Source organism: Pezoporus wallicus, unplaced genomic scaffold (genome assembly GCF_028554395.1).
Source record: "Pezoporus wallicus isolate ANWC-B61680 ecotype Strahan unplaced genomic scaffold, APGP_CSIRO_Pwel_v1 contig_11829, whole genome shotgun sequence".
Classification (NCBI taxonomy): Eukaryota; Metazoa; Chordata; class Aves; order Psittaciformes; family Psittacidae; genus Pezoporus; species Pezoporus wallicus.
Genome location: NW_026635494.1, coordinates 5173 through 130811, shown reverse-complemented (window position 1 = coordinate 130811; position 125639 = coordinate 5173). Strand labels below are relative to the sequence as shown.

Here is a 125639-nt window from a genome sequence, read left to right as displayed (position 1 = left end):
GCAGCTGGGTTAGACTTGAGCTACAATACAGGATTCGAGCCTAAATCTGTGTCTTGGCAAAGGCAGAAGTTTGGTGACGCCTAGATCCTGTGGAATCATAGATGCTGGGCATGAGCATCCTGTAAGGATGCTCCTCTTTCTTCCCTAGGTGTTGCTGTAAAATGAAGACGAGGGATTTTAGGGGCTTAAGTCTTTGCAGCACAGTGGTTTTCCTGTTTTAAAGAGAGTGGCACATTGCAAGCATAGGAGTTGTAATTCCAATCTCTGAACTTTCAGACTCTGAAGTCCTGGAGTGGAAGTTTATGAGAGAGCATAGGGATTTGAGCTCTAATATCTATATCCCTGTCAGAAACAGATCTATTTTTATCCCTCATAGCCAGGTAAGCTGTGATTTCTAGGCTTTCCCCTCAATTCTAGTCCCTTCTCATACTGTTAGTCTCCCCAAACCTACTGTCCCAGCACAATGGAATCATTCCACCTTAGCACAGCAGTCACTGCTAGGAAGGAAGCTGCTTATTGCTCCCATAGGTGCCAAAAGGGAGAGATGTAGTGCTAGGAGGTTGCCAATGGAGAGTGTTAACCCCTCCAGGCTGTTCCGAGGTGTCAGCTAACGGCTGGAAACACCAAAGCTCTTGTTCTGTCAGACAATTGAGAGTAATAGAGAGGTTCCTGAAATCATCCTGGTCCTGGAGCTTCCTGCAGGCAGCTGGGAGGAAGGTTCCTTCCCCCTTCTAGAGCATCCTAGGGCCCAGCAAAAGCAGAGGAAGCAATGGGAACACTCGGGCTTCTGGTGTTTGCATAGAACCAAAGGAACCAAATCCTTGTAGGTAAAACAATTATTCTATGCTTCCCATACAAGGGCCATTAATGTCTTTCCCTTAGCTTAAACTTCCCTATTCTCACCACACACAAAACCCAGCATGGAATCCCAGAGTGGTTTGGGTTGGAAGGGACCTTAAAGCTCATCCAGTTCCATGGGCAGGGACCCCTTCCACTAGAGCAGCTTGCTCCAAGCCCCTGTGTCCAACCTGGCCTTGAACACTGCCAGGGATGGGGCAGCCACAGCTTCTCTGGGCAACCTGCATCTTCTCTGGGTAACCTGTAACCTCTGGGCAACCAAGCCAAGACCTCCTCCTATATCAAGGTGAGTCTGGAGGGTGCCAGGGGTTAATTTTTCTGTCATTGGTTGTAGCAGCATCATGCCATTAATTCCTGTGTAGATGCTCAGAAGCAATGGGCTCCAAACTTGCCTTCCCTCAGTTTGAAGCAGGGACCACAGGCTCTTCTCTTCTAAGGAGCAAACTTACACAAATAAGGCTCCTAATGCCCTCCCCTGAGCAGCAGGGCACTGAGCTACATGGCTGAGAAAGGGTTTCCAGAGTGCAGCAGGGAAAGGGTAGCAAGCACTTCAGTGCTAAAGCAAAACCTTTCTTATACCAGAGCTGTGGTACCCCACTCTGATGCTATGCCTCTAGTGAGGTAGGGTGGGTTTGACTGGGGTACATCTGTGGACAAGAGATGCTGCAAGGTGCTGGGGATGCTCTTGCAGCCAGAGAATTAAGGTTAAAGCAGGTCTGAGAGCTGCTTGAAGTCAGGCAGGTTCTGGTATTGATGGAAGAAGGAAAGTGCTGGGAGAAAGATTTCAGTAGCATCCTTCTCCTATCAGGGCTTGGGTGGTTGTTGCAGCAGCATCAGCTCATCATTATGATGTTATAGTAGGAGTAATGGGGGAAGAGAGGTGTAAAATGTCATGAAAACAGCAGGGCATCTTCCTTGGCACTGCTGGATACAGATATTTGTGGCTCTTGAGTACCTTTTAGCAAGGTGGAAGATGATTTTTAAGTCCAAATCACACAGCTGCTCTCAGTGGAGCTTTCCTGGTGGGAATATGGACCCTTTAAGACATCTCCCAGCTAAATAAGAAGCCAAAGAGCTGAAAAGTGGTGGATTAAAAGCAATAAATCCCCATGCCACAGGGCTCCTGCTCCCAGCTGATGGCACCAGCTCAGTGAGAAGAGACTTCTCCATCATCCATCCCTGTCCTTAGCATGTATGCACACATACAAGCCTGGGTGCTCTGGGCATCCAAAGTCCTGCCAGAAGAGGTGGGAACTGCCCTCTTCCTTATGGAACCTCGGCTTGCCTCTAATTCCAGCTCCTTTTCCAAACCTTTCTGCCTCTGCCCCTTCCCAGTCAGCTTTGCTCCTGCAAGGAATTGCATCTGCCAGGATTCCCAGAGCTGGGATCCACCCGTGCTGCCATGTCTTAAGCAGTAGTGCCTGGGTCTGCTCCCAGACTACAGGCTGCTGGATGGGTATGGGATGATCCATGTGGGAACATGGCTTCAGTCAGAGGAGCCTGATCCCTTGGAAAGGGATATAGAGCATCAACACTCAGGGAGCAAATAGCTGGAGTTTAGGCCACCTAAGCAGGGAGCCGGCTTTTCCAAGCTGGGATTTGCACACAGGAACTTTTCCATGAGGAAAATGAAGTGCAGCTAATCCATAACATCATCTGCTGCTCCACATGGAGCTGTGTCTATTATTTGGGTGGGGAGCATGACTCAGAGAACAAGATTTCCTCTTGTGTCCATGCTGCTCATTACTGCAATACAATGGGGTATTTTTCCCCTCTGTGTTTCATTTGGTGTTATTTAGGATAATGATGCTGAGGAGGTGTCTGATAATGGGATTGGGAGCCCAGACTGGGAGTTTCGTGCCTTATTCTCCAAGTGCCTGAGTGAATATTTACCCCTGAGGTCATAATTAGACGCGTTTGTGCAGTGTAAATTCACCCATCGTGAGCAGTGAGATGAAGATGTCAAAGAGCAGAGGATGGTTCAACGTTTGTTCTCACCTCTTGCCAGGAGAAATGGGATAACTCCTTTGGGAAGCATCAGCCAGATGTTTCCCTGCTAACTCCAAGGCTGGTTATTCCCCTTCCCAAGGACCTGCCTCTCTCCTCGTGCCATGTTGTCCAACAGGGATAAGCAGAAGCCCATGAACTTGATCCTCCCCTTCGTGGAAGCTGTTTGGAAGCTGTGGAGCCCTTCCTGAGGAATACTCAGCTCCCTGGCTCCCAGCCCTGCTCTGGATTAGGCCAATCATGTTGACCTTTTGGACACAGTACAGAGCCCATCTGCTCCAGCAGCAGATCTATCTATATATATGTATGTATCTATCTATCTATCTACCTACCTATATCCATCTATCTATCTACCTACCTACATATATCTATCTCTATTTCTACCTCTATCTCTATCTACTTCTATCTCTATCTATCTATCTATCTATCTATCTGTCTGTCTGTCTGTCTGTCTGTCTGTCTGTCTGTCTATCCATCCCATTTCACTGTTTTTTTTGGGGGTTTCCTTGGTTTGTTTTCTTTTTACTAGCATTGTCCACTGCCTCAAGCAGCTCTTCTCCTTCTCTGCTGCTTCTCTCACTGGGTATTTATAGCCAGGGATCATATCTCCATGCAGCCTTCATCCTGCCAGGCTCTTGGAGGCTTGTCTCATGAGATAAACTCCTTCCCCCATCACTCCGGTGTCCTTCTGCTGCTCCTGTTCCAGGCTGAATTTATCTCTCTTGAGCACAGGCAATGAGACCTAGACCCATTGAGCAGAGAAAGTCTCACAGCAGTGCTGTTTTCAGCACAAACTCCTCATCTGGTTCATTTTGGAGTACACAAATGCGTTGTTTTTAACATGGGTGACTTGATTTTGGTAGCCACAAACCTTGTTTAAGGGGTCACTGATTACCATGCTCCCAGTTTGCTCCTCCCTGCCTCATTCCTCCTCTTCACTCCTCCATCTCCTGGGTTTGTACAGTCCTGTTTGCTTATGGCAATCTGAGTCAGCTTCCTGCCATCAGCAGGCTTCCAGGGCTTAACTCGACTTTTGTGCCCATTCAAGACTTGCACAGAGTGAGTCTGAATCCTGACCAACTCCGTTAACAAACTCCCTCGAGCCCGCTTGTGTCCCTCTGAACACATTCTCCTGTGGTCTCTGGCCACCTCGAATGGAAAACCCCACTTTTGCCTGTGAGGTTGTTAATTCCTGCTACAGAATGATACAGTCCATACCAGTGACTGGTGCTCTGCATTTCCTTGGGCTAGAAACCCCATTACCTTATTGAAGAGTGCAACTAGGCAGAGCAAACTTCCTTCCACATTATCCCGTTTCCCTGTATCTCCTTTCTCCCTCAAGTTGCTTTTCCCCCCCCTAAGCTATAAATCGATCTGCTTATTCCAAATCTTATTCCTAGTTCTTAGATACATGGGACATTCCTTCAGTGCCACCTTCAGCCAGATTCACTCAAATCAATTCATTTCAATCAATTCAAATCCATGATTGATTCATTAAAATCAATCTCTTCGATTGGATTTCATCTGATTGATTACAATCCGTATTTTGCTCTGGCAGTCTGTGCTTCTGAGACTTGTTTTGTACCAGCTTGTCACGGTTCCAGCGTTCCTGCCCTGACTTCCTTTCCCAACCTGACTCCTGCTTTCAGCAACTGGAGTATTTGAGCTCATGTTTTCCTATATGGAATCATAAAATGGGGGATAAACGCAGGTTTTGCTTTCCACGAGAGTGGAGATGCCCTTTGACTAACTCAGGAGGTCGCAGTGGAAGTGGATAAATACACACAGAGGTGGATCTGCATTACCACGGGGAATTCACCTGACCAAAGGCTGAGCTCCCACATACCACCCAAGTGCGTTTCCTTCTGAGGATCCAAAGGTCAGCCAAGCAGGGGTGGGAAATGGGAGCCATCCTGCACAGCACCGTTTCCAATGGTTATAACGGCAGCATCCTTTCAGACCTGCCAGTGCTGCTGCTGCTGCTCCTGTGGGGTTCTCTTTGCCGTTGTTAATCTTCATTATCCTCATCCCCTCTGTTTGTTTTCGTTGCAGATTTATTAGGTGCACAGTTAAGGGCTGTTTAGCTTTGCACGACTGTCATCGCCAGCGCGTTATGAATGGGATCATTCACTGACAGACTATTTAAACACTGGAAGGGGGGAAAATTTACTGCTCCAGGTCAGTGAGGAAGCCAAGAGCAACTGAAACTCGGCTGCGTTTCTCCTTCCATGTAGGAATGTGACGAAGGTGCTCGGAGGTTCCTTTCGTGTATTTTCATCCTTAATTTATCCCCTCGCGTCAAACTGAATGTCACTTGGGTTTGCAGTGGTATTTTACCTAAAATAAAGCCTTTCGTTCTGACAGCTTGCGAGAGCCTGGAGAGCTAAAAATGTGGCTAAACAGGCAGTCACACACCTGCTGATTAAGGCTATGAATAAGCTGTGACCAGTCTTGCAGCCCCTGACAGCACAGCCAGGCAGTGGGATGCTTTAAGGGAAAAAGGGAGGAGAGTCCCATGGATCAAATAGAATCCTGGTTATGGGACCTGGGAGCGGTTCTGACTTTATTCTCATGAGAACCTTGGAAAAAAAACCTTGCCAGCTTTTAATATTCCTAGCGAAGTGGCACATCACTTGTTCTGCTGGATTCATGGACCCATAGACTGGTGTGGGTTGGAAGGGTCCTTAAAGCCACAAACAGGGACCCCTTCCACTAGAGCAGCTTGCTCCAAGCCCCTGTGTCCAACCTGGCCTTGAACACTGCCAGGGATGGGGCAGCCACGGCTTCTCTGGGCAACCCCTATGATGCTCTTAGTGCTGCAGTGATTTATTGGCCGTGTACCATCATCTCAAAGCTTTAGAGGGGCAAGAGAAAGGAAAGCCTCTTGTAGCCTCTTTAGGCACTGGGGCTGCTCTAAGGTCTCCCCTTCAGGACCCTTCTCTTCTCCAGGCTGGCTCCATGGAGTTAAAAGCATTTTAGGCCAGAATTCAGAGCTGGATCTTTCCTTTGGTCGCTTCTTCCATTCATGTAACTTGGTGGCACCTTCTACGGGGCAGGGCATAGAGCAGTAAGGTTCTCATAAGTGGTCATCTCTTCTCTCCTTCAGCTGAAGGGAGCACGGGAAGTGCTGTAGGAAACTGCTTTCTCCATTTTAAATGTCCTTCTTGAAAGGGAATTGTCTCCCTTTTTATTTGTTTAGTGCTGAAAGTTGCTATTTCTTAGTCTTAGATGTACCCTCCAATCAAGGTTGTTTGCCCACGTATATTCGATCACGTCCTTGCCATCCTGGTCTTTCATAGTTGTCTTTAGTTACTCAGGAGCATGTAAGTCTATATTATGACATGGATGTGTGTGTGACTATAGACGTGCAGGACTGGCTGAGCTCCAGGAAGGCAGCCGGTGGGGACTGCTGGGTGTTGAGTGAGGGACGTAGGTGGCCTCAGGTTTCCCGTCTCTGATGCTCTGACCCTGTGAATTCCACTGTTTTTTTCCCAAGTGAAAGTTTTCCCTTCACCTGATCCTGGGATATCGCCAGGCTTCCAGCCCATTAAACACGGGGGATCGAGTTGTGTTGTAAAGTTGACCAAAATGACCATTTCATCTCTTTTTCCCCAGCAGCTCCGTGCTGCTGTGCAAGTCTTCTTGCCTAATCCACTTGGATTCAGAGTTAATCCTCGTGCACTTGGTATATTTGCGTGTAGGTATTTGAGAGATTTAAATGGACACTGCTAACCCCCATGGGGTCTCATTTCTGAACATACCTTCGAAACTTAAGCTGAGGGAGGAAGATGAGACACAAAGGCTTCTTTTCTGTAGCAATTGGCTTTAATTTAACTCTCCTTGCAGGTTGAAATGAAGAAAACAGGAACTCCATGGGGATGATTTTAAATGCTTTCATAGCATTAGTTGATGGAAAGCTTCTAAGTGAGGGGAAGTGCCCATTTTACACATATGGAAGCTGAAGGCACAAAGCAGTTCTCAAAAGCAGAAAGACAAGCATGGCAAGAGAGCAAACCCCAGGGATCCTGCCTGATGGCAAGAAGAGCATGGACCAGAGCTCAGCTGCTCATAAGAAATGCATTGTAATTCCTTAGAAAAGCTTTGTCTTGTTGTAAATCTTAACAGAGTTTCTCATAAATGCTGTCTACTTTGGAGTCCAAGCCACTTCAGGTCTCTTGGGTCCTATTTCTGTCTCCTGCAATGAACTCCCATATCCAGATTGCAATATTCGTTCATGTTCTGAAACTAGTGATCTCTGGCAGTGTTCAAGGCCAGGTTGGACACTCTTGGTTGACAAGGGCTAATTTGAGGCATCCCTGCCCATGGCAGGGGGGTGGAACTGGATGATCTTAAGGTCCTTTCTAACCCAAACCATTCCATGATTCTATGAACTTCACCTGGATTTAATAGGGATGCTGCATACTTCCTCAGTGGGAGTCGCTGTGATTTACACTCTTCTGCTGGCTCTTCCTCCAACATGTTCCTCCAGTATTGGTGGTAGTTGCATTGCTTTATCGAGTCCTTGTTGTTTTAATGGTATGCAAAAAAATGAGCCCTTTCAGGAGTGACAGTTAAGAGGTGAGGAAACAAACTTCACCTTTGCTTTCTTATTCTGATCGTGAGAATCTGCCAGCCAACATTGCTCAAAACACTTCTCCCTTTGGGTGGGCTTCATCTCTTTGGCCATCTAAAAGCTTGCTGTTTAGGCTGAGATGACCATCTTCTTCATAGAATGTATGGCCACTACAGGGAAAGACATCTCCTTACTTTATACTTTTGCTGCCTAAATAACATCTGAAGCCACCAGACCTTGATTGGCATAGAAATTCATGATCCCCTGCTACCTTTGGCAAAAACAGATGTTAGAGTTTGACCACTTTGTTCTTAGCTGAACACTACCCATAGCACAGAGTAAATGTGGAGAATACAGAGGAACTTAGGCAAATAGGTGCCTAAACAGTAGACTTGGATTTGTCCAGCCTCTCTGGTTGCCAAGGGCTTGGAGAGAAATACAAGGAGCAGTAGCAGACAGATGCAGAGCAATCTTTCCTCCACAAGGGCCCTTTTCCTAACCTCTAACAGCTGGCTTAACCCTGGTACATGACATCGTATCCGCCTTCCAACTGCGGCTTACTCCTGGCTCTAATGACCCTAGGTATCTTTATCCACGCAAATTACACTCTGGCTCTTGGGTTTCAGAAGCATTGTGTGGCAGCGAGTCCAGCAGCCTCATTAAGCTATCAGCTGAGCTCTTCCTCCTCGCTTCTGTGCCAGTCTGCATGTTCATCAAGGATGGGTGCCTTGCTATGCCCTCTGCAACCCCTCACGTGGCTTTGGGTTCGCTGACCTGCCTCACCTGGCGTTTGTGCCCTTCTGGGGTGTGTAGGTGAGAGCAGAATGGGGCCCATCATCTTGGTAATTGCTGGTGATTATAACTCACAAAGTCCTATTTTTATCCAGCTTTTTTGTTATTTCCCAGGAGCTGTGGGCATAAGAACAGATGCCGCATTAAAAATAGGTGATCTTGCTAACCAGGCTGTGAGTAGCTGTGTTCTGTTCAGCCTTGGCTTTTTAACTTGGGGAAAGAGCAGAGAAATATCTGCACTTGCTGAACAGAGTAATAATAACCCGCTGTTATGGTTCTTCCATTTGGAATACAAATAACGTGGAAACATTCCCCCATGCTCAGGCACAATGTTTTTGAATGGAGACAGCATTAACGTGGCTGAGGCTGTAGGAAACCTTCTATTCATAGGGCTCAGCTCCTGGCTGTGCCAAGTCCCTTTCCTTGCATGTAGTTGTATTGTCAATGAGTTCATTAGCTCTTGGTGCAGAGGCAGAAGCAAAAGAGCCTTAATTGCAGCTTCTGGAAAACAATACCTTTTGGGGGAGGTTTGACTTTTAATTAGCATCATACTATAAGTTTTTTGCATCAAAATATGAGATGGATGTTGGAATGACACGCGGCTCAATTTTAAATCTACTGGATTTTCCCTAATGGACAGGATGGACGATGGAGACGGCGGGAGAGATGCTTTAACAGCAAAGCTAATTGAGCATGGAGCAGCGTGCCTGGGTTATGGTGGGTTTTCCATTACTGGAAATAGCGATATCCAGGGAAAATTTCTCTTCTTAAGAAACTTCCTCTAATTAGATTTAATTCTGTGCTGTAAGAGAGATGAAAAGAGAGGATCACACTGGTCCCCCCCTCACCGCGTCTGGTGCTGTCAGCATCACCATGACTTTATGGAACCAGGACTGAACCAGCTCTTGGGAGCTGAATGGATGCTCTCTGCTGTGCCTGTGGGTCAGTTGTGGGGGGCACCACAATGGCTGTTCCATGCAGAAGGGCAGTGCCTGGAATTGCTGCAATGCAGTTAGGCTTAATCCTGCCTTGGCACCGCGCGCTCCCTCGGCGTGCCTTGCCTGGCAATGCTGCTTTATAAATAGAGGGAGCAGAATGCAGAAATCACAGCGAGGAGCATTCAGGGGCCGGGACATGGTGTCACTGTACATGAATCTATAGGGCATGTGGAATGGGTGGCACTGAGCTGCAGGCTCTGCCTTGCCAGAAGCCCAGCACTGGGATTTCTCCTCTCAGCTTCAGCTTCCCATCCTGGTCAGCAGGCGAAGAGGCTTTGGGGAAGCAGATGGATGACAGGAGGAAAAGAAAGGAGGGACAGACATCTATAGGTAGGGTAGGCTGGAATGACAGCAAATGGGGAGGAGAGGACATCTGTTATTGCATAAGTTTTTATATCTCACCCAGTCTATTTATACAGATGTTTCCTGAAAAGAACACATTCCTGATTACTTGCAACACCCAGTTTCCAGCATTCCCAGCTATCCAGGGCCTGGAGCTGGCAACTAAAACACCAAAGGCTTTTTGAAGTTTCTCCAAGCAAACAGTGTCTAAGTGTAAGCCTCTTCTTTCCAGTGCAAAGACATCTCTGTGTGATGAACTGCACAGGTGCTGCACCCCAGGCACTGCATCCTGCTCTCCCCTATACCCATGTTATCCATCCAACACGTCCTGTCTGCTGGCTGAGCATGGAAAAGCATAATAGAGTATAAAATGCTTCAGGAACTTGCATAAATAGCTGGTGGGAATTTCTTTCTGGGTTTCTTTCTGTTGTTTCCTGCTCTTTTTGTGTTCAATAAGGTGGTCGTATGCATTCTGTTGAGGCAGGAGAGGAGAAGGCTCCTCATTTCTTTCACCTGTTGCAGTAGCTTGGAATTCTTGCTTAGCTAAAATTACTGGCTTGAAGCGCAGCACAGTGCAATGCTATACAGAAACCTAGAGACGTAGTCGAGTCGTATTTTCAGCTGACATAAATCAGTGCGGAGCCATTTATACCCTCCGAGCATCTGGCTGGGGATTAGCTATTTCATCTTCTGTCCTCCCTACCAGAGCCTCATCCCATGGGCAAGGAATAGCATTGACCCTAAGGACTTAGAAAGAAAAGTCAGGGTTATGCACACCAGCTCCCAGTGTCTGCTCTGCATGCCACATCCATGGGATGTTCTTTACCTTCCTCTTTTAGAGAGGAAGGAGGAGAAGCGTGTGCTCCAGTGATGGAGGCAGCAATGCCAATTGCTTCCCAGGCTTTGGCTATGGGATTGGGATGAGGAATGTCATATGGGGAATACAACCTGCAAGAAAAGGGCACTGGGGAGCAATGGGAGCTTTAGTTGCAGATCAATACTGGGAAAGCCACATGAATCCTGAGCCCATGCATTACATTGCTATACATGGGGTTTGGAGACTGGAAAGAAGAGCAGTGGAGCCTGGCCTTGGCAGGGGAAGCTGTTCCCACTATAATCCACTGAGGCAGACAAAGGGTGAAGAAAAAGGGAAGAGAAGGCAGAAACCACATATAAACAGTAATTAATGCTCTCCAGGCTGCTGCTCCTTGGTCATGTTAAACCTCTAATCCCAGGGATTTAAGGATGTGGATTTCTATTGGTCTCCAGATAAGAAGTGTGGAAAGGGAGTGCTGTGTGAAAGCCTTTGCATCCAACTCCTCACCCATTGGCAAGGCACCCTTCCTGTGCATCCCACATCCTGCAGGAAAGCTGATCCTGTTGGATACTGCTCTCAGGGTGCCTGGGATGTGTCCCTGCCATCGGGGCTAGGTGGCTGCTGGAATGGATTCCTTCTCCAGCGATTACTGCTGCTCCTTGGCAAGGGGAAATGCTCCCTCTCTTGAACTCTCCAGGTTAAGCCACATCATTCCTGAGCGTCATTCATCCTTAAAGGTGCTGTCAAGAAGATGACACAAGAATTTGTTAAGAAACTGATGTTTCCCCTCATCCCCTGCTCTCCCTTAGGGCTTGCAGGCACCCTGGCTAAGGAAACAGTAATGAAAGGGAAGGAATTAAATCACATTGCAGCAGCCAACACGAGGGGCTGGCTCCAGCCTGTACCTGGCCTCTGTGTCCTTCAGAGGCAAACTAAGCTCTGGACCCTTTTTCTGGCTGTATCAATGAGTTTAACCCCAATCACCATCATTTCTGGGCCTCCAGTGGTCTGTGATGTTAATTCCAAGCGAGCTGATCTAACTCCGTTTTGCAGATGAGCGACTGAGCATCATTTCCCAACCTGACTCACTCTTTCAAGCAACAGATAGTATCAAGATACTATCAGGTTTTGAGAAATAGAAACCAGCATGTTTCCATGGCTGTTTTGGAAAGGGTAATATGCAGGAATTGCTCATCCCACCAACAAGTAGGAGCGAGCCCAACACAGCCCAGCTCAGGAGGGGTCTCCTCTTTCAGAAGCTGTGCAAAGCCATTCATTTTCTCCGGCAAATAATGATAGTTTAGGGTTAAGATTTATGGCACGGCTGTTAGTGTCTTGATGGTAGATACGCAGGGTTATTTAGCTGTTGCCGAAGGTGGAAATCCATAAAGATGATGGAAGAGTCTCTTCCCAGACAGCACAAAAGGTCATTTGTTTTTTAACCCAAGAGCTGGTGATGCTCCTGATCCATTTGTGAGTTTCCCACTGGGAAAACACAGGGAGGCAAAAGCAAAATCCCAACGTGTTTATTGCTGCTATTTCAGTGCAAGATAATTGTACTAATAGTAATGATGATGATGATAATAATGGTGTGACAGTTGCTGGTGCTGCACAGGAAACCAAGTCCCCTGTCAAAACACGGTTTGGGTTGGCTTTTCCCCACCTTTTTGGGTCCTGCATATCCAGACCCTTCTCCTGCACCCCGCACCTCCCCGCTGGCAATGCCCATCTCCAACTGCTCAGGAGCAGAGACAATGGTGACAAACAACAAAAGTGGCAAAAGCCCTGCTAGAGGTTTTTGGTTTGGAAAGAAGTGGGTGCTGCCTGTGGCTTTCCATGAAATACTTGGAATTGCTTCATGGATAGGCAAGAGAAAGCAAATTGGGCTGGTTCCTTTTTACCTTTTCCACGTGTTGGGTGTGATGTTGATTTAGCTGGGGAGAAACCACATCAGCCTGGGAGGACTGGAAAACCCAATAGCAACCCCTGGTGAGGCCCTTTCTTATTTCAGGTTCTGGCCCCAGTGCTCCAAGTCTCAGTTTAGAGCGATCCTCAAAGAAAAAGGGAAAAAAATATGCACTTCATGGGGGAAAAAAAGGGGATGAGGAAAATCTCATTTTCCATCAGATCCACGAGCAGTTAATTTGAGCTCCTGCAGAGTATAATCCATACATAGTGTATAATCCATAGACCTCCACGTGCAGTGCCTGTGACAGAAGATGGCACTGACTATTGTACCAGCAAGTGATGGGGAACTTGCAGCCTCAAGGGGCAAAGTAGGAGAATATGGGGGTGAAGCAAGGAAAAATGACCCAGGCAAAGGAAGGGTCTGAGACATGGGTTTAGCTTGGGTGACTGAAGCACTTGTGCAAGAGGAGGCAACACAGCTCTTTGCTGCGTGCGTGGTCATTGAGTGGACAGGGAACAAGGTAACAGCACTAATAGCCCATTGTACATCCTTCTTGATCATGGCCCTCCAACCAGGAGCAGGATGGGAAGAAGCTCCCATCTCACCACTTACCTCTCTTATTTGATGGACGTTCATTTTCCCACCAACCTTTTGGGATAACGACAGCGTTCTGTCTTCCCAAGCCTGCATACCAAACCTCTGCTCATCAGAGGCCAGGCGAGAGCCAGGAAGATCTTTGCTCTCCCTGAGGCATGGAAAGCCTGAGTGGAGCGCTAGCCCTGCCCGTTCCTGGATGCTTTCTGATAAGGATGTTTTAATAACAGATCTGTCACTCAGATATTTCCAAATCGTGAAGGAAAAAAGGGATGAAAAGGAACAATCGGACCCCTGAGCCCAAAGGGGTGATGTGAGAAAACCCCCGCAACCCAACCACAGAGTGGTTGAGAGACCCTGACCTTGAAGCTAAGCCTCAGAATTCCTCTGGGAGTTATGTTCTTGTCCAAAATCCAGAGGGGTCTGTGATTCATAGCCCAATCCTGCCCTGCAACAGCAGCTGCAGAGGAGAGGAGGTGTATTCAGGTCCTCCACTGCCAGGCTGGAGCTGGGATTGGAGCAGTGGGAGGAGAGGCAGGAAGGAGTGAAGCATCTCGAGGTGAGGCTGAACATGGGCAGTGCTCCCACCAACATGCGGACTTCACCAGCTCCGGTGGTTGGTTGGGGGTTTTTGCTTGCTGTAGGTCACGGATAGGTGGTGCTTGTCCAAAAAATGGGAATCATGGGATCTCCTGAGAGCCACTGCTCCCGGGAGAGGTGGGAATAAATCAGGACGTTTCCACCTCTTGCAGTAGGTGGAAAAAGTGCCTTGTACAAGTGAAGAAGGAGACGACCTTTATTGTATTCACCATCCCAAAGCTGATCTCATCGTGCATGGGGATGAGTCAGGGGTTCCTGCAGTTGTGTGGGTGCCCGTGTAAAACTCTCCTCTGAGTAAGGAGAGCGGGCTTTGGCGAGTGGGTGCTCGGTGCTTTCTCCTCTCCTCCCACAAGGAGACGGTGTCACTTGGAAAGGTGATGGAGTGAATCATTTCTCCTGTTGATGGCAGCTCTGACTGAGCTCAGTTGTCGCTCACAAGGCTTTTAACAGGGCCCCTCTCTTTGCAAAGGGGTTTGGAGGCTGGGAATGGGGGCTTTTTGTCAACCACTGAGCTGAGGTTAAATCAGTGGTGGCTGGAGAGAGATATAAAACCAGAGCGGGGTAATTAATCAGAGCTCAGGGTTCTGCAGGGCCTCGGGCTTGTTTCGCTGTCTCTTGACAATGCGCCTCTTATCCTCTGGAACACAACCTTGGGTGGAGCTTCCCTTTTCACCCCTTTGATTGTTCATCTGGGACTGGGAATGAAACGCATTGACTGAAGTGATGTTCCTCACATCAGCAACTGGATCCTGGGAGGATCCCCCGGGGCGGTTTTCCACCAGGTGGGAAGAGGGATGTGTCTTGCTGCTGCGCTGACCCCTGCTAAGGCAAGCACATGCTTGAGTCCCTTATTGTTTGTATTTGGGTAATTCAGCACAATAAATCATGCTCCTCTTTCCCAGGCTGCCCCGTGCAGCAGCCCAGACACTTCCCTGTCCTCTTTTAAAGCACCACACTGGTCTCTCCATCACCCTGCACTGCACAGGGACTCATTTTACCTGTTGATAGTCATTGGCAGGGGAAGGTTGCACCTTCCCTTTTCCAAGAGGAAATGACTTGTCCCTTGAGGAGAACATGGACTCTACTCAGCTTCTTGAAAAGCAATTGAGAAATGGAAACTTTAAAGCAGGGAATTTATTCCTTGCAAAACAAAAAAAAATCAATAATTTGGGTTAAAATCCTAGTTTTTGTTGGAAGGTTTTTGTCTTATCTTTCCAGCCCATTTTTCTGTGGATGAGAACTCAACCACTTCCAGCTTATCCTCACAGATATGATTCATATATCTGCCTGGCCCAGGTAGATGGAAGCCCACCATTTTAGGCAAAACAGCCAAAAACATGCCTAGAAATAATCCCTTGAAATTATGAAACTCCATTCTTCCACTACATAGAAGTCAGCTGCTTGTAGCTATTTATCAGATTAACTATTCTGGAACAATTGTTTTGGTAGGAACATTTGCATTCCAGAATAAGAGTGTCTTTTCCCCCTTCACCTCAATGCAACTTGGAAGCTAATTTCTCCATATCCAGCATTAGGCAACTTCACCCCAAGATGGTTACACACTGTCATGCATAATGATATTTCCTTCTCGCTCTGGATTAGGATTTCCAGGTCTTTGACAGTTCACCTTCAGCGAGGTGATTAAGTGTTGTTTAATCTCCTTCTTACAGATAGGCAGGAACTGGGGAAGCATCTCAGGGTCTTGCTCCAAAAGGACACGAAATCCTCCTGTTGGATTTGCTTTGTTCAGCCCAACGGGCTCCATTCCCCAGCACAGCCTTGTGGGTTCCTATGGATGTGTCCTTGGTCCTTTGCGGATGTGAGGGCAGGAGGGTCAGTGAGGAGCAGTGATTTCTCCACCCTTCTCCAGCACCTACGTGCTTTACCGTGTGCTCTCTCGCACCATGCCACATGCAAATAGGAGCACATAAACAGACGGAGGAGGCTGCTTGATCTGCCTGGCCTAAATGGAAGCACAGAGGTCTGTTGTGGTGCCTGTTGCTATAAACACGCTGGCAATTTGCACAAGTATGTGACATTGTAAAAGTTCCTGAAAGATGTTTATCTGGTTGGTTTTGGCTGAAAGCCCTTTATTCACATAGAAATGCCAGGTAGAAAGACAATAAGTGTGTATCCATGTGTATGTTTTCAGCTTCCTAAAGGCCATCAAGTTGGAAAGGGAGTGGGTTTACTCAAACATCTCCCGAGTTGAAGACAAGGTAACCCAGGCAAAGCAGATTGTCTGGGTGATCCTCGGCAATCTCCTGTACTTCTGAGCTATTTTGACTTTTAAGTATTAGTTCATCACAAATCTTAAGCTGTCAAAACGAAAGGATTGTACAAAATAGCTTCAAGGTTACATAAACAGAGCAGCTAGGAAACGATTCCGTAAGGCGTATTGGTCTCACGAGTAGGAGATGTTTACATTTAAAGACATTTCCCACCTGAATACTGGCCCTCTTTGTCTTGGGAAACGTTGATTTGATGGGATTGAAATACTCCATGAGAAGAGAAGGTGGGAAAATGGCAGAAGGCAAACTGGACAGAAGAGGGGAGAAGGGGAGCTGGGGATGCAATTGCTAGAAGCATCTTTGATGAGAAGCAGCTGGGGGTGGGTGGGAGCTAGGAAGTGTAAGTGGTATGAATTAGGGCCTGGTTGGGTCAATGGGGTAAATAATGGGGGGGGGGGGGGAAACAAGGGGAGGAGGTAAATGGGAGCCTGAGAGCAGCTTAAGGTAGAGGGAAGTGAGGAACTGCTGGAAAAGTCACTGGTGTAGGGAAAACTGGGTGAGATTTGGGTCTGAAGAAAGGAAAATGAGACATGAGATGTTTTGTGGGGTTTGTGCTGGAGGAAACAACAGAGCAGTGCAGAACAAGGGGGTCCTTTGGAGATGAGAGCTGGAGCAGTGACAAAGAGAGGAGATGTACCTGCAACGGTAAGGGGAGCCCAATACTTTTGTCCTGGCTGGATTTAGGGCACAGCATATCTGAAAGAGAAAAGGAGCCAGGGTATTCCTGCAGCTGGAGGTGCAAAGGAGAGAATTATGGAGCTGGCTGTGACCCCTTTGCTCCAAGATGCTCCTGAGGCTTCCAGGGAAGGAAAGAGGTAGGTATGAATAAGGAGCAAATTACAAATCAGATGTGAGATGGGGAAGGATGGACTGGAAAGAGCGGCTGGGGTTTGAGGTGGGGAAGAGAGCTCTGCACTTCAAATTGCCATGGTGGGAGAGGAGGGCTGGGCTGGATGTGGTAAGAGGAGCTGGCAGCAGTGATGGGGACACGAAGTGGTGGGCAGAGCATGCAGCCTGCAGTGGGGGCATGGTGAGAAAGGGCAAGGAGGGGGACAAGGAGGATGCTATGGTGTAGGAGAAGCGTATGAAGCTGAAATTCTCTATCCTTGAGGGCCCTTTGCTGTGGCCTTTCCTCCCTGGAGCAGGAAACCTTTCTGCACCGGGGTAGAGCATCAGAACAAGCCGCCCCTCAACACAAACGTGCCTATTATCCTGCTAAAGTAAATAGGAGCAACAAGAGGAGGGGCCTGTTGCAGTGCTCCATCTCTTTCCTTCCCTCCTCTTACTGGGCCTTGTTATTCTTCTGGGTACTTTTCCCACCAGTTGCAAGTCTCCATGAACCACCAAGTCCTGCTGCTTACAAGCAGGAGATGTGTATTTATATTGACCCTCATTCAGCAAAGCACTCAAGCACGTGTCTGACTCGCAGAAAATGAATGGGCCGACAGGGCTACTGTGTAATGAAAGCTGAACATAACTGAGTGTCTCGTTTATTGAGGGCCTGCTCAACTAATTAGTTCCATCTTCCACTGAAAGGCACCAGGATCCTTAATAAAGCAGCTCTCTCCAAGCAGCTGTTGCATGGCTCTGCCCAGGTCACATTATCTTGTTTGCAGTTTAGATGCCTGAAATATCTGGCTTCTCTTTTCCTCCCTCTTGGGGTGCGTGTCTGGGGTTTGATTGTGCGTGAGAAACTCTCCCTTCTTCCCCACTAAAGCCACCAGACATGAATTGATTTAAATACACATGGCACCCACCAGGTAGATGTGATAAATCACAGCTGTCAGGTAATTAAAAGCAACCTGTAAATCACACTGGAGCATGTGAACTAAGCATTCGGTGTCGATGCTTTTAATTAATGTTGTAAACCAATAGTTCGGGCTTGGATTGAGTGCATGAGGCAGATACCATATCAAATTATGGCTAATAAAATACCAGCAGTGGATATGGCACTAATAACCGGTAGCCACTGTGATCTTAAATGCCTCACTTGCACCCCAACAGGTGGCCTGCTTTGTAATGCAGTATGCAATGTTATTGCAGGGGGATTACGAGTGGTCATTAGACTCTCATTGCTCTTGTAACGCCGGATTAATCAACCAGCAAGCAGAGTTCCCTGTCCCCAGATCCATCACCTGCTAAAATGAACCAGTGGGTCATGAAGGATTAGCCCTGGGGGGGGGGGGCTCCTGATTCTGCCCTTTGGTGCCTGTGCTTATTGAGGGTCTGCCCTGGTTTTGTTTGTACTCAGCAGCAGGAGGAGCAGGCTGTGGGTGAGGAACAGTGATTTATAAGGCATAAGGGAAAGGTGGGATTTTAAAGCGGTGTTAAGGAGCGTGATGCTGTGTTCAAACAGGGTGTTTTGGCAAATCCTGTGTTTATTTCCCTACCAATCTCAAATGGGTAGATGTCAATGGCTTTGAGCAGCTGCAGAAAGATGGGGTGACCAACCTAGCTGATACAAGGTGTTGGCAGTGTTCAAGGTTTCGGATGCAGGGAGCCAGGCAAAGCCCTCACGGGACCAGACTGGATGCTAAGTCCAGCGTTGAGTGGCACATCCTAAATCCTGCAAACTCCTTTGTGTTGTCCTGTCCAGGTTACAGTAAATCCCCGCTGTGCAGAGGGACTTTGGGGTGGATTAATGAGTGGAAAACCTTTGCTGGGGCCCATGGTCATTTACACTCTAGACATCCCGCTTGGTGCACGAAGGCTGAGAGTCTGGGATAACTGAAATATGTTGCATGTGAGAACTATTGAGCAATTTAACTAAAAGAAAAAGAGATAAAATGTCTTTTTCTGTAAAAATTTGCTCAATGATAACAGCACTTTTGGTTTTAACCAAAAGATCCCTTTTCCAAGCAGAAATCCTTGCTGATAAATCAATGCTTTGCTGATCAAGCCACAAGCTGTAACTTTCGGAAAGCCATTGGGGTAGGAAAAGCCTCCAAGGATCAATCTGAGAGCTTCAAAATGCTCAGATTGTGCATTATGATCTTTTTTCTTCCCCACACAAGGAAAAAAACCTCCATCCCTAAGCGTGTTCCTTGTTTCCTTCCGTCCACCTCCAAACTCTCCCGTGCTTTAAAAACTGTCCTCTTCCCACAGAGCATTTCAATTCCATCAGGCCAGCAGTTCCCAAAATAAAACCAGCATTTCTAGGGGTTGCTAAGCTGGTCTCCTATTTAGATATGTATCTAATTGCTCTCCCCATCTCTTCTTTCCTCTTCTCTCTCGACCATCCAGTTACTGAAAGCATCCAGATAACCCTTTTACATACAAATGATCTGTAATTTGCTAAGGATTAAGACTTGTCTAAAAAGCACTGGTTTAGCCACAGATCTATTTCACCCCTGTGATTATGTGCTTTTTGGCTCACAGAGCTCCCCGTGGGAGGAAGTTGAAGTTCAGACCAGATTTATCATGTCCTAAATGCACGGTTGCAAGGAGCCACCCCTTGTCACTCAAGGTTTCCTTCAGCTCTTTGCAATTTAATAGGGCCTAAAGCCCAGCATTAAAAATACCCAGGGATTTGTTTGGCAACTGGAATCCTGTCCTGAAGCTGTTTGTAGCCAGGTTTGGTGGCTCAGGAGTGGGGTTTGAGTGTGATAAGGGTCCTTTTGGGTAAGGAGGGATGCTGCGTTGTACCCAATTATAGGGAAGTGGCATGCAGCTGAGCATCAGCTTCTTGCCCAAAGGCAGGATTAGAGCCATTCCTGGCAGGCAGGTGTCTAGCTGGTTCCAGGATGGAAACTCCCTGCCTTCCCAAAGAGAGGGAGAAACTGCCCATAAATCCCATTCCCAGGTCACAGACTCAGGGCTCTTCTCCTAATTCCTGGCTTTGAAACTCAACTCGGGGATTTGCCCCCTCTGCCCTGCTCCGTGTTGCTTTTCCTCTCCCCCTGTTTAAACAGTGGAGCTGGGACAGTTGTTTTCAGCCTCATTCCTCAATGCTGCTCCACCGCTCCCTCTGCCTGGGAGGCGAATGGGAACAAACAGACTTTGTGTGCTTTCTAGATGGCTGTCAAAGCCCCACGGGATAAATGGGATTTGGCTGAAAGGTGAAAGGACTCCATGCAAAAGAGAAGAGGCAAACACATGTGTTTCTCCCTCCTCTGTTACACCCTTGTTTTGGTTGTTGGTATGTTGGGCTGTACAAAGCCTGGTGCTTGCTTACTGCTTGTCATGCCAAGGGGACTCAAACCACTTCCCTCTTCCCTTGAGTTTCTTATTTGCTTATCCTTTTCGTATGCTTGGGTGGGGAAAAGGTGAACAACCCTTCAGCTTTTGAGATGCTCGGGGCTGGGGGAGGATGACCATGAGCATCTGATGTGTGAATAGAGCTTCTCTCATGGGTTCACTGCCCCCCTTGAGTTATGATGCTGGAGCTGGATGCTGTGATTGCCACTCAATAGGTGCAGAGAAATAAGTTTCAGATCCTTCCCTGGATTCCTGCTGCTCCCTTTGCAATTCCAGACAAATTCCTCACATTCTGTTTTCCACGGGCACAAAGGACTGGGGAATAACTGTGAGCAATAGCTGCCTGTCTCCTTTCATTTACTTGCCCATGCGAAGGCAGGCTGCCCCGTACATGCTGGCTCTCTGAAGAGAGGTTTGCTTGCTCGGGTCTCTGTTTCCTCAGTGCTTGGCACAAGGGGGTCTATGAGCAAAACCTCCTACACCCTGGCAGCTCTGCCCAAAGGTGGCAGGAGATGGGGTGTCACACATCACCCCCTGAACAGTTAATAACGTGCTCAACAACAGGTTGCAATAAGCCAGTCCTCGGGATGTTCTCTATTGCAACAGAGGCTTTTGTCCCTTGAGCCAAAGTATTAACTTGGGGGTGTTGGATGCAGCAGGCTGAGGTCCCCTCTGGGTCGGGCACGCCGTGTCCCCTGTGCATGTGTCACACCTCGCCTCTGCTTCCCAACTTCAGTCTCTAGGGCTGGATGAAACAGCTCACAGAGCTTAATTGTTCTTCCACAGCGCTAAGTAATTTACACCCCAGGGCTTAATTGTTCCTTTGCTCTGATTCCCCGGTTGCACTCCAGGGCTTCCTGTGGATTTTGCTCATGGAAACGGAGGAGCAGGGACAGATAGGGCAGGAGTGAGTGACGTCCCCCCCCTCCCTTCCCACTTCCCAAGCCCTTCTCTCTCCAGGCACGCATGTTGAGACAGTTCGCAGTGATCTGGGTGAGAAGCTGGCAGGGCAGAAGCTTAAATCTCAATTACCTTCCTCCTTGTCCGTTTGCACAGGATCCTTATCTCCCTCTGTGTAACTCTCCTTATTTAATTATACGCAGTGATAATCCTTCACACACTAAGCGCCTTATTAAGCAATTCCCAAGATAAGTAGTTTTCTGGATCCCCGATTATGATTAGATATTGGCAATCGAGCTGTCTTCTATTCCCCCTCCTGGGGCCAGCCTGCCAGAAACTGTCTTGTTTGGGTAGGTGAGCGATGAGACCCGTGTGGGAAGCCGCCTTGTGAGGAGAAATTTAGGCAAGAAACTGGGTCAAAGAGACCTATGGCCATGCAGGTCTCCATGAAGCTGGTTCAGATGTTGACTTGGAGGGCTGCTTTGCTGTCCCGGCTGGCCAGATGCAGCAGTTCCACATCCTAATCCATCCCTGGAGTCATGGAGACCACAGAGATGCTGCAGCTCTGAGATATTTGTGGTTCCCTTTCCAATCTTCACCATGCAGGGATGTCTTGTTGCAGCCCACAGGTCCATGGCTGCACGGACACCGTTGCTTCACTACAAAGGCCAAGGCATTAAGGGGATCCCTCCTAATTCTGTACAGGGTGATGCTGTTTGTAAGTGTCATTGAGAGGATGGCTTTGGAATCGGGGACTCAAAGCTGCTGTTGTAGCTGGATCCCATTGCACCTCTTTCAAAGGTTTAGGAGCTTCCCAGAAAAACAAATGTCATTGCTCAAGCTGTGAAGTGTCTCTAAAGCAACCTGGTGTCTCGGGTCCTTCCCTCCCAGGTACAGCAGAAACAGATTCATTTCACTTCTCAGACCCTCCAAAGGTCGCAATTTTCCCCTCCTTCAGTGTTGATGCATATCAAAGGTAAAGGTTGGACTTGATGATCTTAAAGGTTTTTCAGCCTAGCTGCTTCTATGGTTCTATGTGTGCATTTGTGTACATGTGCCTGTGCATTGCTAAGGGTGCTTTCATCCACACTCCGAGTATTCCTGCTGAAAGTCATGGATGTAGTTCCTGGGAAATCTTTGCTCTTTGCAAGGTTTGTGCTCCTATCAATTGCACAAGAACAGATTCTCTGGTGGTGTAAAGGAGAACGTAGATGCTCAGTGCAGCTGAACATCACTTTGTCCAGTGTATGGATATTCAGCCAGGATTAGCTGAATCCTCATTATTCCCACTATAACTTGTGAGTCTTCTGCCCTGGATGGAACTGGATGAGCATTGAGGTCCCTTCCAACCCAAACCAGGCTGGGATGCTGTGATTTATCCTGCAGCCAAGGCCAGACCCTGCCACACATCTGAGCTTGCAGCTCTCCCCTCTTGCGCACCCAACACGACGTGTGAGCTCCATGCCCCAGCACCACCCTCCCTCAGTGCCCTCATGCAGCTCCGTCATTACCTCCCTTAATGAAAGAGCAGTTTGCTGGCATGCAAATCACCAGGTTAAGCACCCCGCTTCCCTTCAGGAGGAATAACAGTTGTGAAACAGCACGGAAGGTAGGCAGATAGCAAGCAAAGAGCTTTGCTAATGCTCCCCGCTGTGCCAACAATAATACCTTTTCTGCAGCAATACCTCGTGCTCTGCTCGCACATTCCATCGTGCCCCTCATGGCGCTCTGCAAGCGTTCATTAATTGCACTCATTACATCCCTGTTAGATCCATTTATTTATTTATGAAGAGCTTTCCATCCCCGAGCACTCTGGAATCTGTTCCTCACCTAAAGGCAAACAGCGTGCCCAGAGAGACGAGATCCGCTGTGAAAACGCTGGGGATAAGCACAAAGAAGCTCTTGTGAGCAAGGCTCCGGGTTGCGATTCCAATCGGGATTTGATTCCTGCTTCTGTCACGTGTTGCTGCAAACCAGGTCACTGGGATCTGGCGGTGCTGTAAGCGGGCACGGGTTTTTAGGAGCGAGGTGTAGAGGATGAAGATGCTCTGTCCTGATCTGGAGGATGCTCTTCTAATCTGCTTTGCTTTAATAACCAGGCTGGTTTAAACCACAGCAGGGAGAGTGACCGCCTGAGCACCTGCCTCTGGCTTAGACCTGGTGTGACAGTTGGTGTAAAAACATCCCTTTCTTCCTCCTTCTCTTTCCTATTTGCACCGCAAGACCTTTGGGATGGGAAATGAGCCGTTTCCTATTCTGTGCTTGCACAACTTGGAAAATAGGTTTGGTTTTTGTTTCTCATTGGAGCCATTGGCAGCTTTAATCTGCCAGCTTTGAGCACTGGAGCTGGGGAACACCAGAGGGAGAAACTGTGGCTGACAGCGAGCAACAAGCCAAGCAGAAATAACAGCAGGTATTATGGCATCTCCTCGCCATGGGGGTTTTAATACCCGTGTCAGCAGGCAGGAGCAGGGTTTGGTGAGCTGCACCCTGTAGCTACAACTCCAGACTACAAAATACCCCCTGACTGTCGGTCTGAGCATCACTCCTGCTTCGGGTATATGGTTAGCATCCTGCTCGTATCCACTTGAATCAGGAAGTAGCCAACCTGGTGCTGCCTTCAGACCTTTTCTGCCCACTGCCCAAGAGATCGGATCATTAGCTGCCCAAATTCCTCTGCTCCAGGATCCCTGGATTGAAGAACGAGCTGGAGATGCTGGGATAAAGCCAGCTTCACACCTGGAAGTGTGTTTCCAGCTGGGGCAGGTACCGAGGGCTGCCCCTAGGCTTTGGCAGAGCAAAGGGTCCATCCATGCCCATCACCAGCTCTCACCTCCAGGCCTGGTTCTCTTCCAGCACTAACAGGTCCATACGCTAAGAGGCACCACGCAGGAGCAATTAGCTCCCATGAAACTTTCCACCATTAGGAACAATGGCTGGCTCCGTTCTCCTCTGATGGAATTAACGATATTCCAACAAGCGACGGTTTTTCCCTTTTGAGTTTTCTCATTTGGAAGGAATTGCTCCTCATAAATTACACTTATAAAAATTAGGCCGGTGTTTCGTATTGTTTACAACAAGCACTTCAGGGTTATGGATGTTACTCATTGATTTATAATGTTTAATTCTTCTCTCCCCACCTCGGCTCCCCCCGTCCAAGCTCTTCATAAATCAAGCAGAGATGTCAACCCTGTGTCAACATTTCACTTAGCCGGCAAGTTGCAGGCAAGTCGGGACAGCAGATCTGATGGAGAAGGTTGACTCTTCTCCTTCACTGTCTTTCCCATTTTGATGAAACAATAAGAAGGTGAGGCTGGCACTTGTCAGCTATTTCTGAGTCACATTTCATTAGGCTTTTTTCAAGCACTCCCAAGAACAATGTTGGAGGCAAGAGATCCAAACAGCTCATGTTCCCGCTTGTGCACTTGTGGGTTTAGGGCAGAAGCTGCTGTGGAATTACACTGGGAGGCTCAGCAGGTGTCTGATGGTCCTGGACCGCATCCGGATGATGTCAAGCAGCTCTCATCCTGCCAAGCTCCTCTTCCCCCTGATCCCAGCGAGCTCCTGGGGTCATCATCTCGAAAGCCTAAAGAAGTTGTTGGGTTTGGTTGGTTTCTTTCTAAAGGGCTCCCCCAAGAAGTGATGGGGTTTCCAGGAGTGTCTGAAGCAAGTTGAATGCAGCTGGGTGGAGTCTGTGGGTGACCTGGACTTGGTACTTGGATAAAGCCTAAATAAGGAGGGTTTAAGGGCTTTTGGTGAGCAGCACTGCACACATTTGCAGACTAAGGGGCTGAGTTTTCAGTGAAATCAGTGGGAATTGGGGACTGAATGATGAGGCCTTTGTTAGCAGCTTGCTTAGTCCCAGGGTAAACCAGCTCCTTTGGAAAACTGGGAAGAAAAACTTCCTTTCCCGAAGATTTTGTGAAGAAACACCGTAGCTCTGGCAAAGAATATCCAAAGATGTGGGTGGATTGTAAGGTTTCAGCTCAAAACTGAGCATTTTTGGCCTTTTATTGCTGCTGAACCCTCAGCATCACTCTGCCATCACGGGGATGCCCAGCACCTGACCTCCAGCAGTCACAAGACAGGTGATGATGCCCATGAAATCCATCCTATAGGACTGAATATACATGATGTTGGAAATGAAGTCTTAGATTTTGCTTGGGTTGAACTTAAAACGAGCAGGTAAGTCACTAGGGGTAGGAGTCCTCCATTTCTCCCACCCATCTCCTCCATACCAACATCATCATTAGGCACTTTAGGAGGAGCCAAGCTTCACGTTCGAACCAAAGTGCCTGGTGGATGCAGGTATGTGTGTGTGGGGGGCTATCTGGTGTAATTCCTGCCTACACGATGCCCACACTAGGCGGTTTTCTCAGCCTGCCCCTTTCCTAAGCACTGGGGCTCGCCCTGCTGTAATAGCAAAGGTAAATAAACACATTTTAATGAGCCCATGCTGGTAATGAACAACGCTGAAAACCAGATGTCTCCCTGAAGAGCTCAGGAGGCAGGCGGTTGCATAAGCTGGCTCATGATGTGGATGTGAGTCGATTATTAAAAGAAAACATTTAGCAAATGCAGAACAGGATATTCATCTGCTATTACATAAGGGTAATAAGCAATTGGATTTAAGCTGCGATACGGTCTTCCAGCCCTTACTGAATACCGAGTGAAGTGTATTTATGGCCTCCGATGTGAAATAGCCCTCCTTGTTTTTCCAAGACGAGGAGAGATCTTTCAAGAGATAATAAATAAAACAGACTCCGGTTGCTTTAACATGAAGCAAGATGAGTCCTCTGGATTAGTTTGGATTAGTCTGTTGCTAGTGGCACGGAGGCTTGGCGCCCGGCCACGTATTCACCTAGAATACGTACAGCTAATTGGAAAAGCACCTGCGATGAGATGTAGCTCACCACCTGCACTTAGCTGAAATAAAATAAGCCTACATAATTGACTACATTACCTATTAGTGTTATGAAATCACCCCCAGGCACTTTTATTATTATTATTATTACTATCATCATCTCCTCCCCCCCCTCCCCAATTCCTTCCCCAAGCTTTTATGAATCAAACTTTTGTCTCCTGCGTTTTCCTTGGAAGCCCCAGGATTGTGCCACTGTATCAAGACCAGGGCTGCTCCGACTGACTCGCTGCTCTCCCTGGAGGGGAAACCCAGGAAATTAATCCTTCTTGGTAAGAGGAAGAAATAGTCTGACATTTACCACCTTGTTCTCATGCAACACAACCTCTTCTCAGTATCTCCCCTTTCCTACCTAAAGTCCAGTGGGAGTCTTCTGACTGCCCTATGTGGCTGTTGGGGTAACCTGGAGCAGCCTTATGATGATAAAGCCTCTTCTTGCTGGCTTTTGCTGTTGGCCATGGCAAACTGCATAGGGTGGACTCTGCCCAGACATCATTAGCAGAAGACGTTTGGAGCTTGGCATGGTCGGTTTGGAGATGTGACACCTTTGACAGTACATTGGTCACGTCATTCCTTGCTGGAAGACTTTGTGCTATGAATTGCAAGCATTAGGTTCAATGGATGGTGACAGGCGGGTGGCCTCAGGGACTTGTGTGCTCGAAAAACCTCACATGAAAACCTCTGTTGCTGCATCATTGCTAGGGAAATGAAGACAAATGTAGGAAAGCTCATGGAGAAGAGCCGTAGGAAATTCCTCCTGTTTTATCTTCTCCCACCCCACCCCTCCTGGCAACTTTGCCACTAACTTGAACCAAGCTCAAACCAAACCATCTCTGTGTGGCTCCAGAAACACACATTAAGAGTTTCAGGGCATTTCTTTGGCTTTTGCACATCCTGATTGGAGAGGAAAGAAACCCTAAGCTCCTGTGGTCAGAGGCACCATGCCAAAATGTGGGGCTGGTTTCCAAAGGGAGAGGCAGGATGAGGCATCAAATTCAGGAGTCAGGTTTGTTCCCAAAGTGCTTAGCTTTACCCCAAACCTTCATCCTCAGCATCGGCAACTGGAGATGCTGTGTGCTCGAACAAGCAAACCCGGTTGTTCTTCACCACTTCAAATCACAAGGGGAAAGTGCATAATTATTGTGCCTGGGTTTATAATTGCTGATGTTGTGTATCGATAATGAGTGACGTGGCTGCACAAGTGATTGCGTGGCTTTTGGATTAAATGGCCCTGTTAAAACCACTGATGTGCCAAAAATAATTGGGGTCAATGGAAGAATCAGTTAAGCCCTTTTAGGCAGTAAAAGAGCAGTAGGCCCCACGGCAAGGGGGGTGGGCAGGGCTGAGGATGGGGAGGTTGACAAGTGAGGGAGGATGCAGAGGTTGGGGTTTGGGGCTGAAAATCTATTAAATGGGTCTCAGCTAAGACCTGAGGTCTTTTGAGCACTGAGCTTGCTCAAGTGGCCCCATTGGGTGCCCAGACAAGTAAACGTGGAAGTTTTCCTGTCTTGCAGTAGAAAAAAAGTTCTCTGCTATTCAATTATTTACCTATGAGCAGGTCAGCCTTGGATATTGAACTTGGCCAATGGACTGTTCTCTAGTGGGATGCAACCATGCGAAGTCCCACTCATTGAGCCAAGGTGGTAACCTTAGTCTGACCATTGGAGGCTGAGTAAGCAACGCACTGGTGCTCAGCAACCATTCCAGGCCAGGCTGTGCTCCAAGGGCATCCTAAACCAAGGAGGAACTTGCAGCCAGAAGCAATGGAGCCTGGCCCCGAGGGCTGGGGGTAAAGCCAGAGCTGTGCTGGCCATGCAATGCCGGAGGGCGCTGGGATTCAGGAATCTAGTTGAGTGACGGATGGAGCCAGCTCTGGAATACCATTGCCAGTCAAACTCCTGGGCTGCACATGTTGCAGGACATCATTTTTCACTTCCCAAGGTGTTTAGACCCATTTAGGCCCAGCTCTAAGTGATGGAGCTGCGATTTCCCATTGGGGCATCACTTCCATCCCAGTGGGGAAAAGCCTCCAAATCCACCAGCCACCTGCATAACAGAAATCTTGCCACATCCCCTGAGAGGCCCCAATGGGTGAGGGCCCCTCTGCAGATGAAATGTGCTTGGGTGCGCTTGCTGGAGGCCTGTATGGGCTTGCTGTTCGCTCCTGTCTTGTTCTAGTCACTGCCGTGACAGCCCCAACTTGGCTCTGCTGCTCTGCCTCCTCTGGACAAGGCTGCTCATGGGAAATGCTCCACCACTGATGGAGCTCGGAGGTCACCTTGTCCCCTGGGCACGCATGCATTTGAAGCTGCATCAAAGCATGTTCTGCTTCTCATGTCCTTCCGAATTTGCTTTTGGAGGGTTGCACCTCGATATCCCAGGGGCAAGGACACCAACCAAACCCCAAAGGACCAACTAATCCTGACCCAGATGCTTACGCAGGATTCATCCGATGACGCTGGACCTTAACCCTTGTGGGATGAGAGACAAGTGCTGTAAGCTCAGGATTTGCAAAGCATCACACAGGGGAGCAGGAGGTCCCTCTGCTCCCACAGCAAGAGCCTTGGTGTCCTCCACAGCTCCAGCTAAAGCCTCATGCAGTTGCAGCACTCGGTTCCCAGCCTCTCTGCCTGCTCAGATTTGTTCATTAGGGTTTTTTCTCTGCTTTCCAGGCAAAACAGGAAGCATTTGTTTTGTTTGAGTGTCCTTGTTTTGAGTGCCAGTGCAGTGTGCGTGCATGCATGAGTTCATGGGAGGGAGATGAGGTGCACCTCAAGGACGTTGAAGCTAAATACAAGTCTCCCACAATCAAAGCGCATGAGAAATGCAAGTTCTTGCCCAGTGGTGAGACCTTGTGTGTGTCACGAATCACAGCACAGGTCTGCAGGAGACCCCAGCAGTATCTCCAGGTACATCCAGACGTGATCAGGTCTTTGCAGGGCTGAATAATGGTGCTTTAGGGCATCGCCATCTGACTGATGGTGGCTTGCTAAGCTGCTGTAGCTTTTCCCCATCACTGATGCTTGGAGCTCGCCTGCATCCCCGTTCCATGGCAAAAATCAATGCACTTTACAAACACAATGATGGCAACGCTGGGGTGACTGGAACCAGGGGGCTAAGTGTTCAGTAACTCAAATCCCTGATGTTACTGCGATGGTTTCCTTCTTCCTGAAGTATTTTCCCTCTTATTCTTTTAATTGACCCCTGAGAAAAGAGCAGTGTCAAAACAGGAGCTCAGATTACCAGAGTTAGTTATTACCCCGTTGTGTACAATGAGTGATTCTTTTATAGCTATAGATATGTGTAAACTCTTCTCCTTTTTTTCCCCGTGAAGGCAGCAGTTCAATAAATAATTAATGTTTCTTAATCCTGTAGCTATTTCTCTTGCTGTAAAAAATTAATTGGTTTTCCATCATCTGTTTCCCTCTGACCTGGAGGTATCTGGCACGGCATCCATGCCCCTGCTTAAACACGCTCCCTGTAAGCTTTGTCATGCCCATGGTACAGAATCTGAGGGATAAACAAACTCATCAGAGATAGTAGAGGCACCTCCAGGAAGATTTAGTCATCGCAGCACTTTGCGCTTATGCAGCATCCATCCGTCTGGGAATAATTAAGCCTCTCAACCCCTGATGAGGTAAATGCTGCGCTCGTTGGTGTGTACACTGGTAAAGAGAGTCACAGAGAGGTTACACACTTGGCCCCAGACCACACAGTGAGACAGTGGCACTGCCAGAAAGGGGGAATGTCCCCATTTTCTCTGTGGCAGCATCACCTCCGCGACACGATGAACGCAGGAGGGGCTGCAGTTTGCTCACCAGTTCCAAGGACCTGGACAAGCCTGTGAGGAATTAAGGACTTGCTTCTGCTCTGTTGTCATGTACCAGTGACCGAGCCTACAGCGTGTCAGTGGGGACACAACTAGGGACACACGGGCTCAGCTGGGATAGCATGACCAGACCAAACCTCCCTGGGGTTATCAGGGCTAATCCATACACGTAACACAACCTAAACCCCCTCACAAGCCCCAGCAGCCTATTTGGGCTTCACACTTGCAGCTAATTGCTGCTTAATTCACGCACTCTCAACCCTAGTCTACACTACAGCAGCCCTATGTATGCCCTGATGGTACCAGATCCATCACCAGTGAGGAACACTGGCAAGAAGGTAAAATTAGCTCAATAATAAGCACCTTCCAGATAAATATTAGGGAAAAGGGTGTTTTAGGAGGAAAAAGAGCTGCCAACTTATTCAAAGCCCCAGGGCTATGCTGGTTCCTGCTCTTCTTTTATACATGCTGTAGTCTTATTGACCTTCTGTATCATAGACTCATAGAATAGAAGGGGTTGGAAAGAACCTTAAGATCCTCCAGTTCCAACCCCCCTCCACCTTTCACTCTTTTTGCCCCACACTTTGCAGGTTGGTGAGGGAAATGGGAGGCCCTTAAAGCTTCTCTGACACCCCTCAAGTGTTGGCTGCAGGGTGGCTTTGAGACACGGTGTTTCCTCTCAGCCATGTGTGGATGCTGAGCATCCCATCCACCAGCAGAGCACATGGCATTCAGAAACCATCCCCCAGTGCTCCTTTCTCCCTCACAGCAGTGATGCTTTGCCCGAAGCTTGTGCTTTCCCCCTTGAGAACGTGCTTGCAGGTCCCAAGGACTGCAGCTTGCTGGAGCAATGAGCTACTGCTCCCATTTAATGGGGGGGGGAAAGTGGAAAACTGCAGAGAGAAACTAACTGGAAGCTGGAAAACGTGACTTTTGCACCTAATAGTTCATGTCCTGGCTGATCTCCATGGACTACAGAGAGACAGGCTTTTGGCATTGAGTGTCTCCTATGTTTTAGCCATTGGTGGTGGCCGTTGCTGCTGTTGCTTTCCCAGTGTCCCAGAGCTGGAAGTGGCCTGAAAGCTGCTATTTCAGGCTCCTGTGGGCTTGCATTAACTGGTGTTGCTCTCATTTTGCTTGCTTGGGTTTGCTGGGCTGGGGTGGAGGGGGGATTCAGTGGGTGTTTGTGCACAGATTGTGCCTGAATGAGTTAACTGATGGGGAAAGAAGAGCCAGTTCAGCCTAGGGGAGCTAGCAAGTACAAGCACTTTCCCAATATGAAGCTTTGTTTAATTATGTCTGATGAAGGCTTCAGTGGGAGCCATCGCTGCCACTGCATTTTCTGGAGCAAATTCCTTCCCTTTTGATTCCTAATCTGCTATAACACCCCCACCAGGCAACCTTGTACAAACAGCCCCACAGGCTCCGCAGTCCAATGGAAAATGTGGGCTCACATGGCACAGGCTGAGCACCAAGGGTGTGACGGGGGAGTCCGGGAGGTTACAAGGTAAAGATTCATGCTCCAAACTATCTCTGCACGTGTCCAGACCGAGCTCTCACGGATGTCTGGAGATCAGGTCCCAAAACCCAGCACCACCAAGAGGCTTGTGCCTAGTTCAGATGGACAGCCCCAACGGCCCCATGGGAATTGGTCTTGTTGCATCCTCTTGTTGCCATTCCCCTTGTCCTATCCCTACAGCCCTTGTCCAAAGCCCCTCTCCAGGTTTCCTGTAGCCCCTTTGGGAGCTGCTCTGAGGTCTCCCCTTCATGTAGTAAAGAGGGAGCATCCCCTCCCTGAGCTGCTGCTCATGCTCTGGGGGTGCAGCCACATGGTGGGGGGTGGTTCTGGGCTCAAGCACACATTGAAGCCAGGTCATGGGGAGTTTCTCATCACCCCCAAGTCCTTCTCCTCAGGGATGCTCTCAACATCTATCACAGAGGATGAATTCAAGTCCTCACCCTGCAGCAGGGATATGTTAGGAGATGCATGCCCTTTTCCAGGGCAGAAAGGGTGAAAGCAGTCACAGGAAACTTGTCTGGAGAGCTGGTAAAATACCTTGCACTAAGTGAACTCTTGATCCAGCAATTCAAGATAATTACTGTATCTCTTACCACTTACATCTTACTGCTAATCCTGCTTCTTTCTGTGTCCTCAAGAGGCTCGGGTTGTGATCCTGCACCACATAGAGCACAGAGATGGCAGCATTTCCCGGTAGGAGCCGAGAGATCACAGCATCATTCCCCATGGGAAAGCAGGTCTAGGAAACATCTGTGAGACACAGACTTCATAACATCACCGTGGGTATATTTATGTATTGAAACATAGAAGAAATGACACATGCTAGCATAAATAACTGCATTTACTCTTGCTTTGCCTTTGGAATTTTTCTTCTGTTATACAATAGGAGCAACAGGAGTTAGAGTTGTAGCAGTAAAAGCATAGAGCATCCATCTAACTACATCTCAATGTAACTACCGCCCTTCTTCCTGCCTCCATCCCAATGAGGTCCTCAGGTTGCTACAGCTGATGAAGAACTGGCTGTAGAGCTGTCATCTGCTCTTGCCCTGATCAAGAGCCCCTCAAGGCAGAGACCAGAGAGGGCCCTTGCAAGCGCCCAGCCTCGCTCTTTCTGCCTCGCACACAAAACTCTCTGGATTGTGAAACGCCTCTTGGAAAGGCAGAGACAGAAATGAAACAGCCACGGGGCACTGGGCTTGGTGGATGGGTTCCAGCACCATTAGCTCATAGCTAATCTTTTCTTTTCCCCCAAAAATACACTCGGGCACTTTGCCAGCGATTACCAAAAGTCACTTTTTATAGCGAGGGTGTCTTCTGCAGCAGAGCTCTCCAGATTTTCCTCCGTTGGCTTCGTTCTCACCCAATTTCAAAGCTTTTCCTCCTTTTACATTAAGGTGGAATGGCTCCAGAGGCAGGGGCTCCTCTTTGCCTCCAAATCACCCCAGCGTAAACCAAACCGAACACCCCTAAGGTCAGGTTATTTCTACCAGAGCAATCTGTCCTGCCTGGAATAGAGCAGAGACCTTGCTATGTTTGCCTGGCTTGTGCCACTTGGGGCTTGTTTTCTGGTGACATCCTAGAGGCTCCACTGCTCCCTCTCCTATAAGGAATTATTCCCTGGAAGAACACAGACCCCATTAACAGCCACTGCAAAGAAAACATGGAATTCACCCATGGTGCATTACCACACTGTGCAAAAATCTATTGCAAATGCAGAGCTATGACATTACTTTGAGCCCAGATAGTGTTGCTAAAGGGCTGCCTGGCCCAAGAGCTGGCTGTGCTATGCTTTATAACGCACCCCTAACCTGGAGAGGGGGCAAAGTGAAGTGGCTTTACAAGGGCCATAGGAATCAGTGGCAGAATGTGGGGGAACCCACCAACAACAGAGTCGTTGACAACCTCAGAGAGCCTTTGTGTGGCACCATAGACTCAATGATCTTGTCTTGGTGTGTGGGAGCAGCAATCTCATCTTCTGGCTGCTCGCAAAGCATCCCATCCCTAATGGGTGCGATGCAAATGGCAGGGTGAGCTCATTCGTCTCGAATAAGAGCTCAGGTTTACAGGCCAAACACATCACTGCGTGTCTGCTATTTAGGTCATTCGGTTTCAGAACTTCTTCTAAAGTCAAGTAAAGATTTGGGGCCAGAGCCAATGTAACCAAGTCTTAATCCTAGATCTTACTCCTAAGCAGCACTCCTACCACGTTATCCTGATTTAATGACTGCTTAAAAGACTGAGGAGGCTGCTCTTATACTATTTGCCAGTGACTTCACGTTGTGAGATCAGCAGGCCAGTTGAGTACATGTCTGGCTATAAACATCCGCCTCGGCCCCAGTATTGACTGTGTTGTGCCCAAATACTTACTAGCAGGTCTAGAAAGCAGGGATGGAGAGCAGCCTTGGAACACCATCTAACCTACCTGTCCCCACAAGGGGAAAAGGCAGAGACAGCTCTGCCTAATCCATGTTGGACACTTGTCTATCCTGCCCTTAAAACCCACCAATGACTCCAATTCCGTATTTCCATAAGGAATCTCTGCTGGGTTTTCATTATATTTAGATGTTTCCTAAAGGTCAGCCTGAACCCCTTTGTTCCCCTTCATTCCTTACTCATCCTATTGAGAGTGAGCAGAGGCTATTTCACTACCTCACTTAAATATGTTTGCATGGCTTTAATTACTCTGCCCTCCCCTGTGATCGTCCTCAATCCACAAACTGAAATTCCTTTACATCTAAGCACATAATTGAAGCTTATTGGATCAATATCAGGTGATGATCTAATATATTGACTAGAGATCTCTGTCTGAGTAGTAATGGGTTAGTCATCAGTACGTGCATAAGTGACAGAGCATCTGTGGCCAGATTCAACCTGGATTTACAACATCCACATCCAGGTCATCTTCATATGCAATTTGGGCTCCCTCTGAGTCTGCAAGCACTTGCCCAGTGACCAGAACCTGACAAAACCCCTTGAATCTCCATGGTTTGAACTAGAGATCCAGTCATGGAGCAATGTCATCCATCATGGGAGACCGTCATAGGGGATGAGCAGTAAAAGTTGTGGATTCTCCCATGGCTTATACAGGTCTCAGCCTTTAAAAGCTATTCTTTTGCAGCCACCAAAGACAGACTGCTGTTGCCAAACATGATCAGGGTAGTTTGAGTTACCTCCTCTCTGTCTTATGCCTATAAAGACAGCCTAAGCCGTGAGGTCAAGCAGGATGACTCTGGGTACCGGTGCATCTTATAGGAATATGGGAATGCTTTCATACCCAGCAAAAATCTTCCCCAAAACCCCCTACTTCCATCCCTAGTCCAGGCTGAGTTAAATTCATTGAGCACCAAGGAAAGTTGTGTTGCATGCCTAGAGCATCCAATCCAGGAACTCAGAAGCCACAAGGTATCTTCTGCCCCCTTAAGTACATGGGGAGCCATGGGAATCTGAACACAACCCAAATAGCCTGATAGACCTATCCATGACGTGGATTTAAAAGAAGAAGGGGGGGGGGGGGGAAGATATTAGCACACAAAATATTAAGTCATTCATATTTTCTGCAATTAATTTATCTGTCATCAATAGGCTCATAAACTATTTGACTCTATGACAGCTTGGAAAGAGAAGATGCCAACTTTTCCTGCAGGTGTGCATCTGGTTGGGATGACACCAGCAATTGTACGTGCAGGGAGGGAGGATGATAGGAGGGAGACAGAGGGGTTGTGAAATAGGATGGGAATGAAAGGGCTGGCAAAAGTGCTGGCTAGCTGCATTTGTCCTCCTTAGAGGTGGGAAGAAAGGTTTGCAGAGCCCTGGCTTCAAGCAGCACTCCCCAAAGTAGGCAGAGAGCTCTTTACTGCACGCTTTTATTGAGCTGCCTTCAGGCAATGGACCTATAAAAAGAGCCCAGGGCACTATAGAAATGGTTCAGCACATTTCTTATATTCAGTTGTGATACTTAAAAGCATGCATTCAGGGCCAGCTATCAGGTGCTTACATGCCTGTGTGATCATAAATCCCACTGACTTCACTAGGATGTAGTTTCCTTTATGGTTTTTGCATATTTGCTCTTTAGAGCTTCAGCCTTGGCACTTGTGTGGTGTTTCCATGCTGAGCCCGTGCAATGGCCAGGCCTTTGGGGCTTAGGAGGTTTGGAATGGCAATGGAATCTTAGTCAAGATGGATCTGGTGGGTCCTGGCACAGGTAGCATCATGAGTGAACCTCCTGTCTCCTATCAGGCTGGGCACTTAGGAGCTAATCCCAGGAGACTGGCTGGTTTAGCAGATCTCCAAGGTTTTCCTTGATCCAGAGTAGTGTGGCTTCATGGGGATGGGAATACGTGACTTGAGAGCTGGTAGGCATCTAGCTGTGTCCCTGCCCTGGGTGAAAAGAGCACAGTGAGGGGATGGAGAAGACCTCTGGGGAGGCAGGGGCTAGAAAAGGAGCCCCACTTTGCAAGGATGCAGCCCCTTTCCCCACCCCTGTGCCTGTGCTTGCTTGGAGTTCGTGTTTTCCATGTCTCAGTAAGCTGAAAGCGCTTGGAAAGGGAACACAGAGGCTCTGCAACAACTTTGTGGGGTCTCCCATGGGAAATGCTTCACAACCTCCTCTTTTCCTTATGTTAAAGTGAATGAATTAGAATCATCAGAAAGGTTCTGGTGTCTTCACTGGGTTCCTCCAGCTCCCTCATCCCTAGTAGGCAAATTGTGGGGTTGTGGCACTTTTACACCATAAAGTTCCAGATAAATGGATTTCTATGGGCTTTTCTCATGAAACTGGTGCTTGGATGAAGCTGATGCCCACAAGACTGAGGTGTGTTTGCATTCAAATGGTAGAAAGCTGTTCTGTGCTCACTTTGAGCAAAAAAGGGGGAAAGCAAATCCAGTACAGCTGCAGGAGCAAGTAACTGATGTGGAATGTGGAAAAGTCCTGATTTGAAAGCTCAGACAAGAGGAAATGCAGGTAATAAGTCTGAAAGGACTAAGGGAAAATGAGTCATGAGTAGAGTCCTGGCTACCTTTTTGCTTGTCTTTAGGCAGAAAACAAAGGGGAAAGGCAAAAGCAAGGGGCACCACTGTGGTTTGGGTACCAGAATGAGAAGGCAGGAAAAATCTGCTGTGAGAAACAAGGAAAATAAGATTTGGGGTTGCTAAAGAGTGAGGATGCTGCATTTCTATTGAGGCCAACGCAAAGATGAGGATGCTTCAAACTGAGCCATAGAAGCACGGACTGGTTTGGGTTGGATGGGAGCTCTCCTGCAGCACGCAGAGACATCTAATGGCCCCATCCTATACTGCAGACGGTGCTATTGCAATGCAAGACATGATGCCAGCGTGCCTGAGTGGTGGCCTGGAGGAGCCACCTTTGCAGAGGAGCACCAGCAATCGCAGCCTACAGCCGGTGTGTCCTGGGAATTGCAGCCTGGCGATGCAAACAAGGTGTGAGCCTCCGTGCCAGCACCAGTGATAACTCCTCGGTGACTGATAACATGTTTGTCATTGGTATACCCACCTCGAAACTCGGGAGGCAAACAGCTCTGGGGTTGCAGAGGCTCCAGATCAAACCCCTGTAGATGCTGCCTCTCCGTTGTGATTTGAAGTCTTGTCTAAATCCAGCTCATGCGATGCGTGGTAGGTGAGAGGGGAGATGTAGAGATGCCCACAGAGGGTCTAGAGGTAAATCCTCAATGCTGTAGGCAAAAAAAAACATGTGGGATGTGCTGCCAGAATAGAGATTGAGATGAGCTCTTAGGCAGAAGCTCTTCCCTGTGAGGGTGCTCACTGGGTGCCCAGAGAAGCTGTGGCTGCCATATCCCCAGCAGTGTTCAAGGCCAGATTGGACACAGGGGCTTGGAGCAAGCTGCTCTAGTGGAAGGGGTCCCTGCCCGTTGTTGGGACTGGATGAGCTTTAAGGTCCCTTCCAACCCAAACCAGTCTGGGGTTCTATGTTTCTCCATGTGAGCATTTCCCCTCGACCACAGGAACCCTCAGCAAACCTCAGCTTCATTCGGTCCACTCAGCTCCAGCATCACATCCCCCCCCTGAAAAGGGATTAAATAAAATCTGGGAGAAAGGGGAAAAGTGAAGGACCAACACAAGGAATTTCTCTCCACAAATAGGGAAACGATTTGAACATGCCACTGGCGTGTTGCTGCAGACAGCTTAAGCCGAGAGAGAATTCTTTGGCAGTGACATCAATTCGGGGCTAAGCAATGCATTTTCTAGGGCTGAGATTCAAGTTAAGGTCTCTCCAGTGAGTGGAATGATTGAATGGTACTTAGAGAAACAAATCGACCCCCCGACAAATGAGACTCCTTTCGTTAAGCCCTTGTCAGCCCATCCTTTAAAATGGGCTTTTTCACCCTGTTTTCCCCTCAAACTGCGGTTTATGTCCTGAATTCTGCTCGAACTGCCTTGAACTTGGCTTTCTCCAGACATCACCCCCCCATCCACCAAAGGGAGAAGCTGGCAATGGTGCTTTAAGATGCTCATCCAAGGCTTTGGGGATCTTTAGTCCCTTCACCTCTTCTATGTACAAGCTGGGATGAAGCCGAAACCACGGATTCACTCAACACCAGGGATGGAGACCAAGAAAAGGACCATTTTGAGCTGTTCATCCTGGAAAAATACGGCACAGAACAATCTTTCCTTTTGGGGTAAATTGTGCAGCTTTCAGCCTTCAGTGTTTTATAACCTCCCTAGGCAGAAACCTGCCTGCAAGCCACTGCCTTTAATAACCCCCAGCAAATCTCTCCTCCAGAAATTGTTCCTACCATAAAAACTGGTCGAAATTGCTGTAATTTTACAGGGAGCTCTCATTGCCCGTGAATTTAAACCTAGCCTGGATAATGCTCTGCTGAAAAGGCAATAAAGAACAGTTTTGTACCAGCAAAAGAAGGGCTTAAACGTTTATTTTCTTGCTGAGTGACTGGAGTTAGGCAAAGCCCATCCCCAAAGGTTTCATTGCTGGTGATGCAGCTGCAGGGATTGCCAAATACATACTCAACAGAGGACGAGTTTGCTAAAAATAGGGGTTAGATCCTTTACTCTTGCTCCCTCTTGATCCAAATTAAGTCTAAGGGCAGACCTGGAGCTGGTGTGAAGGGAAGGAAGGGAGCTTAGTGCTTTCTACCAGCTCTGTCCTCTCATCTGCTGATTTCCTAGGAGGAAATGTGGTGAGCGGTGTGTTGGTACCACCAGGCCTTTAAATACAGTATGGTTTTGGCTAAGGCACTGTTCCACACTGGGGGGAAAATGGGACAGCCTCAAACATGGGATAATTGGGGGTGAAAACATGCCTATGGGTTTGATGATGGGTTTGCTGTGCTTGGCCATGTGGTGACCAGAGTTTGCCTCTTGCTGGAAAAGGGGTTTTATCTCATATGGCCATTTGAAAATGAGATGTTAAATCAAAGCTGGTTGCCTTGACTCCACAGCAAAGGGAGGGAGAGGGAGGCCAAAAGCAACTCAACCTGGCTCTTACAGACATCTCTCTGGCCAGGGCGAGCTCATCCCTAGTGATGCTCATTGGGTTTCACTCCTCTGTGGGTATCTGCAGGTGCCTTGAGGTGGTTTGGAGGTGGTCTGTGGGTGCACTGAGGTGGTTTGGAGGTGGTCTGTGGGTGCACTGAGGTGGTTTGGAGGTGGTCTGTGGGTGCATTGAGGTGGTTTTGAGGTGGTCTGTGGGTGCATTGAGGTGGCTTGGAGGTGGTCTGTGGGTGCATTGAGGTGGTTTGGAGGTGGTCTGTGGGTGCACTGAGGTGGTTTGGAGGTGGTCTGTGGGTGCACTGAGGTGGTTTGGAGGTGGTCTGTGGGTGCATTGAGGTGGTTTGGAGGTGGTCTGTGGGTGCATTGAGGTGGTTTGGAGGTGGTCTGTGGGTGCATTGAGATGGTTTTGAGGTGGTCTGCGATGCATTGAGGTGGTTTGGAGGTGGTCTGTGGGTGCATTGAGGTGGTTTGGAGGTGGTCTGTGGGTGCATTGAGGTGGTTTGGAGGTGGTCTGTGGGTGCATTGAGGTGGTTTGGAGGTGGTCTGTGGGTGCATTGAGGTGGTTTGGAGGTGGTCTGTGGGTGCATTGAGGTGGTTTGGAGGTGGTCTGTGGGTGCATTGAGGTGGTTTGGAGGTGGTCTGTGGGTGCATTGAGGTGGCTTGGAGGTGGTCTGTGGGTGCATTGAGGTGGTTTGGAGGTGGTCTGTGGGTGCATTGAGGTGGTTTGGAGGTGGTCTGTGGGTGCATTGAGGTGGTTTGGAGGTGGTCTGTGGGTGCATTGAGGTGGTTTGGAGGTGGTCTGTGGGTGCATTGAGGTGGTTTGGAGGTGGTCTGTGGGTGCATTGAGGTGGTTTGGAGGTGGTCTGTGGGTGCATTGAGGTGGTTTTGAGGTGGTCTGTGGGTGCATTGAGGTGGCTTGGAGGTGGTCTGTGGGTGCATTGAGATGGTTTGGAGGTGGTTTGTGGGTGCATCCCATACCATGGCACTTTATCTTCATCTCTAACTGTACCTATTCACATGCAGTCAAAAGCCCAGGGGTTGGGATCAGATCTGCTTTGATGTTTCCCAGGGCAAAAGAGCAGCTGGGTGTAGAGTGTTTGTTTTGGGTGTTTGGGCCATGGCAGAAGCAGAAGAGGCTGGTTTCAAGGTAGAGCACAGCCCAGCTTCAGGATGCGGCTCAGCTTCGCTTGACAAGACGTCTCTGTTGCTTCATTGCCTTGCTGGTGGCTGTTAGGAGCTTAAAACCTAATCCATGGAAATGATGGGAAATTCATGATACTGATCAGATTGACAGAAAACAGCAAAACCTCAATTCATCTCTCCCACAAACCCCATCATTCCCTGTGCTTCAGCAACTTGAACTGTTTTGTCTGTGGCACAATTTGGGTAGAAAGGGGGGAAGGAGGGGAGGGAGAAAAACTGCTTAAAAAGTAAGGCAAAGGCTCCAACATGTGTTCTTGGCCGGCTGGATTCAAGAGGAAGGTTTTAGGCTTCCCGTGGGAGCTCCCTTTCACAGCTCTCCCCTAATCCTCTGGAAATCGCCTGTTCCCTACAGCTGTTGGCTCCCCAGATGAACTATGTGTTCATCATTCCTGGCCGCGCTGATGGGGCTGCCTCAAAGGCTCCGGCTCCATCCCTCGGTCCACTTCAATCGCCTTCGGAGGAGCCCCAGCCTGTTTGAAGCCCACCGGCCTCCTCCCAAGACGGTCTCCGCTCCATCCCTTTTCATCTCTCCAATGCCACGGGTCGGGAGGCTCCGGTGTCGGGCAAGAAAGCGATTACAAATGAAAGCGAGATTAAGCAGGAGCCGTTGTGACAAATGCTGCCCGAAATGGTTTCGGGAGCAACCAGCTGCAGCTGCCAGCCCTATGGCGATGGGGAGAACCACGGGGCCCGGTGGGACCTCGGCTTGAAAGCCGGAGCCGCGCGGCACTGGGGGGGGGATGAGATGATGGACCGGGGCAGCTTCGTGTCACACGAATGGCTCGTAATTAACACAATTTGGGGGGGTTTCCCACATTTGTCTGCCTCCATCCCCCCGGCTCGGCTTGTGCTGGAGTGTTCCAACCTGTCTCATAGATGGCTGGCAGCTGCTGAAAGACGGCTCTTGCCTGGCGCTGGGAATCGCTCCGGGTTCACCTTGCTCGGGCCATGCAATTCCTAAATGGTTTGCACTGGCACCGTTTCAATTTTGCCAGCTCAACCAAAACACGTCACTGTGGTATAGGACACCTGAAAACCCCTTGGTGGTCCTTACATGGGGCGTTAAATAGTTGATTATTCATGGAAGGAGGAGAGATGGGTTTTGGGAAGTCATTCCCGCTGCATGCAGAGCTGAAAGATTCCTATGTATCTGCCCATCTTGGCCCCTCTGGGTGGGTATTGCTGGTGGAGCTGAGGTGGGAGATGGATGGTGCCTGCACAGCAAGAGGGTGTGATGACATTCCACGTTCCTAATCACACCCTTCCTTCATCACGTCGCTACGGAGGAGCAGGCTCATCCTTGTGTGTCTTGCGCACGCATCAGGTGAGCCATGAGTGAGAGCTGTAAGCAACAGCACAGCGCCCAGCTCATCAGCATCCTGAGTATGGGTTTTCCCCCAGATAAATCCAAGTTCAGGTGTAACTGGTGCCCTGGGAAAGGGAGGGGAGGAACAAGCACGTGGACAAGTGGGCCTGTTGTATATCGGGCTGTTCATCTCCTGGGGTGCTTGACTTTGGGGATAGATTCACCCTGATGGCCAAGGCAGGGGGACATAGGCATGGGAGGTCACTGGGGTGGACATGCTGCTGGGAATCTCTGGCAAGCTAAATGTGGGAAGTGTGCAAGGCCATGGGCTTTAGTGGCTCGCAGAGAAATGAAGCAAAACAAAGCAGATGCTGAGTCTGGAAGAGGGAAGCATCCCCTTGTCAGCAGGCTCAGCAATAGGTGACCATCAGGAAGGGAGGCCAATCCTGCTTGCATGCTGGCAGAGAAAGAGTGCAAGCAAGAGGCCAAGATGAAGGCAGCGTCCTTGTCTTCTCTCAGACATCCAGCCTCATGCGAAGGGAATAACACGTTGGGTTCTGCTTAGGGCTGGCGTCAGCTCTTACCTTACAGGCAGCATAAAAAGCATTGGCTTTTGGCCTGCAGCTATGGGGAAGCTCTGCCTTCATGACCAAGGCATGGCCAAAGCTTGGTAGTCCTGCGGGGTTATCATAGAACCACGGAATGGTTTGGGTTGGAATGGAGCTTAAACCTCATCCAGTTCCAGCCCCTTCCATGGGCAGGGACCCCTTCCACTAGAGCAGCTTGCTCCAAGCCCCTGTGTCCAACCTGGCCTTGAGCACTGCCAGGGATGGAGCATTACTCGTTATGTTACACACATTATGAGATGTTAGTGCTTCCCTTTTCCTTCAGACTGCAGGTTTGGTCCCGGTGGGAGCAGACACCAGCCACATCGCTGTCAGAAGTGGTAGAAGACAAGAAGAAATGATGTGGTGAGATGTGCTTCCCCTCTCTGTGCCTGGGGCTTGTAGCATCCCTCTGCTTTAGCTCCCCCCCCCCCAAGCCAAAGGGATGTGCAACCTTGCCACATCTGCATCCCTCTCCCCACCTCCCTTTCCCCCCCCTCCCATCCTCCTTCCATCACCCCCAGCTCCCTCCCAGCTGCTCCCTCCATCTCCCCTCTCGAAGCATCACGTCAAAACACCATTAGCTCGTCCCCGGGCAGCCTGGCTCCCTTTCCCAGCCAAGGCATCCTGCCTGGGACTTTGAAGCACCCGCGGGGACAGCTGGGCCCTGCCACAATCCCCTCGGCCCTTTGGGCTAAGCTGAGTGTTTTAAAATAGCCCCCCCTTCCCCTGCCCAACGGTGACAACTGCTCCATTATTTTAGATGCTGCTCATGGACCCGCCGTGTAACCAGAGCCCGGGGAGGAATGGGAAGTGATGGGCAAAGGGGGCTGGGGATGGGGGCAGCCCTGTGGTGCGTTCACCCTCATTTCTCCCAAGGAAAACTCCCCTTTGGATGTGAACGCCGCAGCACCAGGGGGATGTGAGGCTGGGAAGCAGGCACTTTGCTGCAGTCCTGGTTTAAGGGTGGGTTTGGAGCCCTTCAAGGGGTGTTCAAGGCCAGGTTGGACACAGGGGCTTGGAGCAAGCTGCTCTAGTGGAAGGGGTCCCTGCCTGTGGCAGGGGTTGGAGCTGGATGAGCTTTAAGGTCCCTTCAACACAAACCAATCCCAGATTCGATGGTTTAGGCAATGGTGCCTCCTCATGGGATGATGCCAGGTGGGTCGGGACAGCGGGTGAGGATGGAACAGCTCACGTTGTGCCTCAGTTTCCCCATTTGCAAAACAGGGATGTGATGGGCGGTGCAACCTTAGGAAAGGATGGGGAGCGACCAGGTTAGAGCTGGCCTTGCTAAAACCAGTGCCTTTAGCAGGGAGAGGGCTGTGGCAGAGCAACACAAGGAGCTTCTCACCAGCAGCATGGGGCTTGGTCCTCCTAGGCCTGCATCCCTGAGCATCCCTCGGTGGCAGCCTCAGAGCCTTTCTGCGAGCCCTCAGCACCACCTAGTGTTCCCGAATTACCCAAGGCTCCATTTCTGCACGCCCGAGACGTGTCCAGCCACCCCGTGTGGTAGCTGGTACCCAAGCACTGCATCCCTTGCCCCTGCACCCATAAGGACCCCGACCCCAATTCCTACCTCTTCTCCCGTTTAACCACACAAATCCCTTGTGCAAGCTCTCTGGTGTGAAGGCTGCTCCCCAAAAACACAGCACCCACTTCCCACAGCCCTCCCAAAGCTTTCTTCTTCACGGGCATGGATTTACAGGGCAGGCTGAAATGCTTCAGCAGCCCCCAGCTTGGGGAGATGCTGGTTTGTTGCACATCGGGGCTGTATTTCCTTTGCTAAAGGTGAGTAAATACCAGGGTTTGAACTGGCTCCTCTCCCCATTGCCTTTTGATGGATTTGGGGATTGACTGGGATGCTGAAAAGTAGAGGAAATGATAAATGTTTGCTTAGGAAAGAGGGTTGGAGCTGGAGCGCTGGGGAGGAGGAGAACAGGCCCAAACTGTAAGGGTGATAAATAGGGGAAGGAGGAAAAACAACCATCAGTATTAACAACAACACTTCCCAAACCCAATTTAAATAACAAAGATCTCAGTGTTAACATGTCAAGATGATGAGCTTATTTTCCCTCTTTTCAGATGGATCTGCCATCCGTGTCTGATGCTGCTGGCTCCTCTCAATTCCATGTCCCAGATAACCTCAGCACCATCTACAGGCATTTCTTCCAGCTCCAGCTCCTGAAGATCGATGAATAATTGTTCTTTATCCCAAATAAACCCCACTGGTTTCAATGGGAGACATGGGTATGGACAGCAGGAGCAAGCCCAGATGGAGGGAGGTGATTCCTCCCTCTGCCACCGAGATGTGCCCTTGCTCCACTGATTGCTCGATGGCAAAGCCATGCAGGATGGAGCTGCTTTCACTGCGTTTCCTACCTGCTTTTCTTGCTCTTGCATCAGCTGTAAGCTCTGTTTTCACCCTGCTTGCCCCCGTTACAATTTCCATGGAATTTTGCCCACTTTGTGCTCATTTTTGGGTGCAATCACTTCAACCTTTACCCTCCATCACCTCTCCCTCTAGCTCCCTTTGTGTTGCTTTTCGCTGTTTTCTTGCTCTCTGCTTTTCTTGTCTCTTACCTTGCCTTTATCTGGCTACACTATTTCCTTTCTAGTGATCTTCTGTCCCTTATTAATGCTATTCCCTTGTCCAAGCACGCTGCAGGGCTGGCATCCAGCTGGGACTGATGCAGTTTCCATCACATCGTGGCCAAGCTCTCCCTGCTTTCATTTAATTCCAATCCCTTTCGCCTGTTTCCACCCAGACAAGGTCTCAATCTGTTCAGGGGGGTCTGTAATAGAAACCTTTGGGGTGGTTTCTTCACTTGTGCCGCCTTTCTTTGCCAAGCTCTGCCCCAGGGTGATCCCTTTTTGGTCCAGCTGTGCACGGATGCTGTTTGCTCTGTGCAGCTGCAGATGTGCTGTAGCAGATTGATTCACCTCCCCATTTTGCCATCTGGAAACCTCATTCCTAGACGTCTTTGTGAAGGAACAGGGTGTTTGCAAGGAGAAGGCCACATTTTGAGCAGAGTTCAATGAGTCCTTCTCCATCTCCTTTGCTAATTCCCAGTTTGTGCCTCCTCGGGGCTCTTTTCACCCCTCATCGTGCCCTGTCTGGGGACTAAAGCTGCCCAAAAGGAGCAGTAAATGGTGCTGGTGATAGCTTGGAGGTAGCTGCAGATCTCTGTCTCTTCCCCTGCTTCAAGGTACTTCATCATCCCTGCAAATCTGGGTTGCATATGACAGGTAAGGGCTCAGCCGATGGGAGGATGCTTTGAAGGGATCTTTCCCTGGGTACCAGGAAGGATGATGGGGCAGAGCTGCTGCATCTATGGGAGGATGAGGCATGCAACCGTATTCCCACAGATATATTGCCTGTGGTGGGTGCTACATTGAGCACCCACTTATCTGGGCAGGTTTCATGTGCCCCCATGCATGGGTGCAGGATGGGGGGAAAGGAAACGAGGTGTAATTCATCATCTTGGATGGAAAGCACATTGATATCCCAGTGAGGGTCCATATAAATCTCTGTGTCTGGGTGAGTGTGCCAGGCAGCTCTCCAGTTGCAGGCAACCCGTGCAACTCACGGCTCTTTCACCCATCCTCCCTGCCAGCACAGGAAAACAAGGGAACTGATGTCCTGCCTCTGACATTCCATCATTCCTCCCATTTCTCTGAGCGATTACAGTGGAGCAATTCCCAATCATAATCATGCATCGCTCCATCCATCCTCCTGCATCCTCCAGCCTGTATCTAATGCTGCATCCTTGGAGACTGCAGGTACCAAAGAACATACTCTCTTTCCAGAGGGCATCCTGAGATGTTTCCCAGAGCAGCAAACTCCTGTTTTCCTGCTCACTGCATTGGCATGTCGGCGTGAGGACGCTGCAGGCTGCTGTTTGCTGTCAGGGGTCCTATGGGCAGGTTTAGGGGCTGCAATTCCACATGGGATAGGCAGGGAGAAAATAGACACCAGGAGGTGGGAAAGAGAGATGGGCTGGACACAAAACAGCTTTTTGAGGCCTCAAAATGCCTAGAAACAGGAATTGTGGGTGTTTTCCAGGGCTGATTTGATGCAATGAGTCATAGAAAAGACGATGAGCAGGACCTGAGCCCCACGTTGGCTGTTTTGGCTGGGTATGCAGTGCAGCGTGGTGACCCATCTCCAATGGTAGCCCAGTGCCCGTGGCTGGTGTGTTATAGGCTTTACATCTGATTTCCAGGCTGTTTAAGCAGTTGCAAGGGCTTAAGGTGAAGATGTAGCTATAAATTAGAGACTGCTTTGGTTACTGGTGTGTTATTCCCAATAAGGGACATGGTCCCTCTGGAGCATGGGAAGCGAGACATTTTGCTGAGGCTGGATTCTGTTAACCCTCAGCTTAGGATGGGCTTTACTACAATGAATAGATGTGGAGAGCTGGTTTGCTTCCTTATAGTAAGATCCTTGCCCCCCCACACACACACCCTGTGGTTTGGTTCTGCAAATATTTGATGGTGCACATTTCCTGGTACGCCACGAGCAGAGCACTCGGCGGCAGCAAACTCCCGTTTCAAGGTCAGGTTTAGCCAAAAAAGAGCAGCTTTTAGCCCAAACCTCAACCTTTGCAGGCGAGAGGAGCTGTGGGGTTTGTGTACCAGGTCCCGCAAGTAACGGCTGAGATTTTGGGATGGTGGTTTTGGTGTTTCTTTGGCGTTTGTGTTTTTCCATGGGCTTGCACAGAGAGGCAGCAACTCCCCCGTTAAATAAATCCTCGTTTCCCTTCATCTCACCACTTGTTTTCCTTCCATTTATCTCTCAACCTCAGCTTCAGCTCTAGTGTGTTTCGTGGGTAAAGCCTCTGATGTAAGCACCTTTATCCCAACGCATTCCAGGGCTTATGGGACACGGGTTAAAACGGCAGCCAACTGAATGGAGGAACTGCCTAACTAGAGAAATGGAATGCCTGCAGCTTGGCTTTTGCCTCTGGAATGCTTGAATCACCCCACCTGAATAAACACGCCTGGTTTGGGCATCCAACCCCACCACCGATAGCATCAGCGGCGAGAGGATGCCGTTGGGATGCTTCTTCCTTTCCACCTCTCAGAATACATATATTAATGGATAACTGTTTTTACAAGAAGCCACCTGTTTAAACAGGACAAAGCTTTGCTTTTAATACATCAAAACACTAATAGCAAGGAAAGATTGCCAAACAGGGCTTCTGCCCATGGGGTCATTTATAAACCAGGGTGGATACACGTGGAACATCTAAATGCAGCTTCCTCGCTACCATTCCCTGCTGCAGGTGTATTTGTTCTAAGGGGTGTAAGTAGCTGCTCTGTGAAAGTGAGTTAAACCCAGGGCTATTGCACAGAGGGCTCTGCCTTACAAAGAGAGATAATAACCCTTACCTCTGGCCCAAGGGGACAATTAGGGGTTAATTATTTAACATCATAAAGCACTCGCAGGGCTGGGGATGAAAGTGGGAAGTCTTCTTAGGAATAAACTACATTTTATAAGAGGCCTGGTCCTAGAATTCCTGGTTGGAATATGGGGGATGAGCAGGGGATCCCCCGAGGAGCATCCATCGCATCCATCGTGACCTAGGGGGCACAGAAAAAGAAGTGCTTTGGGGAAATGAATCTGTTTTGCAGTGTTTCATGGCTGGGGATGTGCTGAGGGATATGGGGACCTGGGGTGGGGAGGATGCCCGATACAGCCTGCAGGAGGTGGGTGATGGGGCAGTCGATAGAAAGGGATTGAATCATTGCAATGAAATGGGAGAAAATAATGATTTGGGGTGTGGGGAAGCCAGTTCTTCAAGTCAGGGATGAGTTTTGGGGCAGAAAACTGCAAATCAAAGCACCTGGTGTGCCCAGGGGTGGGGGTTACTGATGTGTCCGGGGTGACCCTTCCCATCCGTGTGGGGTTTGTGAGGCTGCCAGCACCCAGGGCGGGCAGGGAGGAGGCAGGTCTTGCAGGCAGGGGAGGAGCACAGCCTACCTGGGCGCAGGTGCTGCAGTGGGATCACCGGAGCAGGTAAGGCTCCATTGGCCAGGACCGCTGTGGGGAGGGGGTTTCATGTTGGGAAGGGCTGGGGAAGGGGGAAGAAAGTCACCTCAAGCCATGGCAATCACCCCCTATAGCTGGGAAAGGAGGGGACCCCCCTCGCCTGCCCTTTGGATGGGTAAGGATGGGGAATCCCAAAAGCTGGCATCCTGTCCCCATAGAGAAGGAGGAGAGGGGTTGGGGTGGGTGAGCCTGCACCCATCCCCATGGGAAAGCGAACTGTGGGCGTCATGGGGGAGTGCGCTCTGTTCTCCTGGACCCACCACAATGGGGCGTCCCAGTGCCCTGGGGTCCCCATAGGATGGGGCACAGGGGGATTTGGTGCTGTCCCCTGCGGTGATGGGACGGGACGGAGCAGCCCCATGAGCGTGCAGCAGCACTGCCAAGGAGGAAGTGGAAAAACAAACACCGTGGGGCTTAAAGGCAGGCCGAGGGGAGCGTGGGTCAGGAGGGGGCCAAGCAGTGGCCTCCAAACCCTCCCAGCCCTTGGCACTCGCAACCAAATCACATGCAAAAGCTGTGCCTGAAAGCTAAACTCAAATCACTGCTGCGGGCACCCAACCAGCAGCTCCCTCCCTGCAGAGCTGCCCAGAAAGGTCTCTTTTAATGCCCCAGAATGAAGAGTCCCAGGGTGCTGTAGGGAAAGGCTTTTTCCTCCTTCCTACCTCCTAGTTGTTGTTGCAACAAGTAAGAACATCTCACTTGTGCGGCACACGACGCACGCACCGAGGCACGCAACGCATGCAGAGGTTTATGTCTGGCAGCCACAGCGACCTATTAAAGGCAGTGGTAGCTGCAGCACTCCACAGGCTTAGCCTGATGTGTTGAAGGTGAACAACTGGATCTATCTGGGGTACGGTGCAATGGAAACGGGTACTTTGGTCCCTTGTCATGGGCAGTTTTCCTTGAGGGATGGCGAAGGCGGTTGGGAGGAGCGCGTTGTATTGCAAATACAGTCTTAGGCTGAGACCTCAAACAATACCCATTTTTGCTGCGTTGCTGGTGGTGGCAATGCCAGTTTTGAGTCACTGCTTCATGTCGGGACTTGTGAGGCTATAGGGGTTGGAGGAGTCAGGGCTATTCCATCGCCGCACATCGCGGCTTGCTGCGTCCCATGGCACCCAGCACCTCTAGAAAGCCCTTTAATCTCTCAGGCACCACACAGAGGCAAAGAAAAATGGCTCATTTCCCAAACCAGATCAGTTTCAGGCAGACCTCATTGCCTTAAAGCCACAACTAAACAAATGCAGGTCATAAAGAGAAGCCAAAGGGTGACCAAGTGCCCGCTCCGAGCTCCTGTAATCGAGATGGCTTTGGGCAGTTTGTTTTATTTCTCAGCTTTCCCTGCTGGGCTGTAACTCAGAGCTGCTTTTTGCTGCTTCCCTGATGGGGAGGCTCAGCACAGGGGTAAGGATGGAGACTTATAAAGCAGGGACTTATAAAACAGAGGGATAAAAGAGAAGAGCGGTAGCAGGCAGAGAGCAATATAACCTTTCCATCACCAGCTTTTCAGTCTCTTTTCCGGTGGGTCCATTGCGTCTGTTGAATAGACCTCAGGTCCAACATCCCAAATGTGAGGCTTTAGTCCCAGGTTGAACTTGCAGGTTGATTTCATCCCATGGCCTTTGGTTTTGGGTTAGCTCGGTCTATCTCAGGTGTCGGGACATGATGGTCCTTCAGCTATTTCCCAGCAATTGAGCCTAACGGGCTCCAATGGTGATGATTGATAGTTTTAAACCCAGGTCTAAAGCCCCTGCTGACCCTTTAGAGGCAGAAAAGCTGCTTTCCTGCTTTTGCAGACGTGGTTGGGCTCATGAGCGTTAGCAATGAGGACCATGATTGCTCAGTGTCACCGTGAGCGCTCCCCGGTGCAGATGGGGGCAGTGATAGAAGGAAAACCGATGATAATGGGATGAAATGGTTCAGAGAGGGGTTTTAGCCTGACATTACTGCATTAGGGATCCAGCTCCCAAGGGAGATAATGGAAGTGCTGCTATGATTACGAGTGCCTCTGCAGACAAGGAAGACAGTGCTGGTAATGGAGTGCAGCAGCGGAAACAGGAGGCAATGCCTCTCCTGACACCTCCTGGGTGTCTCCCCTGCCATCGTTCTGCCCACAGAGATGTGGTTATCTCCCCTCTATGTTATCTTCTCCATTCAGCCCCCCAGGTAGAGTATTGAGGCTGTGGGGTTATGAGCAGACCCAAACCACATCTACAAGGTTGGAAATCGCTTCCTTATTTCCAGCTCCACGCCTCGGCAGCATTCCCCAGCTCAGCCTTTGTCTTTATTGCAAGCCAAGGCACTTCCCTTCTCCACTGAGTCAGCACTTCCCTGGGGAGCACCTTTGTCACCCCAGAGCCAGGGAGCAGCAGGTCCCACTGTGAGCAAACCAGCTCTGATGAGTCCAAGCTGCCTCATCTGCAGGGGTTGAAGGGTTGAAGGTTAACAGCAGGAGCTGTTTCCAATGGTGAACTTTAAACTGTGATTTCCAGGCTGGGGAGAATAGAAGTGATGCCCCGACGTTATCGCTGCTCTAATAAAACCTTTCCAAAAAGCCCTTATTAAAGCCAGTGTGACCTTTGAAAAACATAAAGGGTCCAGGGTTTAGGTGGAAACAGATTATACGTGGCTGCCACAGTAGGGGAAAAGGAGGTGAAAGCCTAACTGGGCTCCTCTCCATCCTCCCCACTGCTCCAAACACTTCCCTGGGTGGTTGGGTGCGTGAGCTATAAACCAAGAAGAAACCAGCTCCTCTGGGAGGTGATAAGAGCAGATGAAAGAGTAAATCATTAAGCAAGTGCAGTGCACAGCATTGTAATAACCAGGGGGCAAAGTGCACTAATTACAAGCCAGCAGGGACGTGGGCATGTTATTAAACACAGGTTGGATGAGGAGGGAAGGGAAAAGTCAGGCTGCGCAGGGATGCTCTGCAATGGTGGCTGCTGCTCCCAAGCCACAGCATCAGCTGAACCTCCAGCTTTTTCCTTTCCCCAGTGTGACTGATGGCAGCCAAAGTCTCGTTGCATTTGGAGCAGGAGGGATTGGATTGGAAGGGGCCTTAAAGCTCATTCAGCTCCATGCAGCAAGGACCCCTTCCACTAGAGCCAGGTGATCCAAGCCCCTGTGTCCAACCTGGCCTTGAACACTGCCAGGGATGGGGCAGCCACAGCTTCTCTGGGCACCCTGTGCCAGCGCCTCAGCACCCTCCCAGGGAAGAGCTTCTGCCTAAGAGCTCATCTCAGTCTCCCCTCTGGCAGGTTAAAGCCATTCCCCTTGGCCTGTCTCTGCATCCCTTGTCCAAAGCTCCTCTCCGGGTTTCCCCTTTAGGCACCGGAGCTGCTCTAAGGTCTCCCCTTAAGGAGCCTCCTCCAAACAAGAGCTGTTTGCTCCAGGGCACTCGTTGAAAACAGAACAGTTTTGCTTGGGTTTTCCCCCTGTGCTCACCTCTTGCATGTTTCCAGAGGAGGAAGAGAAGCAGGAGGAATAGTTTTGCTGGTCACGCGTCCCAGATAAGCCTCCCTGCTTCCTGCTGCTGAGCCATCGGGCAGGACAGAAGGCAGCAACCCCAAACCAGGCCCTGCTGTTGCACCGGGCTCACCTCATCTCACATCAGCCAGGGTATTCCTTCTCCATGTAAGTGACCATAAAGTTTCTCTGCTTTGATTGATCAGTGTACCATAGAACGGCTGGGGTTGGAAAGGACTTTATCCTTTAGATCATCCTATTCTGACTGCATCAATCTCACGTGGGAAACTACCAGGTCCCATCCAATATAGCTTACAAATAAAACTGCTGGAGCTAGATCATGGAGCTACATATATTACTAAGTGTTGTTGTGGTAGTGTTGGAATTATGGCATTAATATGGCTTGATATGGCTGCAGTGTTCCTTTCGTACTCTGGGATGGGTTTAGTTGTGCTTTCAGTCTCCGTCCTGATGTTATACCAGTGTGTATGTGATGGGATTCTCTGCTCACCCAGAAATGTCCCAGCCATCTCCCTGGCTCACTTATGCTGCTCCCTTCACCACAGGGATACAGGTGGATGCTTTGATTCCCCGCTTGTTTCTTTCCAAGTCCTAAACAACCTATTGTGTTAATGCACTGGACTGTGCTGGCAGTGCTGGTGACCGGAGTCTTGCTTTGATTCTGTGTTTAATTACCCAGTGTCAATAAATCTCTCCCTTTAAATCATGCCTGCAAAGCTGCTAGAAAGAAAACAGCATTTCCATGCACAGCTTTTTCACTCCTGCATTAAATCCCCTCCTAAATGCATTGGCATGAACCCCACCGTGACAGCTCATAGGTGTCCTGGGACCGGCCCCGTGTGAGCCGCAAGGACATCAGCCCTGTCTGCGTGTCGCTGCATGCACCGGGGTGGTGTTTGCATGGGGAGGCAATGTTTGCTCACCGTGAGCTGTTGGATGAGGTGGCTTGGTTAAACCAGTTCGATTCGGGCAGGTTGGCTCCAGGGGCTTTAGCAAGTCTGGTCTAACCCAGCACATTTGCAGGCCCAGGGACAGCTTCCTATGGGAGATGGTATCTGCACACAGGAGAGCTCCGGGGCTTCAAAGGTGTCCCTGGGACAACCTGACCTCAAATCAAAGCCTCTCAAAGGCCGGCAGCACAAGCCAGTTGTCCTTTATGAAGGAGGGAGGCAGCAGCAGAATAAGTGGTGGAGAGGCACTGGCAAAGAGAAGCTGTGGCATTGCTAAATGGAGAGGGAAGTCCTAGGCACTGGCAACAGAGCCTTTGCTATCAATTAAAACATCCTAATTGACCAGCCTGACACAACTGACCTGTGAGGGCACCAAGGCAGGGCCCCAGAGGTACACTGGAGCCCACAGGACAGAGTTAATAGTTAATAGTTTCTCTTCCTAATGAAGCAAAGCAACAAATGGCAAACGGGAGCTGGCTGGGTTAGGATTGCACTAATTCCCCTAGGAAACGGGTCCCTGGCTCTACTGCCTAGCTTGGGCTCTGCATGGGGCAAATCCCAGCTCAGTGATGCTCCATGGAGAGAAGAAGGGATGGGAGGAGGTGCTAAAAAGCCCACCCTGGAAGGGAACCCCCATTCTTCCCATTGCTATGTCAAAGAACTGGTGTAAGCTGTATCATGACATGGCTTTTCCTTTGCCTTGCAGACAGAGGAGGTTGTCAGGATGGCAAACTTCAAGGGCCACGCGCTTCCAGGCAGTTTCTTCCTGCTCTTTGGGCTCTGGTGGTCAGTGAAATACCCGCTGCAGTATCTCAGCCAGAAAGTGACTAAGAAATCCCACAGGATTTATTGCTTCCAGCGTGTGGACGCCATCGAAGGGGGACTCAAAATCATCTTTGCTCTCATAGGTAAGGGTTATATTTCAGTGGTTATGCTGGTAACTTCCCAGCCAGGAGTGATGCCTGAACTGGAGCCCTTACTCATAGAAAGTACATGTGGAAGGACGAGCCTTGGATGTTCATCTTGATCTCTAGTAGGGATTGATGTGAAAAGGCCAAGTCTCGTGTCCCTCTTCAAACTGAGCTACCACTAATAAAGCCAGCCCTGATTTTGACATCCAGTCCTTTCTCCTTCATGCAAAACCACCCCTTCTTGCTTCAGAGCCACCCCAACAGCAATGAGTCAGGTCAACCATCACTGCAAATGAGGCATGAGGACCGTGGGCTCTCATGTGTCCATGCAGGGATGCTGGCAGAGCAGTTCGTCCCGGATGGTCCTCACCTGTACCTCTACAGCGGGGAGAACCGTGACTGGGTGAAGCTGATGAACTGGCAGCACACCACCATGTACCTCTTCTATGGCCTCTCTGGGGTGGTGGACGTCTTCACCTACCTCTCCCCAGTGGTGCCACGGGGTCTGGATCGCCTCATGCTGTCTGTGGCGGTGTTTGTTGAAGGTTGGTACAAGGAGACGCTTCATTTGGGGAGGGATGCTGAAGGGTGAGTCAGAAAGGGACCAGAATTTGCCAGGATGAGATATTGCCCTGAAGATAGGACGTACTGTAGGTGATGTATTATGAGAGCAAGATGTGAAATACAGGCATCAAGAGGTCCTGGCTTTGCTCTGTTTGGGGTTTCTGGGGTGGCAGCGGCACAAAGCAGCAGGCTGAGTTTCCTCACCATGATAAATAGCTGGAGGATGCTGCCTTTATCTTCCATCTACAGAGCTGTTTGCGTGCCTCTCTTCTCCCTCGAGAGCCATTAATTGCACTGCTGGCATTGTCATCCTCATCTGCTTGCATTGCACGTGGCAAACTCAAGTGACTTATTCCATCATGGATCTCATTTTGTCTTCAGGCTGTCTTGCAAGTCACGAGTCAGGATTTCAGGCCCCTCTTGGAGCACGCAGGCAAAAGGCACTGGGAAATGAAGGTCTTGCTTATGTAGAAAACCCATTAAGGAAGGCGCTGCTCCTGTTATTTTCCCTTCCCTCATCCCAGTGGTTTTCCAAGCAGCTCAACAGGCACCATTTGGTACATGAGAAAAGGAAATCTGTGTCTACAGCTCTCAAGAACATGGTGAGGTTTCAGCAGTAGAAAAGCAGGACACAGCAGGACCCTGACCATGAGGAAAGGGTGATCTGAAGAGGTGAAGAAAACCACCTCTGTTCTCCACATGTTGCTCAGATCCTCCTGCCCCAAGGTTGGGCATCGCATCCCTCTGGGATGGTGGGGTGCCAGGAGACCCGAAGGGATGGTGCTATGTGGAGTGCCTTGTTTTCATGGTGGCCTGCCTCAGTTTGCCAGCCAGGCAGGTGATTCTCCCTGTTAGGGCTCTGTGGTCATGGTTGGAGTCACTAACTCTAACCTGGTATTTTGCAGGGTGTCTCTTTTATTACCACGTCCTTCACCGCCCTATGCTGGACCAGCACATCCACTCCCTGCTCCTCATCGCCATCTTCGCAGGGGCCTGCAGCACCATGTTGGAGGTCTTCCTGCGTGACAACATCGTCCTGGAGATGTTCAGAGCCGGTGCCACCATCGTCCAGGGCACGTGGTTCTGGCAGGTGGGTTCTCTGATGGAGCAGGGCAGCGAGGTAGGAGAGCAGCAGGCAAAGAGGAGCAGAAGCCGCACATCACACATCAATCGCATGTCTCTGAAGGATGGGTTATGCCAGGCTCGCTTCATAAATAGATCATAACCCCCAATGCAAATGTGCTTATCACTGGTCATCCCTGCTGGCTGCTGCTGCTGAAGTTGCTGTTTGTCTTGGCTTATGGCTTCTCAGGGTGGGGAAGAGCCCATGCGAGCGCTCCCAGGGAGCAAACAGGATCTAACAACCAAGTCCTAATTGCTTAATGTGCCTAATGCACCCTGCAGCACTCCCTCTGGTTTGCTGGAAAGATGCAAACCCCACCGAGCAATGAAATACAGGCAACTGCTTGCTCTGATAGGAGGTGGAGAGGCAAAGAGATCAGGGGGAGAGAAGCACTCCCAACACTAAGGTGCCAAAGAGAAATGTGAGCTCCCTCCTCTTTCTCAGATGCCCTAACTCAAACCAGGCTTTATTCAGAGGTTAAAGACTGGGCTGAGCTTGTAAAGTGCTAAAGTGGGAGGTTTTAAAGGAGTCTGCAATGCAGTGGGACAATAGTGGTGTGGGTATTGCACAGAATAAGAGAGACCACAGGCGCAGACTTGCTTTGTGTGGTCTCTCACTGCAAGGTTGGACTTCCACTGTCCACTTCCACAGTCACCACATGGGTCATGGTGATGACAGAGATGGACACAGAGCACATACACTGGTTTCCTTCCCCCGCCACAAGGTAATGCGTTGCTTGTTCCACCCAGATCGGTGTCGTGCTGTTCCGGCCATGGGGAGGCCCAATGTGGGATGAGAATGAACACAGCAACATCATGTTCCTCACCATGTGCTTCTTCTGGCACTGGGCAGCCGCCGTGGCCATCCTGGCTATAAACTACACCCTCACTTACTGGTATGGCTGGGGCAGGGATTTGGGCTGGAGTGGGATGTGGATGTACTCCAGCCCATCCTGGAGGACAAAGAACTGAATAAGCAGCTCCTCACTACAGCAAGTTCCAGGGCAGAGTCCCAAGGGTGCATGTGATGTGTTGAGCGTACAGAATGCGAACCAGTGCCAGCAAGAGGCACAGGCATTAAATGGGAAGTCAAATGACAGGGACCCCGAAAGCTGGGCCTGGAAATCACACTGTGTTTTTGCTATGCTGGAAGTCAAACTCTGATTCAACAGAGCAATCAAAGCGTTACCAGGACTCCCTGACACTTTGTCCTGTCCTTTGCAAGGGTTTGAAAGCTGGTGACAGTCACCGAGCTACAACAGCACTGTTTGATGGCTAAAATAGCACCAGCCCCCAGCATGGCTTTTCCAACGGATGGGAAGGGGGCATTATCCCACTTTCAGGGGTGCTCCTATGGCCAATGGACCTCTAAGGGATGCTGCATGGCTTGCTGAGACATGGTTGGACTCGATCCCCAAGGTCTTGCCCAACTTAGTTATGGCTGCCCCATCCCTGGCAGTGTTCAAGGCCAGGTTGGATGGGGCTTGGAGCAAGCTGCCCTAGTGGAAGGTGTCCCTGCCCGTGGCCATGGAACTGGATGAGCTTTAAGGTCCCTTCCAACCCAAAGCACTCCATGATTCCATGGCTGACAGATGGGGTAGTCTAGGCAAGCAAATAGACATTAAACAGAATAAAATCCCCTCAATTCCCACCCAAACAGCATCTTGGGAGCTCTATCATAGTTTCTTCTCTTCTGTATTCGGTACAAGTGCATTGGGCTCCCTTGAGCATTCCGGTGAGTGGCAGCGGCTGGGGGTTCTGCTAACAGTGATTTACTGCTCGTGTGTTCCAGCTGCATCCAGAGGCGCAGGGCAGGCAGCGGGGAGCCCTACATCAGCCTCGGGGTCCGGCAGCAGAAGTGTGACCCCAGCTCCCAAGCCACCTTCTTGAGTGCATCCGATGAAGAGTGAAGAGGGAGCAATCGCCTGCTCCAGAGACGTGAGGAATCTGCTTCCTAGAAGACAAAACCCCAACGCCAATGGGAGATTCCTGCTTTGGGAGAGCAAGGGGAGGTGGCACCGTTCTGCTGCTGGGAAGCACGCAGCGGGGAGCTGCCCTCCATCCATACCCCAATATTGGCCCTTTCTAAGCCAGCACTGGGTTTTAGCCACACAATTAGGCATGGGAATTGGACATGACGAGATCGCTTCACCCCATGGGTTCCCATGTGTGCTCCTGTGGTGATGGAGGGCACCCTTTCACCCGACTTTTCCAAGGGCCTGGAGGCTCTGACCTGCTGTCCTTGGAGTCAGGGACACCCCCAGGCTGAGACCACGTACCTCTGGAGCAAGGCATCACCCCAAGGAGGAAGAGGAAGAGCGTTGAGTGTGAGCTGATGTCAGGTTTGCACCACCACTGCGGCTCGGTTGTGCACAAAGCAGGTTTCATTACGGAAGCACTGAGCTATTGAACACTGAACTGTTTGTAGTTTCCCTGTCCACTTACAGGCTGAAAGAGTGAATAAATGGGAAATAAAAATCCCCCCTGAGCTGACATCCTTACATTTAAGACTGATGAATTATAGAGTGCGTGATAACAGCTTCGGCAAGCCCATCTCTCAGACCTGCAGAGCCTGAAGGACTGTAAGACAGGCGGCTAAGCAGCAGGCATTCACAAACCATCCTGGTTTTCCATTGGGAATAACACAATGTGAGAGGAAACAGGCACACATTTTGCTTTGAGCCTTCCTTTGCCAGCTAATTCCTTGCAAGGGAAGGGACTGGAAATGTCCTCAGTAGGAGGAAAAGATGCATATAGATATATATATATGGATGGATGGATGGATGGATGGATGGATATGATAACCACCAGCCCAAGGTGAGCTGCATCTGTCCACGTCTCAGACCCTGGGGCCAGAAGGATGCTCTGTGCAGAAGCCTCCTCCCTGATGTCTCCCAGAGGAGGGATGGATGGCAGCTGGGCTTGTGCTTGCTCATGACTGTAAGAGGAAGGCAGCTTTTGCTCACACGCAGGGAAAGCAAAGCTCCTCTTTGAGCATCCTTGTGCAAAGCCTCTTGCAGAATAAGGGGGCTCTAACCTGGGTTTTATTGCTTATTCACAGTGCTATGAAGCCTAACCGGCTCTCCTTGGACCCCAGCTTCCCTCTGTTGTCCCCACTGAGATGGTTTCCTTTGGCAGGCCTGGATCCCCGCGTTATTTTCCCCTTGGGAAAACACTCCCGGCATCCCTATTCCCATCCAATAGCCACATGAGGGCAGCACCAGGCAAGGCTCCTTCAGCGTGCTCCAGGCTGGCTGAGGCTGCAGTCAGTCCCCATGCAGCCACCCTCGCTGAAAGCAGAGGTTATTCCCACCGCAGGGAGCACAGAGGAAGGCTGACCTTGCTATTCCCTGCTTGTGAAGGTGGGAGAAGGTTTATCCAACCCTCCCCTGCTCTTTTGGCTGCTCCTAATGGAGCTGCTGCCCCCTTTCACCCCGAGGTTTTCTTTGTCTCTTGTCGCTGCGGGGCCACAAGAAGCTTTTTCCCTGTGTCTGGAATAGCCTCATGCATCCCTGCTCCTGCAAACACCCCAGCACCATCAGCATAGCGCTTCCTGATTTGTTTTCCAGCTCTGGGGCACATTCTTTCCCAAGGTATGAAGGTCAGCCAAGGAGCAGGGATGCAGCCTGTGGTTAAGTGGGAGAATACAGGTGATGATCACTTCTGGAGCAGGAATAAGCATGTTCCTCTTAGCTAGGAGAAAACCATGTTTGTAAAGAGCTCAGCTTTTGGGGCCGGTTGTCCTGCATCCTGATTTTCACCATATAAACTGAGTTATTACCTAGTGTCTTTGCACTGGACCCACCGGAGGGGAATGGGGTATATGTGTAGTCAAAGGCAGCTCTGGTTTCAAAAGGCCTCATGAAGGTTGCTGGGTGCATGGTGAGTGGTCCAGAGATGCTTTGTTATATAGCGAGGTGCCCCCACCAGCTGCTGTCGCACTGATTATATATGTTATGGTATAGATGCTAAAGGGAGCATTGCTTTGAGCCAGGACGGTACTAAAGGGAGTAGTGCTTTTAACACAGCCTTAGCATCACCCAGTCGTCCTGGACCATCAGCTGAGTTACCAGTCAGCCTTTGTACTGGACCCATTGGGTTGAATAGGGGGTATATTCATAGCCAGATCCAAAGCTGGTTTTAAAAGGCCTCATTTCCCTGGCAGAGATAGGATCTGCTGCTGCCACCCTTCCTGGCCACCTTTATGTAAGCTGAAACGATGGTGTAGGCAGCAGAACAAGCCCTGCCTGTGCTGTTAACCGCCTGCTTCACCTCCTCTGGTGCCTGTTTATGAAAGGCAGCGCTCGCATTCGTCATAACAATAATAACACTCTGCACTTCCCAAACACCCATCCATCTGCAGCGCCGGGGCTGCTGGCGAGCCTGTAATTACACCGTGCCTCCCCCCACCCCCGGGGAGGCAGGCAAACATTATCACATCTTCCCCATTAGCTGGATGGGGAACCTGCAGGGAGAGGATGCTGCGCTCCCAGCTGAGGAGAAGGGAAAAGAGGAGGGCAGTAATGAAATGCGCTTTGGGGTTTAGCTTGAGATCATTAGAGGGGCTGGAATGAGATCATTAGAGGGGCAAGAGCAAGTCAGATGCAGATGTGCATCCCTCCGTGTCTCCCTGGGAGGAAGAGGACATCAGGCTCGTATATAGAATGGTTTGGGTTGGAAAGGACCTGAAGATCATCCAGTTCCAACCCCCTGCCATGGATACCTCTCATATCCTTAGGGATACTCCACATCCCTAAGGAGCTGTGATGGAGCTGCATCCATTGGCACCTGCAGTGGTGTGTGAGTGACCTGCTCTGTGATTCGGAGGGAACATTGTCATCCTTTCTCTGGGTACCCCATGGTGTTCCCATCCAGGTGTCATAGTTTTATGCTTGTTTCCATCATGGGGATGGTTTAACAGGCTAGAAACCCCTTTTCCTCACACCACTTCATCCAGCTATGACTTCTTTCCCTGTCTGACTGCAGGGGCTTTAACATAAGCTACCTTTTCCATAGACACCTTCCTCTATACGCTTTCCTCTTTCCTGGCCCTTTAAACTCCATGGAAAATGGCATCATCAGCCTTTGAGCAGATCCCTTTCAGCTGAGCATCGTTTCCTCCCCTCTCCCTGCACCTGCTGCATTCCCAGCTTCCATTGCCCCACTTCCTGCAAGGATCTCGCTCATCCTGCTTGGGAAATGCCTTCGTGCTGAGGCTTTGTTGAGTTGGGTGGTTGGGGAAGGGAAAACTGAGCTGCAAAGAGCTCCTTGATGCTGCTGCCCTTTTGCCATCAAGAAAGGTGCGTTTCTGTCGTGTGTTATAGGGTAGGTCTGTAAGGAATTGCTCCTTTGAGGGGTGAATTTCTCTCTCCGCTTAGGTTTAACGTGGTAGCAAGCTCATGAAGTGAACCCAATGCTGCTCTGGGTTCCCCCATGGCACAGGCACCCTGTGTGTGTGTGTGTGTGTGTGCTGAGCCCTGTGCACCGTGCCTTGCTCCCTGAGCAGGATTGGAGGTGAGCAGTGATGTGTGCACAGCACAGCTCCTTGTTTTCCTTCCTGCCTCCTACTGCTGATTGTGGAGATAAAGGGCATAAAGCAGCTCCTGGCTACAGCTTGGTGGCTTTTATGGCTGTGCTGGCGAGCAGCCCTGCATTGTTCTCCACCCCTGGGCCTTTCCTGCCTCACGTGTGGGGCTCGTGGCTGGTCCTGCAGCCTTCCTTGGGGTTATTGTGGGTTGCACGAGGAGCTGTGCATAGAAACACTGGGCTGGGGATGCTCTGCGTGATGGTTAGCGCCCACGTTTTACAGTGACCAAGGGCAGGTTGGACGGGGCTTGGAGCAACCTGGTCTAGTGGAAGGTGTCCCCGAGCTTGAAAGTCCCTTCCAACACAAACCATTCCATAGCTGGAGATCTGGGCAGTGCTGACTGTTTCTGCACCATTAACCTGGTGTTTCAGAGGGAAGTGGGGATGCTGGAGGGGTCTGTGCTGTCTATTTCCCTCGAGGCACTTGCGTTGCTCATCTACACAGCCATCGAGGTGCTAAACCTGGGCCAATGCTCCCCTCCCCTTGGCTGCTGTGAGATGGAGCTCACAAGGGCTCTGATTTATGAGCTCCTGGCCCCAAATCTCCTGCTTCCAGGTGCTTATTATAACCCCGGACCCCCCTAACAGGGTTATTGTGTACCTGGCACCCCAGGTTAGAGCCGTTCCATGCCAGGCGATGCCACAGCCTTGCCCCCCTAAAACCTCTCAGCATAAGAACCAAACCTGGTTTCCATGGGGATGGGAACTGGCTGCTCGCCCTGATTCTTGTGGCGAATTCCAGGAGGCTGGAATTTGGTTGTTAATGGCAGACACGAGGTGTTCCGGGTTGGGCAAGGCGGGTTGACTCAGCGTGCTTTGAACTGCCCCGCAGGATGCTCAGCTCCAAACATCCTGTGTGAGGGCCACCTCCCCCGGGGTGGCTTCCCCTTTATCTGCCTCCTGTGAGTAATAACAGCTCCTCGCTGGCACATCTGGAGCGGGAGGAGGACGGGCAGGAGCCACAGGTAAAGTCTCCTACACGTAGAGAGGTGAAAGGCTCTGCGATGGGATGGATGTGGCTGCTTGAGCTTGGGAAGAAGGGATGCGTGGGAGAGTCCACCTTCTGCAAGGCAAAGGTTCAGCGTGGTGCTGGCGGAGATCTGACAGCAAGCTGTGTCTTTAGCCCTGTTTTGGGGGGGATTATCAGGTTTTGGAGGAGAGGGAGCTCGTGCCTCTTGGGTGGGTGCTGTTGGCACAAGAGAGATGTGCCTGGGTAGCAAAGTGGAGGAGGATGCACAAAGAGAAGCCCCTCCAAGCATCTATGGCCAGGCAATGAACTTGCCCTCTGCTTATAGGCTGGTTGCCCTGTGCTTGCACCCATGGGGATGCTCATACATCCACATGGGAAGGCATCACCCCAGCAGCATTGATCCGCCTGCATCAGCTGGAGCAAGGCCCCATAGGAGGCCGTAGATGGTGATGGACACAGAAAGCCTGGAAATCAGGCAGGAATGCTGTTATTCCCGAGGCTGGGAATGCTGTGAGTGCTCAGCAGGAGGCACAGTGAGGAGAGCAGGCAGCTCCAGTATGGCTGTTAACTAAAAGCATCACAGGCTGGGAGCCCAGGTAATAACTTCTGACTGCAGCCATATTTCAGGTCCTGGGACAGACAGAGCAGCTCACAGGAAGCATAAACACCCAGGAGCTCTCTTGGGGCTTTAATCAGCTTCTGTGTGAGCATGGACTCAAAGGGAGGGGATGGAGAAGCCAGCGGGTGAAGGGGTACCAGGTTTGGGTGTCTGGGGATGCTGTTCTGCACCTCCAATGTGTGAGCTGAGAGAGGGCACTGCTGCTTGGAAATGAACCCGGTTCCAAAAGAGTGGTGGTCAAAAAAGGCCCTTTTCAGGCTCTTCTGAGTGGGTTTCTGCTTGGTTTGGGACAGCTCTGCCAAGCCAGAGATGCATCAGGGTGTGCGGTGGCTGCTCGAGCACTGGGTCTGGGTGGTGGGAAGCAAAGGGGACTCCTGACAGGGACCAAAAGCATTGCCAAGAGGTTGCAAAGTAAAAGGGTCCTTGGCACTGTGAAGAGTGAGGTTATCGGGGAGGGGAGCGGGATGCTGGGGTAGGAGATCCCAAGGAGAGCTCTGGAACGGAGTGGTTTGGGTCTGCTGGTACCTAAAGCCAAAGGGGGGATGCCTGGAGGATGTGGGGTGAGCGATCCCATTCAAGCTGGGAGCAGCCTCTGGAGCTTGGTTGTGTTATTCCAATGTCTGAGCGCTGGGATGTCTCTGTTCTCCTCCTCTCCTCCAGTTAAGCATGCCAAATGACAGCTCCTGATGTCTATCTCTGTCAAGGCGTGCTCCTGACTGCAGCTTCATTGTCCTCAGTCCCTGGAGGACAATGGTAGAATTTGGATATAGATGGTGCAATTGTGTGCTGCTTAAATGTGCTGTAATGGCATTTGTCCTCAGTCACTTCAGCATGGAGATGTCTGTGCAGGGAAGATTTGTGCCCTGGACTCAGGATCTGGGCTATAATCAGGCTGGAGTATGAGCTAATCCTAGCGCAGGCATCCAAAACAGAGCAGGAACCATCCCCAGTGCCTGAACAAGCTCCTGGGATGGGGCGTTTCTCATCCCCCTGGAAGGCTGCTCAGTAACTTCCCTCCCGAAGGGAAACCTTGACGTGGTGTGAACAGGTCTGGGCCTTCCCCATGTTCCCTGTGGAGATGGAATGGGCGATGCTACCTTCCGCATCCGAACACCGTGCATCGCCCATGCGCGCTCCCACCTGAGCTGGGCCAGCTCTGCAGAGCCCTCCCTCACCTGCAGCATTGCCACACCACATCCTACCCTCGTTTTGCAGTGCCTAATTACTTTCTAGTGTGGGAGGACCTGGAGAACGTGCTGGAGTTGTTCATCCAGCCTCTGCAATTCCCTTTGGTATTTATAAACACGGCGCGGATGCGATTGGTGATGCAAGGGCAAGGCGGTGCGATAGCTTCAGGGTGAGGAACGCCTCCTCCTGTGCACATCTGAGCTGTAGGAAAGGAGCAGGAAGCTTTGAGAGAGGCCAAATACAGTGCTAGCACCTCTGGTGTTCCCCATTCGCAGCTGATCTCCCTCAGGATGCGGCTCCGTGGGGATGCTTTGGCTCAGCCCCAGGCACCGTCTGTCCTTGCAGGTCCAGCAAGCAAGCCCGATGCCAACGAGTTTCCTCGGCAGTGCCCTCCGGGGCACCTTCTTCCTCCTTTTTGGTCTCTGGTGGTCGGTGCGGTACCCACTGAGGTACCTCAGGAGGAAAGGCAACGCCGGGAGCCAGCCGAGCCACGGGACCCAGCGCGTGGAAGCCTTCGAAGGGGCGGTCAAAGCTCTCTTTGCTCTAGCAGGTAAGATGTGGTGATGCACCCCAATATCTCCTGCCGCTGCATCCCTTCTCCCATGAGGCTGGGGATGTTTGGGGTGGGTTGGCATGGGAGGGCTTGCAGCCATTCCTATGAAGGAAGGTTTCCTTCCTCCCCTCTCCGCGCAGGGATGCTGGTGGAGCAGTTTGTTCCCACTGGGCCCCATCTGCAGCTGTACAGCCCCGAGGCGCGGGGCTGGACCGACCTCACGCGCTGGCACTACACCACCATCTACCTCTTCTTCCTCCTCTCCGGCATCGTGGACATCGTCTCCCACTCCCGGCTCAAGCTGCCGCTCGGCTTGGACCGGCTCTCGCTGTCCGTGGCTCTGCTCGTCGAAGGTCAGAGCGTGGTGCATGGGAGAGGGGGCAGGATGGGGGTAGGAGAAAGGGCCACCAGTGGGCAACAGCTCCAAAGCCCTGTTCTGAAGGCAAAAAGCACTGGTTGCGTGTCCCAGTGTCCCCCTCTCCATGTATGGATCCATCTAGGGCTGGGTTCGTATTTGAGGGGGATGCACAAGGACCTGTGGATGTGAGCATCTCCTGACAAGCTCTGGCAAGGCACTCTTTGGGGTAAATAGGGGTTGGCCTCCCACCTCGGTTGGATGCACAGAGGGAACAGAGCCTGATGCAAAGGCCCCTATCGTTGTGCTGCTCCTGATGGCCCTATAGCCCACCATAGGGTGCTCCGAGGGCAGAGCAGACCCTGTGCTAAGGGCTGCGTGGTCCTTGCAGAGTGAAGGTGACGTGCTGTCACGCCCATGTTGTGCTCTTCCCACCAGGCAGGTCATAGCAAGGCCTGGAGCACAGCCTCAGTTGTCAGGGTTCAGTTTAACACCAAAGCCCAGAGCATCGATTCCTCATGGAGGTTTCTTCTCTTGGCAGGTTTGCTCTTCTGCTTCTGTGACTACAGCGATGCAGCGCTGGACCATCACCTCTATTCCCTGCTGGCCACGGCTACCTTTGCTGGAGCCCTCTGTGCCCTCCTAGAGGTGTTCATCCGAGACCACATCATCCTGGAGATCTTCAGGACCAGCTCCTTCCTTCTCCAGGGCTCTTGGTTTTGGCAGGTCAGTGCTGTCCGCCGAGCTTCATACCTGGTCATTGCCTGTTGGGGTTAAACTTGAAGGCTGGTCGGGATATCTTAGTAAATAAGAGGATGAAACGAGGTTTAACACCAAAGCTGTCATCATGGAGACGTGCACGTGGAACGCATGTAGGGACAGGACAAGGGGTGATGGGTTTAAACTGGAACAGGGGAAGTTCAGGTTGAATACAAGGAAGAAGTTCTTTACCATGATGGTGCTGAGGTGCTGTGTCCCATCCCTGGCAGTGTTCAAGGCCAGGTTGGACACAGGGGCTTGGAGCAAGCTGCTCTAGTGGAAGGGGTCCCTGCCTGTGGCAGGGGTTGGAGCTGGAGGAGCTTTAAGGTCCCTTTCAGCCTAAACCATTCCATGATTCTATGGACAAACCTGCATGCTAAATGGAAATTAGACCCCACAAGGGTGGAAAACCTCAATCATGAGGTTTTGTTCCTGTTATTATGTCCAATTTATTCCTCTCTTTGCTCCAAGTGACTGGAAATAATTGGGGATCTCCCACATAACCACCCAGCTTTGGGTCTAGGGAGGAATGCACAGCCTGGCAATGTAGCCTTTGGGTTGCCATCCTTCTCTGGGGCTGCACTGTGGGTCCTAAAGCTACCTGCAGAGCATCTCTGTCCTCCTGAAACACATTCCTGTGGGGAGACAAGGATGCTTGGGGGATGCTGAGGACAGTGGCCAAGATGTCCCTTGGTTTATTGTGCATCTAGCCCACAGACAGCCACTTGGCTAAAACAGAGGGGGAAAGTGATGAGGGATGCGCTTAACAGCCTGATGTGTGCTGATGCTCAACACCTCTTCTGTCTGTGACCAGATTGGGTTTGTGCTGTCCCCTCCATGGGGAGGAGCAGGCTGGGATCTGACCGACCACACCAACTTCACGGTCCTCACCATGTGCTTCTGCTGGCACTACGCAGGGGCTCTTGCAGTCTTGGCAGCAAACGCTGCTGCATCCCGCTGGTACGTGGGGGTAAAGGGGAGTGCTGAGGGGTCCCGGTGCTCTGCATGGACTGGGATGGCCAAGAGCATCACCTAGACCCATTATTGCTATGGAAATCCAGTGTGCCGTGGGTAAGACAATTGGGTGTCCATGGAAAGGACGGGCTCACTGACCAGTGTCTCTGTCCCCCCTGCAGCTGTAATGAGTCCTGCCAGCTGAGATTTGGGGACATCGACGTGGAGCTGGACTGCGGCATGTGCATCCGCAAAGGCAACAAGAGCTCCGGCGGTGCCCTGCTGCCCGAGAGCCCCTCGGATGACAAATGAGGCTGTGTTGGGCATGGAACCCTCTTCAACACTGGTTTAGAGCTCTCAGATGAGGTTTTGGATTAGCGGCACTCGATGGCAGAGCATCACAAGTGGGAGGCAGGACCCTAAAGGCGGAGTGTGGCAGGAGATGGGAAGCCTTCCCTTGCGCATCCCTTTGGTGGTTGCAAGAGCAAACCATGCTCATCCAGGAGGGAATACTTTGTGTCGTGTGTTGTGAACTGCAGGACTGGTTTGCTGGTGGAGTCCAAGCAATGCAGCCAATTTGGCTGGTTTGGTTTAACGTGATCCTTACTTCTTCCAGCCAAACCAGCATCCAATGCTCCTGGTGGCTGTCGCTCGCTCTGGTGTTAATGGAAGGGGTTTTGTACAGAGGTTACCGTGCACAGGGTATACGTGGTTGCCAATAAAGTGCTTTAAAGAACCACCTCAATGGGTCTCTTGAATATGAAGGGCATGGTTAAGGTGATGTTTGGCTTTGCAGTGATGTGGGGGGGTGGATGCTATGTCAGAGGGATGGGATTTACTGCGGCCAAATCTGCTTGGAGAAAGGGGTGGGTGGCCAGGGGATGGAAAGGATGGAGGCTTCTGTTGGCACTGCCATGTAGCCTCTCTCATGGCATGGTTTGGGTTGGAAGGAACCTTAATGGTATCTGAGAGCAGCAACCTCTTCAGTCGCCTCCAAACAAAACCTTTCAATTCTGGGTCTCTGCCTTGCACTTGGTGCCTGCGGGTACGTGGGGGTTGCTCCTCTCAGGTCCCTATTTGGTTGGTAGCAGAAGAGCAGGGGGAGATGCTTCCTGCTGTCGAGGTCAAAACCACCTTTAAAAGACTTCATTAAGCAGGATTAGAGGAAGGTCACCAGTGCTTGGTGCTGCTGTCCAGAAAAGGACCTTGAGGAGCAAAGGAACCACGGTGGGTGCAACTTCTTGGGCTCTCACCTTTGGTACCCACAGGCAAAGGGCTGTTAACTAGGGGCTGTGAAGCAGGGTGGCATTCAGGAGGGATGGTTTCTCCAGGATCTGCTGATGTGGATCTCCTGCACTGCTCCAGATGTGCTCCATGGAGGTGATGTGCTCTGGTTATTAATAATCCTCATGGGACTAGAGGCAGGGTTACTCGTTCTAGAGTATCTGCCATTAACAGGATGCTTAGTGCATGGGTGATAACCCTGGCTTATCACCCTCTCGGTGAGGTTTTTGCTACTTAAAACACAGGTCTCTAGTGGGGATGTTCCTTCTTTGCTTGAAGAAATACAAGAGCAAATATTCAGGGCTCATCCAGGTGTGTGTTTTAGCAAGCTGGTGCCCAAAGGGAAGGCACAAGGGTTTCCTTGAGCACGGTGTGCAGAATTACCTCTCCCCACACTGGGGGATGGAGGTGCCCCATATGTGAGAGATGACAAACAGTTGCTGGGTCAACAGGGTAGAGAGAAGCAATGAGATTGTCGTGGCTGTAATTGCATTTGTAGAGCAGTTCCTAGCCAGGTTGTGTGTGGAATGGGTAACTTCTGTAACAAGCCTTTAACCCAAAGTGCTTTTTCCCATTGGAGCTGCAGGGCAATGGAACTGATGGAATAAGTATGTGTGAATGTTATTGACAAGGAAAGCCTGCTCTGTCCACCTAGAAGTGTTGCTGTCACACTGGTATGGACACACATGGGTGAAATAAGGTGGGAGCATAGAGCTGAGCATCACAGACTCCCAGCCTGGTTTGGGTTGGAAGGGACCTTGAAGCTCACCCAGTTCCAGCCCCCTGCCATGGCCAGGGACACCTTACACTAGAGCAGCTTGCTCCCACTGCATTGCCATCCCTGTGTCTCTGTGGTGGGCTATGGTGTGGGCCTGGGTGGGTTTAACTACAGGGGACCTTGTTATGGAGATTGAAGTGGCACAAAGAGCTGGAGGGTAGAGCTTGGCTCCTGGAGCCTCAGCTGCAGCACTTTACTTCATTAACTGATGGATTAATGATCATTGGAGGCTTTTGTGAGCTCTTCTATGGCTCCATTCATCTTGTGCTGGGGACTACAGTCTCTTGTACAGCAATGGATGTACAAAGTGACTGGTGTGCTAGCAGGGAGCAACCCATGTTTAACAGAAAGCATGTATTCTCTGTGTTATGTCACAGTCTAAGTGCTCCGTGCTTTCTCTTGTTGCTGTGATTCAACAGGTACAAGAGGAGAAGCTTCACGCTAAGCCATGACTGATCCTAATTGCACCGTGTCTTTAATGGGTACAAGCGAGGTAACGGATGATGGATGGATGCAGCTGAAGCCATGCACCTCCCTGCAAGCAGTCAGCTCTGGCTCCGAGGCTGATCAAACAAAACACCCTTTAATAATAAAGTAACATTTAATAAAAATAAAGGCAAAATCAAAGAAATAAGGAAAAAATAAAACCCCACAGACCCCTCCCCCATAAACAGCCCCCTAACCCCAAAATGCATGAGTTATTTTCTACCATAATAAATGTCAAGGCAGAACCTATAGTGCAGTCCCAAAAACCAAAGCCCACCCCCCCATTACCTTGCAAGCAGGGCCCTGAGCTTTCTTTACCAGTAACACCAACTCTTGCCCTAGAGCCTAAGCCCTTTGTTGGGGAACACAAAGGCAATCCCCATTTCAGTGCTGAAGCTTCTCTGTGGCTTCGTGAAGCTATTTCAAACACACCAAGTGTTGCATTGCTGGATGCGCTCAAACCCAGTCCCACCTCCCTTACTGACATTATATATATGGAGAAAGAACACTTGGAACCATCTCAAAAGCAAGCAATATCAAGTGCAAATAGGCCTGAATGTAAAGTACAAGGACTTTTCTCATCAGTGGCTGGGTAGCTCTTGATGCATCATCCTGACAAATGAAGGCTGCAGTGTGGTACCATCCTCTGGGGTGCTCTTGATGCTTGCCCTTCGAAACAAAGGGACAGCAGTAAGCAAAAAGAATCCCCACAATTATGAGCAGAGGAAGGCACAAAAGACACATCATCTGTACAAAACTGGTTATTAGATTAAGGGGCTTGGTCCAGCTATCACTGTGGGGGCATTAGTCCCAGTCTGGCTCTTGATCCCAAGTACCTGGACTAACCACACTCAGCTCTGGTGCTGTGTGTCACCAGTAAGTGGTTAATACACACTTCAGCCCAGAAAATAACCTAACCATCAATGCATCCCAATAGAGAAGAGCTGGACCAGTGCTTTGCTTGCAGTTGAGCTCTCCACTCACATAGCAATGAGCCCTTCCCCAAAGATGCTCTGCGAGGATGGGTGCCTTTGGGCCTGCTGAACACTCACATCACAGGGTAGCACAAAAGAAGAGGTACTTGTCTTCTAAAGAGAAAAAAGGTGACAGCAGGACCCTTCCCTCCACCCACAGCACACTTTAGCAGCATAAATTCTGCATCCCAAGTAAAAGCTGCACATAACAAATGTGTCCATTTGCCCAGTGAAGTTAAAAAGGATGCAGGTTTCCTGTGAGGATAAAGTAGGAATTCACCTTTAGACTTTATTGACCTCATAGACTAAAACATTGGGTTTTTGTGCCCCAAAACCCATGGATTGTTAAGAGGACTCACTGCACAAAAAGGCAGTGTTATCTCCAACCACACAATGACCTGATGGGACCTGGGAGGCGAGATGCCCTCCGGGAGTCCCTCCCAACCTCAGCCTGCCCCAGTGGCAGGATTATCTCCTCCAAAGCCAACCCACCAGGCTGGAGGCAAGGATTATACTTCACCTTGTGTTTGATGACCGTGCCAGCCCCGAGAGCATCCGCTCTGCTCTGTTCTTGTGCCAGTCACTGCTGCAGCAGCCCTGGTAAACATGGAAAACAACTCCCCCTTCCCAGCCTAAAAGCCCCACCATGGAACACCTCTGCTCAGCTAGATCGCTTTGAAGACCACCTCTCTTTGCTCTGTGTTCAAAGGCACATCCTAGAGGCACCAAGCCCTTACCCCTGGGGTGCTGGTGGGTGCTGGCTGGCCTGGTTTGAGTTAGAAGGGACCTTAAAGCTCATCCTGTCCACCTTCCACTAGAGCAGGTTGCTCCGAGCCCTGGCCCTTCATTTGCACAGCAGAGCCCAGTAACATCTGGCACCATCTTCAAGCGACTGCTTTTAAACATCCCTTGTCCAAAGCTGCAGTCAAAATGCATCATAAAGAATCCATCCTGAGTGCCTGGCAACCTGTGCCAAAGCACGGACCCGACAGACTCCGCTTCCAGCCTGATGTAGTCATTGTGTAGGACAAATGGGATTTAGCGAAGGAAAAATCCAATTCCCACATTCAAGTCTGGAATTCAATCCCCAGCCTCTGTCCTTGGTTTCTCTTCCAGGTTGTCCTACCTGAGGGTGCAGGTCCCAGCAGCAGCTCTGGATGGAAGATTAACGCTCTGGCATCCTTTGCTTTCAATTTCCTGTTTAGAATCAGAACTCCTTCCCAAGCGGCTGTGACAAGGCAACAGACGGCAGTTTCTAGGACAGCATCTGCTCCTTCCTGTGGTGTCTGCATAATTTAACCAGGACATGGAAGTTCCAGTGACACCAAGGACGGGATTTAAGGAGAAACAGGACACACGACTGTTTGCTTCCTATTCCAAATGGCTAAACCTTCACGTTCCCCCTACCTCTTCTCCCCCTCTTGGCTTCCTACACCACCAATTCAATGGCAACGACTCTCTGGCCGTTCCATGGACACCAGAGAGAAGGAATTTGCATGCAAAGGAAGAAACCAGAAGCGGAATGGCACACAGGAGCACTGACAGCTTCACAGGCTGCGAGCTTGGGGTGTCCTGGAAGTCAAACCTGGATCTGCTCCCACACCTCGCTGGGAAGCGCAGCAGGAACAGCTTGGTACTGCAGAGTGCTTTGGCTCCACTTGGCCCAAGGCCTTGCTAGTGGTTCCCTTCACCCAGGGAGCTGCTGCACCCCAGAACCACTCCGGGTACCCTGGACAAACAGAGGACAACCATCAGCTCTCACTGACCTGCAGAGCGAGGACACGGCGCTCATCAGGAGTCCCGGTGTTGGTTCGGTCGCATCTCCTCCTCCCCATGAAGGATCTGAGATCACCACAAACACCTCTGGGCACAGCTCAATGCTCTCCATGTCATCACGCTCCTTCTCACTGGAGCAATGTGGACAAAGATCTGCAGAGGTTGGGCAAGGGATGGGAAGGAAATGAGGCGAGCCCGGGAAGAACGAGAAGAAACGCTCTGGAAGTTAAAGTGTTTATTGATGTGTTTAAACTTTGTACATTCCCCACAGACCACACCAAGGAGTTTGCAGGTAAATCTGTGCATAGTGGGAAGAGACACGGAGGGGGGGGAGGGGAAAAAAGAAAAAAAAAAAAAAAAAAAAAAAATCACAGGAAAAATAGAAAAAATACACCACAGGTTACCAGAACCTCCAGATTTAAAAAAGCCGTGAGCATTAACACCAACTATACAAGCATTACAAAGACATGATGGTGAGTGGAACGACACCCCTTTTGTTCTTCCTCTCAGGGGCCTATGCATCTCGTTGCCCTTCAAGCAGGCACCTTGTCCCTTTTCCCTCCCCAGTTCCAGTGCATTCCACATCCATCAGCTCCCAGAGGGGCTGCATCTGGCAGGGATCTGTCACCTCTGGGCAAAGCCACCCAGCACCGTGCCCGTGGCCCAACGTCACCCAGAGAGATGCAAAGGCCAAAGAGAGATGCAGCCTGAGCCTCTCAGCTACTTACCACGTTGGTGAGGCAGGAGAGCTGGGGGGGGGGGGAATTAGAAAGTAGTAGCGAGAGGGGGCTGTTAATGCCAGGTGAGGCCTGAAGGAAACTGGTTCTGAGCAGAGGATTTCAATTCAATACCCAGGAACTTCCAACTGACTCTGGCGGGGGGGAATGTGCAGACCCCAGGATGCACAAACCATGTCCTAACATTCCACTAGACGAACTATAAACAGAGATGCTAGAAGCCTTTTAACTCCTTGCCTCCAGGGAGTCTTTGATTCCTAGAGCCCAGGCTGCTAAGCAGCAGGGTGCACACCACTGGCATATGAGGATGGGGGGTGTGTGTGTGTGTGTGTGTGTGTTCGTGTTCTCCTTTATTTTTTTTACTCTTTTTTCCTCTTTTTCTCTTTTTTTTTTCCTTGTTATCAGGGTTTTTTGTTAGTTTCCATTCCCAATTCCTTCCGTCTGTGTCACAGTTCCTATCCCTACGTTAATCTCTTTGCACCTCCCAGGGAAATTAGCTTGCGAATCAAAACTCCAAAGGGAAAAACCCAAAGGCTGCTTTTTATATATAAAAGCCAAAACGACTCAAGAGCCACGACTGTCTCCTTTTGACAAGACGGGCTGGGACAAAGGACCTTCAATAGGCAGGTGGTCTATCCGAAATAAAACCCCACGTTTCCCATTTTCTATATATATAGAGCTTGTATCAGACATCAGAACAACAGAACTGGGATTGCCCAGATTATTTAAAAAAAAAAAAAAAAAAACAAACCAAAAAGAAAACTACATCTCAGTCAAATATCTGCAATAGATCCATTTTTTTTCCCATTTAAGGAGATTTATATATCATATTGTTATATTATCATTTCTTCACCCATTTAAAAGAATGGAAATTGCAACTCTACAGTAGTAATTATAGTCTTAATGATCCAGGAGTTCTGAATGTAAGATGAAGTCCTCTCGAAGCAACTGTTGGTCAGTAGTTGATCCAAAACGCTGGACCACTTTGGCCCTCCGCCCTGAGCCTTCCCCAGCCAGGGCTGCTGTATCTTCATCTCTTTTATATCTGCATCTGCTCCAGGTATTTGTAAGTGGGGTTCTCGTAGCCGTGGTTCTGCATCTTGCTCAGATGCCGCTCTTCTGGGGTAAGCATCGGGTCAACCTTTGGGAAGAACAGAGGGTTACTGCTCAAAGGAGGACCCTGAAGGCCTTATTTCACAGTACCAAGAGCTGATGGGCACACGGCGGATAAAGACTACAACGAGCAGCAAACAGGAGTAAAAGGTTAAGCCACAAAACCCAATCAGCTTAACAGAGTCCCCCGTTCGGGCACTAACGCCTCCTGCCTGCTCTTGCCTATCTGGAGATGTCCTGCACAAATCATTTCCTAAGTGAGCCCACGTTACAAGTGTGGGACCTGCTTCTCTCATTAGAGAGGTCATTATGATTTCCTGCATCAGTTGGGCAAAGGGGAAAAGCAGCTTTCTGCAGACACCATTAAGTCATCACCAGGGATGTGCATGTTGGGAGCAGAAGGAAGGAGGAACAACCTCGCTCCATCTTAATAGCTGTTACATTAGTCGGGAGGACAAATTGCTACTGATGGACTGACTTACTCCCCTGCTAAAGATACCGCCTCAAAAGCCTATTTACTGCTAAATCCTACCCTGAGCCAGGCAGGGAAAGCTAATTGAATTCCTTGTGATCCGGGAATACAGCTGTGAAGTGACAGATCCCACCATGAAAACACCCGCACGCTAATACATAAGTGATGCACGTAGCAGCATCTACAGAGTTAAGCCCCATCTAGCTAGGAGTGGAGCTGCTGATGGCTTGGCAGCTCCTGCCATCTTCGCCCCCTACACACAACATGTGATTCCATGCTATTTTCTTCCTCAGTTATGGAGCAGGAGTCGTTTCTCACCTCCACAATCCCATGGCTGATGGTCCCATACTGCCTCTTCCTCAGCATCACCAAGCTGATGACTATAACAGTAGCTATGGCAACAGCAATCACCAAAAGGCCAATGAGGGCACTGCTGCTGAAACTGAAGTCATCACGGAGGGAGTTGTCATTATCCTGGAGGGAAGACAGCAACGGAGAAAGTGGAGGAAGAGCGGTGAGGAAGATGAGCTGCTAAACCTAAAAGGTGGCATAAAGACCTAAAAGCTCTTTAACCATCTGTGGTATCAAGACACGACTGATTACACTGGACAGGGTAAATATTTCACCTCTAAATACCTCACCAAAAGGATGACCAACACAAACTTGTTTCCCTGCTCAGGCAGTGACCCACACTGCTTCCCCATCCCACAAAGCGCTTCCACGAGAGACAGGTCAGGTTCTAACATGTATTTACTGCTCACACCACTACACAGCAAAGCGGGGGCTGTGTGACCTCCCAAGAGCAGTGTCAAGGCACCAAACCTCAAATTCAGCACCACACAGGAACCAAACCCCAGCTTTAGGAGCCTGCCCATGGCTGGACTCGGTGGCCACGTACGTACCGGCTCATCCACCAGCCCACCGACACGCTCCGCGTTGAAAATCATCTCCTTCACATCCAGGGTTTCGTCGATGACCTGAGAACAGCCACAAAAGTGCTTTATGAAGGGAGCCATACAAGATAGAAGGGATGTGGAGGCACACAAGAGACCTTTAATGAAGACTAGCAAAGACTCAGAACCATCTTTTCCCTGCTCTCCAACATTGTACTGCAAGTGAGTACTGCAGCCATCTGGACATCCAGGCTACTTCAAACTAAAGGCCCAAATGAAAACCCACCTTTGGACACAGCACCTCTGCTGCGGAAGAACTAACCTGTGGCTTTAAAAACCCCCTTTTTCGGGGGGTTAGAACTACATGATCTTAAGGGCCTTTCCAACCCAAACCATGCTGTGATTCTATAATACCAATATTGAAAGGAAACTCTCAAAGGTCAACTGCGTTGGGTTTCTGACCCAGGGAACTGAGGCAAGGCTGCCACCAGAACCTCCTGAGTTCTGTGCACTGTAGATGGAGCTAACACCAACCGGCTTGCACCCCTTCAGAAGGCAGCAGGGCCTTTCTTGCCATGACAAATAGGTGGGAAGACAGCTGGATCCCACAGTGTGCTCAGACCTAGCTCCAATCAAGCCATAGGGAGGGTCTCTGCTTGGGAAACCAGTTACTAAATCAGACTGCCAGAGATCTGGATCTCTTTCCTTCCCTCACCCTCCCACCCTTCTGATGCTAAGCAGTATTAAGAGCCTACAACAGTCAGAAAACTGACTCCCCCACACCATATGGATACCGAATGCAGTGACATTCTGTAAGCATGGAAACAAGCCGCTGCTATTAATTAGTGTCCCCAGCAATCTGAGCTTTACAAAGTAAAGGTGGAGGGCTCACCACATTTTCATCCACTTTCTTCTTGCTGTTAATCACCTTTTCTTCTGCACCGATCAGCCCATCCAGCTCAGTCATGCCAGAACCTGCACCAGAAGAGCAAGGCACGGACCATTACCCAGTGACTTTGGGAAGGGTGACCTACCCTTTGCAGAGCTGCCATGGCTAATGTGTTTAACCACATGGACCGCTGGTTATTAACCTGTCTTCATGCTGTTGTGTCAGAAGGGGAGCTCGGAAGCTATGCTACAGTGACAAGTGACTGGGGGGGGTTCTGTTAATGAGTGGGGATGAGGTGGCAATGAGAGGAGCAGACAAGACTCACCAAACCCAGGCTGAGGTGTCAATCCACAAACACCATCTACCGCTAAGTGCTGCTGTTAGAAGGTTCAAGGCAAGGTGTTAAAGCGTGAGCGAGCAGTTCCCTTCTGCAGATGTCACTCGGGGTCAGCACCACCTCACTGTGACCCCGTGCTGGAGGCACACATCTCCATGCTGGGAGCCAGCACACAGGGAATGCTGGCACCCATTCGTTTGCAACAGCAAGTGCCTCGGGAATGAGAACTTCAAGGTCACCCAGCTCCGTAATGAGCTGCTGTCCCTTATCTGGCACAAGCCCAGAAACAATAAATCCCAGGGCAAGGGAGGAGCAAAGAGCTACGCCAGCCTTTGTACCAGAACATCACTCACCCATTTCTAGGCTAAAACTAGCATAGGATCAAGAGAGGAATATCAATTAACAGGAGGCGGCTGCTCTGCATAAACTGCTTGGATCTGAAGCGTTTATAAATAGATTGGATCAATAAGAGAAGAGTCTGATGCAAGATACAAAGACCTAACATAACACAGCACATCAGGAGGAAGCCTGGTTCCCATTATCTGCAGGGACAACACAACGCCCTTCACAGCACCTAAACCTCCCTAGTGCAAAAGCAGGACGACAGCAAAGCCTCAAACCTACAGCGGGGTCTCTCCAACGCAGAGCAGGAGGTGGGGGCAATACTGCTACAGCACTTCACACTTTGCCACTGGCTGCATACACCTCTCCACAAGCTGCTGAGCTTGCAGGTTGCCTAAGACATTATGTGAGCCACTGCTGAAATTGGCAGTGTGTTCTTTGATGAGATGTAAGGAGAGGCTGCTTGGCTCCAAGGCAAGCTTTTACTGCCTGAAAACACCAAAGAAACTAAGGTTTCACTCCAGCTCCTCCCAAAAGAAGCATCTTGGGGGGGTTTCCCTTTCCCTATCCAACTCTTTGGAGACCATAATCAGATTCCAAGCACGGCCAAGGCTGCTAGTCTGACTCCTCGCAGCTGCCCAAGCAGGTCATGTTATTGTGAAAGGCAATGATGGGCATTCTCTGGAGAGACCAGCCACAAATAACTTTTAGAGAACTACAGTGTCAGCTTTTGGCCTATGGCTGCTTTAGTCAATCCTCAGGAGCCAACGCAGCAGAGTCTCCAGGGCTGGGAGTTCTGAGCTTTGCTATTTGTCACAGTGTGCTGTACCAAATAACAGATCCAGTTCTATGTAGCTCAAAGGCACAGTTTAGACTCTATACTTCCCAGGGGAAAGAAACCCACACACAGGCACAACATCCCCCTCCTGAAATTCAGTGGAGACATAGGGAGCAAGTGCAGATATAATCTTTGTCCCTAAGTCATCACAAACTCTCCTATGGGGCTTGGAGCAAGCTGCTCTAGTGGAAGGTGTCCCTGCCTGTGGCAGCGGGTTGGAACTGGATGAGCTTTAAGCTCCCTTCCAACCCAAAGCACGCCATGATTCTATGAAACAGGGAGCACCAGCCTATATTGATCACCTTGAAGTCAACAAAGCACTTGTCCAAAGGAAGAATAGTCACACTAAAGCTGGCCTAATTCCTTCCAGAGCAGTCAGTGCACTGAATCAGCTGTATGCTGCTCCACACGAGGGATGAAGGTGACTTACATTGGTAGCAAAAGGCTGTTAATGACAACAGTTCCAAGCTTTCTGGCCTTCACCGTGTTACAAAACTATCTGTGCTCATTTCCAATGTTATTAGCAGAATCCTTTGCTCTCCTTTTGAGATTCTGCACAATGTGTTTGTAACCAAAGGCACATTAAAATGCTGGGGTTGCTTCCTGCACACAGCACACCTACCACTGCTCTGCAAGAGCATCCTAGCAATTAGCCTGCAATTTCCACTTCGGGAATGAGATCCATGGGAGCAGATCAGCCAGGCCTCATCTTCACCTGAGTATGTACCACTAACAAAGAAGGTAATTTCATGCCAGTATTTCTATGCTGCTTTTCTGGCCCAGGCAGCCCCATTTAGCCAGGCACTGAGCTCCTGCAGCATTAATAAGGAGCTAAATGAGAAGTGGATAATCACACAGGACGTTACCAGTATGGAGAGATGCTACGAGTGGAAAGGGATGCTGAGGAGACCACAAAGAAGGAATCTCCTAGTTCACATGTCCCAGACTAGCTGCACTCTATGGTATCTATGAAGACACTTAGCCAGGAAACACAACCCGTGTCTGCTGTGGCACTGATTCCTAGTTTAGTGCTGTCAGGAAGGATGGATTCCACAGCAGGGACAGGAGCCTCCAGACTCTTTTCCACCACCACAGTGAGCTTTATGGTGCCAAGTGCCCAAGTGGAGATGCTGCAGGCAGCCTGCTAGGTTTCTTGAGGGTAAAAAAAGCTACTCCAAGACACCTTGTGAGCCTGGCAGGGAGGAACACACGCACTCAATGAGATGCTCAGACTAGCTCGTATCTTTAACACTAGGCCTAAACAAGCACAGCTGGAAGTTACTGGTCTAAATGAGAGCAGGGAAATGAAAATCAAGGTGAGTATGGAACTAACATGAAGCTATCAGACACACTGAGAAGGTAGGAGTGTGATCGAAAGCACTGTGAGGGAGCAGCTTAGAACCAACCTTTTTTCATGGGGTGGTACAAATCCGTCTGAGGATCTAGCAGGAGGGAAAACAAAAAAAAAAATAGCAGAGAAAGGAGATTAAGAGAGAAAGGAAAAGGCTTGTGCATGATTTCTGACTCAGAGCCTGGGAAAAGCTTTCAGCCCTCAGCCTTCTTTCAGCTCAGGACTCTGTCCAAGCATTTATAAAGTCAACACACACACACACCCCAGCTGTCAACACCCAACACTACAACAAAACACAGCTTTAAATCAAGAGAACTCCTGCAGCCCTTCAACAGGGCACACAGACTTCATATAACACGAGAGCAATTTGCTTCAGGACTGAAAAGTCATTGCAGAGTCAAGCCACGCAGTCGGAATGGGAAACTACCCTGCAAAATGGGAAGAGACAAAGCAGTTCTGCCAAGAGAAGGATGGGAAAACCAAGAGAGAAGCTCAGCGCAGATTACAAGCGGCACTGCCTCTTCCCAGGGGCACCGCTGGGGCAGCTGCTTTCCTCTTGGGTCACCCAAAGGGATGGAGCTTCCTGTTCCACCAAGCCTAAGGTAAAATGTGTAAAGCCCGTTTCCAGTTCCACGTACCTTCATTTTCAGGCAAGGCTGGGAAGGTTTTCACCTGGAACGGATGGAAAGGTTTGCCCTCCAGGGGGATTTCTTCGCTCTCCTCAGAGCTCACTCTGACATCCACCGGGGATTCCGAAATGGAGGATGTGAACTGGTCCATGTCTGCACGCTGCTCCTGAAGCAGCTCATCTGAAAGGAGCACGAGGAAATGTTACACAAACTGCATGAAGCCTGGCAGGGACAGGCAGGGGCAGATGGCTGCAGGGAATGCTGCTGAGGGCTGCCAGGTTATCTTATCTTGCATGCTCTCAAGTAAAGGTATCGCCTAGAAATACGTACAAATAAGAGCCAAGGGGTTTGATGTGGCAAGAGGCTTTGGCAAGATGGGGTTAAAGTATAAAGTGGGAAAGCATCTGCCTGTTTTTAGGGATCTTTTTCATCTCCTTTTGAGAGAGGACTTAGCTGTTGGCTTGTTTGATACCGACAGTGGAACTTCTTATGTACAAGCTGCTCTGGATGTGTTGCAAAACATTGTCAGCTGTAGACCTGCTCCAGTGAGTCCAGAGGAGACTCATGATGATGCTTCGAGGGCTGGAGCAGCTCTGCTCTGGAGCCAGGCTGAGAGAGCTGGGCTGGGGCAGCCTGGAGAAGAGAAGGCTCCTGAAGGGGGGACCTGAGAGCAGCTCCAGTGCCTAAAGGGGCTGCAGGAAACCTGGAGAGGGGCTTTGGGCAAGGGCCTGTAGGGACAGGCCAAGGGGAATGGCTTTAACCTGCCAGAGGGGAGACTGAGATGAGCTCTTAGGCAGAAGCTCTTCCCTGTGAGGGTGCTGAGGCGCTGGCACAGGGTGCCCATAGAAGCTGTGGCTGCCCCATCCCTTGCAGTGTTCAAGGCCAGGTTGGATGCAGGGGCTTGGAGCAAGGTGTCCCTGCCCGTGGCAGGGGTTGGAACTGGATGAGCTTTAAGGTCCCTTCCAACCCAAACCCATTCTGTGATTCTATGCATCTAAAACCCTGAGAGTATCTGCCCTGTGGTACCTAAGCCTAAGCCTGTTGTTGAGGGCATCCCCTCAAAGGAGCTAGCCATCTTTTTGGAGCTTGCTACGAAAGCTTGTCTAACACAGTGATGAGCTGAGCTGGCAGAGAGACACTCACCAATCTCATCCTGGATTTCTTCAGCCACATATGGCACCTTGTAGAGCAGAGACAAGCTTTGATTCATCCGCTCCTCAATCACATGGAGATGTGTCATCACCTGCAGATGTACAAGAGTGTGTTGGAGGAGGCAAAGACTGTCAGTCACTCGATTGGTACCAGTCCTTCACTTGTTTCATTAAGCATCTGCTACTGGTGATGGATCTGCCATCATAGACAACAGAATGGGACACGGGTCCTTCTAGTCCCATTCTCTGGGTGATAAGTCTCTAACACATCACTGCTGGAACTGGTCACTTGTGCATGGCCCTCTTGGTGTTTTGGGAAAGGCTGGGAGCAGACAGAGAGGATGTGGCCGACTCCTGCTGTAACCAGCTCTCCACTGGAAACGCTGGAGCTGGTATTCCCCATACACCAGACACGGTCATAATTCATTTCCTGCAGCAGCTACAAGCAAGTGCTTTATTAAATGGATTATCATTCCTGACTACTAGAAGAGATACACACAAAGGGAGCAGACAATATTATTTATCAACTCCGGTTGCAGAACAAAGGTGCCTTTCAGAACAACGGTGGCATTACATTTGTCTTACACCCACTACACCCACTCCCTGCCAACAGCATTCTCCCTTCATCTGAGAAATGAATTCCAACTGCAGGCAACCTCAAATTGCTCTTCCACAGCATATTTAAGTCGCTGGTGAAGTCAAGCCTGACCTGAAGAGGGTGCTGCATAATCAGGGATCCCGCAGGCAACGAAAACCATGTATCTGGCCAACCTGAGGCTGAACTAAAGGAGCTGAAAGGCCCTGTTTTACAGTCTGACGTGTGCCTGACCTTTAAGAGCAAGGATGAAAGCAATTTCATTTTACATGTGGCAGCTTGTCAATCAAGGCAATCGATCGAGGCGCTTAAAGTGCCTCTGAAAAGCAAAGGGAATGGAAATTGAACTGTCCCACCCACATCCCTCCCCTGTCGATCTGTTGACACTGCAGCCTTCAGAATGAATTAAGGACTGTTTAGGTTTTAGCTTCAGAACACAGTTCACACGGGCTCTCTTGGGCTTTGGCAGCTCAGAACAAAGGGTCAGGGTGGGCCATGCTTGCTATGCTAAGCTGCCTCTGAAAACAGCTACCGCGTATTCCACACCGCAAGGCAAACGGCAGCTTCTAAATACCACCAGGATGTGCAGCTTGGCAAGAATCTGAGCAGCAGTGGCAGATAACCCGAGGGACAAGGGCTGAAGGTACACTGGCAGCACCCAGGAATAACAGGAAACCATCAGGACACCTCCAAGGGTGAGCTTTGCTTCTACAAAATGACTGCAACATGACTCTACACCTCACTAGAGGTGACAGCAACAGGCTCCAGTCCCTGTCTTGCTCTTAAACCATGATCTGTCCATTCACTGGTTACAAAGCCAAGTAATGAGGTATTTTTTCCCCCCTCTCTTTCCATTTGGATGAGCTCCACCACCTTGTCTCCTTGCAGCTCTCCATTCCGTTCTATTCTGGCACATTTTTCATGCATTACAGAGCTCAAAGGGAAGTCAAACGCAGCAAACCCACCCCTAACTGGGACTGCTGGAACACAGGTTACATTCCTGAAGCTGCAACTGGACACAGGCAGTGCTCTCTGCTGCTCTCTGACCTTGTGAACGGACATACCCTTATGAACACATCTGTTTAACATTAACTGGACATTCTTATCTTTACTCTTACTTAGGTCTTTCAGTACATCTTCCACCTTTTTAAAGGTGGGTTGTGAAAACCAAGTGCCAGGATGTAATTCAAAGGACTTGTGGAATATCTGCAGCGGCTCTTACAAGTACCAATGGCCAGGTCTGCCATCCACTTGAAGCAGCACATTCACAGACAGTACCCAGCAACAAAGAAAAAGACTTTCTGCCTGTTCAGGAGTAAAATGTATGGCAACAGCACAAAATAAACTCATCAAAAATAGGCTTTCTATTACAGCCAACAATGACGATCAAGTGCTTGGCAAGGGTTATGTATTATGCTTCAGAACCAAGGCAGTAACTCTGCAGAGGCATAGAAGATTCCCACAAACCCAAAACACAGGCATGTGAAGAAGCAGCCTGATGAAAGGAACGCATAGACATGAGGTACTGGAAGAAGTGAGGCAGGTTCAAGGATGACCAAGTCCCCAGCAAATTCATGGCTGTTTGACAAAAGGAAACATGAAAACGATACCAAACTAGTTCTAACCCCCTAGACTCGTCCTTGTCACCAACAATAATTCCTGTATACACCAGAATTCCCTTTTTGAGCACTAAGCACAGAGGAAACTTGTACAGACAGCATACGATGACACAAAGATCTCTGCACAAGAATGAGAAGTTGCTATAGCACCCAGCAAACGCACAGCTTCCAAACCCTCTGACAGCCAGGCCTGGCTAACAATGCCTCCCTTGATAGAAACGTTCTTATACCTGAGATTTCATCTGTGCAGCCTTTTCTGGGTCAACGGCCAGGACGTGCTGGTAGTGGCGGATGGTGTGCAGCCGGTCCTTGTTCTCGGCACGAACATAGCGCTTCAGAGCTTGCAGGATGCGGTGGGGCTGTGGGATTGGAGGAAGGGAAGAGTTCACATCCATTGGAGCCAATTCACAGCACTTGAGAAAATACCCATTTTCTTTTATGTGAACTCTGTTAGAGCTATTGGGCCTTAGGAACACCAAACAAAGCGGTGGGTTTCTTAACCAGGCGGAAAGGAGGAGTCAGTTTGGAGACCCACAGCTAAGTCTGCACAAATGGCCATGCAGGAGGAAGCTTTACAGAACCTATTCCCAGCTTCTGCCTTGGCAAGCCCCAGAGGCGGTCTTCTCACCTTGCACCCTGCAAGGAAACTCACCCGTGGGGGGTCAGCCTGCAGGGCAGCCAGGTAGTTCTCCAGAGCGATGCGGCGGCGGTCGTTCAGCATCGCTTCCACACGAGCAAGGTGAGTTTCCACCAGCTGCTGCTTCTCGCTTGCTGCCTCCTTCTCCAGGGATTTCACCATTGCCTGGAAGTGCTGCAACAAAGAAAGCGCATGAAAGGCATCAGGGTCACCTCTTCTCACTCCTCCTGTGAGCAAAGGGAGCCTGTCACACTGCGTGTCCTAGGTATTCATAGCAGGGGAGAAGGGCACTGCGAAATGTTGATGCAGATTTCACCTTTCCAAATTCAACAGTGACTGTCTGCCTTCCAAAGTGCCTTCACAAGGCACTTCTGAGGTCTGAAGGAGGCATGTGGCCCATGTTGGGAGATCCAGCTGTGTTGAACTCATGACTTGGTACTAACTCTTTCCCTTCGCCTTGCAATATGGAAACAGGATTGACCCCTTCAATAACCTGAACTTGCAGAAGTTCACAGAGGTTTCAGGTAGGGGATGCTTCATCAGTCCTCCTCCAGACCAACCTCTATATAGTCTATTAGAAAGGTCATAACCCACACCTCCAAACGAACCAGAGAAGTCCATTAAGCGTTGTTATGTTTCAACAGAGCTGATGACAAACTCTTTTCGACTTGCCCCTGTTTCCAAACAGGGGCTTGTGTTAAAAATTCTAGAGATAAAACTGTGTTGCAGGCTGAAATCCAAAGCAGGGTCAGTCACTTCAGATGGATATTGCTTTGAGGGAACATCACAGAGTTGTCCCTGCCAGAAGAGCCCGCCCCCAGCAATCCCATACTGAGAATATCCCTGATTAACTTTGCAGTCTAACTGAACATTCCTCATAAGGCAGAAGATTGGCACTTTGGCAGCAAACCAGCTTTATCTGCTGGCTAAGTGGTTTTCACTAAGTCTGCCCAAACAGGAAATGTGTGTCCAGAGAGTCAGAGCCAATCTGAACTGGGCTGTGAGGCCCCTGGTTAGTGTGGAACAGGCCAAAGGGCTGAAGTTACAATTTGGCTCTGGTGTCGCTGTGCTTTGAGGGGTGAGACAGCTTCCTACGGCTGGGTGTAGGGAAGGACCTGGCACGGTATCAGCTCATCTCCAGTTTTAAGAACAAAGCATGTGTTTGAATCAAATCTGCTCTACAAGGCAGCTGCTGACAGAACAGGAAAGCTGTTCTTCCATCTCAGCTGCCCGCTGGCTTTGAACACTTCGACCTCTAGTGAGAAGAGGGTGGCCAAGCACCAGTAACTTCCCTCTTTACATCCTTCAGCTCTTACCTGAATGAGAGTCTGCCTTTCAGCCTTGGGCAGATTGACAGCTTGGTGTTCTGCTTCCTCCCATTCCTTTTTCACCTGGACAAGGAAAGGACAGAACCCAAATCAACATCTGATCTTTGCGAGATCCCTGTACAGCCTGGCTAGGAAAACAGAGCTGCAGTGGGGTTTAAAGCTAGCACTTCAACCCACTGAGCAGCAAGCCAAGTGTCCCCATTGATTCCCTTCTCCCAAAACTCTGAAGAAATGAGAATCTAACTGCCATATCGCAAGAAACACGAACGGCTGGTGCATGGAGTCCATCATCACCCGGCCACCATCAATTTGTCCGAACACAGCTGATAAAGGCCCAAAGCTAGATGCTCACCCGGTCCATACGGTTGTGGTGCCTGACCTCCAGCTGCTCCTTTGCCTTCTGGAAGCGGGCATGTTCATTGTCATCAGCTGGGGTTTCAAAGTAGACATCCACATCATCGGTTGGCACTGCAAAGACAGGGTAAGGATAAGCAGCGGTGCCAAACCCCGTGATCCTGGATGGCAAAGGACAGGTAGGGAGAGGAAAGCTCCATTCCTGCACCATTAACAATCTGCCAGGCTGAGTTTACTGAACCACCACCTACCAGCAGTCCAGTTTGGTATCATTGAGATGCCAATTTACTGCACACCACCACTTAGTTCCATCATCCCCAAAGCACGGCAATGCACTGCGGCAACCGGTCCTCCCATTAGTTCTGGGATGAGCATTATTCAGCTCCAGCAACAGAACGACTTGGACTGCAGAATGAAGAACTTGTTCTCTCTTCCCTTTCACATTAGCTTTGGGGAGTTTAAATGACATTTTGTGCATTAGCAGTTCGCTGACAAGCCGGCTCCAGACACCATTAATATGATCAGGGAGCTTAAAAATAAGGCTGTACAAAACACTACATAATATTTGACACTTCAAACCTACCTTCCCTACCAGATGCACCATGCAGGACTAACAGGCAATGATATTAGACAAGACAGCAACAGAAGGAGGCTCAGTGTGACAAGTTGGCTCATCCAATAAACTGGACTGTTGGTATCTTTTAAGACATTCAATTTCGACAAGGGGAGAAACACAATTTCAGAGCTGATAATTCCAAGCATTATCCAATGATCCACAACACAAACTCCACAACGGGGGCTCTGTACTCCATAAACCGCAGTTCAGGATATGCTGAACCAAGTTTCTGTGCTCCGTTTTAGAAGCTACACATCCCAAAGCCCTTTCCCAAGGGATCTATGGCGAACAGGATGCTCCCCATTGCTGCCCTTCAGCAGAGGGAGGGCAGAAACTAATAACATTAGTTATTTGGGTGGAAAAACCCTCCAATAGGTCATTGAATGCTTCAGGAGAAGAATTACCTGGCATACAGTTTAGATGCACCTGAATCCACCAACCTTTACTCTAAGTAGGGAAGAAGGAGTGAAGCAAAGGGGAAAGGGTAACTGAGCAACATAACACACAGGTATTCCAGTTGACACCATGAGATCAGTACCACATTCTGGGCTGGCTCATGGCATTCCTGAACCAGGCTTGGACACAGAGAAGCCTCTTTCCAGCCCCAAATCCCTCTGTTACAGGGCAAAGTTTCAGACAAAAAGCCCCTGACATCCGCATCTTTTATTTCACCGCCTCGGTGAGATCAGCCCAATCTAAAGCACTTGCATGAAGCCCATTCTGTAAACAGGATTATGGCCGTGGAGTCAGACTGCCAAGCCCCAGATAACACAAAAAGCCTTTCAAAAGGCTTTTATGGGAGCTGAAGTGGAAGTGCTGGAGTTCAACAATAAGATTAATAAGGAGGTTAAAATGGGGTTTGGGTAGTTTTATCATCTGACATAAAAGCCGCTGGAAACCGGTGCCAAAAACCTCAAGCTCTCAAAAACACAGGGATTGAGTCATGATTCATATTTCAAACCAAGCTGAAAGTGGGAATCTCAATTCTATGCTCCTTCTCCAATACCTTCCCAAAATGCAATAGCCAGAAAGTGCCCACTACCGGGAGAGCAGCGAGGAGCAGCCTACTTTTCAGGATGGACTGGTCAAACGTATGGATGGAACACCACTGGGGAAAGCAAGTGCTTCCTTCCATACCTTTGCTATGCCTTTTCCCAAGAGAGACAGCCCCTAATCCCTGCTATAGGTCTGGAAGAGGACAACTACACCTTTAGTAAGATCTGCAAGCCAACGGAGAGCACAGACACCATACACCCAGAGCCGCTTTCCCTAGGGAAGCTCACCCTAAAGACTTGGAGAAGCGGAGACAAGAGGAGACTGCTGCAAAAGGACAGACAGAACTGCTGCAGACACCAGGACCAAGAGGATAAGCTACACACGTGTCCTCTCTTGACCTAGGCAAGGAGGAGGAGACACCAAACGCCAGACAGACAGTGGCTAGCTGCAAAAGGGCCAGTGGGAGGCAGGACTTACTCATCTTTTTACACACAGCCATACAATACTCCTCTGACTCAAAATTGTTCCTGTTGCCTCCGCAGCCTCCATATATAAAGCGAATGCATTTTCTCTTGTTAGGGTCGAAGTACCAACGAGGCATCACAGCCTGGCAGGGCCCTGTCATCGCCTCCTGGGAGCAGACAGCTGTGTGGAGACGGGTTAGAACATGAGCACAAGCCCTGCTGAGCACTTCATACAACACAGCGGTGGCTCTACCTCGTACCTTCACCGGCCAAAGGGCTTCTGTCAGTTTTGGAGGGGGATATTCAACACTGCAAAAAGCATTCACCTTGCTATGTGGGGAGGTGCCTGTACGTGATGCTTTGAAGCTCCCATCTGCAGGAGCGATTTCTCCTTAGCTACAGGCTGAAACAGCAAGGATCTGTTTGGCTGATGTCACAGTGTTATGCCTCGGGCATCCCAGCATGATGGAAAGATAAAACAGACATGATGGAAGGAAAACCCATTAGGGCCGTTTAAAGCATCCCAACATGTCCTGTTGGCTGCACTCTTGCCTGGATAGCCACTCCACGTCTTAAAGGTGAGGTGTAAGAGCAAGCGAAAAGGCAGGCTAAGCACAAGGAACGTGATCACCATGGCAATCTCAGCTGCTAGGTTATCCGGTTTGGAAACATCTATATGTTAAACATTGAAACTCCAGGTAGCCACAGTATGTGGGCTGCTTCACAATGAGCAGGCACGTAACTGGGTTATTCTGAGGCAAGAAAACAGATACAGTGTGCGATTTAGCAACTGTTCATGGCACCTTTGGGGGAAAAAAGACTGTGGACCCCCAAAACAGACAATCAGATGGCTCCAAGGCTGTTGCAACACCAGATCTGTAACATATATGAGCTAAGCCTTGTCTCAGCAAGTAAAATTATCTGCAGCATGCTGGCATTGTACCAGGAAGATGCAAGAAGTGCTGGCAAGGATGCAGTGATCTGGAGCTAATTGAATTTCATTCCCTTTCCCCTCCTCCTTCCTCTGCGGACACTTCTACACGCAAAGGAGAGGCCATCATAGAACGCTGAGGCACCACAAAACCAGCAGGTGCCCTCTGCAATGGCACCTACCACTTAAGCGCAGTATATAGGATTACTGCAGAAAGTCTGTGTCACCCATGTAATAAAAGCAGGCCAATTGTGCTGGCTGACTTTCTTTCAGGAAAGAGAAGGGTTTATGCAAAGGCAGCACCAAGTATGCTCCTCTTAAATGGCCAGGAAGCACCTTTATGCCACCCCTGCAGACTATGGCCCACTGCTTTTAGTTTCCTTTTGTAAATGGGTGTTGAATCACAGACTCCCAGCCTGGTTTGGGTTGGAAGGGACCTTAAAGCTCACCCAGCTCCAGCCCCTGCCATGGGCAGGGACACCTTCCACTGGAGCAGCTTGCTTCAAGCCCCTGTGTCCAACCTGGCCTTGAACACTGCCAGGGATGGGGCAGCCACAGCTCCTCTGGGCACCCTGTGCCAGCGCCTCAGCACCCTCAAAGGGAAGAACTTGTGCCTAATAACCCACCTAATCCAAAATGATTGCCCTAAACTAGGATTTTACACTCAGAGTGTCCCCAAAACACCTAGGGTTTTCCAAAAAGCAGCCTATGCAGGTATGGTTTTCTGACCCAAAACTGCACCTTCATGGCGGTGCTTGTTCAATGTGCCAAACACTGCGCTTTCTGCCAGCAGAACTCCTGTTTATCTGCAAGCAGACGGCCCGTGCTCTAGAGAGTTCATTTCAACACCTGAAACACAAGCATCATCAGCTTCTCCTCTGTTTGCTAACTCATCTGGCAAATACAACCTCCAAGTGGCATTGAGTGACTTGATCAAGAACCTATGACCAAGGAGATGACTCTCAGGGAAGCCAGAGACCTGCAGGCTGGAACATGTCTTACATTTCATGTCACTGCTGACTTCCTTTTCGGGAGCAGCCTTGTCATTGCTTGGCTCTGTAGGGGTCTCCTCGTTGTAATCATCCACTTTGTAGTTATCGTAATAGTAATCGCGGTCTTCCACCACGTCCTCCTCCTCTTCCCCTTCATCTTCTTCATCCTCGTCCTCCTCCACAGCCGTTCCTGTGATGTCTTCTACACCTGCCTCTGTAGGGAACTCACTGAAGGGATACAGGGTTTAAAGTTAAGACTGATCACTCTGCAGACAACCTTTAATGTACCAGAGCAATGATTCTCTTTTCATCTGTTCTAGAAACACGGGAGATGGGAAAAATTAATGGACCAACTATTGACCAGCCCATCGACTGCAGTGATGGGACTTCCCTCACTACAGACACACCTATTGCAGGCAGAGCTTCTCCATGCCTCTGGCTTAGTAGAGGTTACTTGCATTTCCTCACCAGCTTCTCTTCACTAAGTGAAATTCTACCATCAGGGGAGGTAACTGCTGTCACAGTCAATCTTTTTGACTGTCTGAGGATGGAGTGGGGGGGACTGTTCAGCTCCTCCACTGACAGGAGTGCTGCAAAGTCATCTGTCCTTCTGCAAGGCTCTTGCAGGCTCAGGGGAAATTCAAAAGCACACGAATTCTCCTCTCTATCCTCACAAGGGTGAAATATTCACTAACAGCACCTTCGCATACAGAGCTGTCACCATGTGTGCTAGTACAACCCTACCTTTTATAGAGGTCATAGTCTTCATCCTCATCTTCATCCTCTTCCTCTTTGGACAGAGCCTCATCCACAACCTTTGCCTGAGGGCAGCATACGTATTCTGTTCCATGGAACTGGTCGACTCCACAGGGCAGCAGCATGCCATAACTGTGCAGGATCATCCCTTCCGTCAGACAGGCCTGAAAGAGGAGCCAATTTGGGTCAGTTCAGCATCACGCTCTTGCTTTTGGATAAAGCTGAAGTTTGCCTAGCATAGATCTTGACATCAGTACCAACAGTCTATACTTGACAGCAAAAAGACAACAGCAACATAAACCCCAAGTCTAATATCAAAGGAAAATGGATGTGAATCTTGTAGCTGAATCAACATCTGAAGGAAAGCCCCAGATTTAAGCTCAGGACATTTTGTACCAACTCCAGGGATGGAGCATTCCAAAGCAGCAGAGCTGCCGTTTGCATTTCTGGGCTGGCCATGTCATTAAACTTTATTTATTACACTTTACACTGCAGTAAGTGAATAATCACTCCAATGGACTTTATGTCAAGATTATTTTAACATGCTGAAGATGAAAATCAATCCAATAATTCAAGAAATAAGCCAAATGCAAACTGTGATCAGACCTTAAGTCTATAAACGTCTCATAAGCTAAGGAAACACATGGCTTTGTGGTGCCCCAGACAAGAATGAAGGAAGAAAGGCTTTATTATGCACATCGGAACCCTTTTGTGCTTTGCCTTGTTACAGCATGGATGGAAAATGAGCCACATATTGCTGGAGAAGGTCTCCAACTCTGTCAAAAGCAGAGTGACTTTTAAATATGCTCGACATCAACAAGTTTATCCCCAGTTAAAAGGGGATTCCTTCAGCATAGCTTTATTTCAATGGGGTTTTGCTCCTGGGATTTTAAAGAAATAGGGTTAACTGGCGCATCTTTAACCTCTTCTTTACTAGCACATCACTGATCATGGTGCTGCTGTTTCGACACATGCATCTTGGTTTCTTTACCCCCAGTTGAGAATCTGCAACCTTTATGCTAGTCAGATTAAAAACCACCACACAACCCCCCCCCCAACCCCAGGCTAGATTTATTCTGAGAAGATAATCCATCTCTTATGTAAAACCTCCACTAATCAGGCACCAGGAACTCAGATTGTCCCCGAGCAAGAGCTGCCATCCAAATCCCCTGCAGCAGCAGGTACATTAATGCATAATGTGCAAGGGAAATAGGAACCAGCCCTGAACACTGCGGCTCTCTAACCCGGAAAGAAGGATGAGCCCTGGTTAAAGCAATATCCTAGAGACCTGACTTCAATTCCTAGCTCCATCCTAGAGTATGATCCTGGGCAAGCTCCTTTCGTGAGTGAGGGATAACTCAGCTAGCTGCACAGGTTGCTTTAAGTCACTTGAGTGCTTTTAACTTCCCTTTTCATTGCTCTCTGCTTCAGTCCGTAGGCTGCAATATGGGAATGACAGACCCCAGAGATGAGCGCTGTGGTGCTCCAAGGGGACGGGTCCATGATAAATATTGCTGGCCACAGCAGGTCATTTACCTCCTTGGCCACAGTATGCCAGTGCTGATGGCTTTCACACACATCCATCCGCTCCTTGTGGAAGAACCGGCACTTCTCCGGCACCAGCAGGACGTCGCTTACAAACTCCCCCACTGAAAAACAAGAAACACCCATAGTTCACACAGAGCCACCATCAGAGCTCCACTAAAACACACATTGCTCAAAGTGCCTTGAAAGTTCAGTGTAGTCTTAATGGGGACAGAAAATGAGAGCCTCGGAGTTTCCAAGCTGGAGCAAGCTGCTCCAGTGGAAGGTGTCCCTGCCTGTGGCAGAGGGCTTGAACTGGATGAGCTTTAAGGTCCCTTCCAATCCAAACCAGTCTGGGATTCTAAGAACAGGAGGAGTAGAGGCTGATTGCTGAAACATTACCTGAATCCTAAGGCTGCATTGAAGGTTAAAGTTCCCAGTGCAAGTTAAACACTTGGTCATGGATGAGACAGGATTGACTGATGGGTTTCCATACAGAGCTTTGAAAACACTGCATCTGCATATGGAAGTTTTCAAACCACTTAATGGCCACTTTCTAAGCATCATAGCAAAGCTACATCATGCTCTTGGGTGCTGTAACAGCCTGGACACTTTTATATGGCATGGGTGTTATCTGTTTTCAGTATCTGGGCATCTGAGCAAGTCTTGTTTTGTTTCCACATGGTTTAACTCAGGATCAACTGCAGCACATTCCCTGACTCGTATGGCCCTGTCCTAACCAGCACACAGCAGGCTGGAAAAAGCAAAGCTACACAGCTCAAAGCCCAGGGTACAAGCAGAGCCAGCAAATACACTGCATGCCATCCTTTAGATAACCACCACCTCACCAGCGTGATGAGGTGTTGGCACTGCCTTAAAACCAGACCGTTGCTTTTGAGGAAGAAGGGAAAGCATCAGCCTGCTCTCCAGCCTCTGTATTAGTTGGCCTGAGCAGCCATTTAGCCTGCATCCCCACCACAATCAATTTAAAATCAAACAAGATGGAAAAGTCCTTTAAGATCATCAAGTCCAACCACCGTTCATCACTAAACCATGGTGCTGAGGGCCTCATCTACACTGTCTGGGAACACTTCTGAGTCAAAAGACTTTTCCCTCAAAAGAGCCTTCAGGGAGCAGCATTATTTGGCCAACATTACCTTTTCCAAATGGTATGATTTTGCATGACCAGTTATTTGGTAGCCACTCAGTACGGATAGCAAAGGCTCAGGGACATTGCTCCTACGCCCTACACAGAGGGTGTTAAGCAGAGTTTAGGAGCAGATAAGGGGGGCCAAATGCAAGATAATGAAATCAACTAACACTTGAACATCACCCTTTTAACTCCAGTTATGTTTTAAACTAGTAAGCACAACAGAGAGATGGCTTTTCCCTCATTTCCTTATCTCAGAACAGGCCACCTAGGTTTTAAACTCAACAACCCTTCCCTTTCAGGACAGGTTTCAATGCTTCCAATAGGAAAGCTTACACTGACCAAGCTTTAAAATCAAGAGACTGAGGTTGAAGGCACAAGACTCAAAATGATCAGTAAATGTGAACAAACAGCTCTTTCGAACAACACTGAATCCTCACACCATCACACAGAACACACGGAAGAGCCTCTCAAGCCACCTAGGACCTGGACAACCCTGACATGCTATATGTTAATGGCACCTTCCCCACTGATGGCCACTGTCAGAAAAGCAAATCCTCTCCCTTTTCAGCTCAGAGCAGGCATAAGAAGTGTTTCCTTGTCACCTCTTATGTTTCCATGCCACCCAGCAGCCCGGTTTGTCTTTTCACACCTCAGCAGGCTCAGCCCTGCTCCCATCATCCTATTGTTACCTTCCTTTTACAGTTCAGGGGCAGTGCTAATGGCTTCTCTTCTCCCCTCTTTAACCTTCGAATGACAAAAGAGCTTTCACTGCTGGGGGGAGGCAGCAGAAGGTTCATCAGCAAGCAGCAAAATCCTACCTCAAGACAGTCTGTGCTTTAATGAAGGGAGGAAGACACAAGCAGGAATGGGAACAAGATCCCCTTGACTACATATGCACCCCACAGAAACACATCATCCACTTGCAACGAGCAATCTGTGGGCTGCTGAAAACAAGAGAATGTATTTGATGTACACGTGGACTACTGAGCTGCCACTCAGCTCTGCAAGCCAAAGCTGCCTCGCAGGCTGAGCAGCACAAGCCAGGAACACTGGGAAAGACACTAATTACAAACTTGAACAGAGAGTTTAATGCTTATCACATTTTAGGGCAGCGTCACTAAAATCAGCTTATTTTTCAGCTGGAGAATAGGCTTGGGGAAGGATTACTCCTCAACGAGATGACTCCTCATAAAGCCAGAGATCTTGCTTTCATCCTCATTTCCATTAGGAATCCTCTGCATCAGCAGCTGGGTTTGGTTGCTTCTCAAACCTGAACTGCCACATCTATAAAGACAAGAGTCTTTCTCCCAGGTTGCTTCCACAACAGCTTCCATGTTTATGATGTGCTTTGTGATCGTCTATTGGAAGGCATATGTGTGTGTGTGCATATGTGTGTGTGTGCATATGTATTTGTGTGCATATATATGTATATATATATATGAAGGTGTATGTATGTATACACACCCACACAGAACAAAGCACCCATTCAGTTCTGCAGATTTGCTTGTGTTCTCCTACACCAAACCACATCCTAACTTCAAATCAGGCCATAGATAAGGAAAACCGGTTCCCACTCAATGCTCCCAGCACTCAGACTCCCCAAGATAGCACAAGACTTCCATTAAACCATCTATTTTCCAGTGGATAACTCCAAAGAGAGTCAGCCAGCTGAGACTAAGCTTAGTGCTAAGAACACATGCAGTGCAGCACGGTGTCACGCACAACCTACAGGTCAAAAGCTGCAAGGTAAACAAGCTAAACCATGGGCCTTCATTCCAGTGGATGGAGAGATTCTGGAAAGCACCATGAAACCCATCAGTTTCTCTGATATTCTTCCCCAGTTCAAAGTGGGGACATGGGATACAGCTGCAAGAAGCAGGGCCTCTTTGGAACAGCAACGTTTAAATATAGTTGTGGAAATAGAATAGAGAGCTCTTGCCAAGACCAAAGCAGGAAGCCTGAACACACGGAGCATTGGAGTCTCCAAGGCAACAAAATATTAAAGCTCCACAAAAATAGGATCAGAGCATTAAATCCCAATGTCTTTGTGATACTCAAGTACAATAGCCTTCAGGTTTTTATGGCAGTTGCAGAGGGAATGGGGATTTCTTTTGCATGCCGGGCACCATTATCCCACCACAGCTGCTATCAAGCTGTCGATCTGCTTGAGACAAGGGAGAGTTCCATCTTGTGGAAATCAAAACGTTTAAGAGGAAGCTGGATGTGGAAATGGCAACCTGCGAGGTGAGAAGCTTTGTAAAGCTCAGTTGTTGCCTCTGTTAGAAGCCAGAAGACTTTCTGCTCCCTGTGAACACGCAAACACATCACACCACCCACTCACCCAGGCACTTGTAGGGCACGACAATGTGAGTGTGGTCCTTGCACTGCTTCTTCCCCCTCTTGCACCAGCTGTCGATGCTGACGGGTTGGTTGGCTTCCACCACGTTCGTAATCTGCAGGTCTGGATACATCTGTTTCACAAGAAAGGACAGAGAATGGGCAAAGTGGCTTCTCACCAAAGCAGCGAGGCTGATTCTCCACACAAAGCCAAGTTCCAATCCCCGCACGGACACACGTTCTCTTCTGGATCAAGCTTACAACAGCTGAAGACATAAAAAAGTTGCTTGGCACCCAGGGCTTGAGAAACGGAATGTGTCATCCATCACTTCTTTGCAGCAGGAGGAAGCCAGGTCAGCAGCAAAAGCCTTTGCTGGCACTAAGCTGAGGTGCTTGGCTTTGCGTGGTAGTGGAGGAGGAGATTTCTCCATTCCATCCTGTCTGGTGCAGCATGATACCCTCTGGAAGAGGGCAATCACCAACAAACAGGGTTTAGGAACATCTTCAGACACTTGTCAGGCTAATATACACCTACCTCCTCAGGTTTCCTTATGCCTGTTCCATTTATGATGTATTAATATCATTCCTACATCCTCCTCGAGTTCTCAAGTCCAGACGCTGACTTATATTCAGGCTTTTACTATGTGAACCAAATGTAGCCCCAATTACGTCAGCCTTGTAAGTCCAGACATGGTGCATTCTAGCACTTTCCTATTTAAAAGATACATTACTTAAGAGTATTTTCCTTGCCTGTCACCTCAGAGGAGCAATTAAAGACCCAATATGCTACAGCATATCTGAAGCACACTGAAAGGACATTACATCTTTTACAATAAAGCATAAAGAGCCTGTAAATACTGTCAAAACGTTGATGAAGGTACTTTTCTAATGTTCTGGCTGATCTGAACATGCTGCTGAGAACAGCCCAGCCACATTTTGATGAGGATAGTGTCAGGTTCCATCACGTACAATGTGGTGGTGATGCTGGTGAACCAGGTTAAGATTTGGAGATAGCCCCGCAAAAACCCTCTACTTAAAACACTGACCCCCTTCTGCGGCTGATTTAAACCAGAGGCAGCTCCTCAATCCCACCGTGTTCTTCCTGCTCTGCAAACAGGTCATGGAATTGAGCTAGTCGAAAGCAAGCTCTTTTCCTGCAGGGTTAATTTGCTACTGACGGGCTAAATGGGAATCCAATTCCTTGGCTGCAGTGACGATGCAGGGGCACACAGGAAAACTCACCTCCTGGCAGTACTGCAGGATCTCTTCCTTTCTTCCAAAGCAGCTCTTGGTCCCGGAAGGGTCAGGCTCCCATTTCCCAGTCTGGATGTTCACGTGCATATTGAGCTTCCCACAGAACATGGCAATCTGAGGCTCTGCCACCGCGAAGCCTGCCCCAGCATTGGCTGCGAGCGCCTGCGAACGCAAAGAGACAGGACACGTTGAATGCATGGTCTGATGGAAAGCAGAACAACCCAAAGAACCAAAAGGCCTCTGCCAGCTCCTCTAGAGAGCTCCTGCTTAACCCAGAACATTGGAGGAGTCTTCCCAACCATTCTGTAATGATATTCCTTAAAGATGCTGAGCACACATCACGTTTTCCAACAGTGTTTTTCCAAACTCTGCTTTTATTCCTTCAACAGCTTACTAAAACCAACAGTAATTCACACCTCAAGGCTGTGCCCACTGAAAAACTTCAGCCCATACTTGAAGATAAATAACTAATACTAGTAGCTTTTGGCAGGAACACCTCTGTGAGGTTACCCACGCTACTGCCATTCCTGATGGAATAGCTGCACAAATCCTCCTCAGAGTTCCCAGTTTGTGCTTCTCCCAAAATCTTCACAAACTTGGGATGGAAACACTGAAGCTTCTTCCTCTAACACACAAGTAAAGGCGGCTTTGCTGAATCAGAAGCTGTTGCACCCAAGTCCTCAAAGCCTGTTGTCTCTCGGTCAGTGCACTCCTATGGGTATTTGTCCTGCCTGGATCCTGATGTGTACTCTGTGCACTTCCAAGCCTGCCCTGGCAGACAAAACCCTGCCAGCCCAGCCCCACATGTGGGTCAAACTGCAGACTGATCAATGCAAACAAGGTCAGGCTCCCTGTTGGCAATCTTGCTGCCTGACCAAAAGGAGAAAAAGGGGATTAAATTCAATTGCAGGCTTGGGCTTCTGCTGAAAAGCCTGAGTGAATGCTGGGAGCTGGACATGCTCCCCCTACACAACTACTTGCTGTTGTAAAAGAAGGGCTATGAGGCAAAGAAAACCAGACTCCTAAACACCTTAAAGAGTGTTGAGTTTAAGGGAATGAAATCCACTTCAGCTGCTTCAGAAAAGGCAGATTAGAAACAGAGGCTCCAGGGACCACTGCCCCACAGCTTCATGTTTCCTGGCCTTCATCTTTAGTTTTTTATACACTCAAAGCCACACACAGTGGGCACCATTCATTCCTACTGCCTGCCGGTCCCCATCAGCTTGTGTCAATACATGCATGCTTGAAGCAAACAAAGAAAGAGGAGAATCCAATGGGACAACCCCTGGGTGCAGCTCCTGCTTGGTGGACAGTAGGAAAATACTCACTCCATTCTAATCAGCTCATTTCTCCCCCTCCCTGTTTACACACAAAATCACTGCCTGGAGATAAGACATTCAACAAGGAGCCAAGGACTGTGCAGTGCTGACCACATGCTTGGGATGAGACACAAAAGCCTAAATTCGTGTCTTAACTACAGAAAGCCCACCCCTTGAGTTTCAAGGACTTAGTCAACTGCACATCATTTAAGACAGAGTCTTATAGAAGCAGCTTCTACTCAATCTAACCCAATATGAGAGCAAGTTCTAGCACAGATCACAAAGTAATAAAACACTGAACCATATGTAAGAGACTGGCATCAATGTCCCACAACAGAATGCTTCCAAGTTCACTTATACACACAAGTTTAGCATAGGAATTTGTCCTGCTCTGTGCTAACAAAAATAAGACAGTTTGTACTTCAAGTATAGGAGGGCTCGGGATGAATACACTGATGGTAACAGGATGCAGTAATGTGGTCCTTTAAGAACCAAACCATTTAATAGACATTCACTTCTATCGAGTGCTAACTGATGGCAGAGAGCAAACCCATGCTCCTGTGCTGCCTCCTCTCTGCTGTAGCCTTCCAGAAGGAAAAGGCCAATGTAGAATGCTCCTTCATCACTCTATAAACACACACATACACCCTTTGTAAGAGGGCCTTTTTATCTCTCTCCAAACCAGCACCACTTTGGTACCAAAACCACGTTCCAGAGAGCACAAGACTTGACACGTTCAAGGGAAGAATCGCTTTGTCTGGTGACAACAAGGAAACCTCAACCAAGATTCAAGCTGAACTCTGAAAAGGACAAAAGGAAATGCAAGATGGAGCGTGCACAAGGTGGTAACCCTCACAAGAATACAGTGCAGGTCTGGTTTGGAGATCTTTTAACACCACTGATGCTGGGAATCTGTTTTCTCCAAAGCAAACTGCAGCAAAATGAGGCAACCATAAGCAAAGGAGGCAGAAACATCCCTAAGTGATCCATTCACAGCAGCTCTTGCATGAGCAGACTCCTGTTCAAACACATACCAGGCTCCTGACATCATGACCAGCCCCAGGCACATCCAGGGTTTGTTTTTGCTGTCTCTCCAGCCTGACACCTCGCACTGTGGCAAAGGTATCAATCCTCCTCCCGGGTGGATTGCTCACATACTTTACCTATCAGAGCAGGGCTGTTGCCCCAGCTACCAGAGCATGCTAAGCCCCAGTTCACAGCTGAACAAAGGGGTCACCAATGACTTGATTTCATCACTTTTAATCCAATGGAAGAAATGTTGTCTTGCAGCAGGCTGTTGAGTAAGTGAAGCTGAATCTTTAACCCCATGACCTGCAAGATAAGGGTTTTGAGTGAGAGGCTGCTTCAACCCCAGCAGTTAAAATGCAGTACGTTCATCTCATTCTACCTGGAATGAGAGAACAGGGCACAGCAAACTTCATCTGTACCAGTGGAAGCCACATCTTTAACACTGCTACTTAAGTAGTGAAGAAAGTCACCTTTTGGGGACAAATTTGAGTTGCTACACACAATTGCCCTTGGTGCATCATAAATAAAAGCAGATTGCTCAGGGTGAGGTTATCCAGTCTACATTCATAGACTGGTTTGGGTGGGAAGGGACACCTTCCACTAGAGCAGGTTGCTCCAAGCCCCATCCAACCTGGCCTTGAACACTGCCAGGGATGGGCCATCCCCAAGCATCACTTTGCAAAAGCAGAGCTAAGGAACATGCAAACCAGCACGAAGCTTGGGATAAAGCCATGTCCTGCGTTAAGCTCTTCAGCACTGCAGAGAACTCACGTTGCAGAGGGATGAACAAGCTGACAGCATGTTTTTCTCTGGGAATTTCCCAGCCATAAATGGAAGCAGCCGCCTCCTCCACTGCTGGGGAGCAACTATTCCACTTCTTAAATAAGCAGGCTGACAGCTTAGGAGGGGCAACACACACATAATGGAAGAGAGTTGATCCAGCTGCGTAGCTCCTCATCGAATGTTATTTGAGGACCTATTACCCTATTAATATATATCCATAACGTGAGAGCAAGATGAATGCTATTTGGGAAACAGATTTACATAAACCATCACTTTCCTCACTGGCACTCCCATTCACGGGATGCTTCATGATAAATTCCACTCTGCCTTTTGGTGTAGTTCTGTAACCCAAGTTTGCTTTCCAAGACCAAGGAAGTACTTGATTCCATAAACACATAAATCTCTGGCCAGTTAAAGTCAGTTAAATACCTCACCCTGTCACGCAGTGCCTGATTTATGGTCCCTGAAACACTGGAATCCAAACCTCTACATCTTCCCCTCCGATGCCCAAGTATTTTAATTCACTACCAGCCCCTTCCAGTTGTGATGAACAGGGACATCTACCCCTCAAACACACGCAATACATCGCAGTTTGGAAGGATACAACCTGAAAACCACACACATATTCCTTGCCTTTTACTTCCAAGATCTGTTAAAGCTCAACACAACAAACCCTTCTTCAGCCCAGCTCCCTATCCAGTGCCGGTCAGGAAAGCCTGGCACATGCTGCTGGGGACTTCAGGACTGGAGGCTTGCTTTTGGGAGGAGAAGTTCATCCCTGTGTTTGACGGAAGCGAGATCCTGAGTACCTGAATAGCACAAGGATACCCACAAAGCAGCATCATTTAACTACGGCCTGAATCTTCAGTGAGGTCAAACATTGCAGACCCCTCGCCTATCTCATCAGGTTAGCCACAGGATCAATCTTCATTCAAGTAAAAGCACAGTGGATGGGAGCTTAGCAGGAAACCTTGATTCCCTACTCATTCATGCTGAAGAGCTGCTCCCAAATTGCACATGCACTATGGAAAATCAGAGCCCGAGAAGGACAGAGAGCCTGCAAGAAAAACTCACACTGTGCTTTCCAGCAGGTTTCCTTTGAGGCAAAAACACCAGCAGCCCTGCCTGGATAAAGCCACAGAAGATTAAGTCGTTTTCCAACCGGAACTCCAGCCTGGAGCATCCATAAGGTGCTGAAATGAAGCTCTGATTGTGAACGGCATTGACTTGGTGGCCAGAGAAGGAAACGCGCAGCCTTCTGCGGCAGAGCCTGCAGGTCCCAGCAGATTCCCTGCTGGAAGAGTTACAAGAATTCCCCATCTCTTCGCTGCCACGCTGACAAGGAACGCCAGGCACTACTTGGGAAGATTGCCTGTGCTGGTTGGTTTTAATTAAGCAAAGCCCCTTGAAAGCAATCCTGGTTATTAACATCGGAACGCACGTGAGGCACAACCTGAGGGACCAGAGAACACGCTGCTCAGCACGCTCCCTACCCCAATGAACGCCTCCCACCTTTGCTTCATTAAAGGAAAAAGGGAAAGAAGAGGAAAGAAGACTGTTTTGTTAATGCATTTCCTCTGGTTTCTGCAGCACAAGGCTGCAGCTCCTCTTCTGTCCCTGTAACAGCCACGCATACCGAGGTTATAAATGGAACCCTTTCAAGACCAGCAGTCCCTTTGATACTAAAATGAGCCTGGTTACCTTACCAGTCCTCCTGGAACCACAAACCTCAATGGCTGCTGCTTTGAAATGCATGGATATTTTACCTTTCCACCCTTTCCTGGGCTGAAAACTGCACAGAGGGCTCGGGACAGGGAACAGGATGCTCAGAGAAGCTGTGGCTGCCCCATCCCTGGCAGTGTCCAAAGCCAGGTTGGACACAGGGGCTTGGAGCAAGCTGCTCCCAACTTTAGGCCCAAGAACTGAGCAGAGCACTTAAAATTCCCCTGCTTTGGGATTCCGAACTTGTGCACACGAGCAAAGCTTTCAATTCCTGCCTCAGACTGGGTTTCATGCTTGGTTTTCCTTCGCTCCTCTTCCTGCTTTTATTCAGCAGATAGGTGGCTGGAACCCAGGCAGGCTAATGAATGCCTGACACAGCAGGCAGTAAATCTCAGCCCAGCAGCTCATCCCAGCTTTATTGCTTTAGGGTTTTCTTTCCCATTGCTGATAATTACAATAATGCACACGGGCAGGGGGCCAAGGCAGGAAGAATTATTGTCTGCAGGCAGATCTGGTGTGAGCTGATAATACCAGCCCCTGTTTGCCTTTGAATTTCAATGGCAGAAATGGCAGCCTTTGGCTTGCTTTAACTTGCTGGAAGGGGAGGAGTTCTCATCTGCTCGTCCTTTATTGACTCTTGGGGAGGAGGATCCTGCACCAGCAGCAAACTGGGAACCGGTGGGGAGCTGCAGTGTTAGCTGGGGTGCAGTTCATACTGGATGCCTAGCAGTGACAACCATCGATGGATCTTCATCCAGAGCTTTACCCTTCCTGCAGAGAAAAAGGGGAATTTCCAAGTACCTGTGACTGCCCTTGAAGCTCCTATTAATGAGGCAGCAGGTTACTTCCTCCTCCTCCTCTAGCTTATCATAAACGGAGCCTACACGAGCCATTGGGCAGATAATGTGCCTGTCAGACATCTGCACTGGGGAAGGGCCATGCTCAGATAGGGAAAGCAGCACTGCAGGCAGTACTGGTGCACAGCTAGTCCCAGCAAAGCCACAGCTCAGCATAGTCTTGGATTCCTGAAGTTGTTTGTGTAACGCAGTTGCCTTTGGCATCCTCTTTCCTACCCCCAGAGAGGCTGAGTTCACATCAACTCGCCTGGAACGTTCCCTGAACAAATGTTCCTGTACCCAGACCAGTGTCCTTTAGAAAGAGATTAATTTATAGGCCTCAAGCATGCAAAACTTGGGTCTAATGGCTGGGACTGGAACGGTTTACCACGAAAGCCACCCTGAAAATAGAGAAACCCAGCACTATTATGCCTTTAATAATCCTTACACAGTGCACAGGTAGGTCCAAATATGTTTCACCAGCCGAGCTGCCTTCCACTCCTCACAAGGATTTCGGGACCTATCTCCATGCAAAGCATTGGATGGCTGCACTTACAGCCTCTTCCTTCCCCTTTCCAGCAAAACACAGCACCAGAGCCACTGAAAGGCTCCATTTCATGCAGAGATCCTAAGTCATATCGCAGCACATGGAGCTGGACCTATTTATTCCTGGGCTAAACTAAGGCACAAAGTCAAGTGACTTGCCTAAGGTCACCCGTCAGCAGGCTCAGCCTGGTTTAATCCTCAACTCCTCATCGCTCCAATCTGTGCCATCATTTCTGTTGTGCACAGCAAGACTAATTACTGCCTTCCCACTGGAATTACTTGGGCATCCAAACCGCCTCGACTCCGCTTAGGAAAAGCATCTGGCTCTCCTTTTGGATTTCAGCTTCATTATTGAGCTGTTAACATGAACCATCACTGTTCATACCATAAAGGCTTCACTGACAACGGCACGCGTATGGGGGAGTACTGAGATATAACCCTGTTTTGTAACTTCTCCCCACGGTTTAATACAACTCCTTTCTATCTTAATGCTCTTCAGCTACATTAAGACTCAGGGAATAGAATCGCTGTGGTTACCGGGATACAGAGATTCCATAACACACAAGAAAGTACATTTCCAACATCTCCCATCACTTCAAAACAATTTGCACAAAGCAAAAATAACTTCTGGACTCAAACTCATCCCAACTCACACACGCAACATGTCCACTAGCTTTCCCAGTGGGAAAAGCTGGCAGAAAGGAGACCAGGAGAGTAACTTCTGGCTACTGAATCCAAGCGCTTTAGCATTCCAGGGGGGAACAAACCAAAACCCTGCCCTCAAAGCAGCACGAATATTGGTTTTATCTTAGTGGGAGCATCCCAAGGAAGCCTGCAATGTAGGAACTCAGCCTGACCGCCCATGGAACCACTCAGATGACTTAAGATTGTGTTTTTCCCTAATACACAAGTACCCAGAAAGCAAGCAGGAAACTACAGGGTGTATCTTAACAGAGCACCAGGAATTTGGAGTGGCAAGGAAAAATGCCTGGGGGAAAACAAATGCAAGATAAAGGAAAGATAACAAGGGGGAATGCAGTTTGGGTTTGCTTTCCAGCTCAAGTATCCCTCCCTTTACAGCTGTTGTTCAGGATCACAGGTTGGTTCCTGTGCAGACTGCAGTTGGTTTGGAACATGGAAAAACACCCATTTCATACCTTCATGTCCTGCAGTTGGGTAACACACCAACTTCCCTATAGCACACAGGAATAAGCCACTCACTGTGCATCGCTCTAATGAAGCCCTGAGGGTCATGCTGATCGCTTTCCAGCCCAAAATTCACCATCTTCTGGGAAACAAAAATCACTCCAAACCCAAATTTATGGTAATTCTGCTGTCCAAAGAGCCCAGCTCAAACTTCAAATGGGGAAGAGGAATCCATGAGGTTTTTAGGTCTTGCCTTGCCAAACCATGCTGATGACCATCTTCTGAACACAGCAAAGTCCCCGCTCATCTATTTGATCCAAGGGCCGCTTTGCCAAGTGAATGCTGATCCAGATCAAAATGAACAAAGTACCAAAAAGCTATGGATGAGCTTTGCTGTTTTCAGCATCCAAACGGACGCTGTAAGTGTAAATGTAACCACATTTATACTCACATCTTTAAAGCTCCTGGCAAAAGCACAGGTTGCTGCAGTTGCGGTACCTGCTGTTCCCAGATTCAGCTACAGCAAAGGAAGCTCTTTCACCCAAAACAGAAAACTTCAACCTAAACATCACCCCAGGAACTTTCAGTTTTCAGTCCTCACTGGCTCCAAGATAAATGCAAGAGATTTAACTCAGCCAAACCACCTCAGATTCTCACCCCAAACCAGCCTTTCATTCCCCAGCCTGCAGCTGTTCTTGATCGCAGTAAACAGCAGTAAAGCCAATGAAAGGCTGCCGGTTTCCTGCCACTAATGCTGGCAACGTGGAGAAGAAGGAGCAAGCACACAGGAGCAGGTTAAAGCCTGACAAGCACTACCCTCTTGTGAGCAGCAAAGAGGCTCAAGTGCAGGAGGATGGCCCGGAGCAAGCTTCCAAAAGTCCGATGGCAAAAGCTTAGTTTGAAGCTTGTGTCCCATCAGTGAACAGCTCTCAGAAGCATCCTGGTATTACGAGCAGGATTTGGGCTCAAATCTCCCAACTTCCTTCCTCCTTCCGAAAGCAGAGGATAAAGGGTGGACTTCCATCTATTCCCTGGATTGCCAGCGCCTAGATTGAGCAGTCTGACACACCACAAGTCAAATAACAAAGAGCTTTCTGAAGTCCCCTAAAGTTCTGTCAGCAGCAGGGTCACTGAAAGTAAAGGAGCTCAGTAATGGCTTAATGGATTTCCATTTTTTACCCTTTAAAAGCAATCCTGACTAATTTAGTAGCATTTGCTTTCTAAAGCATTAATTTATCAGCCAGGGTTTAATCATCACAGCATCCTATCATAGCCAGGCTAGCACAGAGAAACTCTAATGGCTGTATTAAACAGTCCCTTTAAGGGAAGCAACACATCTCTACTTAGAAGAGCTGCTTAATGCTATTAGAAAATTAAGGGGTCATTTATAGCACAGACAGAGCTGGGTAAGTTGAGATCCCAGTTCAACAGAAGCCAGCCCAGAACCCCAAACAGTTCACACTGCCCCACGTTTAACTGGTGGTGTATGCTGTACAAACACACCTGAGCTTTATAGTTCCTCCATCCCTATCACAGCTGCAGCACTGCATGGAAATACAACAAAATGGGAGAGCTGAATTTTACCTTGGATATAAAAAGAGATTCCAACTTGTGAGCAGGAACTCTGTGTACACTGATACCTGTTTTCTTCAGGTTTCCTTTAGCATTTTCCAGGAATTACCAAGAGAGGGATGGAGATGCTTGCTTCTTTTCTGTCTACTTAGCTGGTGGAAGAAGTTCCATACTGCAGCTGCATACATATGATGGTCAGTTCTCTGCACTTCACCGTGCCTTAAACAGGCAGCACACACCGAGAACTTCCATCATGTCAAATCCTCTGAAAGGTCTCTGAAAGGTATTACTATTCCATCTCTTTTATTGCAAACCCTTTGTCCAGGCTGTCCATCACAGCAGCAAAACTGGCTTTTTTTTCCCTAAAGACCTAGTATTCTCCAGTAAAGAAATACTTCAAGATATGTTATTTTGAACACAAGGATTCCAACCAACTCCTTGTTTTCCTATTTGGAAAAGGCTATTGGACAGAAGACAGCAACTACTGGTACATAGAGAAGGTACTGGTACTTACAGAAGCTCTTTTGCTTGTTCTGATGCTCTTGTCCAGCGTGATCTTAAGGTCCTTTCCAACCCTAACTATTCTATGATTCGTGATACACACTTGAGTGAGAAAGACATAGAACAAGTTTTAACTTCCTTGGCCCTCCAAGCAGATAGGGACAGCAATGGAAACTCTGCCTTTACACGCAAAGCCCATGCCTAGGACCATGCTTGGAGCATAGATCGATCTGTGCACTGATGCAAAAGGATGCTCACCATTTTCCTAGCCATAGGCTGAGTAGTTTCATTAGAGCTTTCTCTAAGTCAGAGGATGAAAATGTTGCCATAAAGTTCTAACCCCGGGGAGCTGGGGTTTTATTTTCACTGATGGGACTTCAGCCATGGCCTGTTAAGGTGGTTTTTAACTCTAAACATGGCTATGGAGGCATCTCAGCTGCAAGCTTTCAATAGTAACCTCACCAGAACGTGGTAAATCACTGCTGTGGATAAGCCCTATGGAATATATACAGATGTTTGACAACATAGAACAGTTAGGGTTGGAAAGGACCCTCAGATCATCTAGTTCCAACACCCCTTCCGTGGGCAGGGACACCTCACACATAACACATCAGTACCCAAGAAGGCCATGTTGAAATCAGAGCTTGATGATGCAATAGCATGAGACAGTTAGAAACTGTGTCTCAGTTTCATATCCTTCTTGGGGACCACTTAGAAGAAAAACAACCCTTTAGAGCCCAACTGAGCTCCTGAACAGACTAAATGTGAATTCTCTTGGAGGCTGCCTGCCCCTGCACAATGCCCAGCTAGCCTGGACAACAGTGACACCCATACTAGGTGAGTTTGTGCTATGAAGCCAGAAGCATTCAGAGGACTCTTGAGACTTCTTCTATCAGACTGAGGAGGAAAACGGGTTAGGAAACAGGCACAAAATGAACGGATGGGTGTCAAGGTTGGCATGGAAAGGACAAAAGGCCTAGCTATTCCATTAGAGCCTGCCTATATCTTCATCCCTATCAATAAAAGGGATGTATTAGCCCAGAGAGGTGGGAATAATAAGGACAGAGCTCTGCTTTGAGGCCACTATTCCCAAAGGTATTTCTCACCAACAAAGACTGCTAAGCACATGATTTAAGTTTCACTCAGGAGCCACAGTGTTGCATAGGGGACCAACTACACAGGAGACAAAATGAGAGCAAGAAAGTATATCTGCAAACAGCAGGATGAGTGTTTCATATGCAAACTAAGTTCCAGTTTCAGCTCTCTGCAATATGAGCACCTCAAACCTGGCTCGAGTTGATGATGTTCACACCCTGATGCATTCCAACAGGCTGGACCAGCGCAGCATGTGCAATCTGTATCTTTATTTTGTGCTTTACATGACACGTGGTGTTATTTTGCAGCTTAATGGCTATTTTAATCCTCTCCATCACCGAAGAACGTCATCTTTGACGTGATGTAGATGCATACCGTTCAATGGGAGCTGCTTGGAGATGTATTTCAAGAGATATTCCAAGGCAAATCCTTACAAAACCAAAATCTCTGCTTTACTTCATCTGCAGTATTTAAAGCTAGCTGTTATAAACAGTAAAAACCTACCAGCTCCCTATTAGGGGACGAGAAGCAGCTTAAAGGCAGGTTTAATCATCACATACTGTTAAAAAAAACAGCAGAACAATATGAGAAAAGCTAACTTTTGGCCAAAATATTGCAATATAGCAACAGGAACCCCAAAAAGCCAAACTGAAACCAAGGACAGCACTGAAGTGGAGTCATCTTCGCTCCTCTCTTGAAGAAAAAGGCCATTTAGAGCCTTCTACACTAGAGATGAAGCTTGCAGTTTTGTGGGTATCTTGATAGCATTCTGCTCTGGAGCAGTTTGCTGTTTGCATGCACAGGACTTAGAAGTTGGCCAGTTCAGAACAGGAATGCTCTTGAAATAGAGCAGCACCTATTACAACAGGATGCCAAGGATGCATTCTAGTCAGTGCCCTGCAATGACAGAGGGAATTAACATGCTGTGGAAAGCCTCCCATATGGGTATATACTGTGAGAAGTATTCTCTTCCTCCCACCAATTCACATGGAAATCTTGCTCCATGTAGTTGCTCACATGTTGTAGTTCCATCCAAACCTCGGAATTTCAGCCTCTACTTCAACATGCCTTTTGCCTGTATTGTGGCATTTACATGGAAGCATATGGGGAAAGACTTCCTGCCATCCTAACGTTAGGAATCAAGCTCTTCTTGTCAGTCTTCCTTAGGGCCACCCTGCTGAGGGAAGGATCTGGTGGAGAGGGAGAGAAGGCAAAAGGACTTTGTCTCTTAACCTGAGAGATGAAGACATCCTGAAGCGAGATGCATTTCAAAGGATGGATTCATTCCTATCTAAACCCTCTGCACAGAACACAGCATGGGGGACTCAAACCCCAGGTGATGACAGTTTTCAGTGTCATTAGCCAAAGTTCTCATTCACCAACCCAAGTAGAGCTGTACACGCACACAATGAGAAGACCAACAAACAGAGAAGGTGAGGGAGAGCCAAGCAAATCACAAGCTGTGATTCAAACCATGAAGCCAGCTCTGGCCAAGGCTGGGATACAGCAGTGCAAAGCCTCCATTACATCAAGGCTGAGCTCTGTCAGGCCATTCATCTCCTGCCTTTGTGAGTGGTGAATTGCTTCCGAGCAGGCGGCTGTTGCCCCAAACAGAATCTCCACATACTGAGTAGCTTTGTTGCAGAGCAACTCTCGATGCCATCTGAACAAGACAGCTTTTATCAGGAGCAACAGGGGCAGGAACACTTCTTCCCCAAGCCTCCAGCGGGTCTCTCTTGCTGTGACACGATGCTGTGTGCCAGGCTCCACGCATCCATAGGAACACCCCAACTTCAGTCCATGACCCACACGCTCAGCCTCTTCTGGGGTCTGGTTCTTGCCTAAGTCCTCAGCACCGTGTCCAAAGGCTGAGCTCTAATACACCAACACGTTGCCAACCCAAAATCCCAACTTTCTTGGTTGACCATCAAGGAAAAAACCTTGTTCACTGCTTGAGGTTTTGAGGCTCTACTTTAAGACTGTGGAAACAAAGCAGTTATTTCAAACCCTGCAACTCAAACTACTTAAAGTAACTTAATGTTATCCCAGCAGTACAAATGGGAGCTGTGAGCATCACAGAATAAGTCTGTGTTGGAAGGGACCTTCAATGGTCATCTAACGCCCTGCAATGAGGCCATCAGGATACTCAGAACCACATCCAGCCTGGCCTTGGATGTCTCCAGGGATGGATGATGCTCCATTCAAGAGTAATAACTGGACACGCAGCAGCATCAAAGCACATACATGAGCACTGCCATACCCTACCCTTGAGAACTCGGCTCTGACCAAGCCCCTCAACGCAGGCTGGTGTGCTGTGCCTGGATCCTGCCACCGCTCCCTTCTTTCGGGTTTCTAAACACGTATGTGTGAAACACTGCAGACATCAAATCCAATTTCTTCAGCAAGAGCTGTGATAAATTATGCAGAGACAGACTCACGTTCAACTGCTGATACAGTCGCTGGGAACTCGGAGCGCAGGCCTGAACCCACATGCTGCATTTCATCTTTGGAGAGCAACACTCAGCAGATAAAAGCCCCTCTCTATTTGAGCCACAATTACCGTACCACTACCAGCCTAGGGAGTCAACTGGTGCTTGGGATTAGTGATTTACAGTTCATGGAGGATCATTTTTGGCAAGTTACTAGTCCCAGTACGAATGGGAAAAGATTAAACAGCGATAAAACACCCTATGACTTAACTTAGACCTGGCAACGTGTCATGCCAAGCCCAAAACCACATAGAGGACGTGGTGCTTAAAAGCTTTATGTTGGAGATTACCGTGGGTCTAAGCAGAGACCAGCTTCTGCTGTGAATATACAATCCAAATCCACTTGAAACAGGAGTGCATCGTGTTCATTGTGACAGATGGCAACGGCAAGACTTTGCTTTCTGTTCCTGTCACTTCACACCACAGCATCAGAACCAGTGGAATTCACCACGCCAAAACCCCAAAGAAGAGGGACAAAGCTTTCAACGGGAGCTGGAGCTAAAAATAACAGAAGGGCCTTTAAAGAGCAGCCCAAAGATGAAACAGAAATGCAAATGTTTGGCTTTTGATTTCAGCACTGCAGTTAGCATAGGGCAACTCCTGGAAAATACCCAGCACTCCACCAAGGCTGTTTCATCTCCGCTATAGCATCATCAAGAGACCATTTCCGAGGTCTCCTCTCTGACTGCTTCAGTGCTTTGAGGTGGCAGATTAAAGAAGGCAAGCATAGCATCTGCGTGAGAAAATGCAAGCTCCTGTTGCACAGAGTTAACAGAAGAATGCAAGAATTTGAACCCCCAAAACACTGACGACACCTCAGAACGTATCAGACATCTGAGAACAGAACCGAAGCAGCAAGTGTTTGTTGGAGGGGGAAAAAAGGACCTAAATAAGGGAACTCTAGAGGTTAAACACTACTTCTATTTAAAAGTGATCAGTAAAATGATCCTTCTTACATGGAAACTTCCCTATCAACCTGCTGTTACAGCCAGGAGCCCAGACATCACTGTGTGCTTGCAGCCGCCTCGACCTGCATCGAAAGACCCTTTTGGCTGCTGTAATTTTGTTAGAGAGAAACTATTGCATGCAGTCACTTAAATGCATCCCTGTCCCAGAGCCAAAGCCTGGCATCCGAGTGCTGAAGCACGCTTAGCATCCACGCTGCACCTCTGCATGGTACCAGGTTGGAATCGCATTGCCAAGAGGAGAGCCATAACACTACTGATGGCTCGGTGCCTTACCTGGAGCCAAGACACATGAAGCTTTAGTGACATTCCTGGGAAGGAACAGTCAGCTCCCACCTTCTATGGGTTTCTCTTCAGGCTGCAGCTGTGCTGGCCATTTCTAAGCCCTTCCTATTTGGTGACTTGCAAAACTCAGGCTCAAAGTCATCATTTCATGATGTTTTTCAGTCCCAAAAGGCACCAAGGAGTTGCTGATTGCGCCTCTTCTGTAAGCTTCTTTAAAGCTGGCTGCACAGGATAGCAACGGCAGAGCCAGCTCCATCAACTGGAGGCAGCCACAGCAATCCACCACACTGCTGACCAGGGCAAAATCCTAACAGTTGGAATAACTGGTGGGAATCTCCAAAGTTCAGAAGAGGAAACCCCCAAGAAGAAGCCTACAAAGAAGATGAATTTAAACTCTGTATTGCCACTGCTCAGCAGGCTTGAGAGCTAAGACTGAGCCCAGATACTACGGCAGGAGGTTAGAGGTGGATGAGTTTTAAGGTCCTTTCCAGCCCAAACCAGGCTGGGATTCTATGAAGTGCCACCAAGAGCAGCAATTCTGACTCCTCACACTAGTTAAGAGCGACTGGCACTAAAGATATAACCCAAAAGGAAGGGCTGCCATGGATAAACTCGTACAAGAACATGATTGCGGCTGACAGCACGAAACACAACCAAACATTATAACTAAATTTAATCCATATAAGGGCCTATCTTTCAAAACTAACGCATTTATTCTCTCTCCCTCTGGCTGTACACAGAATACCCAGTGTAATACATCAAACCCAAGCGCTGGTAAGCGGCTTAGCCACATGCATTTCTGGTCAGGTGGGTCCCTGATTACATAAAGCCAAGCAGGCTGGTTTGCTGTCAGAACGATGCCTTTAACACTGTTTGCAGGCCATGAGGATTCTCATTGTTCAGCCCAAGTTGGAACTTGGGACAACCACACAGAGAGGTGCAATTGTGTGTTTTAAACACAGAATCACAACCTGCTTTGGAAGGGATCCTTAAAGCTCACCCAGTTCCAAGGGCAGGGACACCTTCCACTAGAGCAGCTTGCTCCAAGCCCCTGCATCCAACCTGGCCTTGAACACTGCCAGGGATGGGGCAACCACAGCTTCTCTGGGCACCCTGTGCCAGCGCCTCAGCACCCTCACAGGGAAGAGCTTCTGCCTAAGAGCTCATCTCAATCTCCCCTCGGGCAGTTTAAAGCCATTCCCCTTGGCCTGTCCCTGCATCCCTTGTCCAAAGCCCCTCTCCAGGTTTCCTGCATCCCTTTTAGGCACTGGAAGATGGGGTGAAGGTAGTGAATCTGCAAACCTAATGGTTAGAAATTCCTCTAAACCCAGCCAAACTCTCTCTTCTGAAATGCACATTTTCTTGTGCTCGGTCTCTCAGGAATTCACTTCTTTCCCCTACAGCACGTAACCTGAAGCACAACTTGCCCTGTTTTAGCTGAAGTTACCCTTTAGCCTGCTGCTTCCAGTGAGGAGCCACCAGCCCTCCTGAACCAGAGAAGAAAAACAAGTATGCCACTTGGTCAGGCCACAAGAAAGAGAAACCTGCCCATTTACTTCACTCACATCTTCCTTCTTGCTGCTTTATAACTTAGTAGTAAGCATACAATACATATATGCATCTACAGAGTTCCTTTGAGGCTTTGTGCAATGTTGTCAATCTATTTCCTCTCTCCACACCCCTTAGTGCAGCAACAAAGCTGAAAAATGGCAATACTGGAATGCAAATAACAAAATTAATACAGTCAAAGTGCCCTAAAGACTCCATTTAAGATAAACAGGAAGGTAAAAGCTGTGGCAAAGAGCTATGGGCCAGTAGAAAGAGCAGGCAGTGGCATATAGAATCAACTAGGTTCGATAAGACAGTCAAGATCATCAAGTCCAACTGCTCCCCCAAGACAGTGCATTTCTCTTCTATTTCCAACTGAAGACCAAGGTTTTGGTTTAAGTACGCTTACAGAAGCAGATGCTACAGTCAGAATAACTTCTATAGACAACATTAAGGTCCAAATGCCCCCAAGAAGACACATAAAGAGTAAAAAAACAGGTATAATTTTTACAAGCATCATCTAAGGAGAAGCTTAAACGGCATACAGAGCACTGACACTGCATTAATCCTTCCTTTGCACTGTAAGGGGCTGAAGGAGTAGCTGTATGCGATGATCATAAAGCTCACACCCAGCAAAAGCCACCTACACAATAGGTTTGAATAGCTCTCAGGAGATGCAACGAACACATTAACACCAAAACCCAACGGCAGAGACATTAATGCCCAAAACCCCTTTGAGAGAGAGGCCATAAATATTCCACACATGAAACAAGAGGAGCTGAAGGCCTTCTCCAAAGAGCAGGGCTTACCTTGCCACGGCATTCCACAATGCAGCAGGAATTCCAGAGCCTCTGCAATAGCAGATGTCCATCTGATGGGCTTTATCCCCTCGCACACAGCTCTGCTTTAGAGATGCTTTTGTCGAGGAACCCTTTCATAGGAAATTCTATTCCCTACCAGTTACTGGGAAGCGTGAGGGAAACCAAAGGCCACAGGCTCCAGGCTGGAATTTTACTGCTTCTCCTCAAGACTTCAACAGAGGAGTGGAAATTTCCCCTAGGTGGAGTTCTTTGTTCAATGCAGCAGGCAATTACAAGTCCCCAAGGGCTGCAGAAATGGCACAAGGCTCATTTCTGTCGGTGCGAACTGAAGCACACAGAACGGATAACATAAAACACATCCTTCTGCTGCAAAACACACTGCTGGGGGGGGGGGGGGGTGTCTCACCCCAAATCCTGGTGGTTTGGAACAGGCAGGTAAGCATTTGGGAGAGCTTTGGAAACAGCCATTGGAAGCAAACCTGATTAAAGAGAAGCAATACCGAGTCTGCATCACCTCTGATCTGATTAGACTAAAAGGTCAAGTGATAAAGAAGAAACTTTGCATCTTTGAAGGCCTCGAGGGCACCACACAGGCAGTTTATCATTGGGATACACATCCAATTAGAACCGATTTCTCCTCTTTCCCCAGCTGGCATCAACGTCGCTGTGGCAGCGGGCACCGAATCCAGCACAACCCCAAGACACACACTGCTCAAATGCAACACCAAGAGCTGCGCATCAGTGATTCCTCCAAGCTCTTCTATTCGGATTCATCCAGAAAAGGCACTGTTAAAGGTTATCTGCCATCAACCACAATGAGCTGAAAGGGAGACTGACTGTCCCCAGCCACCAGCCCTTGGGAACGCCCTGGACAAAGGTTCAGGTACCAGCAATTCAAAGGAGAAGACACATCTGCCACTCCCAGATGTGTTTTCGATGGCAAAGAAAGGCAGAAACTCAAATTGTGGTCCCTAAGAGGATTACTGGGTGCTCTAGGGACAGGGACTGGTGGCTGAGATCATCAAGGAAAGCAAATCCACCTAAACGGGACCGTGCCAATCCAACTAAACTAATCACTGCAGCCACTGCTATGGGTTTTCCTTAACTCCATCTTCAAACATCACCTTTATTACTACAAATAATAAATAAGCAATCTCCTGTCTATTGGTCATCCTGTTATCTGGCAGCATCCAATAGGTATCGCAGCCTAAAACCCCAAACCAGTAACCATTCCGCTCCCTAAGCTCCGCATCCATGAGGAAACCTGGCAGCAGCAGAGCCTGGAGAGCTGCAGTCCCCCACAGACATGGCAACGGCAGAGGATGCAGCAAAAGGAGGAATTCCAGTGACATTTTGTGTCAGCGGATGCTGTTGTGTCTTCAGAGGATGCACACTGTGCTGAGGACAAGCTATGCACTAACACTGCCCCACACCAGCCTGCAATCCCAACCCTAACACAGGATGAGGAATGATGTTGGAAGGGTTTCACTGCCATCAACACCCCCCTTCTCATGGGTTGCCAGCCCCTCCTGGGGTGCTGAGGGCTCCTTTAGCCAATCCCTCTGCCCATCCTGTGAGTGGCAAATCCCAGGATCTGCTTCATCGGATGGACACCGGGCTTCGGGATGAAATTACAGCTGGCATTCTGTAGTCCGCAGCAGCAGCTTCCCAAAGGGATGTGCACAAGGCTGGAATTAGCCTCGGATATGACAGAGGAAGTGACCTGCAGCTGGAGGAGTTCCCAAACAAGCGCAGAGAGCTCAGATTTAACGGGGCCACCCCAAAGGCAGCCAGGGCAGTCCCCTTCCACCGAGGCAAAGCCAAGCAACCGGATCTGACACTCTCAGCGCAGCCCCAACGGGCACGAGGTTATCCTTCTCCCAGTGACAATTATCACCACGTTCCATTGATGTATGGAAACGGAACAGCAGGAATGGTCCAAGGGAGGTGGAACACTGCTCTCCATAGCTGTCGAGAAGTCACTGAGTGATATCACGCAACACACATGCAAAGCTATTACAGAGCCCCACTCATGGCCACTTATTCACTACCCCCAGCTCCAGATTTGAGGCAGATGCTCTGCTTAACCAAACCTGCTTGATTTTCCTGCAAACCAGCAAGTCAAGCCATGCGCAACAGCCACAAGCCCGTTCTTTATCCATCCAATAACCCAGAACCTACACAAGGCAGCTGTATCCCCAGCCAACAGCCACGCACCGATTCCTAAACCCTACTGATGTGCCACCTTTGAAGCCCAGCACATCCTTTGCCCTTTGTTTTGCTGTTTCACTCGAAAAGGCAGGTTATGGTGTGAAGTTCTTCAATCAGGGTTTTTTTCATCCCCATTTTGTTGTCGAGATCGAGAAATCACACGAAGTTTTGGGGGGTTAGGGGTAAAGTCGGGATTTCCCCCCCTCCAATTCCATTCATAGAGAGGCAAATGTAACATACATTCATGTATTGGTGTAGATATGTGTGTCTGGGGTACAGTTAAGTACACTCTCCAATTACTTCCATGCGGAGATATAAACGTAATACGTCCATGGATATACACAGGTATAGATGTGCGTGTATTTACGCATATATATTGCGATATCTAAGCCATTTTCATATCAACTGCAAACCCTTAACCCCTGCCTGAAGCATCCCCTCCAAAAAACCAAGGAAACGGCTCAAGCCCGAGGATTTACTCGGGATTTACCAAGCGGATGCAATCAAACGGATCCGTTTAACCGAGGCTTTTCTCTCCCAAACTGCGCTCTAATACTCTCCTAAGCTTCTAGACCAATCCGAAGCTCCCCACTCCTGCACCGTGCCAACAATGCAGAGGTCACTTCCCAAAGCAAGCCCCGACCGCGGAGCATCCCGACGGGACGAAGCTCCCAATCCAGACCCGAGGCCTGCGGTCTCCGCCTGGAAGCGCTCTGCCTGAAGACACGGACCCACCACCCGATGAGAAGGAAGAAGCCGCTCCAGCTCCCTCTCCCTTCAGCGCACCTCCTGCCCACCGCAGCCCGGCTCTCATCCACGGCCGAAAGGGCTTGCAACACCCCGGTAGAGACGGCGAGAAAGTCCCACCGCGGCCTCCCCTCCGCCGCCAGCCAACGCCCGGCGCTCAGGCAGCCTCCCAGGGGAGCCCGCTCCCTCAGCGGGCAGCGGCACCGGCCCCCTCGGCCCGTACCCACCTCGATGTACCCAGCGAGCGTGGCCGCGGGGCCGGCCAGCCCCAACAGGAGCAGGAACGGGAAGCGCAGCGCCGGTGCCATCGGTGCCATCGCCTCCACCCGCGGGGAGGACCCCGGTGGGAATTCCACCCCCTTTTAGTGTTAGATATAGACTATAAACGTACACCAGCGACCGACTCCTTATATAGGGGAGTATAAAGGGGCACGGGGCCTATGGCCATGGGGGTTTATAGGCTATAAACCCTCCCTCCTCCTCCCCCCACGCTGCAAAGAGAGGGGTGTAGTAATAAAAGGAAAATAAGGCAATTTCCTCATCTTTTCTGCTTTAAAACAATGAGTTATAAAATAAAGCTATCTCTACATCTAGGCCCAGCTTCTTGACCCCCGTGCTACCCACAAGCTCCAAGCCCTGCTTGATGTGCAATGAAAACCAACGCTATCGTGGTAAGTTTTTATTCCTTTTTAGTGCTTTTTCTCCTTAAAACACAGCTGTTGGATAATAATCACCAGTTGCTTCATCCTGTCACCAACACAGAGGGCAAAATCACCGTGGGGTGCTGCAAAGGCAACACAACACCCACCACAACCCTGTGTAAATGCAGCAAAGCTCTTTGTACAGGTTAGTTAAATGGACACACATCTCTACGATACAGCATCACAACCATCATCATCACCACCACCACCTTCTTCTCTTCTGCCTCTGGTTCCTTCCCATGCAGATACTCTGCCACAGCAAATAGCACTGTTTAAAGACACATTTAAGCTTTAAACCCAATTGGCACCAACACTGCTTTCATTTCACCCTATTTTAATTTCACCCCATGACTTTTATAGCAAGGAGTTAAATAATCAAGCCCTTCTGGAACAAAGAGCTACCAAGCTGCTGCTACAGTTGCCCTTCCATACTCTTACTAGTGCCTTCTTAGCCTTTTCTTTGGCTCGAGTCACATACTTGAGTCACTTGGATGGAAATACATAAGGTGGAAAAAAAGACCAAACTCAGAGTTAAAGACTTCCATTCTCAACTTCTATATTCTCTATATGGCTCTTAGAAGCACTATTGTCTTCAATGGGTGAAGGGAATATTGCTGAAGTGTTGCAGTGGGGGTAAATCTCTATACTAGGTCAATAAGCAGCCCTGTTGTAATTAAACCAGCTGACTAGACCACTACTCTCTTATTATGGTCTTTTCTACAGTATTTCAAACCCCCTAAATCTCTTTTACTGCAGTCCTGCTGTATATTCCCTCTGGCATATGTAATTCCCTTCTCACCTTGGCCAAATTCAGCTGGAAAAGGGGGTTTTGGCAACTGATACATTTTAGTGCAAATCCTTGGGTGTGCAATATAAATGCACATGTAAATAACAGGCCATAGAGTTAAGCTTTTCACTTGTCTTAAAGGGATGTATTTTCCTTTCTCCCCAGGTCAAAATGTACAAGCTCTTTAGAAAGCTTTGGATAAGGGCTTTCTTTCAAGGTTGAATTTATATAGCGTTTTAAGTGCTATATAAATTAATATACTTTTAATACTTACTATTTATGTAGTGCTTTGGTGTTCATGTTCACAACCCCTGTTAGCTAATGCATTCTGCGCATGGCAGAAAGAGCTGCAGGAAAGAAAAAGGCTTTTTAATTGGGGTGATGTGAAGACTTGATTTGGGGGGCAGAAGAGAAAGTAAGGTCATGATTGCAAGGGGTGCTCAATAACCTGCAGCTCAAGTCACCACCATCTTAAGTACAGAGGTTTGAAAAGGATGAGGACCCCAAGACAATGTGAATTCCCACAGCCACATGGATATAGCACTTTATGATAGGATAATGGCAGTTAACATCAAAACAAGTGGCATTCCCCAATGCAGCCATGACATACCAAACAGACACCTGATTCACTTGGAGCATGTTTAAGGAGACAGCTCCATTACAACAGCGTTAAGCCTGCTCCTAGTACTACACTGCAGACACACCAGCATGGAAGCCCTGCCACGAGGCTGCAACACAGCCTATTCCTGACCATCAGTGCTCAGCTCCCTGTGTAAAAACAAGTGACAGATCACTAGTTGAAGAATAGCAGATTCCCCTTCATACACAGAGCAGTCACCCCCCCCAAAAAGGGAGGTTCTAAGCCACAGGAGCTTGTTCTTTCCTTAATGCTCATATGCAACTCAATTCATGACTGCTGGGTAGCAGGTAGGAAGGGAAATTGAGATGGTGTCCAGCAGAATGCAAATGTAGTCCAAGCAGGTGAGAAAACGCCACACTTGCAGCATGTAAAGGCCTTGGAGGGGGTGGCTTTCAGATGAGCACTTAAGTCAACATAGGAACAGCAGGTTACACTGCTGCAGGGATGCTGACACTCGCAGTGGTCATGGTTAATTCAACATGTAGATATATTCCAGGTAACTGCCTTGTGGATTCTTATCTGTTGCCTCTGACAACAGCACCAGTTGGAATGAATGCTGCAATGCTGCAGCATTCCTTAGAACACCTTTCCTCTTGGAAGCTGCCACCTACTACACAGGGTTAACATTTACTTCCAAGAATCCCATTTTCTATGCTTGTTTCAAGGGCTTTTGGGGCTCTTTTCCCAGTACATCTGTGCTAACAAAGCACTGAGAATGTTGTGCTCACCTTTGACTGCTGCTGTTTATTCTGTAAAGAGTTTCAAGTGAACATCTCTGCCCATTATCACTTGCAAGACCACAACTGTGTAAATGCAAAGAGCATATTTATGAGTGCAAAAACATGCCCTCTAAGGGCAATGTTAAACTCCTGATAAAAAGGGCAAACAGATGTTGCCAAGGAAGGTGTCTGGTACCATTAAAGTCGCTGGGAGCAGCAGCATTAGTGCTGAGATCCTGCCAGTACCTGCAGAATGAGCTCAGAGAAGAGAGCAAGGCTTTGAATAGTCTCACCATTCTATTAAAACTCCACAAATTAAAGCATAAAATTGATCTAGCCTGGAAGAGCTAATGTGATGCAGCTCTTTTAATTGAAAAGCTTGATTCAAGTTGTAAAGGGCAGATAGTATCATTCCTACTAGCTCCACGTGCCAGGTATGGACAAGTTAGAGGTTGCAGAGGAAGAGCTGAGTCAGCCTCGGGTTTAGGAGGTAGAGTGCAGACAGAAATGGCCATAGCATGTGGTGGGCTACTGTGAAGGGGACTCTTTCCAGCACAGTTCAGCACTGTAAAGAATACTAAACTTGAATGAATGATGTTCAGTTAGCTACCACAACTCATCACAAGCCACACTGCTCGAGGACAAGGTCTCTCTCCATCAGCAAGGCTGTATGAGGGGCATAAAGCAATGGAAAACTTATCAGCCACTATACCTTTATCCAGCATCCAGCTGTGGAAGTGCCTGTGGGAAATAATACTCCAAGCCCCACAAACATCTGTATTTGGCTGCAAGATTTCCTGGTGGAAATCTAGGGCTTCTGCTGGTTTGCAGTTCAGTCTTCCATCTGTAGGGAAACGCACTGCAGAGAAGGTGTAGGAAGTCCAGCAGCACCGAGATGAAGGAAACCACTGAAGAAGCTGGGCTTAAGGTACAAAGTATACACACAGGATGAAGATGTTCCATAGAAAGAGGGTAACACAAAGTGCAGAGACCTTCCAGGCCTTGAAAGATAACACAAGGCAGGCAGGAGTTTAAATAAAGGGGGTTCCTGTGGGAATAGAGTGAAGGATGGGATGGAGAAGAAAACAGATGCCTTGCAAATGGAAACAGATAGGAAAAACAGGACTGAAAGGAGTAATTGTAGGAAACCAGCACAGCAATCTGTGAGAAGGAGTGACACAGTAAATAAGGGTGGACAGTAAGCCTGTTTCTCCTCAAAGACATCTTTAAAAGGGCTCGGCAGGGAAGGGAAAAGTCTTCCCTTTATCATATCAATGAATCCTTATGTCTTCATGGCCATTTTCCTACTGCTCCTGTTCAGTGCCATTAGTCTGCCTTCCATGCAGGTGTCCTGAGGGTTTTTTTTTTGGCGGGGGGGAAGAGGTTCAATCAGCAGTTTGTGCTATGTTCATCTCAAACAGCACAATCCTTGCCTACAGCATGTAACAGACCATTAAGGAAAGAATAGTCGCTCTCCCATAACTGCAAACCTCAGAACAGCCCCTTCTTTTAGGTCCAGGAGTATCACTGCTTTGCTGAAGGACATCAGCACAGAAGAGGTGGCAACGCCTTGGAAAATGACTGATACATCAACTGAGGATGCTTAAGGTGAGCACAACAGGGATGTGGCTGCTAAAGGAAGCTGCTGCTCCTTCAGAACTCTGCATACAAATCTCAGCAGGCAGATAACGTGCTAAGTCTACCACCTCCTCTGCTCTCTAGATGGAGGGCAAAACCAGCAGTGAGTTGAACTGAACAGTTTCTTCTTTTGAAGATGAAGACTACCCAAGGCAAAAGCAGCATCTCAAAGACACAAGCAATCCTTTGCTGGGATAGATTTGCACATCTGTAGCAGTCGCTATCGGGAAATAACCTCTGATATGTAGTTCAATAAAGTACTAAGTGTGGGCTCATATTTAGGAGCCCAAATACAAAACCATGAGACCCTAAGCACCTTTTTTAGCTATGGATCAGTTTTCTGAATATACAAACTGAGTATTTATGCTGCTCATTTTCTCTCTTCAGATGGATCCATGGCTTTGGACACTGGCAGAATCTCGAGGCCTGAAGAATCATGCCTGAATCTTCTTCCAAGAGCTGTAGCAAACACTTAACCTGATACATGGAACTTGAAGGCAAGAATCTAGAGGTCTACCAATAAGGGCCTTAGAGAGAAAAGAAGCTGCATTGCAGGAAAGATTTAGTAAACTCACCTTCTTGCATTGCAGTATCTTCCCACAATGGGCTGGAGGCATCCTGTCATCTTCATCTCTTCTAGTCCACTGCGATGGCAGAAGTGTCACTCAGTCTCTATAGATGGCAGGATCAATCACCTGGATATCAAGGCAATCAAACCATGAGCCATAAGAGAGCTTAAAGAAAAACACAACAATTAAGAAGAATCCACCAACAACTGAGCATATTTTGCACAGGTATCGGCTTATTATGACACAGATTTCTCCTGTTGTCCTTGAATAACCTTCCTCTCCTCTCCCCTCATCTGCCTGCCCGTCTCACTCCGACAGTCTCATTTCAACAGTGTGAAAGGTTGTTCATTTTATACAAGTCTTTCACAAGAGATGAAAATTCAACTATGCTCTAATTAGCTGCCGTTCCACATAAGTCACTGTTATTGCAGCTTTTAGATTAGAACTAAATTTGTCCCACAAATGTGTGTCAAATATTACAGTGGAATGATTAACGATATCACACATAATGGAAGGATTAAGCAGTGATGCAGGAGAGTCGCTGGAGAGGAACAGTTTAAGCTGCTTTCTAACTCCTAATTTTTGGCCTGGATGGTAAAAGAACCTGAAATTGAAAATAAAAACGGCTTGTGTGACTGGCAAGCAAGAGGAGATCTGATTTACGACTGAATTCTTCATTCAGTATTCACTGGTGGATTAAAAGCCAAATCACCCTAACAAACAGCAATGAACAACGTTGAATCTCAAAAGCTCAGGACTCCCGGTGCTGAATAAACGCAGAATCACTTCCAGCAGCTTTGAAGATAAGTGCAATTCAACAACAGAAAACCTGCCCCTCCTTCCCAATCAGGTCTGATTCAGTGCCTGCTGCATCAGGCAGCATGGAATAACCTGTGCTGACAAGCTCCTTGATGGCACACCAAAGTCACCCTTTCTTCCCCCCATTGCTTGTTTGTGCTGTTACTCAGCCTGCAAGCAACAGGGTGTGTTAGGAAGTAACTTCCAACACAGGAACAGACAACAAGGAGTTGTACAGTGTCTGGATCTCATGTGTGATACAGCATTAGCCCTGGGAACTGTTCTTTCTCACCAGTGGCACAGTAGTCTTAAGTGCTGGTGCAAAGCAAAATAACTACACCAAAACTCCCTTCCTTACTCCTTGATATCCTTGTATAACATTTCCTGTTACAGTCATCATTAGAAGGTGGCTCCCAACCACCCAGTCATTCTTTTTATGTCAACACAGGAATATTTACTTTAGCTTCCCAGGATACACACCCTGAAGAAAGGGAGTTGGTGCCCCAGGGACCTGCAGCGTTGCCCTCCAGTGCCTGTCACCACATCACACTTAGGAAGGAGCTGAAAGAGCTTGTGCTGATGAATAGTCTCATCTCTGATATTTACAGGGAATAATCAGTGGGATTCAGGCATTCCCAAGCACAGGAATTCACGTTTTTAGACCTTGCTCTAAAACTTTAAATGCCCTAAATACAGATGGTGCTCTCTAGTACTATTCATGTATGATTTTATTCAAGAGAGTGGCTTCATATTCTGCACTGGCTTTATTATAACCTTTGCAACAGAGTTGTTTGGAGGGCCATAAGAAAGAGAAGTAGCAGGACTTTCAGAGCTTTGAAGCTTCTAAGGCAGTAAGAAGTTAGAATACAGGTTCTCTTGGCAATAAGAAACCACGTACTTGAAGTCTGTTCCAGTTGAATAAAGGCACCCAGCAAGATGCAGCTGAAAGGAACTGCATCGTCTGGGTAAAAGAGGAATCCCAGTGTCTCCAAGGGAAGGAGTGGACCACATACAGCTTTAACCCTATGGCCTGAGGGGAGAACAACCTCCTCAATCTGGCTCCTGAATCACATTGACTGAGAGGACAAGTCAGCCCTGAGTGCTCTTTGTTTTCAATTGCTCTTTTTCATTTACAACTTAGTTTTTTTACTATCATTTTCCCCTCTCACACAGGAAAAGTGGGCATCCTGCATTTTGCCATCCCAGTTCGCCAAAGCTTGAAGATCCCTTTTTATCCCCCCCAAAGTCACACAATAATGAAGACACCAGTTCACAGGAGACCTTCCCACCAATGCCAGCATATCCTGCGTTTCATGATGCAGATTACAAGGCTTTTTCCAAGTCTGGATTTTCCTACCTTGTCTTAGGGTTGACTCCCTAAGGTCTCCAGTGAGATGGAGCTGATTGGCTAAGTTATATAAAAAGAGTCTTAAGTAGAGCACTCTACTGAGGTTTGAGTTTTTCCCTTTAAAATGCAAATGCCTGGTAGTTAATTCCCTTTTGGGATTTCAGAGCTGCATTTAAAATGGGGAATGATGATACAAAAATACACTTCAGAAAGCATCGCAGGATGAGTAATGAACCCTTCGCCACGTGAATACAGATTTTGCTGGTCAGGCAAACATCTTCATTCAGCTGTATTTCAGTAGCTCTCTCAAAGCTGCTTTTGGTTAAGTTTCTCCTCCACCTATAACCTGGTGCAGTCTCCAGGAGGGCAAAATTTCACCATGCTTCCTATTTAACATCCCATTTAAATATACCAATATTCTATCAAGTATTATAAATGCCTCCCTCTTTTCTGCTAAAAGAGCCTAATGATACCTTTTCCATGCTACCTGAAACTACAGCTGGATGACAGACCTGCTTGTTGGCTCCTCTGCTGACTGGAAAGGCTAAAAAGCTATCCAAGGAAGTGTCACCTTCAATCACTTTTCACTTCCCAATTTCAAAAGGAGTGTCTTCCATCTCACTTTCTTTTTCCATGATTCCCAGTTTACTCCTAAGGGGAAGAAATAATAAGTGTTTTATAAGGATAATTATATCCTTAGATCAAACAGTGTTAGAAACACCTACATGTGCACATAGACACACCACTACAGCCTTCCACAGACACGGGGGATGCAAAGTGCTCTAACCTGCATTTAAAACTGAGTGTTCCACTCTTTGCATGACCAGGCCTCAAGGAACTCAACTGGATTCCTTGTATTTGTTCTGTTTTCTGGAAGATACACCTTTATATAAGCCTTCAAAAGGATTCACTTCTACGCATACTGGCACAAACACGTAGCCCATTCTGAATAAGCCTTATAGCAGGAAAGGATAGGGCTGTGCCATTGTGATACCAAGCCCACAGATCACTAAAAGGGAGCTGCAAAGCCTCTAGCCATCTTTTGGAAGGTCTAACCCTGTGATCGAGTTGAAGAACTACAAATTATTTGTATTTGGATGCACTTGCCTAGGTGCAAAGCACGAGCTATGGCCAGGGAGAACATGCAATGGTGTGGAATAGAGCAGACCCCAAGCCTGGTCCCCCTGGCTAATGCTAGCCACGGATCCATCACTGACATCCTTGGTGTGGTCCACAATTAAGCACCATCTCAAACCCTGAAAAGCAGCAAATGACACAAGACTTACATCAAGTTTTGCCTCTGCCTGTATGAGAAAAATCGACTATATCAAACAGTCAAACTTCCCCTTTCTGCCCTGCTTTTGTTTCAGTGTTTTTCTGCAAATTATCCCAGTTCCCCAGGCTCTGTGCTCCCTTTTTTTGTTAGAGATCAACTTCAATCAAACCCCAGATCTCAAAGTTCCCAAACAACCAACAAAGGCTGCATTTGAGCATGTTAAATTTGAGAAGTCACAATAAGGGCTGTGGTAGGATACTGTGAGATCACTCACAGAGGACTATTACTTCATTGTGAATGAAAACAGCATCTGGCACAGGGCAGGAAATCATTTACCAAGAAGCACAGCAATGAAAAAAATCAGATTCAAATGAGTTTATGGCTACACAAGCTCTTACTTTCATGTCATGGAAGGTTCTTGCATTGCTCAAAACAGGTCTTTAAAGTAGGGGAAGGACAAACACCACACAGGTTGAGCCTTTTTTCCTCCTTCCGCTCCAAAGCTTGCCATAGCTTTCCAACAATGGCATGATTCACTATTATTCCATAGGGAGAGGAGCCTGCATTTTTAGTGTGGATTTATGTTATCAAGCCACATTCAGTCTTTAACCAGGTTTCTTTTAATAGCTGACAAGGAGATAAACCCCCAGCAGGTGCTGCAGGAATACTGACTTGTCTTTTAGTCTTAATCACACCTTTAATGGGCTTTGCTGTGTGGCACTTGCCCTTTATTAAATTCAATCCCATTTTGTTAAGCATTGTTTCTACAACCACTGTAAGAGAAAGCAAATAGGTCCAAATAATACTAGATAAAGGATAAACTTCGGAAGGAAAACAGGAGAACAGGCATCACCAGCAGGTTTCCTTCACGTTCTGCAGGGAATTACTGAGGAGGGGACAGGGAATGGGAGCCAGGCTCCGGAATTCATTACAAAGATGAACAGAAGAGGTAACACTCATTTAACAGCCAGGCTTTTGCATTCAGGGAGGGCCACAAGGATGTGAAGTGACTCTTTCAACTTGTTAGGGTATTATTGGATGATGCAGAGCTTGCCAGGGACATGAATTCAGCTGGATCAGACTGATCTGAGAAGCATTTGAAGCATATTCCTGTCCTTTGCCTGCCTAAAGGCCTTAGCAACTGCAATAACAACTTAAGACAACCTCACCACAGTAGCAAAGAGACTTCTCAGTGTAAAAACCAGCTACTGCTTGGATGAGCCTGCAGATGGCAAGTCTCCCAATGAAAATGACTCCAGATTTGCTGTAAGGAACACCCTTGGTCCTTTACCATTCAGGCAAATTCACTAACCAGCAAATCCAGAGCTTTTTGGAAATCAGAGGGCAAATTCTGGGACCCTTTGATCAAGCTTACAAACCAGATCCTACCTAAGCTCCCACTGGAGTGCATTGGCTTTAAAGACAGCCTTCCGGAGCAAATGGATTTGAGAGCACTGGGAAATCTCCCTTCTACTGGCAGCAAAGCTCTTAATACAGATGTCCAGAAAGTTTCCTGCAAGGCAGAGGCAGGGCAAATGTACTGGGATGCAGGTCACAGGAATGCTCTCACCTGGAACAGCACCAAAACACATTGGGAACTGCAGCCCCATGCTCAGGCAAGCAAACCCTGAATTTTTCCACTGTATGCAAGCTGAGGTTACAGGAGTTCAAAGCCTGTAATAACAGAGAAATGCCAAGTCCTGTCATAGCTGTGGGGGAAAGAATGCTCTCACCTTACTGTGTAAATGCAGTGCTTTGAAGGAAACACCTCTGTTTTGGGTCAGACTGGCCCAGCACCTGAGCACACCTTGAACACATCACACTGTGTGCACCTGGAAAACATCACATGGGCTTCAACAACAAGGATTAAACCTACAAGTAACAAAAAGGGGGTGAGGGGGTGTGTGTTGATAATTGGCTCCAAATAACAGTGTTCACCAAAGGATTTGGGTGAGGCAGCTTGATAGCTTATTTCTCTGTAGCCTGCAGTCTGTATCCCTCCTCCACTGTCATTTGAAAGATAGTAGATGATCTGCCAGAATTCCCAGCTTTGGGCAACTCTGTGTTCTTCCTCTGAGCAACAAATCCTCATGTTTTCCCTGTCTGTCTGGCAGCAGCAGTTTTCCA

The 125639-nt window shown here is 48.8% G+C and overlaps 3 protein-coding genes across 7 annotated transcripts; 2 read left to right on the top strand and 1 right to left on the bottom strand.

Annotated features, from left to right (window-relative positions):
• The first annotated feature begins 47556 nt into the window (after positions 1-47556).
• Positions 47557-56890, top strand: LOC130611833 (transmembrane protein 45B-like). Its single transcript, XM_057433020.1, is given in 7 exon segments — positions 47557-47673; positions 47676-47765; positions 52941-53142; positions 53478-53690; positions 54615-54799; positions 55582-55727; positions 56624-56890. Coding segments are annotated over 7 exon segments (1071 nt in total). The 3' UTR covers positions 56742-56890.
• A 4441-nt stretch (positions 56891-61331) lies between these two features.
• LOC130611840 (transmembrane protein 45B-like) lies at positions 61332-66148 on the top strand. The gene is made up of 6 exons (XM_057433030.1): positions 61332-61382; positions 63540-63744; positions 63888-64100; positions 64644-64828; positions 65676-65821; positions 65998-66148. Exons 2-6 carry the CDS (start codon positions 63558-63560, stop codon positions 66125-66127), a joined length of 861 nt encoding a protein of 286 aa, XP_057289013.1. The 5' UTR covers positions 61332-61382; positions 63540-63557; the 3' UTR covers positions 66128-66148.
• A 6482-nt stretch (positions 66149-72630) lies between these two features.
• Positions 72631-115345, bottom strand: APLP2 (amyloid beta precursor like protein 2). 5 transcript variants are annotated; one of them, XM_057432937.1, is made up of 18 exons: positions 115264-115345; positions 95410-95583; positions 94172-94301; positions 90690-90802; positions 89142-89317; positions 88408-88625; positions 86488-86655; positions 84397-84512; positions 84033-84107; positions 82732-82890; positions 82310-82438; positions 79858-79957; positions 78724-78894; positions 78141-78176; positions 75221-75303; positions 74338-74412; positions 73754-73909; positions 72631-72991 (listed from the first exon to the last, which is right to left on the bottom strand). In XM_057432937.1, exons 1-18 carry the CDS (start codon positions 115342-115344, stop codon positions 72890-72892), a joined length of 2262 nt encoding a protein of 753 aa, XP_057288920.1. In that variant the 5' UTR covers position 115345; the 3' UTR covers positions 72631-72889. The 5 variants fall into 5 exon arrangements, with proteins under 5 accessions (XP_057288920.1, XP_057288928.1, XP_057288938.1 ...); XM_057432945.1 differs by having other exon boundaries at positions 75224-75303; XM_057432955.1 differs by lacking the exon at positions 78141-78176.
• Positions 115346-125639: the final 10294 nt, after the last annotated feature.

Coding starts and splice junctions, on each gene's coding strand:
- LOC130611840 (XM_057433030.1), top strand. CDS start 63,558: ATGCCAACGAGTTTCCTCGGCAGTGCCCTCCGGGGCACCTTCTTCCTC. Junction 64,101..64,643: donor CGTGGCTCTGCTCGTCGAAG/GTCAGAGCGTGG, acceptor TTCTCTTGGCAG/GTTTGCTCTTCTGCTTCTGT. Junction 65,822..65,997: donor AACGCTGCTGCATCCCGCTG/GTACGTGGGGGT, acceptor TCCCCCCTGCAG/CTGTAATGAGTCCTGCCAGC.
- APLP2 (XM_057432937.1), bottom strand. CDS start 115,344: ATGGCACCGGCGCTGCGCTTCCCGTTCCTGCTCCTGTTGGGGCTGGCC. Junction 84,513..86,487: donor GGCTGTGTGTAAAAAGATGA/GTAAGTCCTGCC, acceptor CTGTCTTTGCAG/TGCCAACCGATGATGTGGAT. Junction 78,177..78,723: donor AGCCTTGCCTGAAAATGAAG/GTACGTGGAACT, acceptor CCCTCCTGCTAG/ATCCTCAGACGGATTTGTAC.